Source organism: Sarcophilus harrisii, chromosome 4 (assembly GCF_902635505.1).
Source record: "Sarcophilus harrisii chromosome 4, mSarHar1.11, whole genome shotgun sequence".
Classification (NCBI taxonomy): domain Eukaryota; kingdom Metazoa; phylum Chordata; class Mammalia; order Dasyuromorphia; family Dasyuridae; genus Sarcophilus; species Sarcophilus harrisii.
Genome location: NC_045429.1, coordinates 298,667,983 through 298,812,161, shown reverse-complemented (window position 1 = coordinate 298,812,161; position 144,179 = coordinate 298,667,983). Strand labels below are relative to the sequence as shown.

Here is a 144,179-nt window from a genome sequence, read left to right as displayed (position 1 = left end):
TCTGTTTCCAGCTTCTTCTTAGTATTGATCAGGCTAGTGTTCTGATGAAAATATTTTTAAAAATATTGCATAATTAGTAATCTTGATAACATATAATTAAAATTAATCCATATATATATGTGAAAAATATGCCTACCAGAGCAAAATTAGGACTAAACTTTCAATTTGCCTCTTAGCTTCTTCATCCACCTGGGTTTATATTTTAAAACTTTTTAAAATTTTAATTTTAGAATTTTAGAGTGGTTGGTAGAGGCTTTTCTATATTTGTTTCTTAAAAATAGGCAACTGCTAGAATTAGGCAACACTCCAGACTCTAATCAACATACTTTTCATGTAACTTGAAACCTAAGGGGTCTCTAAATGTATCTGAAACTCAGATTATTATATCAACTATGTATTCTTTCTAGAACTTTAGAAAAGTCAATGATTATTTTATATCAAGTACTAGATATAACTTTTAAAATTGTCCCAATCTTTAGAAACTATTTCTAATTTCTGATAGAATATAAGTTCCTTGAAGATGGGGACTATTTTTGTCTTTGTATCTTTGAATAGAGCCTTTTAGGTATTATGTGCTTAATAAATGCTTATTGATCAATTGATAAAAATGAATCTTACCTGGGTATGTAGAAGTTGTACTCTTTCACTGGCATCCAGAAGCTCTTGTTCAGCTACCTTCCTGCTCCTTTCAGTCTGTTCTAGAGAAGCTCTTAATTCTTCAATTTCAGCCTGCATCAAGTTTGCTCTCCGCTCAACCATTGCCAACTGCTCCTTAAGGTCATCTTGGCCTCTAATAGCATCATCCAGATGCAGTTGGGTGTCCTGCATGTCAAAGGAAAATCACTTTTGGACATCTAATCATTCTTATGTTCACACATCAAAGTAAAGCTTAGGCAAATACAGTTTTTTTTAATAAAATCATTATGTACTTAGAGTCTTTTATAATTTAGATTACAAATATAACAGAAACAAATTACAAATCTAATTTTAAATTAAAACTGATTAGAAGAACCACATCATACAAATGGGTATGCATTTTTCTTTCAGGCCCTAGGACCTGAAAAACTGTAGTCAAAGTAAACTGTGTCTTAAACTTACCAGTCATGAACAAATTACTTTTAAGATCATATTTAAAAATTAACTATAAAATTTAAAAAATATAAAACTGAATGGAAGATTTAATAAAAGATCTTATGTACTTAAGTTAACTTACCTTCAGGATACCTTGAGTATTCCTCAGGTTCCTTAGAGCCTCTGCAGCTTGGCGATTGGCATGGTTCAGTTGAATTTCCATTTCATTCAGATCTCCCTCCATCTTCTTCTTTATCCTCAGGGCATCATTCCTGCTTCTGATCTCAGCATCCAGTGTGCTCTGCATTGATTCCACAACTCTGAGGTGGTTCCTCTTTAGCTGATCGATTTCCTCATCCTTCTCAGCAATTTTCCTGTCAATTTCAGACTTCACTTGATTTAACTCAAGTTGGATACGCAGAATTTTTCCTTCTTCATGCTCAAGTGAAGCCTTAATGGAAAAAAAAAATCAATTGAGCACAAACGTATCTTCTAAACAGTACAATGAGTTTTAAGAAGAAGCAATTACTATGTCTTGATATAGTGATTTCATTTTTTTTTAATTCTGGAAACTATTGTAACTATGCTTCTCATATGCATGAAGCACCTCTTTTTAACATGATAGAGCTAGGTTTCAATGACTATATTATTAAATTATTTATTATAGATTATTAAATGGATGGGGAAAACAGCATTTGTTGTATTTTTCTATACTGATATAATGTAAGTTTCCTAAAGGCAGAGATCAGCTCATTTTTATATTTATATCATTTTTAGATTTGTGTTATCATCTGTATATTTGTATCAGCAAATGGCATAAAGCAGGTGCTTAATAATTTCTTGTTTGTTTAATTGATTGGCATATACCTCAGCCTCCTCCAGGGCAGCCTGAAGTTCGCCTTTTTCTTGCTCAATTTGTTTCTTTATTTTCTCCAGTTCATGGATCTGCTTTCCACCACTTGCGATCTGCTCAGTTAAGTCAGAAATCTCCTCTGTTGGTTAGTAAACAAAAAACAAAAGTCAACTGAGCAAGGATAAAAAACAAAAAAGGAAAGGAAAAGGGAAAAAAAATTTCCCTCTAGCATTTTATTGGTAAAAGAGAAGAAAAGCACTTACGCTGCAAGTTCTTGTTCTCTCGCTTCAGGGTTTCCAACTGATCCAAGGATTCTTCATAAGCATTCTTCATTTTGAACAGCTCTGTGCTGAGAGCCCGGGACTCCTTCTGGGAAGCTTCAAGTTCAGCCTGAGTTTCCTCGTATTTCTGTTTCCATTCTGACAACACCTAAGAGAGCAACTAATAATTATTCTCTGTGGTCAAGAACAATGTGTTTTGCATATTTCCCACAAGACAGAAACTTTTCTTGAAATACCTTGTCAAAATTCCTTTGTTTTTTATCGAGAGCAGCGCAGGCGGCATTTGAGCGCTCTACGTCAATCATGAGGTCCTCTACTTCATTCTGCAGGCGCTGCTTGGTCTTTTCAAGGGAAGCACATTTAGAATTCACAGCTTCCACATGTTCCTCAGCATCTTGCAGGCGCTGGGCCAGTTTCTTTCTGAAAAGAGCCATATTTTATAAAGTGAATGACCAGGAAGAGTGAGTTATGAAATTTAATTTTACAAGGCTATTCTTAAAATATTTATTTTCCTATGTTTCTCAACATAGTTCCTCTCAAGACAATCTGTCCCTTAGAATTTCTTTTTTACTTCCTTAGATCCAGCACAAGGAAATCTAATATTTTGAGGGCAAAGCTTTTATTTCTTCAAAGCCCTGAAATCTTTATATTTGTGTGGATATTTGAGTATATGCATATGCATCTCTCTGGTGTATGTGAGGGATAAATCCTTTAATTTTGATATGAAAGAGGAGCATGAAATTGTTGAGTGCGAGGGAGTGATATGGATTTTGATATGTCCCATTTCCTTCTGGAAATGTCTGTGAGAAAAGGATGTGTGTGCAATTCCTTTCCTGTACATTCCACTGTGAATTTGACCAGTAAATGACCTCTTTTCTTGTCCCACTACAAAATAGAGAGAACCCTCACATTTAGTATTGAAAGAGACTTATGAGATAACCTAATCCAATTCCCCATTCTAGAGAGAAGGAAACTAGAGATTACAGAAACTATCAAAGTCATTTTTTATTCTTCCTAGCTCTAAATTATTTATTCTTTCCCACATGCTTTCCTCATCTTTGCCATTTCTTGCCCCTTCACCAAGACTCCTACTTGGCCTCCTCCAATTCTTCTGTGCGTTGAATGGCATCTGTTTCATATTTGGTCCTCCACTGGGCAACCTCACTGTTGGCCTTGGACATTGCCCTCTGTAGCTCAGCCTTGGCTTCCTGCTCCTCTTCATATTGTTCCCTTAACAAGTCACAGTCATGGCGAGCGGATTGTAAAGCATGGGCCAAAGCATTTTTTGCCTATGAAAAAGAGAAGATTTGTGATGTTTGCCTTGGACAATGTTATTTCTCTCATTGCTTCAATGAGAGGACATATTCTAAAACCTCAGGAGTGAAAATTTTACCTTAGTCTCTTCTTCAAGCTGCCTCTTCAGTTCCTCAACTTGCTGAGTAAATGCTTGTTTGCCTCTTGACAACTGAGAAAGTAATGAGTTTTTCTCATCAAGCTGCCGTGAAAATTCACCTGCAGAAGTACAATATATGAGAAATTTTATACATCTATCCAGGAGAAGGTATAATGTAAAATGGAATCATATTAACATTATATAAAACATGTTTTTTTTTTCCCCATTGTACTTCTTGTGAAGTGAATTTAGCTAATGAATTTGCTTTGATGTTGGGAAATTTGGAATAATAGACTTAGCTCTTCAAAAGTACTGGCTTTATTTAATTTTTAGGAGTCTGATTTTCTTAGCTTATTGAGATAATAAAAAGTTATATATTGTGCACACTGTTCACATCCCTGTGACTTTGCATAGCTTTTGCCCCATGTTGTTCTTAGAAACTGTATCATCTTTTAAGATTCATCTCAAAGTCTAACTTTTTCAAAAAGCTTTACTTGATCTTCCATTTGTGTTAATACTCTTCTCTTCCCAATCACTTGTATACTTATTTTATTTACACACTATATTTATCTATATATAGATAATATAGATAGATATATATATCTATGAGCAATCATATCTCCCACTAAAATATGAACTCCTTGGGTACAGGGACTGTATTATTTTTATAGTTGTATCCCAAGTACAATAACTGACACATAATAGGCCCTTATTAAATGCTTTTGATTGATTATAGAGAATATTTGTCAGTTACATAAATTTCACATTTTACCATCAAGATTAAGTTGAAGACAATGAGATGATTTAATGCAGTTCCAAAAGACTTATGTGGAAAGAGCAATCTTAATCCAGAGAGAAAACTATGGAGACTGAACATGGATCAAAACATAGTATTTTCACTTTGTTGTTGATGTTGTTTGTTTGCTTGTTTTTTTTCTCATTTTTTTACCTTTTGATCTGATTTTTCTCATGCAGTATGATGAATGTGGAAATATGCTTAGAAGAACTGCATGTTTAACCTATATTGGATTACTTGCTGTCTAAGAGAGGGGGAGAATGGGAGAAAAGGAGAAAAATTTGGAACACAAAGGTTTTGGAAGGGTGGATGTTGAAAACTAACTTTGTATATAGAAAAAAACTTTTTTTTTTAAAAAGATTAAGTTGGAGATGAACATGAAGCAATTAGTTGCAGAGCTGACTGAGTGGTATTGGTATTGGATAGAAGTAGCAAAATAAAAGATATTTTCTTCCCTTTCAGAACATCTTCAGGGACATTATAGAAAAAGAATATATAGGAGGCCATCTTATTTAACTCTTATATTGTAGTTGAGGTCCAGATGGGGTAAGTAACCTGCCCAAGATATGAAGACTGTCCAGGACTGACTACAAGAAATCCTACATACTTTACCTGATTCTGTGTGCAAGCGTGCCCTTTGAGCTGATAGGTCATTTATTAGGCGTTGTTGCTCTTCCTCCTTGGTTTTTACTTCACTAAGCTGGTCTTCCAGGGTATGGCACATTTTTTCCAGATTTGCCTATAAAATAAGGAATTAAAAAAGAAATTATAATTTAGTTTGTAAGTCTGAAATCAAAGAAAATTCAAAGCTGGCTTATGCTTTTAGCATCACTAAAATTGTGTACTATAAGAGATGTCCTAAAGTCAAGAGAATTATTTTCTTTGCCATCATATCTTATACATAAAGAAAAAAACTTAAAGAAATTTTGCATCAGCAAATTAAATGTGGGAAGATTGAATGTAATCCTTTCTAATAAAATAATTCTAATTAAGATACACAAACTTCACTATTAAAGATATTGCTTTATCTTCTGTCAAGAACTAGCTAACTGGGAACTCTTTTGCATGGGGGTCAGCCTTAGTTTCTTCTTCATACTAGCAATATCTAGTCAGCAAAATCATCATTTTTCTTGGGTAAATGAGTAGATTAGATGGTTTCTAAGTTCTCTTCTAGCTCTGAATCTTATATTCCTAAAAACTTAATATTCAATATAGGAAAAAATAGATATTTGTTTTCATTTTTTCTTTGCAAACAAAAATGAAGGGATGATTTTTAGTTATTCCACAGTACCTTGGCTTTGGAAACAGTCTCCATATTACTAGCAAGATCATCAATCTCCATTTTCAATTCACTCTTCTCCTTCTCCAGTTTTTGTTTGACCCTCTGCAGGTTATCAATTTGTTCCCCAAGCTCAGCAACACTGTCTGCATGCTTCTTGCGGAGGGCAGCAGCTGTGGCTTCATGCTGCAGGGTGGCCTCTTCAAGGTCCCTGCGCATTTTCTGGAATTCAGCCTCTCGTTTCTTGTTCATCTCAATCTGAGCTGAAGTCGCTCCTCCAGCTTCCTCCAGGCGCTCGCTGATCTCCTCAAGTTCCCTGGAGAGATCAGATCTCTGCTTCTCAGCTTTTGCCCGCGAGGCCCGTTCTGCCTCGATTTCCTCCTCCAGTTCTTCAATGCGTGCCTGGCAATAAGGAAAAAGACATCCATTAGCTTCTTCCTGTCAGTGAATGTTTCCGTGGTACCTGGAACCCAAGGAAGTGATGACTTTACCTGCAATTCCTTGATCTTCTTCTGCAACTGCATAGCTAAAGCTTGTTCATCTTCAATTTTGCTTTGCAGGTTGCTCATTTCAAACTCTTTCCTTTTAGAAAAGCAATGCAAATTGAAAACAATAATTCCATAAGGTTCTCTTTATTTTTTAAAATAAAACATTAGTATCCCTCTGTTATGTGAATTTTAGAAAACAGGGCTAACAAATAAACACCTTCTAAGCTAATTAAATTTGTCCTATAAAACTTTTCCAGACCTATCTTTTTTTTCCCCAGCAACATTTTATCTCATTCAATTTAATAATGGAATTATGCTGTACTTTTACTTACTTTTTAAATTTTTCATCAAGCTGAGCTTTGTCATTTTCGATATCCATTGTGGATTCTTGGGCCAACTTTAGGTCACCTTCTAGTTTCCTCTTTGCTCTCTCTAGGTCCATGCGGAGTTTCTTTTCTTGTTCCAAGGATCCTTCAAGCTGAGTTTTTAAATGCATTTTATTAATTTGTTTTCTATAAATATGAATATGTTGTCACTAATATATATGTAGTAAGATGAAAAATTTTAAGCCAAACCAATTTCAATTTTTAAAATAATACAATCGGTAGTGGAAAATCAGTTATGTTAAAAAAATTTCATGAAGGCAGTATCATTTTTTCTTTGATATGAAAATAGTTTATTTTGTATTAAAGAAAGAAATTATCTTTTTAAAAAAATTTCCAGCTTTAAAATTCTATGAGTTAATTAGTGTAAAAAAACCCCACAACTGTATGGGTCTATGTGCTTTTATACTTACATCATCTACTTGTTGTTCCAATTTGGTTTTGGCTTTAGTCAATGTATTCACTTTGTCTTCTTCTGCCTGCAAGTCATCCAGGGTCTGCTGATGAGCCTCTTGGAGTGCTTTCTTCTCTTTGGTGAGTTTAGCAATGTTTTCATCTAGCCCTGCCATCTCCTCTGTGAGGTTTTTCACCTTTATGAGAGAAAATGTTTTTGCATTAGTTTACATTGTGTCATACTTGTACATAATATATGCATGATATAAATCATTTCATTTTCATGGGTACTATTTGTACCTTGTTTTCTGTAGCATGTTTCTCCTTTTCCACCTTGGCTAGTGTCAGTTCAAGATCATCAATGTCTTTCTTGAGTTCTGAACATTCATCTTCCAGTTTTCTTTTTTTGGCTGTCAGTTCAGCATTGATCTCCTCCTCATCCTCAGCTCTTTCAGTCACTTCCTTGATTTTAGCTTCAAGTTGGATTTTGGCTTTGATTAACTGATCACATCTCTCCTCAGCATCAGCCAAGCCTTCTGCTTCCTATGATAGGAAATTTTTTTTTCTAAACCGATGTCTATATTACACAGAGTAACTTGTCCGAAAAAGTAGAGAAAGCCAAGAAAAAATCTGTTTTTGGATTTATATGTGTTTACTTGATTGATTCATCCAACTGATCAGTTAAAATTAATTTATAAATTTATTTTGCATAATAGTGCCCTAAAGTTCTATCATGCTTTTATCATTTAAAAATTCCTTCAATGTAAATTATCTGATTTTAATCTTATAACAAGCTTGGAGTGTGGAAAACACAGCCAGAGCAGAGAGTAAAAAGCAGACATTTTACAAAACTGAAATTCTCCAGTTTGTTAAAAAAAAAAAACCCTAAATAGGAATATATATTTTTGAGAAACACCATAAGCTACCATCTTTATTCATATTTCCCTAAAATATTTAAAATATGAAATTGATATGTAATAAAGGCAAATAACATGTAATCTTTTGTGTTATCACTTGTATCCTGGACTTCTTGCACTCTTAACTGCAGGATGAAAATAAGGAAGTACATTGGAAAATTTAGGTGTGAAATGGCATTGTAAATCTATATAATCTATAAAAGAAAGCTTGAAGAAAAGAAACCAGGTAGGAGAATGAGCACACAAAATAATTTTCAGAGTGATCTATTTTGTTTTCTTTTCCTTTGAAACCTAGGATTTAGGTTCAAAGCATATCTACTAAAAGGGAAGTAGAAATAGACAGTAGCTATTGATTCAAATTCAACAAAGCACTATCTTGCTTATAAGTTAAACTTATTATATTGCAGATACTGTCTATTACTATTTTATTTGATTACAATTAATTGAATATTAGTGCCAGTACCCTAAGAAGTTTGAAAGGGAGATGAAAAGGGGGAAGAAAGAAAAATCAGTGATTATGGAAGAACAGAGACTATTTCCCTCTTCTATATCTATCCATTATTAAGAGTTCTATGTGTAACTTCTTTTAGCTTACTTTTTGTCCTGATGAAGAAAAAACACATTCAGATTTATGCCTGCCATTGAAAAAATTTTTTTCCAAAGGAAAATTTAGCCCAGTCTAATTAAAGAATTTTGGGAAGTCAGGACAAAAGAAATCAAGGAATACACAACACATACACATACATGCACATATAAACATATATGTACTTATGTATGGAACTGTGTGTGCACAAGTATTTACACACATGTATATGGATATGCCCACATATATGTGTTTCTGCTTTTTTATGGATTTTTGTAGATATGTACAAATGTGTGTGTAAATTTACATTGAATGAATAGTATACACATGTGTAAAAATTATTTAGGAAGTGGCTATCTTTTGTTTTCAAGGGTTGTTCCAAGTGTTTTTGAAAATTAGATTGAAATAACAATTCACATTTACATAGCACTTAAAGGTTCATAAAATATTTTACAAAAAAATTTTGTGACATAGGTAATACAATTGTTATGTTCGTTTTACAGATGAGACTGAGGCACAGAGGCAATTTTGTCAGAGTTACAAAACTAATAAATAGCAGAGCCTGGAGTCAAACTCATGATTTCTAATTCTACAACCAATATCTTTTTCTGTTCAGTTTATAGATTTCTGAAATAATTTTTAAAAATATCATATCTTATATGATAGTTGTAGAATAACAAATGATAGTGGACACTTAATAAAGACTAAATGATTGTTATTATTAAATAAACCTGATTGCTGCAGAATGACTCTAGCAGGATACTCACAGATTGTACTTGGAGAAGGAGGTCATTTTTCTCTTGTGCCAGAGCTACCATCTTTTCTTCCAGTTCCTTTCTCTTAGCCTCAGATTTGGCAAGTTCTTCTTTGGTTTTTTCAAATTCTTCCTTCATGTTGGCCATCTCTTTTTCTGTTTCTGCACTCTTAAGCAGGGGTTTGATCTTGAAAAATAGATTCATCCAGGGCCAGTGCTTGACATTCATGAAAGCACGGATATTGTACTGGATACAGAAGATGGATTCTCTGTAAATGAAAATCCATTTCAAAAGTAATGAAGCTATCTGTGCGAGATTTACTGTATTATAGAGCAGTGATCATCAGAACCACTTGGTACTGGCTAAGAAACAGAGTATTGGATCAGTGGAATAGGTTAGGTTCACAAGAGATAATAGTCAATGTGTGTGATAAACCCAAAGACTCTAGCTTCTGGGATAAGAACTCACTATTTGTCAAAAATTGCTAAAAAAAAAAAAAAATCTTGGAAACAGTATTGCAGAAACTAGGCATTGACCAATATCTAACACCCTGTATAAAGATAAGGATTCGAGATTTACACATAAAGGGTGATACTATAAGCAAATTAGGAAAACAAAGGATCATACATAGTATTTTCACCTTTTTGTTGTCATTTATTTATTTGTTTTTTTCCTTGTCTTTTCCTTTTTGATCTTTTTTTTTCTCAGTATGAAGAATATAAAATATGTTTAGAAGAATTATATATGTTTAACCTCTATCAGATTGCTTGCTGTCTTAGGAAGAGGACAGAGGGGAAGACAGGGAGAAAAAAATTGGAACATAAGGTTTTGCAAAGGTGAATATTGAAATCTGTCTTTGCATGTATTTGGAAAATAAAGTACCATTAAAAATTAATGAGGCCTATGAAAAAGAGAATACAGTCTCATTGAGGATAGAGGATGTCTCAATTTCATATTTGTATCCTCAATGCCTACTATAGTTTCTGGAAAAATACATTTAATAAATGCTAATAGATTGGTTAATTAGGGATACATTTAGCACATTGTGTAATAGTATTCAATTAAAGGAAAAAGAAATATAGACATTGTGAAAAATGGGTCTCACCTCCTTTCCATCATTTTCTTGAATTCTACTCTCATCAGATAGCCTCGGCATATGGCTTGAGTACGGGTGATAAGTTGAGCTAATTTATCATCTCGCATCTCCTCCAGGGTTCCCAGAAGACCAGCCTTAAAGAAGACCTTCACAAAGGAAAAATTAATTTTGATAATTTCCAGTAGAAATTTCAAATGGAAAGTAATTATCCAGGGTAGAAATTATAGTTAGTGGTTAGTGGTACCTTGGTGTGCCCAAATTTATACTGGGTGTGGTCAATGTCAATGGATCCAAGAAGTTTCTCTGAAGCCTTTTTGCTGTCAATGAACTGTCCCTCTGGAATAGCACTTGCATTTAAAACCTTGTATCTATTATAATAAGAAGAATATCAAGTTATTTTCAGATGGGAGCTAATCTGCTAAAGAGAATCATCTATATACAAATAACTTATACAAACCTTGTATCTATTATAATAAGAAGAATATCAAATTATTTTCTTTATTAATAACCATTGCAGCCTCACCAGAATGTTTATAAATTGTGTTAATTCAAGAAAATCAAAACAAACACTTGGTTAATAACCAAGCTTGGCCCTAAAGAGAAGATATCTAAGAATAAATACCCCCCACCTCTTTCTTTGCAGAGGTGGGAGACTTGTTGATTTACTAGTTAGATTTGATGGACTACTTTTCCTCCCTCTTTTGTATTCTTTGTTATGAACTATAACTTTATATGTTGGAGGAGAAAAGAATATTCTGGGAAATGGAGATGATATATAATGAAAGATATTGATTTTTTTTAATGAAGTAGGCTCTGCTGCTGGTAAAGTTTGAGGCTGGGGGATTACTTGAGTTTAGTAGTTCTTTTCAGAAGTTGGATAAACAAATCAGGATTCTGCACTAAAACTAGTAAAAAAGCTCCTAGGAATCAAGGGCCAGCAGACTGTTTAAAAGGCAGGGTGAACCAGTGTAATCCAGAAACAGAAAAGATCAAGTCTCACGCTAATCAGTAGTAAGATTGGGCCTGTGCTAGCTGCTGTGCTTCCACATAGGTCAAGATAGGAAAACTCAGTCTCAAAAATAAATAAACTAGTGAATAAATGAATAGATGGGCAGGTAGCTAAATAAATAAATAAACGAATGAATGAATGAATGAATAAACATAGTACTGTTTTCCATCAAATGGATTTCCATCCAGACCAGGGATATTTCTCTATTATAACTAGAAGAATAAATTGCCTGTGCTATTAATTACTCAAACTTTTTCTCTTTTCAGATAACTTTTCAATTGATAATATTTAAAATTTTGTTGTTGAAACATTGAAAAGAGCAATCGTGTAAAAGAGAGATGATATAATATTTAAAGGTGAAAATAATGTTAATAGAGAAGGTCTTACCGTTGTTTGAAGTCAGCATATAGGATTCTGCTTGGAAATCCTTTCCGGCAGATTCTGATGCCCTCTAGCACACCATTACATCTCAGCTGGTGCAAGACAAGTTCATGTTCCATGGCACCTGAGAAAAACAATACCAAAGCTCATAAATTTTACTTAAAAATCAAGGTAAAACCAGTGGCACCTACTTGAATATCACCAGTTTCTTACCAGGCGTTTTAGTTTCATTGGGAATGAGGCAGCGAACAAAATGAGGGTGAGTGCTTCTAAGGTTGGTCATCAGCTTATTTAAATTCTCCTATAAAACCACATTAAAAGATGTTAATAATTGCCTCTTGTTAACTACCTGAAAACCTTATCAGTCCCCTATCTCACTTCAACATCTCAAAAATCTGGGATTCCATTTGGTGTGGATTCTTCCTTTACCAAAGCAGAACTCCTAAATAAATTTGATGATTCTCTTTAGCAGAAGATTATTTAGGCTGGTTCTCAAGCAACGGATACATAGTTCATCACTGTGTGCTCTCTTAAAGCTTTTTATGCCTAACAGAACTTGTGCTTTATTGACATATTCTTTTAGAGGAGTCACCTTCATGCTAGTATATCAATTAGTCAACAAGCATTTATTAAGATCTTAACTTAAAAAGGCCAAGGTTTGTCTCTGAGACTAGATTTGAACTCAGGTCCTTCTGACTTCAGAGCTGGTGCTCTATCCACTATGCCACCTAGTTGCCACCTAGTTGCCCCCCCCCCCCCCCCGTCTATATTGTCAAGAAAATCTATTGTGCAAGGAGAAAAATATGAAAAGAAATTTGGGGCTCTGTTTAGACTTTTAGGTTTATTGATATAAATATAACTAACCTTAAAAAAAGTTAAAAAACTGGGATGCACCAAGGAAATGAAAGCAGACAGATAGTAGGGACATCTTAATAATGTATTCATCCTTTAAGTTTATATACAAATTCAATTGAACTTTATCTCAAACACTGCCATTCAGAGAAAGGTTGAATAAAGTCTTGTGTGAGTGACATAACAGAGAAAAAGTTGAGTCTGAAAGCAGATTTTAGTTTAATCTTGAATACCTTCAATACTTATGATGTGAGCAGATTTTTTGAGTTTTAGATTGAAAGGAAATTTGGCTTTTGTTATAATAAATTTGTAGTATATACTGGAGAAATGACATAATAAGTATTTGTGGATTAATTAATTCTAGGTCTTTTTAAGAATAATTGTTTTTACATTTTACTATAGATTTAAAGGTCATATCATACCCTAAAAAGAGCTGACACCGTCTGGAAAGAAGAACCCTTCTTCTTGCCACCCTTCTTGCCACCACCACCCTCTGGAAAAATAAAAAGAAATAAAATATTACATATTTATTACTTATAATTAAAAAATATTCCTACCCAAATTCCTTTTGGTTCTTAAAATTTGTCCTTATTTACATTGCCTCACATACACTATTATTATTATTATTCATTATTATTGATTATTATACATATCAGTAGGCTAGGAGAATACAATTTTACTAAAAGAGATTCCCAGGATAAGTCCATCAAAACATAATTATAAGAAGAGGAATTATAGAGAAGGGATGGGATCTCTCTATCCTGAGCAAAATAGGCCTGTTTCCTGGAGGTAACATTTAGTATTACTTTTCAGATACCCAACTCCCTGTATAAAGCGTTCTTAACTGGAGTTCATGAACTTGTTGTCAATGCTGAAAATATTTTGGTAATTACTTATAGTTTTCGTTGTAGTTCTATGTATTTTATGTACATAAAAATATTGCTGTGAAAGGGAACCATAGATTTCACCAGGCTGTCAAACAGGCTCATGACACAAAAATGGTTAAGAATCTTTGGTACTAAGAAAAATTACCTGCTTCAGCGGCAGCTCCTCCAGCAAAGAGGAAGGCCAAAGTTTTCATTGCAGATTTCTGGTAGAGCCCAACCACGGTTTCATTGAGGGGATCCTTGTTCTTGTCTAGCCAGCCTGCAATGTTGTAGTCCACAGTACCAGCATAGTGAACCAGGGAGAAGTGGGCCTCAGCCTTCCCTTTGGCAGGCTTGGGTTTCTGGAAGTTGTTGGATTTTCCCAAATGTTGTTCATACAGTTTGTTCTTGAAAGAAGTATCTGTTGCCTTGGGGAACATACATTCTTCTTCTAGGATGGAGAAAATGCCCATTGGCTAAGGATAGAGAAGAGATATTTAGTTACATTCTCCCACGAAAAGCTACTTCAACTATATGTAGAAATTTTATAGCCAGAAAATACATTTTTTCAGAAGTATATATGTGATAAACGAGATAATCTTTACTTTGCAACTTCAAATGCTAATATATAAACCCATCATTACATATGGTAGGAATATGCTGAAAATGTGTTTTCTATGAAGATTTGATACTATGTAGATATATGTGAATTTAAGTGAATATAAATACTACTACATAGTTAATATCAACAATGAGATGACAAAATTAAATAAAAAGAAAAATTATATGGAGATGAAAAGCTACTTTTCTAATATAAAAGTACATCTTACGTTATAAAATTATATACCCTTGGAACTATGATTCCACATTGTGAAACATATGATTATAATTTGTTTTGTCTTTTAGTTTTCTATTAAAATTAAACTATTAGACAACATGACTGATTCAAAAAACAATCTTAAAAGAAATATCTAAATCAATAGTTAGAATAACATGATATCTCAGGTGGTGTCAAAAACCAGCATAGTCTTCAAGATACACAATTTTATTCTCTTCATGAGAATCCCTCTGCTTAAATTGTCAAAATATGCAAGTATGGTAAAACCAACAATTTTTATACCCTGATGATTAACTGACCAGATCTATTTCCAACTGGAGATGATGGGGCCACTTAACATTAGAGAAGGTAAATGCCATTGTATAGTTTTTTGCATATCCTGGCTGTGTTAGGGCAAAGTAAACTTCCTCCTTTGTTAGATATTCAGCAACTTGTGAGTGTATAATTTTATCTCAACATCAGTCTTGAATCAAGAGACTATTGACCTTAAAATAAGTGCCTACAACAATACTTTAAGAAATAGGAAACTAAGAATATGTTTTTGACTTAGAAAAAGAAGAAAAGCACTTTTCTTGGAAGTATAAATAAAAAAGTTGAGATCCATTTGTCAATGACCTAGAGGCAGGAATGTTCCAAGTACAATAATAAATTCACACAATGCTTCCTACTCTGAAGAGGTGAGGAAGCAATTAATTTTAGGAGTGTTAAAAATTCTTGAGCAACATTTCCAAAATATATAGAGAATCGACTCTAATTTATAAGAAATCAAACCATTAATAAATGGCCAAAGGATATGAACAGACAGTTTTCAGATGAAGAAATTGAAACTATTTCTAGTCATATGAAGAGGTGCTCTAAATCACTATTGATCAGAGAAATGCAAATTAAGACAACTCTGAGATACCACTACACTCTTCTCAGATTGGCTAGGATGATAAGAAAAGATAATGGTGAATGTTGGAGGGGATGTGGGAAAACTGGGACACTGATGCATTGTTGGTGGAGTTATGAATACATCCAGCCATTCTGGAGAGCGATTTGGAGCTATGCTCAAAAAATTATCAAACTGTGCATACCCTTTGATCCAGCAGTGTTACTACTAGGCTTATATCCCAAAGAAATTTTAAAGAAGGGAAAGGGATCTGTATGTGCAAGAATGTTTGTGTCAGCTCTCTTTGTAGTGGCTAGAAACTGGAAACTGAGTGGATGCCCGTCAATTGGAGAATGGCTAAATAAATTGTGGCATATGAATATTATGGAATATTATTGTTCTGTAAGAAATGACCAACGGGATGATTTCAGAAAGGCCTGGAGAGACTTGTATGAACTGATGCTGAGTGAAAAGACCAGGACCAGGAGATCATTATGTACTTCAACAACAATACCATATGATGATCAATTCTGATGGATGTGACTCTCTTCAACAATGAGATGAACCATATCAATTCCATTTGTTCAATAATGAATAGAACTCATTCTATTATACCCAGCAAAAGAATTCTGGGAAACAAGTATAAACCACTACATAGCATTCCTAATCCCTCTGTTTTTGTTTGCTTGCATTTTTTATTTCCTTCACAGGTTAATTGTACATTATTTTAAAGTCTGATTCTTCTTGTGCAGCCAAATAACTGTATGGATATGTATACATATATTGTATTTAACATGTATTTTAACATATTTAACATGTATTGGTCTATCTGCCATCTGGGGGAGTGGTGAGGGGGAAGAGGGGAAAAATTGGAACAAAAGGTTTTGTAATTGTCAATGCTGAAAAATTACCCATGCATATATCTTGTAAATAAAAAGCTATAATAAAAAAATTCTTGAGCAAAAATTAAATTTTTCTTAAGCATTTTGAGTAATGAAAAATGTATACACACCTTCTCGATAAGTTCAATACAGGCAGCCAGATCCATCCCAAAGTCAATGAACTCCCATTCGATGCCTTCCTTCTTGTACTCCTCCTGTTCCAGTACGAACATGTGGTGGTTGAAGAACTGTTGTAGTTTTTCATTGGTGAAGTTGATGCACAGCTGCTCCAGGCTATTGAACTGAATGTGTCAAATACAAAACATTTGAATGAGTTGAAAAACAAGGGAAGTTAGAGAAAAGCAAATTATGTAGACTTCTCCATTTAGTGCTCTGTTTTTCCTAATAACTTACATCAAAGATCTCGAATCCAGCAATGTCCAAGACTCCAATGAAGTATTGTCTGGGCTGCTTGGTGTCTAGTTGCTGGTTGATACGAGTGACCATCCACAAGAACATCTTCTCATAGATAGCTTTTGCCAAAGCACCCACAGCATTGTATACCTTTAAGAAGAATAGTATGGTTTCTGAAGTCAGAGAGAAGAACGAACCCTTAGAGTCTCCTTTGGTTGATTTGAATTAATTGACTTTAACCATATTTACCTGCTGTACAGTCTGACCTTTGGTTACATATTCATTTCCGACCTTCACTCTAGGATAGCAAAGAGCTTTAAGGAGGTCAGCAGAATTCAAACTTTGAAGGTAGGCAGCCTTGTCAGCAACTATAAAAGCATAGAGAGAAGGTTTCATAGAGCAGAAAAAATCAAATTGATCTCAAAATTTCTGAGAGAAATATGGATGTTAACAATTCCTTGACTCTCCAAAAGTACTGTGATCCCTTGTGATAATGATTCCACAATCCCTAACCTTTTGATTCTGATGAGAATTTATTTACAAAGAGGTTTTCTATTAGCAATTTGGTCTTTTGAATTTTTTGATTAATTTTTGCAGTGACAATTAGAACATGTGATATAAAAATATTTTACTTACAAATACTATCTATAGATCAAAAGTATTAGTAATCTACTATGATGCTCTTATTAAATTATAAACAATACAGGAGAGGGATTGTATCAATTAGTCAATAAACAAACATTTTAAAAGCAGCTTTTTGTTGTTATTGTTTGGTCTATTAGTCATGTCATGACCCTATTTGAGTTTATTTGTTGAACCACCTAGCTTTTTTTATAGGTGAGGAGTCTGATGCCTGGAAAGAATAACTAATTTGGAATAATGCTAAATAGAAAGAAGAATGCAGGCTAGAGTCAGAGAGAAACTAGAGTTTTCTAGAGTATTTGTGTGGATACATCATTCAGATCATTGGCCATGTTTAGGAGAACACTTATTCCATTAACATCTGTTTATTATGTCTTTTCTAGGCTTAGCAGTACAAGGTATACAAAGGCATATTATATTTCTGTGATTCAACTAGATATTTATCAGACAAGTCTATGATTTATAAATGTATCTAGAATTATCAATACCTTCTGTACCATCTGGTTCAGCCTGCTCCTCTCGTTGCTTTTGTTTGAATTTCATGTTACCATAATGCATGACAGCTCCTGTTAGCTTATAAATAGCCACTTTTTCATCATTAGTGAAACCCAGGATATCAACAGCACTCTGACAAAAGATTTAATACAATAAATTCCCCAATCTCAGTTATCCATAAGCATATTGTCTTCAAATCTATTTAACAAACATTTATTAAGCATGTGAGATACTAGACTAGGTACTAGAGGACCTTTAAAGATAAATGAGACAGACTCATGTTCAAAAAGCTTACAATTATACAAGGGGGACTGAATATTTGGACACAACTATAGTACAAGGCAAATATGATATGTATGAGATTGTCAAAAGTATGAGATTATAGGGGTGGGAAAGTTACTTCATCACTTAACCAATCCTGAAGATTGCTTTAAGAATAACAGGCAAAGCTTCCCTGTTTCCCCATTATTTTTCTCACTTCTCTCTTTTTTTTTATTCATACAAATTTCCAGTTACTTAATTCTCATTATCCAAGTGTGAGGCATTAAATTTTTTTAATAACCTTGCTCCCATGAAAGCTCTTTCAAGTCACACACACACACACACACACACACACACACACACACACACCCTCTGTAGACTGAGAATTTTAAAGTAGGTAGGTTCTATCTTGTATACTGATGAAATTACAGATTTGGTAAAGAAAAAGAAAAAAATGCTTAACTACTATTTATTTTTGTAAACAAAAAAATCCCAGTCCTGTGATTTCATTGATATAGAGAACTTCCAATGAGGAAATTCCAATTACCAATGTTATTCTATACTTTATTCAATTTAAAAAGTTGACTGGGGCCACTAAGAGATTAAGCAATTTCCTCACCTTCATTTAGCTCATATGTGTTGGAAGTGGATTTTGAATCACCTGCTCCTAAGGCCAATTAGCTATTTACTATTTAAAATTTTTTTAATTTATTTTATTTTAAATTTGTAGGATGAAACAAGCATTTTCATAACAGTATAATAAAAAATGATTGCACATGAAGCTGCACAACTATTATGTACAACTTGCTATTCCTTTTAAATAAATGGAAAAATAAAAGTTGAATATATTTCACAAATGAAAATGATTCTTTTGCTTTTCACTCTGTGCTACTTACATCAGTAGCCATTAGCTCTTCTTGGTCATCGATGCTAGGAACAGTGATCTCCCCTTGACTGACAAAGGCATAGTCATATGGGTTGGTGGTGATCAAAAGCATCTCTGCACAAATGGGCAAATGTAGACAGAATTATCACTTTTATATAAAACATCACAATATAAATTATTTGGAAAGTTATTAACATCTGACATATAAATCAAAAGTGATTTATTCACCAATAAGCTCTGGCTTCTTGTTGGACATGATCTGATAAAAGATGTGATAACTTCTTTCAGCCTTGAGCTGGAAGGTAACTCTGGACTTCTCTAATAGATCTTAAGTATGTATAAGAGAAAAAAATGTAAATATAAAGACTGAAAACAAGAAGAAAAGAAAAATAGATAAGGAGATGATTTTTGATTTAAATCTCTAAAGGAAAAAAAAAACTAGATTACTCTTTTCAATGCACTTACAAGTTTCAATATCAGCAGAAGCCAGTTTTCCTGTGGTGCCAAAATGAATCCTAATGAATTTACCCTTTAAAAGAAGATAATAAAAGAGTTTTTGTTGTCATACATATCAATGGGAATACAGAATTTATTTGTGCTTCTGAGAACTATATTAAGGAACACTGACATATCACACAGATATGACAGTCCTAATAATTGGTAAATGAGAAAGAATAGGTGGAAACTTACAAAACGAGAAGAATTGTCATTTCTCACTGTCTTGGCATTGCCAAAGGCCTCCAGTAGGGGATTGGCACTGATGATTTGGTCTTCAAGGGTCCCCTTAAAATAAAAAGAGTAAAAGATGAGTGTCTTTAGGGGAAATCTTCTGTATTCTGCTGAAATTACTCACCTGGTTCCCCTTCTAATCTAGCTGATGTTGCATATTTCTTGATTCTAAGAATCAGCAAACAGGAATTTTACAGGAATTTGCTAAGGCATTTCACTAAGGCATTTCTGTATTACTTACTGATATCTTCTTCTGTTCTTCTCTTGCTACTCCAGTTATCATTTTACTTTGTGTTATCAGAATTGATATCTATCTTGTTACTAGAGTGTAATGTCAGTGTAGTCAAGGAAAGCATCTTAACTAATTTTTATATTTCTCTGGTACTAGAACAATGTTTTACCCTAAAAAAATTAATAAATGTTTATGAATGGATTTAATTTTATGAATAAATAAATAAAAGAATACTAGAAGAGGAACCTTTTTGTTGAATATTTCCATTCACTGGTCCTAGCCTCACAATTTTAGTTCTTTCCTTTACCATGGTCACAGTCTCTGGCAATAGGGATCTCATCACTACATTTCTGAAAGATTGTTGTCAGACATTTGCATATATTCTACAATGCTGCTTTCCATTGTCTCCAGTGTCAGGAAGGATTTACCTGCATCTTTCCAGGAGTTGGTTCTTCTTTCTTCTTTTCCCCAGTCACTGCAATTGTTGCAAAGTACTGGATGACACGCTTGGTGTTAACAGTCTTTCCAGCACCAGATTCTCCACTGCCAACCCATATGAGAGAAATGATTAGACTCTCAAATAATTATAAGCAATGCAATTATTAACACTCATCCCTATCCTCTAATATGATATGTACATACGTGATCAAGATTGACTGATTCTCCCGATCTGTGAAAAAGAAAACAAGAGTTTTAAGTGTACTTAACTTCCCAGAAGGAGTAAACTGAAATAAAAAAAGTTTTCTTAAAATGACCATTTTTGAATGATATAAAAAGTGATTTTGAGTTTTCTTTGTTTTATAAAATTCTAAACATATTTAAGTAGATCATAAAATATTTCTGAAAAGGTAAAGTTTATAATTTTATAAACTACTGATTATGGTATAATCTGTGATATGTAATGGAGATACAAATAATTGTAGTGAAAAATTTCAGTTTCATGTTTTATTCAATCACCTGTCAAGATGATAGTTTAAATATAATATCACGTCAATAATACTTGAAAGTTCTTAAGTAAAATTGTCTATAGGATCTATCTATTGGCTTTTGGCAGAGATAAAGCCTACCACAAGTATTTCATTTATTTTGGCATAATAGAAAAAGAGATTATAAGTTCAAAGTTAGTTAAACTGAAGTTAGCTCTGGTTAACTAGAGCATTAGGATAGTTATGTAAGACATACTCTCTTCATTTTTGGAATGGAATTTTATCCTGAAAACATTTCCCAATGACTTGATGACTTATTAACCTTTTGTGGAAATGTTTTACTTCCAAGGGACTGGCCTCAGCTGTGCTCTTCATTGATAGTATTAGTATTATTATCATTGTTATTAAATGTCTTGTATACTTTAGATTGGTTAATATTGAATCACTTACCAGTTAACATGAACTGATAAGCATTGTCAGAGATGGAGAAGATGTGGGGTGGGGCCTCTTGTCGCTTTTTACCCCTGTAGGCAGCCACTACCTCTGGGTTATACACTGGCAGCCACTTATAGGGATTGACAGTGACACAAAAGAGCCCTGAGTAAGTCTGTATGAAGAAAGGAAATAATTACATAATGCATTTTCACCTCATCAGTTTCTCTGTTTAATTGACCTGTATATTTGATCTGGGTAACCTAGTAACTTGTTCCATAAACTTCAATAACTTGAATGCATCATTTGTTTGTGCTTTCACATTAAATTTATGAGTTGCTTGAGGGCCAAACTTGAAGGAATTGCTACAGCACTCAGGTGTGTACTCACATAGATCATCCAGGCTGCATAACGCTCTTTGAGGTTATACAAGACAGCTGGCTCGTGCAAGTGAGTCATCATGGCCATATCCTCGATCTTGTCATATTTGGGAGGATTCATGGAGAAAACTTGATCTTCCTTTACTGTCAGAGTCTGGCCAAAAATAAAATAAAAAATAAAACTCAAAACAGAAAACAAGTAAGTATCAACTAAGTTGATGAAAAAGAAATTCTCATTCATTATCTCTCTTTGTTCTTTATCTCTATCTTTGCCTGTTTCTATCTTTGTCTCTCTGTCTGTCTTTGTCTCTCTGTTTCTCTCCCTCCTCTCTGTCTCTTTCTCTCTGTTGTCTCTCTTTGCTCTATTTCTGTTTCATTCTCTATTTCTTTATGCTTCTGTCTCTTGTTTCTGTCTGCACCTCTGTATGTCTCTATTTGTCTCTCCCTTCCTTCTTTCCTTCCTTTCTTCCTTCCTTCCTTCCTTTTTTCTTTCCTTCCTTCCTTCTTTCTTTCCTTCTTTTTCCTTCTCCTCCTCCTGCTCCTTTCCCTCCCTAATCATCTCCCACCCACCCCCCACTTTTTTCTCTCTGTTTCTCGCTGTGGGTCTGTCTCTCTCTGTCTCTCTGTCTCTGTCTATCTCTGTCTGTCTCTATCTCTGCCTCTGTCTGTCTGTCTCTATCTCTGTCTCTGTGTCTCTGTCTCTCTTTCTGTCTCTGTCTCTCTCTCTTTTTTTCTCTTTTTCCCTCCCTCCCCCCAACCCATCCCTTACTCACCGCTCCACCTTCAGTCTTCACTGTCACCTTCCCCCCTTCCCTACTCTGAATGATACTTTTCACATAGGATTCCTTGGGTTCCACAACAAATACAGAATTCTTTGCATCAAAAGGCTTGTTCTGGGCTTCAATCCGCTCCTTCTCAGACTTCCTGAGATAAGGAGCAGCTTCCCCAAAAATAGCCATCTCAGCATCTGAACTCATGGCTGCGGCTTATTGGTGGCAACACACTTCAGGGACCTGAAGAAAAAAATATAGATTCAGGAGATTTTTGAGCTGAAGGGGAACTTAAAGATGACTTAACTTAGTTGTTGAACTCCTTTATTTTCCAAGAAAGAATCTGAAGAGTAGAGCCATTCTTAAAATTTCCCCATCCTACATAAATATTTCTCTAATGCCTCAGTACTTCTTTGAATTTTTTATTATACATTGGATTTATTTTGTATGAGAAGAAGAATGGCACAAATTTTAGAGATTTTGCCTTGGTGCTAATAAATTTCATTCACCTTTGATCCATATTTGGCTATGTGTTCCTGAGAAAGCCATTTAAACTCTTGAGTTCAAGGCATTTTTTGAATACCATAACCTACAGAATAGACACTGATTTGCAATGGAAGAAGGAATTTCCTAAATGGGAGTTGCCTATAATAATTTTTTCATAGATCTTCTTTAAAATGTACATATTTTTTTGTACAAACTTACATGTATATGTATAATGCAAGTTTATTGAAAGCTGCCTTTATTTCATTTATATTTTTGTATCCCCAGTCCACCTCTGACAGGTTCTAGAGAGTGTGTTCATGAACAAATAACTTAATTTCTCAATACTTTCACAATTCTCTAAGACTACTATTTGCAAATAATTTGCAAATCTAAATTGGTAGAGGAAATTTCTGTTTCAGAAGTATCTTACATAGATGAAATATTGGGTCTAGATTAATTTTTTAAAAAGCAGCAATGACAAAAAAATGGGCGAGATGATTCAGCAAGTTCATTGTGTATAGCATGCAAATTAATAAAAGGATGATTCAGTTTTGCTGAGTTAGCCTCAAACAGATCATTTGCCAGGTTTACTTCCCCTACCGGCTTTAGTTCTACAATCACTCCAGTTTGCCACCAGATATGCCTGACAAGGAGATCAGATCACTGATTTTGGAGCCTTATGTTTTAACAGCTTAGTTTTTTATGACATGTTAAATTCCATCCTATGTTGTGTATTTTGAGCCCTCAATTAAAAGCGCAAGGGAATTGAAATTTCAGCCAGTCAACACAAGTTTTTTGAGCACTTGGTATCTGCAAAGCCATGAAATAGACCTTGAGGGGATAAAAACTAAATTAAAATCCATTGCCTTTGAGGAGTTAATGAGTCTAAAAGGAGAACTTTCAAAGAACACAAAGTGGATTCTCTACTGGCCCAAGTCATTCTGGGTCATTATTACAAATTACATATACAGCTAAAGGCATATTAATGCTACTAGTTATCTCTAAGAATTGGCTTATTAGCAGAAAATGCCTTAAATATAAACAATCTGGATGAAGGAAAGAAAACAATGAAGGCTGAATAATCAATGGTTCATTTTTTTTTATGTGAAAATTTAGTCAATAGTGCCAGAGGTATAATTATTTTCTATTTGGCATAATTGTGTTTCCCATGAGTTCATGGATGAAGAAAAGATTACCATTATCAGAATTTTTTAACCCAGTTTCATAGTACCTGTGGAGTTTTGAGTGTGTATTTTTTTTCTTTTATGATCTGTACCTGTGATTTCATCAGTGTGGAGAGCTCCTGGTGAGTAAACTCCCTCTATCAATGTGGTTGGGCAAATTTAGTTTAAAAACAATTTTAGTTGTAAAGTTGCCTGGTGCATAGACTTTGTGTCAAAAGGGTTATCTGAGTAGGTTCATAAATTTTTAGAGAAGGAAGATACTTTTGTGATCATCTTATCTACTAGTTCTTAAAGTGTGGTCCAGAGAATTCTGGGCATCTCTGAAACTCTTTTAGAGGGTCTGAAAATTCACAATTATTTTTTTTATTTCTAATATGATAAATAACTATTAAATATAAATCATAAAAACTTTTTGGAAGATCCTCAATAATTTTAGTAGTATAAAGATATTGGAAACAAAAGTTTGAGAAACACTAATCTAGTCCAATTTTCTTATTTTATAAGGAAGTAAACTGAGGCCTCAATAAGAAAAGTTCTTTGCCCAAGGACATATAACAATAGAACTACAATTGGAATGGAAGACTTCTAAATCCTAGCCCAGAGCTTTTTGCTTAATCTATATTTTGTCTGCCTTGCTTCCACATTGAAATTATTTTATATTTATATTTTTATTTATTCATTGTTTATTTTTATTAATCCTCTAAATACAATTATCTTCACCTTCCTCTGACCTGCAAATTATAGTTGATCTAAAGTTTCAAAGCAAAATTAAGTATTTCATTTACCTACCTAAGTATATGCCACAAAGATTTAAGGAATATTATCATTGCTGGCAGAGATTTTAAATAAGAAGTGAAACAGAGGTTTCCAAAGCAATGGGCAAGGTGATTCATAAGTCTTTTGAATTTGTGTAGAAGCTAAAAAGGACGTTCTGTCTGTTGCTAATGTTTTTGATCACTAGACCATTATGAATTTACTTATTAATACAGCTTCTCAATTGCTTTGAGTAATAGAAAACAGTTATATACAATCCCTATTTTATGACTTGTAAACTAAGATGTCAACTAACCTTACATAAGTAGCAAGAGTCAATAGAAATATCAGAATTGCTCCTCAGTGATTATGACTGTTAATTTCCTTATTGATAAACATCTATTAAGAACTTACTGTATGCCAGACACTGTGTCAGGAACTCAGGACACAAAGACCCAATTGAAACAGTCTCTGGCCTCAAGAATCCTATAGCCTATCTGAAATGAAGATATTTTTCACTCAAAGGTTTGTTGGAGGAAAACACTTTGTAAATTTGACTGCTTAAAAAATGAATTATTATGATTGTTTAGGCCATGAATACTTTGTTACATCTGTTTGCTACAATTAGGATAAGCATCTAGAATTCAAAAATTCTTAATCTACAATTTGTGAACTTTAAAAAAAGAACATTTTTATAACTGAATTTCACTAGAATAGTTTTTCTTTGTAATCCTATGTATTTTATGTTATGCATTTAGCAACATTATTTTGAGAGAAGTCCAGATCTAGCAAAGAGCTACAATACAAAAAAGTTCAGAACTTTGTTCTAGATAAAAATATGAAAGAGTATATCCTCTCTGAATTTGTAAAAAATTATAAGGAAGATTTTTTTCATGATTTCAAGATGTAATTTGCTTCTTATGTTTCTATATTTTTGATACTAGTATATAAAACAGTTACTCATTGATATGCAATGATATCATTGCTTTCTTGTCCAGAGACTATCCTAACTGGGATAGAACAGAAGTCACTTTTTTTCTGTGCTTCTTGGTGTTCTCATCTGTAAGATAGGATGGTAATACTGGCCTTGCCTTCCTCATGAGTTACTACAAGGGTCAAATAAGACAAAAAATGCGAAAACTCTATGAACAATAAAGTACTCTATCAATGCAAGACATTATTATCGCTATTGTTATTATTACTGTTATTATATGATATGATTAAATTTGTCTCTTACCTCTTGTGTTACCAGATGAAGAAGATACAGGTTTGAGGCAGATCACTACAAGAGATGAGTAGAGGGAGAGAGAAAACATGACTTATTTAATCACAAGATGCTACTTAGTGATGCTGTGATTGTCAGTTAGGCTCTGAGCGCTGGGATTATTAAGGCACTAGGATCATTAGGAATGCAACATTAAAATTCTAGGAAATAACTTGCACTTCAGGGATGTGTCAGTACAGCATCCACAGGGAGTAGAGCTCTCATTTGGAAGCTCTTCATAACAAGTTTATATCTCATTTTCCCCTGTTCCCACAAATATGAACACTTCTAAATATGCGAATGTATATGGGCACATACCTTGAAAGATTTTGAGGAAGTACAGGACTGAGCTGCCACAACAGCACTTTTATAGAGACCGATCTGCCAACACAGCAGGCTCCTCTGCTTTCGTTGCTCAAAACATTTTTGGCAAAACATTTTTGGCAATCTCCTAGCTTAATATGCAACAACTAACCGTGAATGGATATAATTAGAAATATATCTTGTCACATTAAGTAAGTGAATCAATCTCCTATAAATAATTTGACAGGGGATGATCCTGGGCTCTGTATCGGTATTAAACAGGGTATTGGGATTCAGGGCTTCTAGATGCTTTTAACTAGCTCAATTATTGTATCACTCATCCTCTCTTCCAACTCTCAGCCAGTTTCTTATTAGATTAGCACCAAAAAATAGGTAGCCTATTGTATGGAAGGTTTTGTAATGTTATTTATTAACTCTTAAAAGGAATCAATCATTTTTTTTTTTTTTTTTTTTTTTTTTTTTGGTAAAAGAGCCTCAAGCAATTCACTTGGGAGTAGGTAGCACTTTGTGGGGCAGGGGAAGATGGAAATTGGACTTCTGATTTCATTGGGGTAAAAGGAATTTTCAGTGATGAAATTCCCCTGCATAAATGCAAATCAGCAACTGTTCTGTAATATGCTTGAGGCACAAAGAGGTTAAGCAACTTCCTCAGTATTATATGTGTCAGCTTTCTGTGACTTCAAGGTCAGCTCTCTGTACCCTAGACAGGGGGTTGTCTTTTTTTTTTTTTAATGTTATGGACCCCTTTTACAAATTGATGAGGTTTTTTCTTGTAAATCAAAAAGAGAAGTCAACTATCTTAAATAAAGAGAAAATGTCAGAATAATGTTTTTAAAAGCATAAAATAAAAATATATAAGATTATCAAAGAAACTACAGAAAGTTATTAAAATTATTTTTTTAAGTTCATAGAACCCAGAATATGTTAGACAAAGCTGCTTCGCTGATGAACATGAGACAGAAATTTCCTTTTTTCAATTTATAAACTTTCAATTTATAAGAAACTGGGGCAGTATAAGGAATTAAAGAATTATGGAAAGGAGAGTTCTGGTATTAGGGCTAAAGAAAGGAGTGATGAATTCAGAGTATGTGTAATATTATATAGCTTATATTGTGTGTATTAAATCATTTTCAGACATACTTGATTGACTCTTTGTGATCCCATGTGTGGTTTTCTTGGCAAACATATTAGAGTGATTTAACATTTCCTTCTCCAGCTCATTTTATAGAGGAGGAACTGAGGCAAATAGGATTAAGTGACTTGCTCATGGTCACACAGCTAGTAAATGTCTGAAACTGGATTTGAATTTAGGTCCTCCTGGCTCCAGGGTCAACATTCTATCCACTACATTACCTAGCTGCCCCTAACTTATGTTATATATAACATTATATTTTATATAAATACACACATATAGTTATATAACTTTTATATTATGCCTATATATTATGGTATATAAAATAATAATGGTATATAGCCTATATTAACATATATCTTTCTATATGTTTATATATAATGTGTATAACATAACATATTATATATGACTAATGATACTTAATGATACTCATGATATAATGAAAAGCATATGAAAAGGATTTGTCACTTTTCACTGTGATCCACAGCAAATGGATCTTAATTATATTTTAATTTTTCACCCACTATTTATTGAAAATGACAAGTTTCCCAGGTACTTTCATTATGGGACGAGGAGGTAGTTTACTTTCCCATGTTCAATATAACATACAGGAATTAGTTCTGCAGTCAGGAGACCTGAATTTGAGCTTCAGCTTTGACGTTCATTTTCCATATGCTTCTGGAAAAGTTGCTTCAGCTTTCTGAGCTTCAGTTTCAAACAGGTACAATTTCATAAAATTTACCTTACAGGGTTAACAGAAAAATTTTTAAACCTAAAAGTATTGTAGAATTACAAGTCATACACAAGAACTGCATGCTTCTTTACAGACACTTGGGGTTGAATAAAATAAAGAGAATGTACCTAATGTTAGTGTGCATTTCATATGTATCAATGTATTTTTAACTGTAATCCACAGGCTTAAGATATCTGTTAACTGAATTATGGTTTACTGGGACTTTATGATTAATACATTGGAACAAGTAACTTATTCTGAGGCAAAGAAGAAAAAAATTTTTGCCTTTGGTGCTTAAGACAATGCCTGTTGCATAGTATTAAATAGTTCCTTCTTAGGTTGAGTAGAAATTTGCTCCTCTTCAGCTTTTATTCATTGTTTCTAATTCCCACAACTTAAGTCTAGTCTAAGATATGAATCTGTATAAAGCATCATCCTTGGGTAGTTTAAAACTTCATATTCATCCCTCTTAAATTTCATTTTTCAGTTTAGCCCAGGATTCTAGCCTGTTAAAAATCTGTATATCATCAAGGTTATCTGATGTATTAACTTTAGCTCCCAACTTTGTGTCATATGCAACTCTGATAAGAATTACACCTCTGAATTTATCCATCATTAATAAAAAATGGCACAGGTTAAATGTAGCTCTATTCCACCAAAGACTTCATGACAAATTAATATTCAATCAGTTCCAAATATACTTAAATCAATTATTTCGTTTTGCCACATAGAAAGCACAAGAGATTTTATCAAACAGTTTGTTAAAATCTAGATGTGTGATCTATGGAATTTCTCCAGTTTTCCCATTAAACACTCATATGAGTATCATGAAGTATCATAAACCAGTCATCCATTGTATATCTTGACTCCCAATACCTGAAACCTTAGAGACTTCTGAGAGGAGCCAGATCTGGTGGAATTGTTTTCTCCTTGATTTAGCTGTAATTTTGACTACTCTCAAGTCAAAGAGTTTGTTTACTTGTGGGTATTCTCTCATCTACCCAATTCTATCTAATAAATAAGCATTATTACATGCAAATAGTCATATCAGGTCATACATTTCAACATTTAGGGACATTAAAACAAAGGAGGAGAGGATTATGAAAATAGGTTTTTGTAGATTTCAGGAGGCAAAATGAGGTAATTCATGAGTGATGATTGTTAATTACTTAGTAAAGTAAAAGGCAAATACATTTCCTTAGAAAGTGGAAGTAGGTATTCAATAATGGACTTTATGAGAGAAAAGGCTTCTGGTAATTGTGCAGGGAACATGATAGAAACTTAAGTAGAGAAGAATAAAAGATTAGTATGTAGCATTAAGAGTACTATTGAGATAACTGACAGAAATTTGAATTGAGTCCTATTGGATGTCTAGCATCATTCAAAAGCATGGGGGACATTGCAAAGAAAGTAAAATTTGAGGTTAAATAGAGTTAAATTTCAGTTTGCTAGGTTATGATTATGTTCTCATAGAATTTAGAACTAGAAGGGAACTTAGAAATCATCTAATGAAACCCCATCATTTTATAGATATATACAGTATAGATATATATGTATATATATATATGTAAATATATATGTAGATGTATATGTTTCTGTCTGTCTATCTCTATCTAAAATACCCTCATTTTACATATGAGAAAACTGAGGACTAGAGCAAAAAGTATTTTGCCCAATGTAGCACAGTAATTAGCAGAAGCAGAATTCCAAATCAGTTTACATTTATCTGTCTTGGAGAAAAGTGTATCATTAGAAACTTTATCAAATGTCTTTATAGAACTGAGATACTCACACATATTCTCTGGTTTCAAATTTAGCTTAGTGGTAGTAATCCTTCTAATATCAGGGGCAAAGCAGAAAGCATACATGGACTCAGCCAAGCACCCCCAGTGCCCAATCAACAGCTGCAGAAATGATGCCTCAAGCCAAAATGGCAGAAAACCTCATAAGCTTCTCATGTTTGCTTAAGTTATTTTTTTGTAAATGGGCTTGGGGAAGATATTAATACATACATTTCTCTCTCTACTTTAAGCATTAAGAGGGCCATCTCTATCATTTCTAGGAGGACAAAACCTCTTCCCTCCAGTACTTCCACACCTCAGACAATAAAACAAGTTAGCCTAGGTGAATTTAAATAATCATAAGTTTTTAATAATATTTTTTATTTTCAAAAAATAGGCAAAATTTTTTTCAACATTCACTCTTTTTTTTATTAAATAACTTTTTATTGACAGAACCTATGCCAGGGTAATTTTTTACAACATTATCCCTTGCACTCACTTCTGTTCCGATTTTTCCCCTCCCTCCCTCCGCCCTCTCCCCAAAGATGGCAAGCAGTCCTATACATGTTAAATAGATTACAGTAGATCTTGGATACAATATATGTGTGCAGAACCGAACAGTTTTCTTGTTGCTCAGGGAGAATTGGATTTAGAAGGTATAAATAACCTGGGAAGAAGAACAAAAATGCAAACACTTTACATTCATTTCCAACATTCACTCTTGCAAAACCTTCTGCTCCAAAATTTTTCTCTATCTCTTCCCCCACCTCCTCCCCTAGACAGCAACCAAATATATATTAAATATGTGCAGTTCTATACAAATTTCCACAATTATCATGCTGCACAGAAAAAATCAGATCAAAAAGAAAAAATGAGAAAGAAAACAAAAAACCAAGCAAACAACAACAAAAAGGTAAAGATACTATGTTGTGATTCACATTCAGTCCTCACAGTCCACTCTCTGGATGCAGATGGCTCTATCCATCACTACTCTATTAGAATTAGCCTGAATCACCTCATTGTTGAAAAGAGTCACATCCATCAGAATTAATCATAGCATAATTTTATTGTTGCTGTGCACAATGTTCTCTTGTTTCTACTCACTTCACTTAGTTTCAGTCCATTTAAATCTCTTCAGTCCTTTTTGAAAGCATCTTGCTGATCATTTCTTTTTTTTTAATTTATTATAATAACTTTTTATTGACAGAACCCATGCCAGGATAATTTTTTACAACATTACCCCTTGCACTCACTTCTGTTCCGATTTTTCCCCTCTCTCCCTCCACCCCCTCCCCTAGATGGCAAGCAGTCCTATATATGTTGAATATGTCGCAGTAGCTGATCATTTCTTATAGAACAATAATATTCCATAACATTCATATGCCACAATTTATACAGCCATTCTCCACTGAGTGGAAACATCCACTCAGTTTCCAGATCCTTGTCACTACAAAAAGGGCTCTATAAACATTTTTGCATATATGAGTCTTTTTCTAATTTTTTATAGGATATAGATACAGTAGAGACACTGCTGGATCAAAAAGTACGCACAATTTGATAGCCCTTTGGGTATACTTCGAAATTGCTCCAAAGAATGATTGAATCAGTTCATAACTCCACCAGTAACGTATTAGTGTTCCAGTTTTCCCACATCCCCTCCAACATTTATCATTATCTTTTCCTGTCATCTTAGCCAATATGTGAGATATATAGCGGTATCTCACAGTTGTCTTAATTTGCATTTCTTTGATCAATAGTGATTTAGAGAATTTTTTCATAAAACATAAGTTTTTTAAGTCAAACAAATGTAAATGTATTAAGAATCTAAAAGGATAAGAAAGAATATATAAATATTGTCCACTTTTGATTGGCAGCCTGGGAGGGATAAATAGCTTGGCTCTCTTCCTTTCTCTCCTCCCGTTACTGGAACAGATGATAACTGGAGATTAAGTTTTTGAGCTAAGTTACCATTAGTAGAAAGAGAAGAAGTAAAAAATTCTAGCTACCTTGGAAGTTTAATCACCAGATATAACCAGTCAGTTTTTGGAAGGCTCTGTTTTGTCCTATTATCACCCACATCATCTGTTAAAAATGGCAAGTCTAAGATGGTACCATGGATATCATAAGGTCTTAGGTCATTTTCATATTCTGTTTGTTAGGAAATAAAGGGCCATCCACAAGATACAGGCTTTTGTGAGCTTATGACAGTGACTTGAAAGCTATTATGTAGGAATCTGAATCATAAATTAGAATGTCAATTTTTCTAAGGCAAATTCTGGTTTGTGTTAGTTCTTGTATCCCTAGTATCCAATACTTATACCATATATATACATACATACATATATATATATATATATATATATATATATATATATATAAAACGCTTTGTTGAAAAATGTTTTTTTTTTTAAATTTTGGGTATATGATTTCCAAAGGTTAATAGATTTTTATTGAGCCTTGGGGACAAAAGTTTCCTTGTAGGAAGGATAGCTCTTATTCTACAATAAAAGTCAAAAGGAAAATATAATTATTTGTTCAGAAATTATTTTGTAGCCTCAAATTAGGTATACCGATACCAACTATTCTTTTTGTGTCTATAGAACCCCCGCTTCATGAATTTAGTATAAAGTGTGTTCTTTTGAGGTGTGAATTCGGATATCTCATACTAATCCCTGAAATCTCCCAAATGTGTGAACTCCATTGAGTATTTAGATACTTATGAGCTCTCTAAAGGTGTGAACACAAGCATCGTTTCTATCAGTTGTACTTAGTACCTTGTTTCAAGTTCTGGCCCAAAATATCTCCTTCTAAGATCAAATCAATCATATTGAACCATGCCAAATTAGATAATTATTGTCTCTATCAACTCCAATGGCTTAACAGTTTGTAAAGATTCCAACACTTTTGGAGACAACAGGGAAAATTAAGGTTATTTGAGCCCACCACAAAGTTAAGGACATCAGAATCTATTACACTAACAGCCCTACCTCAGACCTTAGCCATCAAGCCACTTCTCTCACCTTTAGCTTCTCCAAAATCTCTCTTTCTCTCCAGGGTCTTTCATTCCTACTGGGTAGCCTAAATATCCCTGGTTCTAGTACTTGGATGAAAACTTTCCTATATATGTTGTCTCTTCCAATTAGAATGCATTCTTTTAAGAACAAAGACTGGCTCACTTTTCTGTTTGTTTCCACATGGTTTAGTACATATTAAGCACCTAAAATGTTTTTCCAGTCTAATATTGGATTGAATATTAACTTGATTCAGACAGTCTCTCTTTTTATAGTTCCATATAAAGGGTGAAGATTCTGTTCACCTGTGGTAAGGGGGAAAACAAACTGCCCGAGGGCCTTATAAGGTCTGTGAAATCATTTGGTCTGGCCTTGCCAAGGTAATCACAGGTGATAATGAACTGACAGCTATGTACAGCAATCTTCCACTACTTGAGTTCTATAAGTTGATAATTTTGTATAGTCTGTGAATTATGTTATAAATATCCTAATGACCTTTGGCAGAAAAAAAGGTTTCTTAGTCCTGACCTATAGCATGGGTATATACCATGAACTAAGCTGAGTGAATAGAAGGACTACTTTCCCCCCTTTTCTTATGTTTTTGAGAATTAGGCTTGGGATTTTGGTCTCGTCTATTTCCTTTGTCCTTTTAATTAAGCTTTAGGCATAAGCAATGGAGTTCCCAGATCTAGTCTCAAAGTAATAGTGGTCTTTGAGGCTAGATTTCAATTCAGATCTGCAACCAGTATAGCAGAGAAACTCTTAAATGCCAGATTATCTAGGATTTAAGCCCAAAGGTAGCTTTAGATTTAGAACTTGGTGGAAGATGGCATTATAGGAACTGGATTAGACCATGAACCTAATTGGTCTCCCCTTTTCAGAGATTAAGGTAGTGTTTCTATGTGTATGAGAATAGGGGTACAGGAGGATTAAGAAGCCATATGGCAGATAGTTGGGAACATTTATATGTTTCCTCTTTTTATATTTTTGAAGTAAATATTCTTTTATAAAGCCTCTTTGGACTTTTGATGATTAAATGGAACTGGAATGCAAGATCTCTCCCTTAAAATTAGAACAACACAGTTTGTAGTCACTAGGGTCAATAGCAGAGAGACTAGATGTCTCTTAGCCCTCTAAGAATACTGGAGAACCAAGGGAGAAGGGTGAAATGTAACACATTTTCTTCTAGATAGAAGGGACCATGGTAGACATTGCTATACATGAAAGGAAGGATTTAGGAATTGTGGATTTTAGGATTTAGGATTTGTGGAGAATTATCATGGGGGACTGTTTTAGATTTGGGGCAACCTATACATAAGGGCACTGAGGTACATAGGAAATAAGGGACAAAAGAAGATTAAAAAATATAAATGTGCCAGAAAAACAAACTACTCCTTATATTTTCCCCCTGTTATACTTATATCCTTTGCAGATTGTGCCTAGGAGTCCAACTATTTTTTTATTGATTTCTGAATGACTTAAGGCTATGAATATTGTGAATTTTGTATAAGCTCCCATAGTCCTTCCTCAAGTCACATAATTAATGGTTGTGGTAAAAGAAAAAGACAGACAAGAGAGTTCTTTGCAGTTCCCTAGAGTCTTTATCTTCTAGAAAATAGGTACAAATCAGAGTGACAAAAATTTTCACATTCTGTGTTTCTTCAGTCACCCGGAAGTATGAGGATTATTCCTCACTTATAATCTTCGTATGGACCTCCCTACTCTTCACCCGGAGCTTGTTGACCTGGGACTCAGCAATATCAGCCCGTTCCTCAGCTTCCTCCAGCTCATGCTGGATCTTGCGGAATTTAGAGAGGTTGACATTAGACTGTTCCTCCTGAGAACAGAAATGAATTTGTGAGAGAATGAAAGACTGATTTGGAACCTCAAGATGTAAATTCAAATCCATTTCTATAACTTATGAGATATGACCATGAGGAAATCATTGAACCCTTCTAGACCTTGATCATAAAATAATGAGATTGGATTAAATATTTTCTAAAGTAACTTTTTTGGCTCTAGACTTTTGATTCTCTGATTTTTCTTGAATACAAAATCACACAGGGTCTATTGACTCCTATAGAACTTAACTTTAAAATATTAGGATTAATTTCCTTGATATTTTTTCAATACATGGGCACAATAGAAAGAACACTGATTGTGGAGTCAGAGAACCAGTATTCAAAGTCCTCCTTTGAGATTAATTTTTTTCCCTCAGAGGTCATCTAAAATAATAACATCAACAATAACATAATAGCAATATAACATAACTGATTATGTGCATTTTAAGATTTCTCATTTTATTCTTACAACAACACTTGGAGATAGGTGCCTATTATTATCTTCATTTTACAGATTAAAAAAATTTAGGCAAACAAAAGTTTAATGAGTTTTTCAGGGACACATTGATAATAAGTGTCTGAGACTCGATTTTAACTCACATGTATCCTAACTGTAGATCCCCTGTGCCACCTTGTTGCCTACTGGGTCTTCATCTAAAAATGAGGACTAACTAGTTGACCTTTAAGGTATCTTCAGTTCTTTATCTATATCTTATTTGATTTTTAAATTATTGATCAGTAATTTTTATTCAATAAAAAATTAACAATATGTAAATAAAACACTCAAATAAATAATTTCAAGTCCTTAAGCTTATTTTTATAAGGTTGCAAAATTGGAAATCAGGCAAAGAAAACAAAATAAAAAATGGTTAACATTTATAAGATCTGATATTTCCTCTTATTTAAGGCTTGATTGTACATGCCACCTTATACTAATCTACATCTGTGAATTCAACAGTTTAATTTAATAAACATTTATTATATAAGATAGTCACTGTTCTAGATGCTGGAATTACAAGTACAAAAAATAAGTAGATAAACATTGATCTGTGCCTAGGCTATCATCCCTAGTTATCCGCAAATCAAACATTTTTATATGAATTTCTTAGAAAAATTTATTTGTGGGATCTGTAAAAAGATAAATCTGTATTATCTTTGAGTGGAAAGTTTGAGAACAGGAGTGCTAAGCCAGAGATTAAATCACTCAATGTGGTCCTGGCATCATTGAAATGGGCTTTTTAATGTTACTGCTTTGCTGGCAATAGTCTCCCCTCTTCATCTTTTCTATTTCTTTCCCTTCCTTCCTTGATCCTCTTTGCTTATTTATTCCTTTTTTCTACTTAGCTCTGGAACTGAACTGTGCCTGAAAGCACAGGAGAACAGGGAGCTTTGAGCACATCCTCAATCTAAAAAATCAGTGTAGTGTCATTGAATCAGTGTTAAATTTAATGTTATAAGATCCATTTTTGAGGCCTGGCTCTTGGGACAAGAGACTGACATTCTCTGCTCAACGTTTTCATCCATAAAATGGGGAATAATAATAACTATACCACCTTCAAAAGGTTTTTGTGAGGCTTAAATAAAAGGCCTCACATAAAATCCTTGATAAAATCTAGAATGGTACAAATTTAAAAAAACATATTATTATGAGCAAATCTGTACTCACAGCTTCCTCTGCTTGTCTCTTGTATGCTTTCACTTTAGACTGCAGTTTGTCCACCAAGTCCTGAAGTCTGAGAACATTCTTACGATCTTCTTCAGTCTGAAAGATTTTGTAAATAAGTGGTTTATTTGAAAATCAAATTTTCATTATCCTTAAAAGTAGAAATATTTGTAATTCCATTGTAGACTGCCAGAGTCTCTTCCCTTTACCTGGTAAGTGAGTTCCTTCACTCTCCTTTCATGTTTGCGTAGACTTTTCACAGTTTCAGCATTGCGTTTCTGCTCACTTTCTACCTCCCCTTCAAGCTCTCGCACCTAAGAAAGGAGAGAGGATTTCAGCTCAGACTTCAACCATTGCTACCTGCTCATTGTTTTGTTTTGGGGATTTCTTATTTCAAAAAACCCCACCAATTTTTTCTTTTGCTATGATTGAAACAGCACCAAAAAAGTACAGACATCAGGAATACTTACTCTGGCTTCCAGTTTCTGGATCTGCTTTTTTCCTCCTTTCAGGGCCAGCTGCTCAGCCTCATCCAAGCGAAGCTGCAAGTCTTTTACTGTCTGCTCTAAGTTCTTCTTCATCCTCTCCAAATGGGCACTGGTATCCTGCTCCTTCTTCAGCTCCTCAGCCATCATGGCTGCCTAGTTAACAAGAAACCAAGAAAACTATAAATGTCAAGTAGTCATATAAATATATCAAAGAGGGAAATTAATAGGTTTTCTTCTCACATCAGTGATAGCCTTCTTGGCCTTTTCTTCTGCATTTCGGGCTTCCTGAATCATGTCTTCCATCTCACCCTGGATTTGGGAAATGTCTGTTTCTAGCTTCTTCTTGGTATTGATCAAGCTGGTATTCTGGGTAAAAAAGAGAAAAAAATCACAAATTGCCATGTTTCATCTTTCTCAAATAACAACCAAAGATCATAATCTTTGAGAAAGTGGGAGAGAGATAGACCTGTAATTTCATTAGTAGGAAGAACTTCAAAAGGAAACTTCTTACACCCATGCATATTAGAAAATCATCTATAAAAGAGTATTGGAGGATTAATATTGAGATATTGAAAAGATTAAATGCCTTGTCCAAGGTTACATAGCCACTCAGTGTCAAAGTCAGGTCTTCCTTACTCTAAGACTGGTCATCTATCACTATACCATGCTACCTCTCAGAGACTCTAATTAAAATGCTTAAGATGCTTTATGTAGAAGGCTGAAACTCTTGAGTCATTGCACTGAGGTCAGTTCAAGCACTTAGGGCTAATTACTGATTGGACAATACTCTATGGGCTTACACTTGGAAAATGGTCCTTCCCCCTATCCTGTGCTAGTTCAATGATTGGTGTATAGAGGATTGTAGCGGGGTCGAAGGGGTGGAGAAAAGCTTGCCAGGGACACACTCAGGGCGGTAGAAGAGGGAAAAGGTGGTTACAGAGAATCTGCTTCCATCCTGTTCAATCCTGCATCTGGGGACCGAGGATAAAGATTGAGGACTTTGGCTTATCCTGACTCCGGCTGATTCTGGGGTGTCCTGAATGCTAGCGTGGTCAGCACAGCTTTATATAGTCTACTAAATACTCCTAGTAACACTCCTGGTAGGAATTCAATTCAATTTGATAAATATTTTGGTCACTTCATATAAGTTACAATAGTATACCTCAGAGATAAGTTGCAAAGATAAATGAAAAATAGGTTCCTCACCACTGAATTTATATTCCAGCAAGGTATAATTATACAAGGCTAAATAGTACAAAGTAATAACAGATGTACAAAAATACTACATGGAGAGGAAGAAGATATATTTTGTTAAAGGAAATGAGAACGAGTAAGCCTTGAAAGATGAATAACACTTTGAGAGTATAAGGCAAAGAAAAGAGTAAAAAATGACATGAGATGTTGAGTTAAGGTTATTGGAAAATTAACAGAAAGAATTTAGTTTTGAATGTGTTGAGTTTTAAGTATTTGAAGGATATATCAGTAGAGATGTCCATTGGATATTTGGGGATTAGTATAAAATCCCCAATCTAAAAATCTAAAAAAACAAAACAAAACAAAAAAACAACAAACAACAACAACAACAACAACAAAAACCCAACCCTCTGCTCAGTAGAAATTCCTTAACAGAGTTTTGACAAATCTCTAGCTATATTTAAGCAGGACCTAATTTGAGTTTTTCCTTTTTTTCTGTTCTCCCAATAGATTTCAGTTGTGTTTGACTCTTTGTGATCCTATGGAACATAGTATGCCAGGCCCAACTATCCTTCACTATCTCCAGAAATCTGTTCAAAGTCATATTCTTTGCTTCCATGACACTATCTATCCATCTCAATCCTCTGCCCTTCACTTTTCTTTTTGTCTACAATCTTTCCCAATGTAAAGGTCTTTTTCCCAATGAGTCCTGTCTTCTCATTATGTGGCCAACGTATTTTACATTTTAGCTTAGTATTTATCTTTCCAGTGGATAGATCTCAATACAGACTCTGTTGTAATTGTGCTTACCTGGGTATGTAGAAGTTGCACACGTTCACTGGCATCCAGAAGTTCTTGTTCTGCTATCTTCCTGCTCCTCTCAGTTTGTTCCAGAGTAGCCCGCAGCTCCTCAATCTCAGCCTGCAAGAGGTTGGCTCTGCGCTCAACCATTGCCAGCTGCTCTTTCAGGTCTTCTTGACCTCGGAGAGCATCATCCAGGTGGATCTGAGTATCCTGGGTACAGCAAACAAATTCTGTTATACATAATGTTCTTAGGTCTCAGCTAAAGCCAAACATTCAGAAACAGCTAAATGCATGGTTCCATTTACTTTAAGTATTCCTTGGGTATTTCTGTAGTTCCTTAGGGCCTCTGCAGCCATTCTGTTGGCATGGTTCAGCTGGATTTCCATTTCATTCAGATCTCCCTCCATCTTCTTCTTTATCCTTATAGCATCATTCCTGCTTCTGATCTCAGCATCTAGTGTGCTCTGCATAGACTCCACAACACGGATGTGATTTCTTTTCAGCTGATCAATTTCTTCATCTTTTTCAGCGATTTTCCTATCAATTTCAGACTTTACTTGATTCAACTCAAGTTGGATGCGTAGGATTTTCCCTTCTTCATGTTCAAGAGAAGCCTTAATGAAAGCCAACAATCAAGTGAATAACAAATAATAATCTGTGTTCTAATTACCTGATTCCCTAAGGTGCTATTATTTTCCATGTTTATTCCATATCATTCTTTATGTCATTCTATAACTCCCAAGTCACGCTTAAGTTTTTCTGAATGTACTAGTCTACAATGCTATGTGTACCTCAGCTTCTTCCAAAGCAGCCTGAAGTTCACACTTTTCTTGTTCAATTTGTTTCTTTATTTTCTCTAGCTCATGGATTCGTTTGCCTCCCTCAGCAATTTGCTCAGTCAGGTCAGAAATCTCCTCTAGGGGTAGAGAGGTAGAGACAATGATACAGGTGGAAAAATAAAAGGTCTTTCAAGTCACTATAAACAGAGCAAGTGAAAGGGACTCACGTTGCAAGTTTTTATTTTCTCTCTTGAGAGTTTCAAGTTGGTCCAAGGATTCCTCATAAGCATTCTTAATCTTGAACAGCTCTGTACTGAGGGATCGAGACTCCTTCTGGGAAGCTTCTAACTCAGCATGAGTTTCTTCATATTTTTGCTTCCATTCTGCCAAGACCTGAAGAAAAATATAAGTTTATCAGCCTATTCAATGGAGGAAGTTACAAGGATTGAGTTCACATAACAACCCCAATAGATTTGGAAGGATATATATAGTAAATGACATTAGACATTGGAAACCCACAAATATCCCCTTTAGGTTGTTTGGAGCAATACATGATTTTTTGATTTCTTACAGCTATTTTACCTAGTCTTCTCAATCTCATCTGTCCCTTGCATATCTTTTATAACCTGAATACAGGAAAAGCAACAAGCCTTATAATCCAGGTATTTTATATTTATGATAGTATGTAGCCCAAATTCTCATATAGCTCTATAGACATGAATAATTTCAATAAAGGATCATGTATGTATAACTCATATATAAATACACAGGTATGTGATGGTAAATGCTTAAGAACTAATGCTTGGGAGAGAGAGGAAAGAGTATGCACAGAATGCTTTAAAGTTTAACCAGCATTGTTAATAACTTCTCCATAATTTTCACTTGACAATAAAAATGAAACAAAAATTAAGCCCTGATTTGTAGTTTGCAGATTTCCAAGGTTTAAATGCTCCCACTGAAAATTTAACAATCATTGCTCAAGAGCCCTTCCAGCATACCTCTGGAATCCAAACAAATAATCTTGATGTTGATAATTGGGAACTGACTATATAAAGCACAAAATTTAGTGTGAAATACCTTATCAAAATTCCTTTGCTTTTTATCCAGAGCTGCACAGGCTGCATTTGTCCTTTCTACATCAATCATGAGGTCCTCCACTTCATTCTGCAACCGTTGCTTGGTCTTTTCAAGGGAAGCACATTTGGCATTCACAGCTTCTACATGTTCCTCAGCATCTTGTAGACGTTGGGCCAGCTTCTTCCTGAAAAGGGTAGTTTGCAGTTCTGATTAGTGACCATAAGCAGAACTATATATTGTGGAATTATGAAAAGTTTCTCTCTCTATCTCTCTCTCTCTCTCTGTTTCTGTCTCATCTATCTCATTTATCTGTCTCACAAGAACTATACTTGACCACCCAACTTGGAGTTTATGGAAGTGGTCATGCATTAGCAGCAAGAATAATTTTACAAATTCAAATTTGTGAAAATAATTTGAAGAAAAATTAGAAGTGGAAAAAATATAATAATAATAATTTTTTAATTCACCAAGTACTTTTATTTATATGTTGACAACTTATTTATTTATATGTTGACAATTTCACTAAAGTAGAAATACTTAGTAAGAATTGTTAAAATAGAAAACTATTAGATGGGACTAATTAATAACATCTAAGAGGCTATATTAATTCATTTTCCAGTACTTTAATACTCATAATTCCCACCCTAGATAAACTGAATTTGTATTATTTACAACTTGTATCATTTTCATATTATGAATTACAAAATTGACTGGGGAATGTGTTCCATGTGATTTGTCCTAAATGTCAAAATTTCTAGTTATAACTCTGTATAAGTATAAAATGTCTATTCTATTCTGTCCAGGGGAAGCAAAGCAATCTGTAGAAAGCTACTCTCCCAATTTACAAACTGGATTAGATTATTTAGATAATAATCTTCATTACTTATTAACATATTCTCCTTCCCATTAATTCTTTCAAGCATACTTGGCCTCCTCCAGTTCCTCTGTGCGCTGAATGGCATCTGTTTCATATTTGGTCCTCCACTGGGCAACCTCACTATTGGCCTTGGACATTGCCCTCTGTAGCTCAGCTTTGGCTTCCTGCTCCTCTTCATATTGTTCCCGTAACAAGTCACAGTCATGACGGGATGACTGCAGGGCATGGGCCAGAGCATTCTTGGCCTTTGGAAAAAGCAAATTTGATGTCATTATTTTATTTGCTTACTGGATATTTGAACCAAAATTGCTGATTCCTCATCAGTAAAGAAAATGACTATAACTCAGGCTAACAATCACTGAAGCCTACTTTTATCTCCTCTTCAAGCTGCCTCTTCAGTTCCTCAATTTGTTGAGTAAATGCTTGTTTTCCTCTTGATAATTGAGAAACTAAAGAGTCTTTTTCATCAAGTTGACGTGAATATTCACCTGTAAGGGAGGAGGAAGGGAAGGGGAACAACTTAAAGAGCCTAGAAGTATTTACATTTTAAATTAAAAAATAAATAACAATAAAATCATTTTAATACATCTTTTTTTTGAATGAGCAAAATGGTCTACAAGAATTTATGAATCACAAATCTCATTTTTAGTTCCCAGATATATCAAATTAATGGAGGTAGATGTGATTTTAGGAGTAAAAACTTTATTAAGTTCCTACTACATTCAAACTACTGTGCCAATATTACTTAACCTTTTGGGGGCACTTGATTATTTTTTTTCATAACTACTCACATAACATTTTAAAAAGCAAGATTTTTTAAATTGAGTTTCTTTCTATCGGGATGTAGTTGTAATATAGTAAAAAGAACAGGGTATTTAAAATTAGTAAAATATGGGTTCAAATCTTAGTACTTACTACCTGTGCCCTATTACCTTTTACCTCATTAGGACTCAGTTTTTTTTTTTTTTATTTTAAAATGAGGAGTTTGTACTAAATGACTTTCAAATTCTCTGCCAGCTCTGAATTTTGGGATCTTATGCAATGAAGCATAATCTAATACAATTCTTCTCAACTCTGACCTATGAATCACTACTGGGCTCCAAGATTTTCTAGTCCACATGCCACTAATATCATCTGAGTTTTGATAGAAAGAATTATTGAATTCTTGGTAGAGAATAATTGGTAGAGAAAGAATTAAATCAAATTTTGCTTAACTTGGGTTCACTAGTAGTCTGAAGACTACAGTTAGGAACATAAGTTCTCTGAGAGTAGGGATTGTTTAAGTTTTGATATTTATATTGCCAGCACCTATCTTAAGGATTTCTGGTTTGGATCCACTATTATCCCAATTTTCCCAAAATAGGAAAATAATAGAGTTTGAATGAAACCTGCAACTCTAGAATATTGGACTTGACTTTGGTTTCTACCCAAATCCTGATCAGTGAAGAAAAAGAAATGGTGATCAAAAAGCATGGTTTCATTAAGAATATAGGTCATATCAAACTAATCCTATTTGCTTTTTAATCAAATCTGTCATGCTATGTTTATGAACATGATGTGGACAAGATAAGAATACCATTAGATGGATAAAGATCTGAATAACCAAAGAAAGAATAGTCATTTATTTAAAGATATCTTAGAGAAGAATTTCTAGTGGAGACATAGGGCTCTCTACTTGTTCTTGCATTTGTTCATTTTATTTTATGACTTTGTGACTTGGATAAAGATATGAATGTTTATCAAATTTATTGCTCACAGACTCAAAATCTCAAAATATTTCAACAGACTAGAATGGTTGGGTATCTAAAAGATGAAATTGCAGAGGTATAAATGTAAAGTTCTATACTTGGGTTCAAAAAATTAGCTACCCAAGTAAAGGATGGGGAAGTCATGATAAAAAGACAGTTCTTGTGAAAAAAATATGTAAAGGTTTTTATTAATAGAATTTGGCCCCTTTGGGTCTTTCTTATATCACTTAGCTTGGAGCTCTCATGCACTTATCAAAGACTGTTTCCCTCGCTTATCAGATTATAACCCTTGGTTCATCTATTTATCCCCAGTTCCTTACACAATGTATATTGCAAATAGTAACTGCATATAAATGTGTACCTAATTGATTTAACACAAAAAACTTTTAAAGCAATTTAGAACTAGTAATCCAAGATGGGCACCAGTAAATGACTTACCAGATTCAGTCTGTAAGCGCCCTCTCTGGGCAGTTAGGTCATTGATCAGACGCTGCTGTTCCTCTTCCTTTGATTTAAGTTCACTAACTTGATCTTCTAGAGTGCGGCACATTTTTTCAAGGTTGCCCTGCATGCAAAATTTTAGAAGGCATTGTGATGTTGTGGAAGGATAGATTTCGAGTTGAAGGACCTGGGTTTATGATCCACTTTAGTAATCATTACCTTGAAAAAGCCATTTCATCTCTGGGCCTCAATTTTCTCATCTATAAAAATAAGGGGTTTGGGCTACATGATCTTAAAATACTTAAATAAAATCGTATTCTTATCTAAAGTTTTTGTAGCAGCACAGAATTTATTTGTTGGAAGAATAAAGTATGGTATATATAGATAACGTACCTTGAAGTCAGGAAAACCAGAGTGAAGTTGTGTCTCTGACACTGGGAAAGACACTTAGATTCTCAGAGCTCTATGCAACTCTTTAAATTGAAAAGAATGTGCTAAATTTATACAGGGAATTTCCTCACTGTAAAGGAGGATTATTGTAAGAGTTCCCTAAAACACTTTCAGAGGCCTAGCACCACCATGACAAGAGAATAACCAGGAAATAGGAAAACAAAGCAAGGTTCTTTCTGTCTCTCTGAAAGCAATCAGGGTTAAGTGACTTGTCCAAGGTCATACATTTAGTAAGTGTATGAGACTGTATTTGAACTCAGGTTCTCCTGATTTGAGGTGCCAACTAACTTCTCCCACAGTTCTTTCATTAACTCATCTCTCATTGTTTTGGTTTTCTTATATGAAAAACAGAAATGATAATAGGCCTTTCATCTCTCACAGAGGAGTTATGAAGATCAAAGAAACAATCATAAAAAATTCCTTTAAAGCTTTAAAATTCCATAATATGTAAGTTATTATAAGTATGTAAATATAAATAGTAGATTTAAAATGAGTAGAGTAGGATTTCAAACATTTTGTTGGAAATGAGATTGGGAAGAAGCTTAGCCAAATTTTTCATTTTACAGATAAGGAAACTGATTCCTGGGGAATTGTCGTGATTTGCCCAGTGTCTCCTTTGCTCTAACAAATAGCTAAACTCTTCTTGTCAGGAAAAAAATAAGCAAATACAGTGTAAAATGTTACTTTTCCCCAAGGCTGATGTTATTGTTCATCCCCAAAGGAATGATTTTTAATTATAGAACTTCAGATATTGTGGAACCTTGCATTTGTTATGCCACAGTCTCTTTTGAACTGTTCTACCTCAGTTTCCCTGTACGAGTTTCCCTTATCTCAGTCTCCCTAACTATTTCCCTTAGTTGTAACCCCCCTTCTGGTCCATTAAGATTGGGAACCATTTGCTCTAAGGTTATAAATTGTTAGCACAAGCCGGATAAACAAGAGAGGGGACCTCCTGACTCTTTCCTGTTCTTAAGAATTTACAATATCCTTCTAAAAATATTCCAAGATGCCTCACTGATATCTTTATTCCTGTCAGACATCCTGTTTCTGGGTTTTTAGGATTTATGGCCTCTCCTATCCTGACAGAAGTTTTCCCACGCTACTTACCCCTTCCTTTGTTTAGAGAAAAGGTATTTAAGAGTTTGAGATTCTCCCATTCAGCACTGGGTAATTTGAGACAAGAGTCCTGTCCAGTCTCCAATTAATAAAATATTAAAAATTCTCTAATCTCTCTCCTGCCTCAGTTTCTCTGGCATTACACATTGTTTATTCTGTTTAAATTAAATTCAGGGACCTACTTTAGCTTTGGATACAGATTCCATATTGCTGGCAAGATCATCGATCTCCATTTTCAATTCACTCTTCTCCTTCTCTAGTTTCTGTTTGACTCTCTGCAAGTTATCAATTTGTTCCCCAAGCTCAGCAACACTATCAGCGTGCTTCTTGCGTAGAGTGGCAGCTGTGGCTTCATGCTGCAGGGTGGCCTCTTCAAGGTCCCTGCGCATTTTCTGGAATTCAGCCTCTCGTTTCTTGTTCATCTCAATCTGAGCTGAAGTCGCTCCTCCAGCTTCCTCCAGGCGCTCGCTGATCTCCTCAAGTTCCCTGGAGAGATCAGATCTTTGCTTCTCAGCTTTTGCCCGCGAGGCACGTTCTGCCTCGATTTCCTCCTCCAGTTCTTCAATGCGTGCCTGGCAATAAGGAAAAACACATCCATTAGCCCTTTCCTGTCAATGAACGTTTCTATGGTGTCTGGAACCCAAAGAAGTGCTGACTTTACCTGCAACTCCTTGATCTTCTTCTGCAACTGCATACCCAAAGCTTGTTCATCTTCAATTTTGCTTTGCAGGTTGCTCATTTCAAACTCTTTCCTTTAAAAAAGCAATGTATGCTTTGTATTTGTACTTAAAATTTCAAAAGGTCTTTTTCCACAAGAAACTGTGTTCCTCAACTACTTACTTTTTGAACTTTTCATCAAGCTGCTGTTTGTCATTTTCTACATCCATGATGGATTCCTGGGCCAATTTTAAATCTCCTTCAAGTTTTCTCTTTGCTCTCTCCAGATCCATGCGAATTTTCTTTTCTTGCTCCAAAGACCCTTCAAGCTAACGGTAAATAATTTAATTAATACATGGCAGTTTCTGCTAATAGCCCCATCCTTCTAATCCCCAAGTCCTCTAACTTACTCCCTATTATATACCTTAGTCTAGAAGTTCCGAGGTTATCTTTTCCTCTTTCTTGCTTTATTTATTTATTTATTTTTTGGCCCTCAGTCATCAACTTCTACAGAATCTTTCCTTGTACTATCTATCACCTTATCTGTTCAATATCTCTTCAATTCCACAATTTTAAAAAAAATTAAATATTCGTTATATCCAGGGCACTAATGTAGGTATTGGAGATAGAGAGCCAAAAACAAAATAGGCCTGCTGACTACAAGGACACTATTCATGGGATGTTGGTTATGCTTGGTACACAGATACATCCTCAATAAAATGAAAGATGGAGAAAGCATTAAAAATGAGATCAGAGTGATCATCATAGAAGGTTTCATGGAGGAAGTGGCACCTGAATTGAACCTAAAGGACAATTATTTTGAAAGAAGTGAATTCAAGAAATTGAGGCATGGTTAATTCTGAAGTGTATTTACTCTGGAGAGGTTTAAGATGAAATCTTAAGTTTGGGGAAGTTTGAACTATGGATTACAGAAAGGGGAATCATAAAATAAGAATAGCTGTGGAGTCATATGACAGAGATCCTTCTTGTCCGAGTTAGGAATTTGTATTTTTGTCTGATAGACAATGGGAAGCCAACCAAGGTTTTTTAACCAGAGGAGTGACGTAGTCAGTTATGTCCTTTAGAAAAATTTTGTCAAGTCAGTTGGAGAGGAGAGACACTAGAAGTAGTGAGACTAATTAGGGACGCTTACAATAGTCCAGGCAAGGCATGATGAATTCCTCAACTAGGGTGGCAACAACTACATGGTAAAGAGAAGGGAATTCACAAGAAAGAGATATTATAGAGGGAGAATTGATAAAACCCACTCTCTTGTGACTACAATAAATCAATAATCCTTATTTCTTTAACTCTCTATTGGTTCTAAAGTTATTGTTTGTCTCAATTAACATTTGATCATATACTTTCTTTCTTCTGTAATATTAAAAATTCCTCATGGGTTTTATGTTATTTTATTTTATGTTTCTTCTGTAGATTTTTCATAATGTTTACCACTATGGAATGTGTGATGAAAGGAGTACCTGGTCCAGGCTCTTCAAATGACTTGACTATATCCCTAATCAAGTTACTTCATCCTTTTCAGCTCTGATTAGCCGCCCAATAAGGAAGTTTAAAAAAACAAACTCTGGGTAGAAGACTGAGTTATATATTCTCTCAATATACCTTTCTCATTTTTCTGTCTAGGAATTTATTCTTAAAAACATAAAATACTTACCAGGATCAGCAGATAATGGATTAATATTGATTCATCAAGTAAACATGATTCCATAATGTTTGTCTCAAAAAAAGAACAGTATTTCTTTATAATTTTAGGCTTACATCATCCACTTGTTGCTCCAGTTTGATTTTAGCTTTGGTCAGTGTATTCACTTTGTCCTCTTCTGCCTGCAGGTCATCCAGGGTCTGCTGATGAGCCTCCTGGAGAGCTTTCTTCTCTTTGGTGAGCTTAGCAATGGTTTCATCCAGCCCAGCCATTTCCTCTGTGAGGTTTTTCACCTTTGTGAGGGAAAATGCTTTTGTATTATTGTGCATTTAGTATCATACTTACACATACCATATGCAACTATACATTATTCTATTCCCATGGGTGTTATTTGTACTTTGTTCTCAGTAGCATGTTTCTCCTTTTCCACTTTGGCTAGTGTTAGCTCAAGGTCATCAATGTCTTTCTTGAGTTCTGAACATTCATCTTCCAGTTTCCTTTTTTTGGCTGTCAGTTCAGCATTGATCTCTTCCTCATCCTCAGCTCTTTCAGTCACTTCTTTGATTTTAGCCTCAAGTTGGATTTTGGTTTTGATTAGCTGGTCACATCTCTCCTCAGCATCAGCCAAACTATCTGCTTCCTGAAAAAGATATTAGATATTTGAGAGGTTTTTCTGATGCTCTATATTATACCAATAACATATTTTTTATTTGTTGGTTCACTTGATTTTACCTCGATCAGCACACATATGAAAGAAAAGATCAGTTGTAGCTTCTATTACAGAAGTAATATTTGCTTTATTGAATTAAATCCCTATCATTTGCAAAACTCTGTGGAGTGGAATTATAGAGAAACATATAATCTCATATTATTTTCCAAACTATGATCCATCTCTGATCTGTTCATGGAGAACTTAGATTAATAATTATTAAAAATTCCATAACTTTATCTTAGTGCTCTTAAATTTAATCATTAGCAATATTTCTCCTTGTTTCACATTCATCTTCAGAAAATAAGAATATGGCTCTCTTTGACACTAAGATGGTGTAGATGTCTATATCTTTCTCTAGGGTGGGGCAAAGAGACAAAAGTATCAGATGACAAGGTGACAAATACAAATAAGGGATACAGTAAATTGACATTAGAGGGTCTTTTCTGGAAGTAGCACATAATTGAGAAGAGATAGAACCAAAAAGGATTGATGTGATGTACTGGTGTGGGAAGAGAGATAGAGACAAATAGCATATATGTTATCTAGAAGGAAGATGCTGAAATCTGTGTACATAGAACTAAAGTGAAGAAGATGGATTGTTATGAAGATCAAATAAGATGATGTATTCAAAGCACCATATAAATAATGATCACAATCATTATTGTTATGCTCAAAACAATTATCTCATCCGAGAACTCACTCATTAACAAGATTTTCCCTCTTCAGCAATATCAGCAATAATCTTTTGTCAGGACTTGTTAATAGTAAATTTTTAGAGAATATAATGTTTTCCTTCTCTAAGTTCTCCTATTGAACTTATATTTGTTTAGTCTTTTATTGGTTATAGAACACATTTCTATACATTATCTCATTTGATTCCCACAAGAACCTCTGTGAAGGTAGGCAATAATAACAAAAATCAACATTTTTCTGGATCTTTAAGATTCACAGTGTACCTTCCTCACAACACTCCTGTGAATTAAGTAAGATAAAAATTTGCTCCATGATTTTGAAACTAGACTGAGCTAGGATCAGATTCTGCTTCAAGAATTTACCAGCTATGTGACATCAGCAAACTGAAACGAGATAATTTATGTAAAAATCCTTTGCAAAAAATTAAAATTGTAAATAAATACAAGCTTTAGACTGAGATGAAGTGCTTGCAAAGCACTTTACAAATATTATTTCATTTTATCCTCATAATAATCCCGAGAAGTAGATAGAATTATTATCTCCATTTTCCAGAAGAAGAAATTGAGGCAGGCTGAAGTTAAAAGACATAATGCCCAAGGTCATAAAGCTGGCAAATGTCTGAGGTTGAATTTGAGCTCAGGTTTTCCTGATTTTAGATCTAGTGTTCTAACAACAATGCTACCTAGCTGCCTCAGAAAAGGAAGCCCAGAGAAATCAAATTCAGTGGAAGAGTAATCTTTGAGAATTAAGTGATGGACTTAAACTCCAATACTCTGTCCAGTACATCATGTTATCTCTGAGAATCATAGTTAAACCTTTCTGAATAAAAATACTACTCTACTTTTTCTTTTAGGAAAGAAATGATGTTGAGTATGAGAAGAATCATTGATTTATGACTGCAGAAGACTTGACAATTAAATATTTAAGAAGTAGCAATATGAAAAGAAGTATTAGATTTATTTTTTAAAGATCTTTGAGTTGAAAAATATTTCTCTTTACGACAAAGATTCAGTAAAATGATATATAATACTCACAGATTGAACTTGGAGCTGCAAATCATTTTTTTCTTGCATTAAAGCCACCATTTTTTCTTCTAGCTCTTTCCTTTTTGCTTCTGCCTTTGCAAGGTTTTCTTTAGTTTTTTCAAACTCTTCCTTCATGTTGGCCATTTCTTTCTCTGTCTCTGCACTCTTGAGCAGAGGCTTGATTTTGAAATATAGTTTCATCCAGGGCCAGTGCTTGACATTCATGAAGGAACGGATATTGTATTGGATGCAGAAGATGGATTCTCTGTGATATGATGAAAATGCATATGTTTTTTGTTAAATGGAACTGTGAGAGGGCACAAGGAAGGGAGGCATGGAAAAAATTAGATGATATAAAAATATCAATAAAATATACTTTAAAATAAAATGTTAATAGGTCCAATGTAAAAATAAAACAACAGATCAATTTTGAGACTTGTGCCAAATGGGCTAAATATATGAATTCATTTACCTTCTTTCCACCATCTTCTGGTACTCCACTCTTGCTAGAAAACCACGACACATGGCTTGAGTTCGGGTAATAAGCTGTGCCAGCTTGTCATCTCTCATCTCCTCTAGGAGACCCAGAAGACCAGCTTTGAAGAAGACCTACATGAAAGTCATTACAGATCGTTGACTTCATTCTGCAAAAAAGTAGAAGCTGACTGGATGTGGTACAGATAGAATTAACATAATACCTTGGTGTGGCCAAATTTATATTGGGTGTGGTCAATATCTATGGATCCAAGAAGCTTCTCAGAAGCCTTCTTGCTATCAATGAATTGTCCTTCAGGAATAGCACTTGCATTTAAAACTTTGTATCTGTTGTAAAAAAAAAAAAAAAAGCAAAACATATATACAGATATGAAACTGCTACCATTGACTAATGGATCTTCTCTTCCCAGACTACTAAAAAAATGGAGCAGATATTATGCAGTATAGTTTTTTGTTGTTGTTTGGCAGTATGGATATACCACAATAGTATTCTCTTATTCATGGTTTTTGTTACATATAAAAAGTAGCTTAGTCTCTAGATTTACTGAGTTAAAAATCTGTTAGTTATATTATATTGTATTTATTTCTCTCTTTTGCTACAAAATCATAAAGCTAAAATGTTTTTTTCTCGATCTAAATCTAGAGTTATAAGGAAAATAACTTATTTAAATATACCAAAAAGAGAGCTCTAAATAGTACGGTGGATAGAGTACCAGACCTGGAGTCAAGAAGACTTTTCTTCCTGAGTTCAAATCCAGCATAAGATACTTAGTGGCTGTGTGACCATGGACAAGTTATTTCACCCCATTTGCCTCAGTTTCCTCATGTTTAAAATGAGCTGGAGACGGAAATGCCAAAACCACTCCAATATCTTTGCCAAGAAAAGCCCCAAACAACAACAAAAGGTCCCCAAAGTAGTCAAAACTCTAGCTCCTCTGAGGTTAAATTCAGTATTTTCATTGCTCATTTTAAAAGTGAGCAGTAAACATTTATAATGGTAAGTACCAAATACTTTAGAATAATTCAAAATGAAAAGAGACTGACCTCTGTTTGAAGTCAGCATAGAGGATTCTGCTTGGGAATCCCTTCCGGCAGATTCTGATGCCTTCTAGCACACCATTACACCTCAGCTGGTGAAGGACAAGTTCATGTTCCATAGCACCTGAAAGAGCCAAACTGATGAAGTTACCATACCACAAAATAAAAAGCTGAAAGTCAAGCTGTGAATTTTAATTCTAGAGTTCCTTACCAGGAGTTTTGGTTTCATTGGGAATGATACAACGTACAAAATGAGGGTGAGTACTCCTCAAATTGGTCATCAGCTTGTTTAAATTCTCCTAAGAGGTCATAAGATAAGGATATATATGGGAATTCATATATCATTTCATTCATATGCAATTAATAGGTAATTATTGTGATTTTTGACATTAATAGGAAGAAAAATATCCAAAAACTGTATCCAAAGTGACTCAATCCAACAATGGTTCTGTCATTTACAACCTTTATGACCCATTTAGCAAGTCACTTTATACATTTATGCAAGTTTTCTCTTCTGTAAATGAGGGAATTAGACTAGTGGCCTCTAAGTTGACTTTGATCTCTAAATTTCATTCTATTAATGCTGTACTCTCTAAATTCCTTCTCTATCCCCACATTTCCTAAGAATTACACAACCATATTTTAAAAATAATTTCTATTTTTCTAGGTTTCAATTCTCTCATTTGATATTTAAGCCCATTGAAGCTCTTAAGGTAAGATATTAATATACCATTGAATATTTCTGCAACCACCTAATTTCAGCACTATGTCAACTTTCTAGTGAAATATAAATTCCTTGTGGGTGTGGACTATGCTATTTTTCTTAAAGTTTTGTGTCTCTGGGGCACAAGGATGTACATTAGATGCTTAATAAATATCTATTGAATTATAAAGAAAATAATCACCTTTATTTGCTTACTGATTCCCAGTTTTTCATCTATCTCCCATCTTTTATTTCTCACTGCTGAAAAATCTCTATCTATTTCTATCTCGACCAAGCCCTCCCCTCCCCATATAATTAATTGTGGAATTCTACTCATTATTAAGTATCAATACTTTATGAAATATATTAATCCTACTATCTTTATCTTTATTTGTTGAGTTCTCTTCAAGCTTCCACTGCATCCTATATGTCTATATAATCAACCAATTAAATTAATTTATTAACTTCCTATCACATGCTAGGCACTGTAGATATCTAATACACACACCCACACACATTTCTCTATAACAACATATATTCTGGTCCTCTAAATATTCTTTTCATGGAGTTTATTTTCCTTACAAACTATATAATAGTTTTTAGTTTTTTGAAACATTATAAAATGCAAGTGAAAATTGTACCCTGAAAAGAGCTGACACAGTCTGGAAAGATGAACCCTTCTTCTTGCCACCTTTCTTTCCACCACTAGCCTCTGAGGGACAAGAAAATGCATATTGTTAAAGGGCACTTCTTTCTATTAGGCAATTGTACCTAAAATCATGAAAATTTAAAGAAATACTAATTACGGTAGTATTTACCTGCTTCAGCAGCAGTTGGCCCAGAAAAGAGGAAGGCCAAAGTTTTCATTGAGGATTTCTGGTACAACCCAACCACAGTCTCATTCAGAGGGTCCTTGTTCTTATCCAGCCAACCAGTAATGTTGTAGTCTACAGTGCCAGCATAGTGAATCAGAGAGAAATGGGCCTCAGCCTTCCCTTTGACAACCTTAGGTTTCTGGAAGTTGTTGGACTTGCCAAGATGCTGCTCATACAGCTTGTTCTTGAAAGAAGTGTCTGTTGCCTTGGGGAACATGCACTCTTCTTCTAAGATGGAGAAAATGCCCATTGGCTGAAAGGAGGACAATAGATACATGATTGTAGTTTGATTTGAAGTTGAGATGAAAAATACAGTATGGTACAGTCTTAAGAACACCAGACTTGCATTGTGAGAAGACTTGTGTTAAAACCCTACTTCTGGTTTTTCTATGCTGTGTGTACCTTTGGCAAAGCTCTCAACTTTTATGTGCTTCTATTTCCTTCTCTTATCTGTTGGACTATGGGGCCTCTGACTTTCAATGTCCCTTCTAGCAGAAAATCTATTATTCTCTGATTTAGTATGTATATATAGAAATAATATTGTGAATCTGTTGATATTAATAAAGGTATTTTTTCTTGATATGTTTGGGTGAGGTTGCAAGGATCTGCTATGCTTATTAAAAACTTATTGATGATATTTGTTGTTATATATTTTGAATTCTCCTTGATGTTCTGCAGGGCATATGACAATTTTCTCTTTTGTTTCATTTTGTTTTGTATTGCTTTTATATTTTTCTTTTCTCTTATTCTGTTTCTTCAAAATAAAAAAAATTTAAAAAGAAAAAAAAAACTTATTGAAAGGCCTCATAATACAAGGTCCACATTTCCCAATTTCCACTAAAAAGTAACCTAGAATACCAAAAAATATTCTTAGCTACCCCCTAAAAAATCAGAACATTCTATCCCATAAAGTCTCTTTTTAGAGAAAAAAAGCCTATCTTTCTTTCCTTTCTCCCTTCCTCCCTCTCTCCTTCCTATCCTTCCTTTCTTCCTATCCTTCCTTCCTTCCCTCCTTCTTTCCTTCCTTCCTTCCTTCCTTCCTTCCTTCCTTCCTTCCTTCCTTCCTTCCTTCCTTCCTTCCTTCCTTCCTTTCTTCTTGCCTATCTACCTATCTACCCATCAATTTCATTCATCTATTTACCCACACATACACATATTTAAGTATATGAAGATTGCACTAATAGCTAATAATAAGTGCTAACATTTATATAGTGCTGACTGTACAGCTACTATCTTATGCATTTTACAATTATTATCTCATTTGGTCCTCACAATCCTGGTAAGTAGTTGCTATTCTTACTTTCATTTATAGCTGAAGGAACTGAGATAAAAAGAAGCTAAATGACTTGCCCAAGTTCACATAGCTAATAAATATTTATAGTTGATTGGAATTCAGGTCTTCCCGAATCCATTGTGCCACTTAGCTTCCCCTAGAATACATATTCATACACATGTATATACATACTTACAGACATAAATAGAAAGTATGAATTCGTTTACAAATAACTAAACTGAAGTTTAGAGAAACAACTTTCTTAAAGTCACCTAGAACAAGTGGCACACTCAGGACTCAAATCCATGGTATATATAAGAAGAACCATGGTGTAAAAGATGGAGAGCTAGTCTGAGAATTAGAAAAACTTGAATTTAAGTCATATCTCTTACACACAATGCTGTGGGACCCTGGACAAGTCATTCAATCTCTCAAGGCTGCAGATAACTTTCTAAAATACAGTAGGTTCAGATGATTCTTGTAAGAGTTCCTTCAGTAGAAATTACCTATACTATGGCAATCACAAGCATAGTTCAAGTCTAAATATGTATATATAAATGTGTATGCATACAAATGTAGGTATGTATATACATGTATAAAATATGTGCACATAAATGAACATGCATACAAATATAGATATGTGCATAAATATGTAAACTATGTACATCTATCTGCATAGATATACATCTTGCTTGTGATATTCAAAATTAGGGATACTAGAGGAAAGATTTTTGTTGTTGTTTTCATTTATATTTCAATTGTGAAGGAGGGGGGAAAAGTAAATCTTTAAAAATAGCATCATGTATCAAGATATATTTCTCTTTTAATTCACTGAACTTTTTAATGGAAGGCCCTCAAGCCTACAGATTAATCAACGGTCAAACACACCTTCTCAATGAGCTCAATGCAGGCAGCCAGGTCCATCCCAAAGTCAATGAACTCCCACTCGATGCCTTCCTTCTTGTACTCTTCCTGTTCCAGCACAAACATGTGGTGGTTGAAAAACTGTTGCAGTTTCTCATTGGTGAAGTTGATGCACAGCTGCTCCAGGCTGTTGAACTGAGTGAAGAGATACACAAAAGTATTTCATTTACATGGTATCATTAAAGAATGTTTTCCACACAAGTGGAATATTTTCCATATAACCTAAGGATCAAAACTTACCATATTTTAATTATTTGGGATAGAAATCATTCTAAACTTAGCCCAATCTCTTCCTGATAATTTATTCATCATTATGAAGATAAATTATAACATGAATTCAAGATCATGGGCAATATTAGTTCTAAGATACCATAACTATACAGTGATTCCAATGAAATATGCAAAGATAGATATATATGTATGTGTATATATACATATATATACATACACACAAATATATCTGTGCTTAATTGTAGTCTTCTTGGAAGAGGGAGAGAGGGAGAGAGAGAGAAGAATAAAATAAAAACTGCATAGCAAGAGAACTAAAGAAAACCTACAAGGAAGCAAAGAAAAGATGGATAATTCTGAACATAATATGTAGTGTTTATTAAATAGACTTTCTTGAAATGGAAATATATTACTTTGTATTTTGAATCCCCCTATGTTCTGCTATGCATATGACAATTGTTTCTTTTCTTTTCCTATTTTGTATTTAAGTTTGAAATAAATAACTTTAATTTAAAAAGAAATAAAACAAAAAAAATTTAAAAAGAAATGCAAGGGTGTTTATCTTTATGCTCAATATCTATAGACTACTGTGCTTCTTGAGTTCTTGCACCTGTTTTTAATATTATTTTTTTTTCCCTATCAGGTTGTCATCTCTTGTTTCTGTCACCATGCCTGATTTTAATAGACCTATCCTTCTAATCCCTATGTGTTTGGAAACAGATAATTAAAGTTATTATTATTATTATTTTAAGTAAAAGTAAAATGTGAATAAGAGCATGAGATATTCTTCTATGTATGAACTTTAGGATATGGAGTATGAGACATTCCTCCTTCATTATCTCCAAAATAATTTTGTCAACATTTTTAATCTCTGGAAATCTCAGTTCCTTAAATCTGTAAAATAAAATAAGAGTTTGGTCTAGGTCCTTTCCAGCTCTCAATCCTATGTTCTGTTTTCTAGATAACTAAAATTTTCTGATAAGTACTCTCCTCATAAATGAGGCAAATGTTACTATAATGTCTGAATTATGAAACAGCTTTTATTTTTTAGTCAATATCCCTAAAGTGGAATATGATGGCATAACTTTATTATAGTGGCTGAACTGCATCCCAGCAGGGGCAAACAGTCAAAATAAGAGATTGTTATTTTTTTGTCACACTCAAATATAATTTTATAAATAATTCACTACTGTATTTCTCTCTAGATGATACAAAATCAGCAATGATCACACTGTTACATTCCTCTGATGATGGATTGATCACTCACTTTCCACTACTGCTTATTTACACTTTCATTAACACTTGTTCAAACAATTCAGAGAACTTTCCCCTTACCTTCTCAATCACTATCAGTGAAGTGTTCCTCAGTCATGTGATAGCTGTCTCAGTTATGCCATCTGCCTCCCTGTATTATACTTTCAGCTCTTGAAATCTTTGAACCAACTAACCACTTCTCTTAAAAAAAAAATCACAAGTACTATTGAAATCGTTCTTCTGAAATCATTCTAGATTACTTATATTTCTTATGCCAAAGTACTTGGATGGTTGTGATATGTCACTAAGACAGATGGCTTCTCAGATTTCATATGTCTCAGTCAATTATTGCTCAACTTTCCTCTACTCAGACAAGATTTGGAATTAGATTTGCTACAAAGCACATGGCAAGTACCTGTGTACTCCAGTGGGATTTTTCATCCTTTTTCAACCCTAATTTAGTTTAGGGTACCATCATTTCATGGAGAACAATCTCTAGAACCTACAAACTTCTAAATTATTACAAACTCACATCAAAGATCTCAAAGCCAGCAATATCTAAGACTCCAATGAAATACTGTCTGGGCTGCTTGGTATCCAATTGCTGGTTGATACGAGTGACCATCCACAGGAACATCTTCTCATATACAGCTTTACCCAGGGCACCCACAGCATTGACCACCTGAAGTACAGATAAGTCAGTCAATATAGAATTCCTGTCTTTATTAGAGAATTGTAAAGGATATTTATTTTGTATATATCATTGTTGCTGTTTGTCCTTCATTCTCAAAGACAACCATGACATCAGGGAGGTGATGCTATGACATGCAAGTGAATTGGGTGCATGCACATGTAATCACCACTAACAGTTGTCAAGTCTCACTTTCATCTTTTACACCACTTAGTAAAATGCTTGATATATTTTTAATTGTTCAGTCATTTTTCAGTTTAGTGACCCCCATTTGGAGTTTTCTTGGTGAAGATACTAGACTGATAAAGATATTTGACCACTTCTCTAGATTGATAAATATATTTGACCACTTCTCCAAACTGATATGTATTTGAGTACTTCTTCAGATCATTCTGTAGATAAGGAAACTGAGACAAATAGGATTAAGTAATTTGCCCAGGGGCATACAACTAGTAAAATATTCAAGACCAGAATCTAATATCTAATAGGGGACTAATACGTATTTGTTGATTGTTTGATAGCTAAATCTCTAGCTAAGAAACTAATTTACCTGCTGCACAGTCTGGCCTTTGGTGACATATTCATTGCCAACCTTCACTCTAGGGTAACACAGAGCTTTGAGGAGATCAGCAGAATTTAGATTTTGTAGATAGGCAGCCTTGTCAGCGACTGTGGAGGAACAAAGATAGTAATGATAAATACTACAGGCCAAAGAAACCCATTTATTAAAATGAACTTTTTAAACCTCTAAAGCCTCATTGCATATTATATTTTTATATTACATATATTGTATACGTTACATATATTGTAAATTGCATATCTTTTATTTGAAACTAGAATAACTGTATTCAGAAAATTTCAAGAATTTGATCAAATAATGAAAATGTTAGAGTTTTTTTAGCAAGCCTTTTGCCATCCCTTATGAGTCCTTTCCTTACATATCCATGAATTTTGAAATTCCTTTATCTCATAGTAGTTTATCACCCTAACTTTCCCATCACCTCTTGATTCTTAACCCTATTATTTGTTCATACTATGACTTCCAATTCCTTCACCTTTTAGTTTTTTCTCAGTTCATTACTCCTGCACTATTTATCCTTTCTCCCCTTCCCCATCTTGATCATTTGGTGAGCCAGTTCAGCTCTACACACTATCCTTTTCTTCTGAGTTTTTGCTTCTTTAGTCTATCACCAGTCTTGCTTGCCAAGCCCAGACTTAAATATTCTCACCCTCTGCTGCTTTTGCTCCTATTCACATTTTGCTGAACAAAGCTGGAGAAAATGCTCATTGCAACAAGGCAATCTTTTTATACCTCTCAAATTGATTCACTAACTCATTCACCATAATGGCTTTTCCAGACCATTTCATTGTTCCTCAAACTTCTCATTGCTCCCTTTTCAGATGTCCATCAATTGTGGAATTGCTGTACAAATTGTGGTGGATTTGAGATTTAGCAATTGGTATACATGGGCACATTTGTAGGTAACAGGGAAACAGAGAGACAGAAAGAATGGTAGTATTCTCAAGAGTAAGAGGATTATGATAGAGTACTATTGTGCAATAAGAAATGGTGAGCAGAATGCTCTCAGAAGTATTTGTAAGATGATCAGTTGTGAATGACAAAATTATTCTCAGCAACATAATGATCCAAGATATCTCTAAGGGACTTATGATGAAAATTTGTTATCCATATTTAGAGAAAGAACTGATGTAGTCTGAATACAAATTGAAGCATTTTTCTAAACTTTCTTTTTCTTGAGAGTTCTTTTCCCCTGTGTTTTCTTTCACAACATAACTATCATGGAAATGTATTTCATGACTACACATGTGTAACCTATATTGAATTGCTTGCTTTCTCAATGGGAGGGGGGGTGGAGAAAGGAAGAATATTTGGAATTCAAAGTTTTAAAAATGAATGTTAAAAATTGTTTTTACATATAACTGAGGAAAAAAATTTTGAATGGATCCATAGCTCCCCTCCTCTATCTCAGCTTAATATTTTATATCAAGGATCACTGAAAAAATTGAGGACATTTACTGAGTCTTTAATTCTCCCTCCCCTTAATCTCACACAACCCAAATGTTTTCTGCCACTCTCTTTCTTCTCCACTGTCTCACATCAAGATGTGGCACTTCTTCTTGACCTATGAAAACTCCTCTACATCTACATTACCCCTAATGTCACTAATCTTCAATCTTTTCCTCTCTATTAACTACTTTCCCATTACCTATCAATGTGCCCATCTCTTCCAGTTCTCCAAAAATTCTCACATGATCAATCAATCCTCAGCAAATACCATTCTATATCTTTTGTGGCTAGATGTCTTTATTTATAAATATAAGTTGTGCCTCCACTTACTTTACTCTCACTTTCTTTCTCTGTGTTCTGGCTTCTGAACTCATCGTGCAACTGAAATCTCTAAATTGCCAAATATCATGCCTTTTTCTCAAATCTTATTCTTCTTGACTTTTCTATAGCCTTCAATACTCAGTCATATTTTAATCCTTGATATTCACTTCTCTCTAAATTTTCCTGATACTGCTCTTTCCTGGTTCTTTCACCTATTTGACCACTCCTTCTTAGTCTTCTTTTATTTATCCAGGGTACTCTTGCTTGGGATAGATATTCCACAAGGCTCTGTCCTGGACTCTCCTTTCATTGCCCTCCATACTATTTTGCATGCTAATTTTATCAGCATCCTTCTTAACTATCATCTCCATGGACATTATATTTTAGATGTGTTTATCTAACTCTTTATCTCTCTTCTGACCTCCAATCTTGCATTTCCAACTGCCTGTTGGACATCTTGAACTGGATGTTCTGTAGACATTTTAAAATTCAACATGTTCAATATTGAACTCTTTGTCTTTTCCTCAAAACTCTCCTTTCTTCCTAATTTTCCTCTTACTGTTGAGAGCTCTACCATTCTCTCTGTCATCTAGGCTTAGATATCATCCTTGACTCCTCAATATCTCTCCTCCTTATAAAATTCATTACTAAGTCTCATGGATTCTACCTTTGTAACATCTCTCATAGATGCTGCCTTCTCTTCTCTGACCCTGCTACTACCCTGATGTAAGTTCTTATTACTTCAAGCCTGAAATATTATAATAGTATTCTAGACATTCTTTCTTCTTCGAGTATCTCCCCACTTCGGTGTCTCTTTTCAGCTACTAAAGTGACAGATCTGGCAAAATCATTTCCCTATTCATTTAAATCCAGTAGCTCCTTCTTAATTTCAGAATCAAATATAAATCCCTCTATTTCCTTTTTAAAAAATTATTTATTCTGAGTTTAAGAACTAAAACAAGCATTTCCATAACATAGTAAAATAAAAAAAAGATAATGTTACATGAAACTGCAACTCTATTATGTAGAACTTGCTATTCTTTTAAAATATATAATAAAATTATGAAACTTGCTTTTTTCTTCTTTTTTTTTCCTTTTCATTCTCCTTCTCTCCACTTCCCTAGAGCTAGCTGCCATAAGACACAAATACACACATACACACACACACACACACATACATAAACACATGCTTAAAATCATTCTATCTATACTTCATACTTCTATTTATCATTTCTTTCTTTGGATGCAGATAGTGCTTTCCTTCATATGTCCTTTTCAGTTAATTTTGGTATTTATAGTAGTCGAAATGACTTATTCACTCAAAATCATTATTAAAACAATATTACTGTTACTATATAAATGTTCTCTTGATCCTGTTAATTTTATTCTTCCTTATTTTATGCAACTTTATGCTTTTTTGAGATCATCAATACTAAACAAATTATGGTATGATATGGGTTGGTAGTGATCAGTAGCATTGTGATTCCATCACAATCATACCATAATTTGTTTAGTATTTACATTCATAAAATATTTCCCTTTAAAGTCCTTCTACCATCCCAGTGGTATTCTATCTCACTCTTCTTACTCTTTTACTCTCCATGATCCCATGACTCTGGCTTCCTTGTTTGTCATTGCACAAAACATACCATTTTCTAACTCCATACATTTTCACTGGTGTTCCTCCATATCTGACGTTCTCTCACTCCTAATCTCTTCTTTCCTGGTTTTCCAATGAAAATCTTTCTGGAATTTGCTGGTGTCCCTTAATGCTAGTTCCTTTCCTTTAAATTTATTTTTAATTTATCATTTATATAATCTTTGTACATAATTGCTTTGGATATTGTCTCATCCTCACCCCCTTCAGGGCAGGAACTGTTTTTACCTTAATTTTTATCCCCAGTGCTTAGTAGAGTGCCTAACACATAGTGGGTGTTCAATAAATGTTTGTTGATTTTACTTTATGAATATCTACTAAATCAAATGAGACAATATAGTTAAAGAGTTCTGTAATCATGGAGGTACTATTTAAAGTGTTTTGTAATTATTGTTTTTGTTAATATTGGGAGATTGTTTCACATAGTAGTAAAGAACTGGTATCAAAGTTAAAAAGATATTAGTTCAGGTCTAGACAAAAAATAATAACAAAGTTATTATTATTAGACTATGTGAGATGAGAGATCACTTCCACCAATGTAGTTATAGATACCTGAAACACTGAAATATTGAAGGTCTTTTGATATACTATAAGAAGGCCTGCAAGGCTTTCAAAAGAGCCTTTCAAAAATTCCTGACCAATTTTGTAATTGATTCAAATATACTCATACACATTGCTTTATATGGGAATCACAGGATTTTAGAGTTGGAAAGAAATCTTAAAGAGCATTTAGCCAGGTGGCAAAATGGGCAGAGCATTGGTTCTGAAATCAGGAGGATCTGAGTTCAAATGTGATCTCAGATACTTAAAACTTCCTGATTGTGTGACCCTGGACAAGTCATTTAACCCCAATTGCCTCAGCAAAATATATATATATATATGTGTGTGTGTGTGTGTGTGTGTGTGTGTGTGTATGTGTGCAGTTTAAGATAAGTTTCTTTTCCAGTTATATTTCCAGTCTCTTAAAGTACTTGAAGATTTAGTTAATACCTTCAGTTCCATCTGGTTCAGCTTGTTCCTCTCGCTGCTTTTGCTTGAATTTCATGTTCCCATAATGCATAACAGCCCCCGTAAGCTTGTAAATGGATACTTTTTCATCAGCAGTAAAGCCCAGGATATCAATAGCACTCTGCAAGACATTTAGTTCTGTGAAGATCATATACAAGAAAAATTGGTTAATTTTGCTCTGTATCATTTACTTACATCAGTAGCAATTAGCTCTTCCTGGTCATCAATGCTGGGAACAGTGATCTCTCCTTGACTGACAAAGGCATAGTCATATGGGTTGGTCGTGATCAGTAGCATCTCTATAGGAAAGAAAGAATATATGTCTCAAACATTGGAAAACATTAAAGTGTTGTTTAAAAGATGTTATCTTTCTTCCTTGTTAATTACCAATCAATTCTGGTTTCTTGTTTGACATGATCTGATAAAATATGTGGTAGCTTCTTTCAGCCTTCAGCTGGAAAGTAACCCTAGACTTCTCTAGCAGATCTAAAAGAAATGTATATTTAACAGAATCAGAAATTAACAAAGTTCATATTGCATAAATTTATAAATTTCATATTTTAAAGCAGTAGAATATGTCAGGGGATTCAAGCAATCAATTGTCATCTGGTGAAATTCATTTACCTCTTGGACTATTATTTAGATATACTTTAAGTGGTTTATTCTAATCACTTACATGTTTCAATGTCTGCTGAAGCCAATTTCCCAGTAGTGCCAAAGTGGATCCTAATGAATTTACCCTTGAAATTTAAAAAAAAAGTATAGCTATGAAAAATGGAAAGCAAACAAATATATTTATCAAATTGTTGATTATGCTACTGAAATACATACTACAGACATATCTTTAGTAATTCCAAAGGAACCAAAAAACTTACAAATCGAGAGGAGTTATCATTCCTCACAGTCTTGGCATTACCAAAAGCCTCCAGCAGTGGATTGGCACTAATGATTTGATCTTCTAGCGTCCCCTAAAGAGGAACAAAGTATGATGTTAGAGGCTTTGTACATACATCTGAAAGCACTGCAAAAGGCTTCATTCTAACTCTGGTAATGGACTCACCTGCATCTTTCCAGACTCTTCCTTCTTCTTCTCCCCAGTCACTGCAATTGTTGCAAAGTACTGGATGACACGTTTGGTGTTGACAGTCTTTCCAGCACCAGATTCTCCACTGCCAAACAATAATCATAAGTTTAAGATCTTCAAGAACTTCAGTCAGAGAAACAGTAGAGATACCCTAAACTAGAACCGATATTTTATTCATCATTTTTATTCATATTATTGGAAAAAGTAAAAACTTGAATTCCAGTCGATGATGCTACTTTGTCCTGACCTTTCTTCTTGAGTACCTGACATCATTACAGCTTCATGCTTATTAGAAATAGAAAAAAATATGGAACTAGTCATGGCTTTGGTCAAGAAGGGAAAGAGAAATATACATGACAAACATTGCTCACCCCCATTATGGTTCTTACCAAAGTAATTTTGCTCTCTCTTTTCTCAATGTACCATAAAATTTATCTGTGCCATTCATAATATAATAATACCTAGCATTTATGTAGCTAATAAAGGTTTGCAAAGTCTCTTCACAAACTTATTTTATCCTTCTCTTCTCTCTGTCTTTCTATCTCTCTCTCCCTCTCCTCTGACCATAATTTTACATTCAAATGAAATCTAAAACAGATAAAGATGAAAATTGATATGTAGACTATTCTGATTCTGCCCCTGTTTTGCTAAATGATTGGAGAAAATTTCTACTTCTTTTATGTCTCATTTTCATAATTGCTAAAATCCCTCATTCATTGATGTTAACATAAAAATACTTACGTGATTAAAATAGACTGATTCTCTCTGTCTGAAAGATAAAAGAAAGTGAGAGATATTGAGTAAGTGCATAATCCACATGTACTTACAGCCTGGCAAACATTTTGACTGCCAATAGAATGGTGTATTGGACCTCAGGATCTCATTTGAACATTTAAACTTGGGAACATTCACTCCTTTGATTTATTCTCCTAGACTATTGTAGTAGTCTGTGAATAACTATTTATTAAATACTGGCTATATGCCAGACACTGTGCTAAGTGCTGGACTACAAAGAAAGGCAAAAACACAGTCCCTGCCTCAGGAAGCTTGTATTTCAATGGTGGAATCAACATGTAAACAGCTAGCTAAATAGATGATCTAAACAGTCTACATAAAAGGCACGCTAAGAAATGAAGTCATTAGCAGCTGGTGTGGAGGAACATGATGGGGAAGAAGAAATCAATGAGTAGGTGAAGTTTGAGTTGAATCTTAAAGTAAGATAGGGGTACTAAAGAGTAGAAGTTAGGAGACAGAGCATTCTAAGCAAGGAGAACAGCAGGAGAGAAAATAAGTGTGTGTTTAAGGAATAGCACATGGTCTAGAGCTGCTGGAACAGTCTATGAAAAATAACAAGGTGGGAAAGGGTAAAGCCATAAAAAGCCAAACAAAGAAGTTTGTATTTAGATCTAGGTATGGTGGGAAATCACAGGAGTTCCTTCACCAGAATACTCTTTCTAAACCTAATTTCGTTTCTTGTCCTAATTCTATTTCTATCAGAAGTAGCCTTCTAATTAGACTTCTTGTTCTTATTTTTGTTCTCTCTCCACATACCCGTAAAAATAATCTACGGTCACATATTTGATTACATCTATTCTATACTCAAAAACATAAAGTACCTAGTCATGTATTTAATTCCAGTGGAAGTCCAAAAGGGGCAGCTAGATGGCACAGTGAATGGAGTACTAGACCTGGAGTCAGGAAGACCTGAGTTCAAATTCAACCTCAGACTCTACTAGTTGTGTGACTCTGGATAAGACTGTTAACCCTGTATAGTTCAGTTTTCTCATCTATAAAATGAGCTGGAGAAGGAAATAGCAAATCACTCCAGTATTTTTGCTAAGAAATCCCCAAATGGGGTCACAAAGAATTGAATGTGACTGAAATACCTAACAAACACAAATAATGAAAGGAAGTACAAAAAAGGTAATTTTAAAATGTCATTATCTTCCTGATAATCAGAATTATCCAAAAGTGGAAGGTGTGCCTCAAACTTTGTTAGGTTTCCTTTTATTGAAGATCTTTAAAGCAGAGGTTGGATAACTACTTGATGAACATGTTACAGAGAAGATTATTTGGGTATATGGACTGAATTAGATGGTCACTGAGATCCCTTTCTAACTCAAACATTATTCTATAAGTCTATGAATGTATTTGAAGGTACTAATCTTGACCTCATCTATAAGAATATTCCAGGCTTATGGAGAGAGCTTAAATTATCTTTTCTTTTTAATGGATTGAAGCCTACAATATGATTAATTTTAATTCTATCCTCTCACAAATCTACAGATATACAAAGAAAAACTCTACATTTTAAAAACAAAATTCCTTACTACCTGAATGTGGATGTATCAACTTTTATCTCAAAATCTCCTATTTGTGTTGAGAAAAGAATAAAATAGTTAACTCCTTAAGTACAAAAAAACTAGCTCATTTTAGTTTAATTATGTATCACATACCAGATCACCAGAATTATTACCTAGTTGTCACTTGCAGACTTAAATTATACATATAATTAACATGGAGAGTTAGGAGCACAGGAAGATCCTAGGAGTCAGAACTGGAAAAGTCCTTATAGATAATTCTGTTCAGCTTCGTTATTTTATTGGTGAAAAAAATAAAGGCTAGAGAGAAGTGATTCTCCCAAATTCACACAGAGAGAACTGTGTGATAAAGGGCAGAACTGCTATTTGAATCTAGGATTCTGGATTAAAAAGCCTGGGCTCTTTGTACTGCATGTCCCTGACTAATTAGATGACATGATATTAAGTCATGTTTGAGCTAATCAGGTTAGTTGCTGGTGCTTAGTTGTGGTGCTAATTAATGAGACTAAAATTCGGATTTTTATCTCCATGTAGACCAATTAGCGTCCCAGAGGAAGCAGGAAGAAATTCCATTTCTTAGCCATATTCTATACTCTACACCTGATCAATCATCTCACAAATGTTTTAGGTCAAAAGCAAAACCAAGTGGGAGATGATAGATGAGTCATACTACATATATCCACTACCGGAAAGCAATTCAAAGCTTATTTGTTCTTTTGAAAGTAGGCTATGATGTATCATTTTCATAATGTAATAAAACATTCTTGAAGAACTCTTAAAATTTCCAAAAATTGATGACAAATAAGTAGCTTAAGCTCTTAAGAGATTTGGCTTAAATAATAACATTCTGATTCTACTCTAATAGTGTAGGTTGTTTCTTATTCTGAATCCCATTGTTTGTTTATTTTTGCAGAGGGCACAAAATTCTAGAGATACTATAAGATACCTACTAGTTGTAACTGATGACACAACCAGTTTTACAAAGAACTAAATCACTCACCAGTTAACATGAACTGATATGCATTGTCAGAGATAGAGAAGATGTGGGGAGGGGCCTCCTGACGCTTTTTGCCCCTGTAGGCAGTTACCACCTCTGCATTATATACTGGCAGCCACTTGTAAGGATTGACAGTGACACAGAAGAGGCCTGAATAGGTCTGCATGAAAAAAGGAATTAGAAGTACATAACAACCAATGAAGTAACTAAGTTAAATGAAATTTTTCAAGGGGATAACTAAAAAGGAACTCTTGATAATTTACTCACATAGATCATCCAAGCTGCATAACGCTCTTTGAGGTTATACAGGACGGCTGGCTCGTGCAGATGAGTCATCATGGCCATATCCTCAATCTTGTCATATTTGGGAGGGTTCATGGGATACACCTGATCATCTTTAACAGTCACAGTCTATTAGGGAAAATAGAATAAAAAATGTGAAATAAACAAAATAGATACAAAACAGGTGGGATAAATACAGAAAACTTGCTTGCTCACCGCTCCTCCTTCTGTCTTCGCTGTCACCTTTCCAGCTTCCCGACTCTGAATAACAGCCTTTACGAATGATTCTTTAGGATCCACCACAAAGACAGATGACTTAGCATCAAAAGGCTTGTTCTGGGCTTCAATCCTTTCCTTTTCAGATTTCCGGAGGAAAGGAGCAGCCTCCCCAAAGATCGCCATTTCAGCATCCGAACTCATGGTTGCAGATTATTTATGCCTCCACAGCAGAGGACTTTGAAAGGGGGAAAAAATGATAGGACAAGGAAAATTCAGGATTTTGAACTTGATTCCCTTGCCAGTTTATCTCTAAGTATAATGTTGTTCATATATAATCCCCTGGCTTTGTTTCAGGTGAAATGTTAATCCCAGGTGTCATTTGCTAGTGTGGTCAGAAACCAGTCATGCCTTTGGAATGAGACAGTGAATTTTGGCTCACCTACTGTGACATTTTAAACTGCTTTCCCCACTTCATTTGTCATAGCATCACTTCATAACTATGGTTGCAGGGGGAGCCATGAAATGAGAGCAGCTGCTTTTTCAGGAACTTATGTTGAAAATTAAAATCCCAAAATATTTCTCTCTAAGTTATCTTTCTTTGGCTTTTTCATGTGTGTTTGCATTCCCAAGTAGACTATATGTTCCTTGAGGACAGGGACTATTCTTTCACTCCCTTTGTGCATTCCATAATTCCCAGAGTAGTACTGAGTACCTGGTATATTCTCAATATATACTTTGTGAATTGAAAATAGAAACAATGAAAATAATAGCAATTATTTTGTTCTCAATGAAAGCTCTTTCATTAAGATAATTGTTTTGTTAAAGGCTATATTGTCTGAAGAAAGATTGTTATGTTTTTCCATTGTTTAGAAAACTTTTTAAGTTTTCTTATATTAATATAGCTTACTTTTATGAAACACTTTATACTTTTTTAATATTTGTTTCTCAACAAGAGAAACAATATGCATATTGTTCCTTGAGAAACAATAAGTTTAGAATATATGTACATATAGAAATATATATTTGCTAAGCATTTTTATTATATCTATTGGACATAGTTCCATCTAATTCTAAATCTATGATCTTAAGATCTAAGGTAGAATGTAATATGAGTAAGAGAAACATTCAGATGAAGATTTCTAGGAAAATTTGAGAAGGGAGGGAAAGAAATCAGGGCTCAGAAAGGGTGATTGTTGTTATTTAATGTGTCATTAGCCCTATGTTACAGATGTGGAAATGAGTTCAGAGAAGCTTAAATGACTTGACCATGGTGACCAACCAGTAAATATAGGAACACAGGTTTGTACCTCAAGCTTTGACTCCAAAAACAGTATTCTTTCTGTTGAACTCCATTGCCTCTTCTTTATAGATCCTTTGACATTTAATACTTAAAGAATCATTACAATATTTTCTTTGTTTCAGTTTTTGCTTTCCTGCTGTTGCCTTGAATATCTCCATTTTTTAAAAGATTTTTTTCCCGTTCAACTTTAAATTCCATTCATCATTTTTTGACTTTACTACAGAGGATTTTGGTAGAACTCTAAGATTGCAATTATTTTCTCCAGAGTAATTTTCTTAAAGACTTTATAATATCATCCCATTGATGCTAAACAGAGTGATGTAAAGATGATAAGATTAAAATTATTTGTCTTCTACCTTAGCTTCATAAATATATTTAGCTCCATTTTACACTCATAGAGAATCAAAAAATAGTTTTAATTTATATTTTGCAAGGTCACTGGAGAATTCAGCATTATATATTCATTTATTAGATTTCATCTCTAGAAATTTAGGTTCAAATCATGCATTTGACATAAGGCACTTTTGACTAAAACTATATAAAATGCCAGTTATGTATGCACTTCCTCTACAAGTAAGGAATAACATTTCAGAATGTAACAATTTTCTGTTCCTTATAATTTGATCATCAAAATAATATTGTATTAAGTGTTGCTTTCATGATAGAAACAAAAATGCATACTATCTAAAGATCTGAGAAAATGTTTGCTTGTGTGGCAATATTTTGTGAGTGATGAGAAATCTTTCCAGAAGCCTCAATTGCCTCTTTGTGTTTTAACTACTGAACATTCATAATAAAAAAAAAGAAAAGAAAAGAAAAATACATATGTTTAGATGCAGTAGCATCAGGCATTTAGGGATGCAGAAGAACATGCTTTTACTGTTAACAGGTATCCTCCTCTATCTACATTCCACTTCAGGGGTCCCACTGCTCATTTCCACATCTATATAATGGGGATAATAAAATTCACATGATGGGAGGAAAAGCAACTTCTCTGAACCCATGGAATAGAAATAGGATCTTACCTTTTGTTTTTACAGCTGAAGAATGCAAGCTTGAAAGAGGTCAGAACTGTGAGAGAAAGAATAAGTTCTTTCTAATTGACTTATTCAAGCCCCAGCAATTGCCTAGCTTTAAAATATGAACCTTTGAAAATGCCTGGGAACATTAAAATACCTAATTAAAATCCCTACAGATCAAGTTGATATTGTACTGAAAGGAGTGCCAGAAGCAGCAGGAACAAGGATGAAAGGCATGCAAGTGGACAGCCAGAAATGCTTTCCCTGATTCCCATCCTTTGCAGACACAGAGCTATCCTCAGACACACTTACCTTGAAGCTTTATGTGGAAGGACAAGTCATTCTCATTCCACAAGGCACTTTTATAGGATCAAATATGGAAAATATGTAGCCTCCTCCTCTTTCTTAAGTCAAAACATTGTTGGCAAAACTTTTTTGGCAATCTAGTCTCCTAGCATAATTCTCATTCATATTAAAGATGTTTGGATATAATTAGAAATATTTTATCCCATACTGGGTAAGTATGTGAATCAATCTCCTATAAATAATTCAGGAAGGGAGCAATCTGAAAGTGATCTGAGAGACTATGTTGTTATAATGTAGGTGTTGTCTAACATAGAGCTTGGTCAAGGATTAAGATCTCTGAATTTTGTTGCCTACTGTACTCAACTCACAGTGTTGTCTTTTTCAAACTCCAAAGCTTTCTAAATAATTGCAAACATATTTTTGGGGAAATCTTGTATTCTTTGCTAGTAAAAATATATGACTTTTTCCCATGAAGAAAGAGACTTTATTTTGTTTATTTTCCTTATTTAAAAATAAATATAGAAGTTTAAGTGAGGAAAAACTAGCTAAGATAGACCTCCTTTTTTATTGGTTACCCCTGAAAAGAGTCCCCAAAACTCTTTTCATAGTTGCTTAACCATGTTTTTATTTTATCCTCATTTGCCAGCTTTCTTTAAAATTGCCTTTGGTGCCTACAATGCTCTCCCAGTAAGATTATAAATTTTTCTTTGCTTCAACCAAGTAACTTGAAAAATCTGACTTTTATAAGCCTTGAGTAACAAATTTCCTTTTGATATTTCTTTGCTGAAGTATGCAATATCTATGACCCTCCCTCCCTTTTTTCCTGAACCCAAATATTATTCTTTGTTTTTTTGCTACTATGGTTAAATATATTACTTTTTCATTTATTTTATAGATAATTGATATTTATATTGAACTTTTAAAATATTTGTCATATTATTTATACATATTATGATTTTGTGTTAATATTGTCTTTTTAAAGTATTGGCATTCTTAACTTGATTAGAATAGAACATTCACTTAACTATGTAATACAGTGTATATCTCTTGGTTTATATGGAGAATATCCGATGATAAATGTACCTCATTTGGCTTTTCTGGAAACCTCCAAGATCACCTAAATTCACTTTTATTAAACTAACACACTACACAAAGTGGATGCATTTTTAAAGTAAATCATTTAATTAGGACTGAAATAATTATCAAAGGAATAAGGATCTATTCCAAGACTTCTACTCAGACATGGGAAAGGGCATGATAACTATCACTTATGTAGTTCTTTAAAATTATTTCTTTACAACTGCTTGCATTTTTGTTCTTCTTCCTGGGTTATTTATACCTTCTAAATCCAATTCTCCCTGAGCAACAAGAGAACTGTTCGGTTCTGCACACATATATTGTATCCAAGATCTACTGTAACCTATTTAACATGTATAGAACTGCTTGCCATCTGGGGGAGGGGGTGGAGGGAGGGAGGGGAAAAATCGGAACAGAAGTGAGTGCAAGGGATAATGTTGTAAAAAATTATCCTGGGATGGGTTCTGTCAATAAAAAGTTATTAAAATATTTCTTTACAAATATTATCCAATTTTATCTTCACAAAAGCCTAGGGAAGTAGGTGCTGTTATCTCCATTATATAAATGAAAAAACTGAAATTAAATAACATCTCAGATTTTATAATCTGAGATGGAATTTGAACTCATCTCTTCCTAAATTCAGGTCCAGTGTTTTATCCACTGTGCGTGCCACTTAGCTGTTTACATAGCTATAGTAACTAGACTGACGTTTGTTTGGGGTGAGGAGATAGAGAATGTAATTCATGCAGCATCTAGATCTCTCCACTCACGTTGTTTTTTTCCATCTCTACTACAGATGGAGATCCTCTTTCAGCTCCCCTCTTTCTATCTCAAAAGTCATTAATCAGGCTGAACTGCTGCTGTATCCCCTTCTATATTAAGTATTACCATGATTGTTCCTTCCTTCATAGCTTCCCCTCCTTCTGTAAAGTCTCCACACACCAACGAAAGTTGATGCTTCATGGCACAATTACCCTGTATACAAGCACACAGCCTTATTAAAAAAATGAAGTCCTGAGGAATACACTGGCTTGTTCCTCACAGGAAATGTCTCTATGATATCTGAAATTAGATACCTAGAAATACTGGTTGTAAATGTTAGCCATAAAATATTGGAGACAAAATGTAGAAATTATTATAAGCCAACTTCTGAGAGTAACACTGACTCCTCTAAGGTCACATAATGAATTAATAACAGAATAGCCAACTTCAGTACAACATGATTTTCCAATTCCCTCTCCTATACCACATAATAGTTTAGAAATGGATATTTCACTGTTTCATTATAATGCTAACCTATTTTCTGTAAAGAAAAAAATTGCTTTCAGGGCAGCTAGGTGGCACAGTGAATAGGGTACCAGCCCTGAAGTCAGGAGAACCTGAGTTCATATTTGTCCTCAAACACTTTAACACTTCCTGACCCTGCACAAGTCACTTAACCCCAATTGCCTCAGCCAAAAAAAAAATACTTTCTTTAGACTGTAAATTTGTCCTTATTTTAAATATCTCCTAAATGGTGCCAGCTAAAATCAAATTCTTCTTTCCTTCTATATATGGAAATAGAAAAGTTCTAGTTAACTGACTTCTTCTACTTCCTGGACCTGCAGCTTTCTTGAATTCATATTAAAAATCTTCTTTCCTCTAAAAACATCACTGTCTTATCTAGATCCAGGTTCAATTAATATTCCCATACTGCCTTACTGTAGTAAACTTCTAGTTAGTTGAGTTAGAATGGATTTTTAATAGTTAAAGTTGCCATTCATTAGTGTCCAAGCTGCCTCAGTGCTTTGACTGTAAGCTCTGAAAGGAGACAGAGTCTATATATTTCAGTGAAAGTGGGTAATATTTTAGGCAATAATAGTGGCTATGCAGCCAATGCTTAATTATAACAACGTTTAATATCTAAATGAGAATGCTTTGGTATGTGTGCTTGATGAAAATTATTAAGGGAAGAGAATCATTGTGAAGCTCAGCCTTTGTGTACACATAAGTAGGGCCCGACTGCATGTAGACTTGAAGTCTCAGAAAACCATTTTGAGAAGTTCCAATGATTATCAGCTAAATTGAATTATGTGAGAAATAAAGAGAAGTGAAAAAAATCATACTAAGATTTCGGATCAGTGAGGTATCTTTCAGTCAATTAAATTTTGCTATTATCACCTTGTCATATTAACACTGACATTAAAAGGAAAACTTTCTTATTCAATTAAGAAAATTATATATGTCAAGTAATAACTTCTTGATATTTAAATAAATCAAGGAGGAAAAGCAATAGATTTCCTGCTCATATCGACAGATTGATTATTTAATGTGGTTATAATGGAACAAGTTTTTACATTTCAAAACAGATGGTTAAAAAAAATTAAAGTCCACTCTAAGGTATTTTCTTTGCAAAACATTCTATAACTTTTATTTCCTTTACTTGAAAGACATAATCAATATTAATTACAGGTTAAAGTGACCAAGAATTTCACATTATGTATATTTCTTCAGCCACCTTGTAGCACTAGGCCATGATTATTCTTCACTTACAATCTTCGTGTGAACCTCCCTGCTCTTTACCCGCAGTTTGTTGATCTGAGACTCAGCAATGTCTGCCCGCTCTTCAGCTTCTTCCAGTTCATGTTGAATCTTGCGGAATTTGGAGAGGTTTGTGTTGGACTGTTCCTCCTGATGAAGGAAAGAGATTTGTCAGTAATAAAGGACATGTTTCTAGGCCTTGATGGGAAAGACCCTAATATTTTTGACCCTTTAAAATAACTAACAGGAAATTTTAATAGTTATCTGACTAATTCTGAAGACATTTTCTTACCTTTAGAATTAACTTTGTAAATTGAAATTTTGTTTTTTTCATAAATATTTGCATACCCCTCCCCCCCCCCTTTTTTTTTTTTTACCAAAATACCCAAGCATAACAGAAAACATACTCAGGAAACTAGAGGGAAAAAATCTTAACTGTCTAAGTTCTTCACACTATGAAATTTTTAGGTGATAACTTATGGTCACTTTTCATGTATGGTGTTTCCACAGTTAGACAACAATGACTTTATTTTGAAACTTCACAAGGCACAACTCTTAAACCAATGGGGAGTTTTAGTGTAATCTAGGATCATGTAGCTAGAATAGAAAGAATTCCATAGAAAAAATCTCAGAAGTCATCTAGCTCAAGCCCTTTATTTTACACATGAGGAAACTAAAACCTGGAGAGATTAAATGATTTGCTCAATGTTAAACAAGTACTAAGAATCAGAGAAAAAGTTTGAACCGAAGTCCTTTGATGCCAGAGTGAGTACTGTTACTCCAAATCTTTTAACATACAGCAAAGATCACAGCCTTTTTCTGGAAGAATGAATTTTCATTTACTTTTGATATTAGGTGGGAATATTGGAGAAATGGAAAGAAATTATTGGCTATTATTTTATTTTTAAATATGATATTATAAGGGATATTAAAAACTGTGATGTTAACAGAGTTTGGGTGTATTTACCCAGGATACTGCTAATAGCATGAATCTTATGACTTTTTTTGTTAGGATTTATAGGCCTGAAGAATTCTCTCTTCTACTTTCTTTAAAAAATTTTTTTATTTTTAATTTATGAAATAAAACAAGCATTCCTTTACATAGTAAAGATACTTACAGCCTCCTCAGCTTGTCTCTTGTAAGATTTCACTTTCGCCTGGAGTTTATCCACTAAGTCCTGAAGTCTGAGCACATTCTTTCGGTCTTCTTCAGTCTGAAAAATTGCAGATAATTAAAAATGAGTGACTGTTATCTTGCTGATAACAACACTAAACTTGATAAGATACTAAAAGAGATCACAAATACGGGAAGAGAAGATATCTTAGGGAACATTCAGTTGAATTCCTTATTTAAACAATGAAGAAACTCAATGACTAGAGAGTTAATTGTATAACCTTACATAGGTAGTAAATAAGAGAGGGAAAATCTAAACCTAAATCCTAACTCCAAATCCCCTATTCCCCATACCTCATTTATTACTGCTTTTCCAGGTAGTTACCCCAGATGAATTCTTATCCTCACCTGGTAAGTGAGCTCCTTCACTCTCCTCTCATGTTTACGTAGACTCTTCACAGTGTCAACATTGCGTTTCTGTTCACTTTCAACCTCCCCTTCAAGCTCACGTACCTGACATAAAATATTAGATTTGTTTTAAGATCTTCACCATAACCACTGAATGGGACAAAACATACAATACTAAGATTTGGGATAGTTACTCTGGCCTCCAGTTTCTGGATCTGCTTCTTTCCTCCTTTCAGTGCCAGCTGCTCAGCCTCATCCAAGCGAAGCTGCAAGTCCTTCACAGTCTGTTCCATGTTCTTCTTCATCCTCTCCAGATGGGCACTGGTGTCCTGCTCCTTCTTCAACTCCTCAGCCATCATGGCTGCCTAGTTAGTAAGTAAATAAAAAAACTATAAATGTCAAGTAGTTTTATAAATAGATCAAGGAGGGAAATCAATGAGTTTTCTGCTCACATCAGTGATAGCTTTCTTGGCCTTCTCTTCTGCATTCCGGGCTTCCTGAATCATGTCTTCCATCTCACCCTGGATTTGGGCAATATCTGTTTCCAGCTTCTTCTTGGTGTTGATCAAGCTGGTGTTCTGGGTAAAAAATAAAAACAAGTTGCCATTTTCCTTCTTTCCCAAATAGGGAAATAATAACAGCATTCAAATAAGAACAGGAAATAATACTCTTTAGGGAAGGTGGGGAGAAGATATGGATCTATGATTTCATCAGTGGGAAGAACTTCAAAAGAAAACTCTCTGTACCCATGCAAATTAGTAAATCAGCCATAACTCGTAGTTGTATTAATTGTTTCATAGTATTAAGTGCCTGGTTGTATTAAGTGTCAAAGTCAAGTATTGTTGATTCCAAGGGTAGCCATCTATCCACTGTGCCAGGGTACCTCTCAGAGGCTACATACCTGAAGTTATTATTTATAATGCCCAATATTATTTATATGGTCAATTCTTAAGCATCAAAGATAACATTTATAGTGGGGATTCAATTTGATTCATAAATATTCATGGTATGACTGACATTAAAGCACAATACTAGACCACTGTGTGGTATAGAAGAGATGAATAGAAAACAGGCCCTTTTATCATAGAATTTATATTCTAATAGAATATAAGACAAAGTTGAATAGTATATTTTTAATAGAGGATGTACAGAATACTAAATTAAGAAGGGATCACATTCAATTAAAGGAAAACAGGAAAGACTTTAGGAAAGAGGTGGATTTGAAGGATGGATGAGATGATAGATGTAAAACAGAGGAAAGGTAACACCAAGACGTTGAACCCAAGTTACTCAAAATATGATTCAAATATAGATTCAAATGTAGATAAAAAGAATAAGTTTAGTTTTAAGCAAGCTAAATTTTAGATATTTGAAGGACATCCCAATGGAGATATCCTTCACCTACTTGGATATTGTACACTAATAATGTGACTGGGAGGTTCCATAAATACAGTAATAGATTTTTATTACTACTACTACATATGTGAAATGATAAGTGATTTAACCTCTCTTGACTTCAATTCCCTCATACATAAAATGAGGATAATAATACCTCATAGGGTTATTATGGGGATTATGTGAGATAAAAATGTAAAGTGCTGAATAACATTAAGGTACATAAAGGTGTTTGCTATTCTTCTTATTATAAAGCTAGAAAAAAATTTAGTTCCTCAAAAGATTTTTAACAACTACCAAGATATATTTAAGCAGAATCTGATTTGGACTTTTTTTTCCCCGTTTTTCCAATCCATACTTTGTTGTAATTGTGCTCACCTGAGTATGTAGGAGTTGTACACGCTCACTGGCATCCAAAAGTTCTTGTTCTGCTATCTTCCTGCTCCTCTCAGTTTGTTCCAGAGTAGCCCGCAGCTCCTCAATCTCAGCCTGCAAGAGGTTGGCTCTGCGCTCAACCATTGCCAGCTGCTCTTTCAGGTCTTCTTGACCTCGGAGAGCATCATCCAGGTGGATCTGAGTATCCTGGGTACAGCAAACAAATTCTGTTATACATCATGTTCTTAGATCTCAGCTAAAGCCAAACATTCAGAAACAGCTAAATGCATGGTTCCATTTACTTTAAGTATTCCTTGGGTATTTCTGTAGTTCCTTAGGGCCTCTGCAGCCATTCTGTTGGCATGGTTCAGCTGGATTTCCATTTCATTCAGATCTCCCTCCATCTTTTTCTTTATCCTTATAGCATCATTCCTGCTTCTGATCTCAGCATCTAGTGTGCTCTGCATAGACTCCACAACACGGATGTGATTTCTTTTCAGCTGATCAATTTCTTCATCTTTTTCAGCGATTTTCCTATCAATTTCAGACTTTATTTGATTCAACTCAAGTTGGATGCGTAGGATTTTCCCTTCCTCATGTTCAAGAGAAGCCTTAATGAAAGCCAACAATCAAGTCAGTAACAGATTGAAAGAACTCTGTGTTCTAATAACCTGGATTCCAAAGAAACTATTATTTTCCATGTTTATTCTATATTTTTCTTTAGGTCATTCCATAGGTCATTTCCCAGAGTCAAGCCTAAGTCTTTCTCAATATTAGTCTACAATGCTATGTGTACCTCAGCTTCTTCTAAAGCAGCCTGAAGTTCACATTTTTCTTGTTCAATTTGTTTCTTTATTTTCTCCAGTTCATGGATTCGTTTGCCTCCTTCAGCAATCTGCTCGGTCAGATCAGAAATCTCCTCTAGGGGTAGAGAGGTAGGTAGACATTGAATGAGACAGGTGGAAAAATGAAAGGGTCATTCAAGCCACTATTAGTAGAGTAAGTGAAAGGAACTCACGCTGCAAGTTCTTATTTTCTCTCTTGAGAGTTTCAAGATGGTCTAAAGATTCTTCATAAGCATTCTTCATTTTGAACAGCTCCGTGCTGAGGGATCGAGACTCCTTCTGGGAAGCTTCTAACTCAGCATGAGTTTCTTCATATTTCTGTTTCCATTCTGCCAAGATCTGAAGAAAAAATAGTCAGTCTACTGCAAATAGAGTAATAAGAAGAAATTAGAGACATAAATATCATCAACTATTGCATGGAATACCTTGTCAAAATTCCTTTGCTTTTTATCTAGGGCTGCACAGGCTGCATTTGTCCTCTCCACATCAAGCATCAGGTCCTCCACTTCATTCTGCAGCCTTTGCTTAGTCTTTTCAAGAGAGGCACATTTGGCATTCACAGCTTCTACATGTTCCTCAGCATCCTGTAGACGCTGGGCCAACTTTTTCCTAAAGAATTATGTATGTTTCCAGAAATAAATAACTTAAATAAGAATAATAATTATCAAAGAGAAGCATGTTGGACTTCATTAAAATACTGGCAATTATGGAATGCAAATATAATTTAGCATAAAGTGAACATCTTAAACACCTTGGGTAAACATGTGCCTAAATACATTTATGAACATATTTATCATATATACTCAGAGATGTAATGTGTCACTGTGGATAAACTTCCAGTCTTTAAGCAGAAAAACTAGGATTCAAACCCTAATTCACTTAACTATTGAATACATTACCTTGGGTAAGTCACCTAGTTTCTCATTTACTCTCATTGTAAGATTATACATTATAGGAAAGCTATTGATTTGTATTAGTGGATAAAATTTTCATATTTGGAGTTTACATACCAATGAATCATAAATCTAGAACAAAAACAGCATTATTCTGCAATGTTCTTCTCTTAAATATAATGTTCTCTGGAAGCAGGTTTCTTGGGAGGCTTCTGGGAGCAGTCTTCCTTTCAATTCAAATTAATTATCACTTCAATTGCAGCCAGCAGTTAAAATCCAAATCCTTTATTGTTTCCTTCAAAATAGCCCCATTAGCTTTCTTAGAGGCCTATCTCTCTCTTTGCTTGGAAGAGCTCCCCCTGAATGAACTTCTAGTGGGCTTCTCTTAGACTTGTGAATCTCCCGAAGTCAATCCTAGTTGAGGCTCCCAGCTTATATATGCTCTCTAAAGGTGTGAACTCTAATGTGTGAACTAATGTATGAACTCTCTTAAAGGTGTGAACTTAAATGTATGAACTCTCTTAAAAGTGTGAACTCTAAAGGTGTGAACTAAGTACATAAGTATTGTCTCTATCAATTCCAGTGACTTAGCACCTTGTTTCAAGTTCTGTCCCATAACATTATTCCCATACATAGCTTTGAGAATTCCTCAGTTTAGTTGGATTTCTCATCTCCCCCATCAATATACACACACATACATGCCTTTGCAAGGAGCCCATGATGGGTGATTATTCTACAAACCCACATACATACACACATATATACATATAAACATATATATATATATATATACCTATATATGTCAAAGGGACCTCACTATTAGGTATTTCCTCTTATTGGTACCAATATTGAACCTACAAGGTAGTATTTTGTTTACCTATCAGTTCAGCTACATTCTAATGCCTGATTGTTTTCTTTTAAAATCTATTCAGAATTCAGTTATTTCTCTGCCAATTACAATGCATAATTTTTCTTTATTCCAAAAGATCCTTGCACATACTTGGCCTCTTCCAGTTCCTCTGTGCGTTGAATAGCATCTGTCTCATATTTGGTTCTCCATTGGGCAACCTCACTATTGGCCTTGGACAATGCCCTCTGTAGCTCAGCCTTGGATTCTTGTTCTTCTTCATATTGTTCTCTTAACAAGTCACAGTCATGGCGGGATGACTGAAGGGCATGGGCTAGTGCATTTTTGGCCTATGGGCGGATATCAGAGTTAATTGTGTGATATTTAGTAAAACAATTCAAGAAAATCCTGAAGAAAGTTAAGTCCGAAAGTAATTTTTATCATGAAGTCAGGGGAAAAGTCTTGCAATACCTTGGTCTCTTCTTCAAGTTGCCTTTTTAATTCCTCAATCTGCTGTGTAAATGCTTGTTTTCCTCTTGACAACTGAGAAACTAAAGCATCTTTTTCATCCAGCTGACGTGAATATTCACCTGTAATAGATACATAAGTACACATATACATATATAGATGTGTACATAGAGACATACACATAGAGAAAATTACCAATAGTATTGAAAGGAAAAACAGTATTGGAAATTCAATTGCATCTTTTAAAGAATTATATTGAGAATTAACTGTAACAATCATTTCTCCTCAAATCTAACTGGATTCAAGATAGTGTTATTACACTTTTCAGATTGAAATGCATATATTTATGTCAGATTTCTCTGTAGTACAGTGGGGAGTTATGTGAATTAAACTGAGTCAGAAACTATAACTTACATTCAGTCTTTTCATATCCTTTCAAAATAATGTGACATGATACAAGACATGTGAGTTGAACCCAGACAGGGTCAGATACCCTTCTCTAAATTAGTGGACATTTGGAAGTTTTTGTTTGTTTGAAAGCTATTTTAAGGGTTTAGATTTCTTTAGTTCAGTCCAGGGTAAACAAAAAGAACTACACTAAATTCAGAGTCATTAGATCTATTCTGAAATATACCCAAATTCCCAGGTACCTGGGATCCAATATTTAAACACTTTCTAGGATTAGCCAAAATCTTTGGTGGTCTACAATTCTGTTCAGTGTGAAACTGTTATTAGGTTGCCTTAAATTGATCTCTCCACTTAGGCTGGCAGGTGGCTCTCTGAATATTATTTGCCAAAATATCATGCTTTTCTTTTCAAAAATTTATTTCATTTTTAATTTATGGAATAAACCAAGTATTCTACATCATAGATAAAATAAACACAAAGCGGAAAACAAAACACATAAACATAGCCTAATAAAAAGATGATTGCACACAAAACTGCACTCTATTATCATAAAAACACACAGGAGAAAGAAAGCTACCAGATTCGGTCTGTAAACGCCCTCTCTGAGTTGTCAAGTCATTGATTAAACGTTGCTGCTCTTCTTCCTTTGATTTAAGTTCACTAACTTGATCCTCCAGGGTACGGCACATTTTTTCAAGGTTACCCTACATGTATAAAGTAAGACATGGAAAATATAATATTTTAAAAGATAATCATAATTATTTGTTTACATATAGATGCATTGAAAAAAGAAACAAAAATTAATCAGAGAAGAATATTTTTCTTACCTATCTTGAACTTTGAAAAAGGACATTTAAAAAAAATTATAATTAGTTCAAAGCAAGAATTAATTAATCTACACCCAAGCATTTACCAAGTATCTACTATATGCAAGGCATTGTGCTAAAGACGAGGCATACAAAATCAAAAATGAAATAATCCCTATCTTATGAAGCTAATAATAGCTAATAATATGAAGCTGGACATAAAAGACACATTGATTTATATTAACATGTTATTCAAATCTGCCTGGAGAGTTCCTAATCTTCTAATTGTCAAAGATGTCTAACTAAAGAACTAAGTTCTTTTCTTAGCTCAATCTGTATGAGAATGGTACAAGAATGGCACGAGAGATGTATAGATGTTTCATCATTTCTGCATAATAGTTTTAAAATCTGGATTTTTTTTTAAACAATTCACAGTACCTTGGCTTTAGAAATAGTTTCTACATTGCTGGCAAGATCATCGATCTCCATCTTCATTTCACTCTTCTCTTTCTCCAGTTTCTGTTTGACCCTCTGCAGGTTGTCAATTTGTTCCCCAAGCTCAGCAACACTATCAGCGTGCTTCTTGCGCAGAGTGGCAGCTGTGGCTTCATGCTGCAGGGTGGCCTCTTCAAGGTCCCTGCGCATCTTCTGGAATTCAGCCTCTCGTTTCTTGTTCATCTCAATCTGAGCTGAAGTTGCTCCACCTGCTTCTTCCAAGCGCTCACTGATCTCCTCAAGCTCCCTAGAGAGGTCAGATCTCTGCTTCTCAGCTTTTGCCCGTGAAGCACGTTCTGCCTCGATTTCTTCCTCCAGTTCTTCAATGCGGGCCTGGCAATAAAGAAAAACACATCCATCAGCCTCTTCTTGTCAATGGCTAATTTTCCAAGGGTTGGAATGAAGAGAAGTGCTGACTTTACCTGCAACTCCTTGATCTTCTTCTGCAACTGAACCCCTAGTAATTGTTCATCTTCAATTTTGCTTTGTAGGTTGCTGATTTCAAACTCTTTCCTTTTTTAAAAGTAAAAGGGCACATATTAGTGTTTGCCAATATTTATGTCAATTTCACAAATAACTACTTTGCTTACTTTTTAAATTTTTCATCAAGCTGTTGCTTCTCATTTTCCAGATCCATGATTGATTCTTGGGCCAACTTCAGGTCACCTTCAAGTTTTCTCTTTGCTCTCTCTAGGTCCATGCGGAGTTTCTTTTCTTGTTCAAGAGAACCTTCAAGCTAAAAGTTAACAATACCATGAATGAATTTCTAGGAAGAATACAATTTTTAGTTTGTTCTCATCAAAGAACTGTATCTCCTTTATAATTTCAAACTTACATCATCCACTTGCTGTTCCAGCTTGATTTTAGCTTTGGTCAGTGTATTCACTTTGTCCTCTTCTGCCTGCAGATCATCCAGGGTCTGCTGATGGGCCTCTTGGAGAGCTTTCTTCTCTTTGGTGAGCTTAGCAATGGTTTCATCCAGCCCAGCCATCTCCTCTGTGAGGTTTTTCACCTTTATGAGTGAAAATTATTTTCATAAAATATATTATTGTTATATCCTATATTTATATTCTATCAAGTAGAGATATACTTTCCTAGGTCTCTTTGAGCCTATTTCTTCATAGTAAGATTCATACCTTATTCTCAGTAGCATGTTTCTCCTTTTCTACCTTGGCCAGTGTCAACTCAAGGTCATCAATATCTTTCTTAAGCTCTGAACATTCATCTTCCAGTTTCCTCTTCTTGGCTGTCAGTTCAGCATTGATTTCCTCCTCATCCTCAGCCCTTTCAGTCACTTCTTTGATTTTAGCCTCAAGCTGGATTTTAGTTTTGATTAGCTGGTCACATCTCTCCTCAGCATCAGCTAAACTTTCAGCTTCCTTGAATTAAAGGAAAGCCCAAATTAGAAAAGCAAAAAAGAAAAATAAGGTCAGACAATGAAAGGCCTTGAAAGGAAAATGGAAGAATTTGATATAATAAGCAACCAAAATTCAATATAGGTCATTCATTTAATCATTCAACCAATATTTATATAAGACTTTCACTGTGAGAGAAAAGGTGTCAGATTGCCTTAGAGATAGATTCAATTCAACACATATTTTTGAGATTCTACAGTGTTCTAGGCACTGTTATATGCTGCAGAAACAGCCTATATTCCATCAGGGAATAAGAATGACATTTGCCAAGATAAATTTAACATAAGATAAATAATGGTTCAACTAAGAGACCCCCCCCCAACTCCTCTATTATCATTAAAGAGAGAAAAAAACAGATATTACATACAGATTGGACTTGGAGTTGCAAATCATTTTTCTCTTTCAGCAAGGATACCATTTTTTCTTCCAATTCTTTCCTTTTAGATTCAGATTTGGCAAGTTCATCTTTAGTTTTCTGAAATTCTTCCTTCATGGTGGCCATCTCCTTTTCAGTCTCAGCACTCTTCAGTAGAGGCTTGATTTTAAAAAATAGTTTCATCCAAGGCCAATGCTTAACATTCATGAAGGCTCGAATATTGTATTGGATACAGAAAATGGATTCCCTATTGACATATTAAATTAATGTGCAGTAAAAGTTATATAAGTAATGAAAATAAAATTTGTAGATAAGATAACTTTATGGTCCCAGTGAAATAGTTTTGAAGTCTTACTCTAATTGGATTCATACCTTCTTTCCACCATCTTCTGGTATTCCACTCTTGCTAAGAAACCTCGGCACATGGCTTGAGTTCGGGTAATAAGCTGTGCTAACTTGTCATCTCTCATCTCTTCCAGAAGACCCAAAAGACCAGCTTTGAAAAAGACCTGCATAAGGGAGGGATGATAGATCAGTGATTCATTCTTCAGGAAATACAAAGGGGCAGAGTTTGGATAAGATAATTACCTTTGTATGGCCAAATTTATACTGGGTATGATCAATATCAATAGATCCCAGAAGTTTCTCAGATGCCTTCTTGCTATCAATGAATTGTCCTTCAGGAATAGCACTTGCATTTAAAACTTTGTACCTATTGAGATGGAATAAATATCATATAAATGACCTTTCTGATGATTTGTAACTAGTAACTAAAAATAAAATAGTTCATGAAGAAACAATACACTTTCCTATACTACCATATTTATTCTTAGTGAAATGAATAACTTTATTTATCAGGATAATCAACCTTGCAACCATAAGGCCAGTCAGGTCAACATTTTCTTTTTTGTTTTTCTTTTTCTTCCCCAAATTAGTGTTTTCCTCTTTCCACCTTCAAGTGTTTTGTACCCTCATGATCTCTTCCTTCTTATCCTGCTTTATCAAACCTATTTTTAAGAAAGGACTTTGTGGTCATTCACACCAAGGATAAGATGACTGATAACATATAATTATATTATTCTTAATGGACTCCTAAATCTTTATCTCTAGTTTCAACTTTTCTCCCAGTCTGAAACTTTCCAATTCCAACTATTTTCTGGACACTTTTACTTGGATGCTTTATCTGCCATCTAAGATTCCTCAGCCTGGCTTTCAGACTTCATCTTCCACTGCTCCTCTGTATCACTGGTTGTCAAACTCCAATAGACACAGAGACCACTAAACTTGCACATTGATTGAGGAAATCCCAGATATATTATTAGCTATGTTCTATTATATTTTTGTTTATTTAAAAATATATTCCTCAATCATATATGTCAGTCAACCCACTGAAAAGTCTACAAAGTATTTAAAAAGTTGGGCTTTAATTTTTAGTCTATTTTCAATATTTGGATGTTATTTTTTCTTTTTCTTTTGCAATGAGTGCTAAAGAATTCAGAAATATTCACAAGATTATATTAAACCAAAGACCAAAATCCACAAAGATGGATTATTGTGGGAATACAGTGAGATTAAATATGTGTGTATATAAATATATATATACACATACACACATACATATATGTGTATGTAAGTTTTTGCAAACTTTTAGATATTATATAAAGTCTAGCAAAAAAAAAATATTGAGAGGCTGACCTCTGTTTGAAGTCAGCATACAAGATTCTGCTTGGGAATCCTTTCCGACAGATTCTTATGCCTTCTAGCACACCATTACACCTTAGCTGGTGCAGGACCAGTTCATGTTCCATGGCACCTGAAACAACCAAAATATATGTAATTATCATATTATAAAACAAAGGATTTGCTGTGTATTTTTATCTGACAGTATCTTACCAGGAGTTTTAGTTTCATTGGGAATGATACACCGTACAAAATGAGGGTGAGTGCTCCTCAAGTTGGTCATCAACTTGTTTAAATTCTCCTAGGAGGCCACACAAGAAGACTCATTAAAAGTGTAAAACTCAATCTAAAGGATTATACTTGTTTAATTTTATCAGAAACTTTTGAAATACCAGATTAAGGCCATTTTAAAACAAATTCACAAGTATTTATTTAGTGCCTACCATTGTGCTTTGATATTGAGAATATAAAAACAAAAATAAAAACATACCCTGCCCTCAAGGAGTTTACAATCTATCAGGAGAGACAATATAACATATATATATACAAAATGAACACCATACAAGGTCATTTCCAGGGATGGGTGAGAGAAGCATTAATTTCTGGAACGATCAAGAAAAGCATCACATAAAATATACGACTTGAGACTTGAACCAAGCTTTAAAGGAAATAATCTTTCCAGAAGTTCCAATTTTTCCCGTAGACAGACTGACAGGAAGCACCTGTACAAGTAAATCTCAAGTAGAATTTTCAAAACTTATTTGAAAACTGAATTATACTCAGTTCATAAAATTGCATTCATTTTAGGCACTCATTTCCACTCTCTCTTCCCCTCCATTCCCCTGCTACTCATTCACTTTTCATTCTACAAATTTCATATCATTCTAGGAAAAGATTTACATCTGCTGGCACTGAACTCCCTGTCTTTTGACAAACACAGATTTCCTTACTATGCAAGCTGGTTTCCAGATTATCTACAGGATGAGCAAAATAACCATGGATAATTAAGAATTATGAGCACCAAGGAGAGGCACTCTAAGTTTTTTTTAGATCACCTGCTATATATTCATTAGTCTCTATGATTTGTTTTAAATTCTGACAATATATCACTGTTTGTTTAATGAAATTGTGGCATGTAACATGTTAGAAAGCCTTGTGAAAAAAAATGGCCCTTTTCTCTAATACAACCTGAAAGATGATTTCTAGCCATCTAGATTCTAGGCAATTTAAAGTCCATCATTCTGAGGTAAAGCCAGGGAGATGTAGTGGAAAGGAAAAGAAGGAAGAAGGGTATCTCTTATTTATTAAGATCAGACTTTACCCAAGTAGTTTGGGGAATTACTTTTTAAATCAAGTACCAGATTAGTACTTAGTACTAGTATTTACTATCAGGTATGATGGAAACATCAAATCAATTTTTCTGTCTTACCCTGAAAAGAGCTGATACTGTCTGGAAAGAAGAACCCTTTTTCTTAGAACCTTTCTTGGCAGCTCCAGCCTCTGAAGAAAAGAGAAAGTATGTTATTTATACATGGCTGTCAGTCATCCAAGATCCTTGTCACCTCTTTGCTTTTTTCTCAAAACAAATGGATTGTTTTGAGACTGCTTTTGGTCCTTCTTCTTTGTTCTTACTAAAAATTCACTTCTAAATTTGGGTATATCTCTATGCTCTCTGCTAAACATACTATTATATATACTTAGTAAAACTGCAAAGAGCATATGTGGCATAGTAGATAGAGGAAATTAAAAAATCAGTTAACAGGAAGTCAAAAATTCACATTTTTCCTCTGATACAACTTATTTCCTCAAGTAAGATTCCAAGACATAAGCTGTGAGGGAATTGCTAATTACATTTGTGAAGACATTACTACACCAGGAACTTTCCACCAGGACTGTATGGACCTTTACCAAAAAATAGGAAAAAATTATGTAAACATTGGTTGCTGATGGAGGGCAGTACCGAGAACAAAGTGTTAACTTTTAACTTGACTAAATTGCCATCTTCAACTGTCCAAGATTCAGAAGGCATGGAATTGGAAGAAACAAAAGATTTCAGAATTGTAGAGCTTTAAGGGACCTAAAATATAAACTGTTATGCACTTGTCCTTATATGTTTAATCTTTAGGAGCTTTTTGGCATTTGTCATAGAATGGAAAGAAAAGGTAGATTAAAATGATAGATATGGAGATAAAGGTGAATTCAACAGTGCCCTTTTGGCCTTATTAGCATGTTTTTGCTATTAAGACCATGAAATAAAATATATTAAATAAAAGCATGACATTGATGGAAAATTTTAAGTTTTCTTATGTCCAACTTGGCACCAGATTGATACCAGTATTGGAAAAGAACACAAATAGGTCATTAGAAGAGAAATTATTAACCACAGGCCTATAGGATAATTAGTTATCCTCTGTACCTCCAAATCCAGTTGCCAACATGGACTCATGTCCATGAAGACAGAAGAAATGTACCACTTCCAGTTCATAGTAATCAAGAATTACCTGCTTCAGCTGTCTGTGTCCCAGAGAAGAGGAAAGCTAGAGTTTTCATTGAGGATTTCTGGTACAGTCCAACCACAGTCTCATTCAGAGGGTCCTTATTCTTGTCCAACCAGCCTGCAATGTTGTAGTCCACAGTACCAGCATAGTGAATCAGAGAGAAATGGGCCTCAGCCTTCCCTTTGACAACTTTGGGTTTCTGGAAATTGCTGGACTTTCCAAGATGCTGCTCATACAGCTTGTTCTTGAAAGAAGTGTCTGTTGCCTTGGGGAACATACACTCTTCTTCTAGGATGGAGAAAATGCCCATTGGCTAGAGGGAAGATGATAGATAAATACTATGTTGTTTACAGGTTATATTTTGACCATAAAATTTAAATGAAATTCAACCATGATTTTTTTCATCAGTTATTTTTTAATGTCTAAAAATCCAAACACACCTTTTCAATGAGCTCAATGCAGGCAGCCAGGTCCATCCCAAAATCAATGAACTCCCACTCAATGCCTTCCTTCTTGTACTCCTCCTGCTCCAGCACAAACATGTGGTGGTTGAAAAATTGTTGCAGTTTCTCATTAGTAAAGTTGATGCACAGCTGCTCCAGGCTGTTGAACTGAATGGAGAGATTATAGAAACATAACATTTAAATCTGGAAAAGATTGTTAGACATTCTCTAGTTGTCATAAAGATAAAATAACTTGCCCAAGATTTTTCAGTTTTTAAATGTGAAAATCAGAATTTAAACTCAGAGCTAGTGATTTCCAACCTCTTTTTACATGAGAAATAATATCATGTAGGAGAGATCACATAGTATTGTGAAGAAAGCACTGGAAGTGGAGTTTGGAAAGATTTGATTTCCCTTTACATACCTACATGCTATGTGAGTATGAGTGCAGAGATTAAGCTCTCTGAGTTACTGTTTCCTAATTGTAAAAAGGGGCCAATAATACCTGTAATAACTCTTCACATGATAAAGGGAAGGTGGCCAAATAGGATAGAATATGCAAAACGATTTGCAAAATGTAAAGTGTGATATGTGTCATCTATTATTTACTAGTAGTCCTATACTACCTTCAATGCTCAGATCAAGCATTTTCTTCCATATGAAACTTCTTTTGATTCCCATAGTAAAAAAAGTATTTCCTCTGTCTTTTTTTGATTAATCATAGCATTTTATTCCATCTCTAAGCACTTATACTCTAATGTATAAAGTAGGTATTTCTTTTTTCTCTTTTTTATTGTTTTCTTTTTTTCTGGTTATAAAAAAGGGAAAACCACAAGAGGAAAAAAGAAACAGAAGAAAAAAGGGGGGGGGTGAAGTGAATATAGCATGGGTTGATTTACATTTAGTCTCCAAAAGTAAATATTTATTTAGTCAATACAGTTTGATTGTTTAGTCCAAGCCAATGATTACATTGTCATGAGGAAGGTCCCAGTATTGTGATTCGCTACCACATTGTAAATCCATCAATGTGTAGGAAATTGCTAATTTTAAAGTGGATGAAGATCACTCTTAAGTGACTAGGAAAACTTTTTAGTATGACTCCAAATATAGGCAAATCCATTTTTTTGAGGATTAATCTTGCAACTCAATGCAAGTTGTGTAACCAGTAGGCTGGCCACATAGTGGTGAAACGTTTTGGTTGTGCTAACCAATGAAACGAAGAAAAAAAACTTTTAAAGGCCTTTCACTTTGTATAGTCCCCTTTCAATTCTGCAGTGAAGGACAAAGTGGTACAAAAGGAAGTCAGAAGGGGAAAACAATTACTTTTAGAACACCAAGAAACTTCTCTAGTGCAGAGACTATTTCTTGTTTTTTGTTTGTTTGTTTTTACTGTATTGTTAGGCACTAGAAAATGATTGGCACATAGTAAGAAATTCTTGGTGAATTGGATTTAATTGATTTTTGTGAGGGTCTGCAATGCCAGATACATCTTCACTAAGCAGAAATCAGTTTTTTTTTTAAATCTATGTGCTAACAATAGTACAGATACAAAAATTGATAGTAATTCTGATCTCTGAATCAAAATTGTCTTAGTCTTCACCTCCTTACTGATATATTTCTCCAGTATCCATTCTGGATTTCTTGTCTCTTTTAAGTATATCTGGATGTTTTAAAAATGTCAACCTTAGCTTGCAGTGAGAGTTTCAGATTCTATTACAATGCCCCACCAAGCTTTCTTGGGGCAGCTTTCTTTTGAATATATAGGAATTTCTAGAATATCACATTTCTTGAAATTATCTAGTCATTCTCTTTTAAATCAAAATTGGGGAAATCATAAGAGAAGAGACTAGACCACTGTTTCTGAATTTACTGCCATGAATTTCACCTCTGCCAACTTGCTGCTAACTCACATCAAAGATCTCGAAGCCAGCAATGTCCAAGACTCCAATGAAGTATTGTCTGGGCTGTTTGGTATCCAGTTGCTGGTTGATACGAGTGACCATCCACAGGAACATCTTATCATAAATAGCTTTAGCTAGAGCACCTACGGCATTAGTCACCTTGAAGTACAAAAAAGTAATTCCTGTAGTTATTGGGAAAATGTAAAGGATACCCAAATCATTTGCAATCAACTGAAGTAAGGTACATACTTGCTCTACAGTCTGGCCTTTGGTGACATATTCATTGCCGACTTTCACTCTAGGATAGCACAATGCTTTGAGAAGGTCTGCAGAATTCAGACTCTGAAGATAGGCAGCTTTGTCAGCAACTGTGGAGATAAGGTGAGAGGAAAATGCACATATATGTACAATACATATACACATGCATGCATCATATATCCATAATACATGTGTGTGTATACACACCAATGAATATTTGTATACATTCCATGGTGCTTCTGCTTAAACTTAAGGTTAATTGGAGATAAGAACCTGATTTGACTTCAGTTATATAATCAAGCAACTTAAGAGTCACTGAATACCTTCAGTGCCATCTGGTTCAGCTTGTTCCTCTCGCTGCTTTTGTTTGAATTTCAGGTTCCCATAATGCATGACAGCCCCAGTAAGCTTGTAAATGGCCACCTTTTCATCAGGTGTGAAGCCCAATATATCAATGGCACTCTGTCAATAGAATCAATGAGGTAAATACCGAATTAGAATCAGAGTGAATACTACTACCAGTTTCTTTTTTTTCCCCAGTTAACTTGACAAGAGATGGATATAAACACATTAACTAGAATCCAGTGTGTTTGAGCAACAGGTCATCCCTTAAACATATACAAAGAAGTGAACTTAAACCAGAAAGAAAAGATGGTACTTTTTGGAATGTATAAAATTATTATTTTTATTAGAGCTTCTTTGACAATAGCTATAGTCAAGTGCTTTATCCTAGTATAGAAGTAAATTTGAATTATTAAGGACTATACCAGCAGACCATAAATTCTTGGCAGTTTGTATTAATGTGAAAAAGCTTAGAAAATAGGCCAACTTGAATAAGCATCAGTCATACATGGAATGACCACATGGTCATGTGACTCATCATAATCATTTTAACCATTAGCTGATGATTTTTGTGGGCATAGAAACTTAATGTAATTGTAGGTTGATTCAGTATAATAAAATTACCATGCCATCTAATTAATTTATTTAATCAGATTATCAAAAGATTACTTTAGAAAATTAGAAAAATAAGGACAAAATTAATTCGGAAGAACTGGAGGTTTAGAACATCAGGAGAAATAATGAAATAAAGTTGAAAGGAGGAAGACCTAGAAATACCATAGTATTCAAAGTATTTTTAATAATCAAAGTATTTTATAAAACAGTGATCATAAAACTGTTCATACTGGTTAAAAAGATAAAAGTTTATTAGTATAAAGCAAATTAGGAGCACAAAACACAGAAACAAACAAAAACAGCAACACTCTCATTAAACCCTATGACCCCAGCTACTAGGGTAGTGAATCATTATTCAACAAAAACTATTAGGAAAACTGGAAAGTAGGCTGACAGAAATAAGATATGGAACAATCCCTCACACTATTTACCAAAAAAAGATCCAAATGGATACACAAATTAGATATAAAATGTCACATTGTAAATAAAATTAAAGGAGTAAGGAAAATATATATTCTTCAGATTTATGGAAAAGGGAATTGTTCATGGCAAACAAGGGATACTGAGGACCACAAAAGTATAAAAGGATAATTTGGTTTTCTTTTTTGTTGTTGTTATTAAAAAAAAGTTTTAAAAGTTTTTATATAAATAAAATCTTTGTAGTTAGAAGTGGAAACAAAATCAATTAACAAGAAAGAAAAATTTGCCACAAGTTTTTTTTTTTTTTTTTTTTTTTTTATAAAGGTCTCATTTCCCAAAAATATAAAGACTAGCTTAAAATTTATAAGAGTTGTTCTTCAACAGATAAATGGTCAAAGATTAGGAACAGGCAATTTTCTAAGTGTTTCAAATCCAAATCACTAATAATTAGAGAAATGTAAATGGAAGTAACACTGAAATTTCACTTCACATCTATCAGATTAGCAAAGGTGACCAAAAAAGGAAATGACAAATGTTCGTGGAAGCTGTGAATCAGTTTAATCACTCTGGAAAGCAATTTGATACTATGTCCCAACAATCATTAAACACAGTGATAAGATTACTAGGATTATACACCAAAGAAATTTAAAAAACCAGATAAGAACTCATATGTACAAAAACTATTTACTATAGCATCTTTTTTCTGTACTGGCAAGGAACTGGAAAAGAAGGGATACAAATTAATTGGAGAATGGGTGAAGAAATTAATATATATCTATATGAATGTAATAGGATCTTTTTGTCCTGTAAGAACTGATAAAATGGTTAGTTTCAGAGGAATTTGGGAAGACTTTTATGAATTGAAGAAGTGATCAGCATTAGGAGGAAAAATATATAATAACAATAACATAAAGAAAAAAGCATTTTTGAAAGAGTATAATCAATGTAATGACCAATTATAATTCTAGATTACTCGTGACAAAACATTTTGCACCTCCAGATATAGAAGTGATTAGACACAAGATGTGGAATGAAAGAAACATTTTGGATATGGCAAAAATGGGAATTTATTTTGCTTGCCTATACATCCTTGTCTCAGAGGTTTTTCTTTTCTTTCTTTTCAAGGGTGTCAGGGAAATGAAGTATTAGGGAAAGAGTCCACTTTTGCCCTCAAATTATGAGAGAACAAAAGGTCAGAAGAAATTACAGGTGAACAGAAGAGCTTTGAAAATTACATGTTGAAATCATTATATAGTTAAAAAGAAAAGTTAGCTTTGCACAAGTGAATTTCAGTTTCTTATGCAAGTCCTACCTTCTATTCTATAATGTATGTAGAAATGTTAATTTTATTTAATGTTTGCTAAATTGGAAATAAAAGAAGTTTGTAAAGCACATAAAAAGTATGGAGACCATCTGCTAAGGGATGTAGGGGATACAATCTATGTGACTAAACAGAACAATGATATACAAAATTGTATAACTTTTAAAACCATTTATAGTTTACATTTATATAGTACTTTTAGGTTTTAAAAGTTATTTATTCACAACAAACTTCTGAAACTGAAAGTGTTGTTAACCCCATTTTACTAACAAGGACTCAAAGGTAGAGAGAAATTAAACTCTCAGGCTCAGACATCTTATGAATGTCTGAACTAAGACTCAGTAATCCAAATAACCTATTATCAAGAATAGTACTATTACCATTACAGTACACATTTTATTACTAAGGAGTGATGCAGATGGGAAAACAGGGATTTCCCAAAGGTTTTTAGATAAATGTAAGAATGATAGGACCCTAATGGATTATTATGGAAAATTAGAATGATGCTTTCCTCAACCTTTTGAATTTAACAACAAGAAGGACATCAAAACCTATTCTTGAGCCATCTCTTGCTATTACAGTTAAAGAAAGAATATTTAATTTGATGGACTAGAGATCTTACCCAGTGTGGAATTACTTCAGGTCTGAAATACTTACATCAGTAGCCATCAACTCCTCTTGGTCATTAATGCTGGCAACAGTGATCTCTCCTTGACTTATAAATGGATAATCATATGGGTTGGTGGTAATCAGAAGCATTTCTGAAGAAATAAAATTGACAGGATTATCCTTCTGATAAAAAATTCAATATATACACACAATTGCTATAACCTATGCCACAACAAGTAATTAATAAAAAATAAAAAACGGCTGAGAAGACAGTCCAAATATATTGGGGCTGATGTAAGATTAATCCTCCTTTATCTCTCTCTCCTGAAAAGACTGACTCTTCTGCTAGACAGTCCTTTATTCTAAACAAGTTCATCAATTCTGTTATTTGATTTAATGAAGGGAATTATGAAGTGTCTTACCAATTAGTTCTGGTTTCTTGTTTGATGTGATCTGATAAAAAATGTGATAGCTTCTTTCAGCCTTTAGCTGGAAAGTAACTCTAGATTTCTCTAGCAGATCTGGAGAGATAAATAAAATAGTCAAAGTGAGAAACAAACTTTAATTTTTAAACAAAAAATATCATAGGCATAGCAAATGGAAAAGATTTTGAAGGGTATATTTTGAAATCACTTAAGAATAGTAGAACTTTGTTACTTACATGTTTCAATGTCTGCTGAAGCTAGTTTCCCTGTGGTACTGAAATGAATCCTGATGAACTTACCCTGGGAAGGAAAAAGAATATGACTTTATCTATTTGAAACATTAATCTTTGAGTAGCTCAATAACCCCTTATACACACAATTAATTCCATAAACACCCTCAATTTGTAAAAAAAAATATGAGTACCCCCCACTTGTAAAGTTTGCTTTTAAATGCAGATATTAAACATGGTAGGGAAGCAGTTAGATGGCTCAGTGGATAGAGCAATAGGTCTGGAGTTAGGAAGACCTGAGTTTAAATTTGATCTCAGTCAATTACTAGTTGTGTGACCTAAGGCAAGACACTTAACTTTTGTTTCCCTTAATCCACTGGAGAAGGTATCTCCACTCCAGTATCATTGCCAAGAAAATCCCAGGATCAGTTTGATCCATGGAGTCATAAAGAATTGGATAGGATTGAGCAACAACATTGAATATTGTAACATTATAGAGGTTATATAGCAAGCCAGGGACAAAGTTTTACTTGTTGACCCATGCTAATCCCACGTTAGTAGCTCCCATCAGCCCAGGCTGTTCCACTATTAGAACCAGAGGGAACACATTTATCTAGCCAAGTACCATAATGATATAAGGTCCTGGGTATTGTAGTCAGAGTTCACACTTACAGCGTCATTAATATTTCCAAAGAGACTTACAAAGCGAGAAGAGTTGTCATTCCTCACAGTCTTGGCATTGCCAAAAGCTTCCAACAGGGGGTTGGCACTGATGATTTGATCTTCCAGTGTCCCCTAAAACAAACAACAATAACAAGTTATTCTTCACAACAGAGACTTCACACAAACAAGAGCATTGGCAGAAACTTGACTTTAACTTGCTTCACAACCTCACCTGCATCTTTCCAGACTCTTCCTTCTTTTTCTCCCCAGTCACTGCAATTGTTGCAAAGTACTGAATGACACGCTTGGTGTTGACAGTCTTTCCAGCACCGGATTCTCCACTGTCAAATGCATAGAAGAGAAGTAGTCAAACTCTTAAACAATCTTAAGTAATGCAATGATCAAACCCCAGCATGATATCTACTTACGTGATCAAGATTGACTGATTCTCCCGATCTGTGAAAGAGAAAACAAAGGAACTTTAAATAAACTTGGTTTCCAAAATAATAATTTTTCCTTAAAAGTAGCCTGTTTCCTTTTTTTTTTTTCAATCACTGAATTACAGCTCACCAAGAATAGATCTCTTGAATTTTTGTGGTGCTCTTGCTCTTATAAAATAACCTTTAAGAGGAGGTAGACAATAAGTTGTATCTCTCAGCAGAGGATATGTTTGCTACTCATGTAATGTTGATTGTGCTACATCATGAAAAGTCTAATGCTGTTATTCATGAGACACAAATAATGATAGTGAAGAACATAGTTTTATGTTTTATTCATCCACCTAACTGATAAAATGTGAGAGCCCTTCCATTTTAACCTTCCAGATTGCTAGAGGTGTACTAGAAGACACTGGATGCTAAGTAAAAAATTCACATTCTACTTGAAGATGTAAGTATTTGTAATAATCTGTGGGTAAGGGAATAGCACTGAGTTGATCAAGAAACCTGGAAATAATGCATGAGCTGAGACTTGAAGGAAGAGGGCATTCTGTGAGGTGGTGGGAAGGTGGGAGTATATTCTGAACATCAGGAACAACTCATGCAAAGTCCCAGTACAATAGTTGAATGTTATATTTGGAGAACAGCAAGTTTTTCTGCAACACAAATTTTATTATATGTTTAAATGAGACAGGAAGTAGTATATAATAGATTTGTATTTATATAAGCAATCATCTTTTTTTAAATTTTACTATGTTATAGAAATGTTGTTTTATTCTATAAATTAAAAGTAAAATTAATAAAAAAATTTAAAAAAAAAGAAAGAAGGTCATATGCAATAATCTGGCAAGTAGGCCAGAACCAGAACTGTTAAGGAGTTTATACTATAGCCACTCTCCGCCATTCCTCCCTCCCCAGTAATAGAGGTATATTAAAGTTATCCTTGAATAGAGGAGTTATGTGGTCTTACCAAAATTCTTTATTTTTCAAAAGAATCAATTTAATTTTAAGTGTTTGATCTGGTAAAATTGAAGTACAGGAATTAGATTTCAAGTAGGTTTTTAAGTTGTTTTTAATAGTCACTCCTATTTCAATTAGTAAATAAATATTTATTAAGCACCTACTAAATGCTAGGTACAGGCTAAGCACTTTTAATTGTGTTTTAAAGTTCACAGAAGGCATTATTTATGAGTCCCATATGAGAGAGAATATAAGTAAAAACTTATGTGCTCTGGGCCAAGCACCTACTGCCTTTGAACCTAGACTCTAACTCAGATTTTCTAAATGTAAATGTAAATATTTACAGTAAGGGCTATTACTATTCTAGCAAATTAACAAATTTAATTCCAAGTTCTTTGAGCATTAGGGCAGCAATTCAAGTGAAATTCCCTTAATCTTGCAAGCTTGTGTATTTAATTGCAAATATTTATTATTGCTCAGTTCCAAGTTCAGTTATACCTTACTCTTTTTGACCCTATTTGGAATTTTCTTGTCAAAGACATTGAAATAGGTTGCCATTTCCTTCTCCAACTCATTTTATAGATGAGGAAACTGAGGCAAACATGGTTAAGTGACTAATAAGGGTCTGAGGTTAGATTTGAATTGAAGAAAATTACTCTTTCTGATTACAACTAGTTGTCCTTGACTACAAATATATTGCCTCATGATTTTTTGTTTCAGTTTCTATGTCTCTGTCTCTGTCCCTCTCTGTCTCTGTCTCTGTCTTTCTCTCTCTCTCTCTCTCCCTTTCTCCTTCCGTCCTTTCTTCCCTTCCTCCTTCCTTCCCTTTCTCTCTCTCTCTCTCTCTCTCTCTCTCTCTCTCTCTCTCACACACACACACACACACACACACACAAATATTTCATTTCCAAACATTTAGCCTTGGTTCTGCTTTAGATATTTTTTGAAATTGGAATTTCCTAGTTTTTCATAAGTATTTAATAAATATTGATCCACTCACCAGTTAACATGAACTGATAGGCATTATCAGAGATGGAGAAGATGTGGGGAGGGGCCTCCTGCCTCTTTTTGCCCCTGTAGGCAGCTACTACCTCAGGGTTATACACTGGCAACCACTTGTAGGGATTGACAGTGACACAGAAGAGCCCTGAGTAAGTCTGTGCAAAGAAAGAAGAAACAATAATCATATCAATATTAATTAAACAAAGGAGAAGAAAACACTTTAAAATGGGAGTTTTTCAAGGCATGAATATTTTAGCTAGATGATGAGCTATCTAGTAGGGTCTTTGAACTTTATAAATTCACTTCAATGAATTTAGAATTGGGTCTAAGATAGCATGTTTTCTAAATCACAGATACTTTGAGATATACTTACATAGATCATCCAGGCTGCATAACGTTCTTTGAGGTTATACAGGACAGCAGGCTCATGCAAGTGAGTCATCATGGCCATGTCCTCAATCTTGTCATATTTGGGAGGGTTCATAGGGAAGATCTGATCTTCCCGCACTGTTAGTGTCTAGAAAGTAACAAAGGCATAAGTTCATATGGACTAGGAGAAAGAATAAATTGAACATGAATTCAGCATAATAAGATTTTTACTTACTGCTCCAGCTTCCGTTTTTACGGTCACCTTTCCTCCTTCCCGGCTTTGGATAGTGCTTTTTACAAAAGATTCCTTAGGTTCTACAGCAAACACCGATGTCTTGGCGTCAAAAGGCTTGTTCTGAGCCTCAATACGTTCCTTTTCAGACTTTCTTAAGTAAGGGGCCGCTTCCCCAAAAACGGCCATTTCATTGTCTGAACTCATGGCTATAGTTTATGAACCACGAGCCTAAACAAAAAGAAGACATATAAAAATCATCATTCAGGATTTGCATGCCCGTACACATATCCTCATATGAGCACTAATTTTATTTGTGCTTAATATTTATTTGTTGGGGAAATGTAATCAATTATACTGTTCTAATTCCTGAAAAAATTAAGATAACTCATATTTTCATGTTTTATGACTTATTTCCCCCTACACCTCTTATGAGTATAACTATTATTAGGATAGGATGACCAGAGCCTTATCCAAAGGCATAGAAATTTAGAAGATAATAACAGCTTTTATAGTCATTCAACAATATAAAAACAATTGAGCTTAGCTTCCTCCCCTGAGAGATTGTATCCTAAATACAGTATTCTTGACCATGATCTGCCTTTCTCTATTTCTCATTCCCCCTAGGGAAGATTGGCCTAGCAGGACATTGACAATGTCCTTTGGTTTCCATTTCCATCATTCCAGCTCAACTGAATTGGATGTCTATTTAGTGCTAATTGTTTTAGGAGGAAAAATAGCCAGTCCTGTCTTAGCCTTTAAGAAACATATTATATTCTCCATGTCTTCCTTGTTCTTACATATAAAGAGTATTTAAAGTTCACCACCAGTAAGAGATATTGTGGATTGATGCTACTGTCTCTCTTAGAAGACACCTTCCCAAAAAATCCATTTAATTACATTTCTCTTCAGCAGAGGATTCTTCTTTTATTTTTAACTTATGGTTTATCTACAGTGGGTCTTCAACTCTGCCTTCCACAAGAGGGAAATGCTGAAAGGAATCTTAGATCACTTGTTTCTAGGGCACTGATTATGTAAATTACTTGTTTAGGATCACTTCCTCTAGAAATGAAAATATATAAAGGAGAGAGGAACTTTGCCAAGAACACAGAATTTGCAAATGGTTATTCTTAGGTCGTCTCTCTTCAAGGAGAAAAAGCACTGAATTTAGAGCTAGAGGAACTGTATCCAAATATCTGGTCTATCACTTACTATCTGATTATGCTTGGGAAAATTACTTAACTACTCTGGGTCTCAGTTTCTCATTTACATGATTCAGAAAAATGACACTTAAGGTACATTCCAATTCTAAATCTCTGATCTGATTGATAGGATAAGTCCTGTATTCTTGCAATGCAAAATATCAACCTGTTTTCTCTCCTTTTCACTCTCATATCTAGTTTGTCTCAGATTTCTATGATTTGAGGGTGTCATGAAGCTTTGTTGTTCAGTTGTTTTATCTGGGCCAATTCTTCATGATCCAATTTGGGGTTTTCTTGGCAAAGATACTAGACTGGTTTTCCATTTTCTTCACCAATAGATTCATTTTGTCAGACAATCAGAGGTTAAGTGATTTGCCAAGGATCGCACAGCTAGAAAGTGCCTGAGACTGAATTTGAACTTGGATTTTTTCTTATTTCAGACACTGCTCACTGAGCCACTGTCTGCCTTGTCACTAGGCTAGGATACCACAATTCCTCCCACAATTTATTCTTCAAAAATTAGCTTTATAACCAGGAAAACTGACTTCTACTTTGCTACTTATTACCTATAAGATATTAGGCAAGTCACTTAAATTCTCTCAATGACAGCAATTTTTTCCCCTCAGATCTATGATTTCATCACTGTAGAGGAAATTCCCTCTACTGTTGTTTCTTCTACTATTGATACAAATCAACAATGATTCTGAAACTTTTATGCCTAAAAAATTAATTGGACATTGAGATTATAAGTGACTTATCCAAAGTAACACAATCAGGGTCAGGCAGTATTTGAACTGAGATCAGTCTACTCCCAAAGCTTGTTTTAGCTTTTAAGTAATAAAGGTATGGTCCCTCAAGGTTACAAAATTCTTTGTATATCTTTCTCTTTTGATTGAACAACGTCTAAGGTAGGAAGTGCAACTAATACCATTTCCCTTTTATCATTGAAAAGATTGATTCAATGAATGGACTTAACTTAATATTTACAGAGTTAAGTGATAAAGCTGAAATTCAAGTATGGGACTTTTGAAGAAGAATGCTACAACATTATTTCTTTAACAAACATTTTCAATTCATTTGTCCAAAAACCTTTCCTTTGAAATTATTTGAGAATTATTCACAATAGTTTATTATAATTAATGAATGTCCCTGAGTACTACAAAAACTTCTCGGTCAAATTTCTCCATGGAAAACTTAAGATTGTAAGATCAAAGAATTTTAGATCTGACAGGTACTTCATAGATTTTCTACTGTCTTTTTCCATTCACTGGAATAAATAAATAAAATTAAGTTTCTAAGTGTAATCTGATCTGAAGCAAAGTTAATTAGGGCAGTTTTTAAATAAAATCCATGCTCTTCCACAAGAGAATTTTAGCGTGGACCTGTTCTATAACTAATAATACTGAAAACTCTATTCTCTCTTTGCCCAGATGATATCTCATTCCATCAATGACCTAAGCACTCTGCTAGAAAGAAAAGATCTACTTTCTAGTAACTTGCCTGAAGCACCAGTTGGAAGACAAGAGTTACTGAGATAAGCACTTTTTAGAAGGTTGCTAAGTTACATAAATCCCATCTGAGAGCCTCTCTTATTATATTTCTAGTGATTAGTAAATTAAGATCTTACCTCTTATGGTAGGGAAGAAGATGTGAAGAAGAGGAAAAGATGCAGGCTTGAAGCAGGGTAATGCTATAAAAGAAAATAAAGAAATTGTGCTATATAGTCATAAAATCTCATTTTTGCTTATATAAACACAAGGTGGCTAAGGACAAAACAAGACCAAAATAAAATAAACCAAAAAAAAAACCCTCTTATATTTAAGACTTAATTCTATCAGTCACAGCTAAAACTGAGTTGTATGTCTGTGTGGTCCCTTTGCTTACCCTCTCTGTAAATCCAGGTCCTTGTCTCACTTACCTTGGAGCTTTTTAAAGCAAGACAAGTCAGACTCATTCCAGGAGCTCTTTTATAAGGATAGATATGGAAACAATGCAGCTGCCTGTCCTTTCTTAAGTCAGGAAAAATTATTTGGCAAAGGTTGTTTTGGCAATCGAGAGGCCAAGCATAATTCTCATTCATATTAAGCATGTTTGGATATAATTAGACATATTTTTCTTATTGGGTAGTTAAATAAATCTCCTCTGAATATTTGAGAGGATGATATAAAAGGAGGAAGCAGGATGGTGAGTAAAGAAGTAAATATGGGGCCAAGATACTCAACTTTTTCAACAATTTTGCTATTTTTTTTTTTACCAGATTTCTTTAGGCATACCATTTAATCTAAGTCTGCATTTCATTGGCATTTTTAACATTGTGTTGGCAAGATATATTTTTCAAAATATCTTTTGCAAGATTGATGTTAATCAGTCTGACTCCTTACTTCTACCTTGGCAAAATTTAGTGGAGTTCTTTCCCCATGTGGAAGAATAAAAACATCTCCACTTCTTGCTTCTATCTTTAATGAAGCCAAATATCCTCATCCCTTCATGAGCCCTCTAAGAATGTCTCTTCACAATTTCTACATATTTACAATGATTCATATATTATACAAATATAATTTTTATTTACTTATTACATATACACACAAACATATACAGCAGTTACTATAAGGGAAAATACAAAAATAAAAAAAAATTATAATTACTGGTTTCAAGGAGTTTGTACTCCAATACTGGAAATAAGACAAATACACAAATTAGTATAATAGGAATATGACAAGCTACCAATATTCAGAGTACAGGGTGATTTTCTCTGACTAGGGGACATCAGGGAAAACTTCATGAGGTGGCTATCATTTGGACCTTGAAGACTAAGCAGGATTTAGACAAGCAAAAATGGAAGGAAGGGCATTTCAAGAAAAGATTCTCAAAAAAGTGATATCAAGTGATGTCATATCATGGAAGTATGTTGGATTTAAGTGAGAGGGGGCTGTGCAAAGTCAGCAACTTCACTTTCTCTTCCAGAGCCATCTGAGTACAGGGGCAAGATATAGATCAGGAAGACTGGAGATGGCCCTGTAGGCAATGGGAAATCTTGGGCTCTTTAAGCCAAAATCTTTATCAGTTCTCAGTTTGTTTCAGGACATGCTCATTTATGATTAAAGCTAGGTAAGAATTGAGACAAAGAATGGCTTCTTTTACCTAGATAAAAAATAATCAATCTGGGAGGGCAAGATCTTCAGGCTATCTGACCAAAGTAAAAAATAACTGCTGTTTCCACTCACTCTGAGCCATGAGAGCCCAAACAATGATCAAGTGAGACTTGAAACCTATTGTTGGCAATTGAGACCCAGAGTGATTTGGGTTTAAGGCATGGGGGTCCTTAAAAAAGAAATGTAGCCTATAAACTCCAAGATATCTAGTAAGCTTTTAGTTATCAACATTTATATTCCTTTGGGCTCAGATATGGGTATGATTCTTTACATGGACAGAAGCATAGAGGCAAGAAAATGCAGGGTATATAACAGGAATATAGAGCAATCAAGTTTTGCTAGAATATGGAATACTTAAAAGAGAGTAAAAGAAAATTATTGTTTAATTGTTTTCAGTTTCACCAACTATGATCCCTTTTCAAGATTTCTTGGTAGTTTTTCCTCTCTTGGAGTGACTTGCCATTTCCCTCTCCAATTCATTTAACATATGAGAAACTGAAGTAAACAAGATTAAGTGAATTGGCCAGAGCCATAAATAGAGTAAGAGTCCAAGGCAGGATTTGAACTCGGGAAGATGAATTATCCTGACTCCAGGCCCAGTATTCTATCCATTACATCACTTAGCTGCCTATAGAAGTCTAGGCATAGTCAAAATTTCATATCATTACAGCTACTTAAGAATGCTTTTGAATTCTTGTGGCTATCTGTGGATCTTCTGAATAGATCAATGTTCAAAATACCAGAGGAATACCAGAAGAAATAATACTGAAGATGACTGAAGTAGAATTGCATCTAATGGAGTAACATTGACATCTTAAACTAAACCCATTCAAAACAGAATTCATTATCCCCCCCCCCCAAGCTTCCCTATTTTCTCAAATCTACCTTCCTTATTACTGTGGAAGACAACACCATCTTCCCTGGTTTACAACCTAGAAGTTATGCTTAACTTGTTACAATCTCTTACCAATCATAAATTGGTTATTGCCAAGGTGTTGCCAAGGCCTATTGCCAAGGCCATCCAATTGGGTGTTGCCAAGGCCTAATGATTTCATCTTTGCAACATCTCTCATATATACCCCTTTCTCTCATCTGACATTGCCCCATTCTAATGTAGCCCTTCATCACTTTTGGCCTAGTTTACTGTAATAACGTGCTGATGGGTTTGCCTTTTTCAAGTCAGTCCCCATGCCAATCCATCCAACATACAGCCTCCAAAATGATTTTCCTGAAGTGCAGCTCAAACTGCATCTCTCCTCTTCTCAAATAAACTTCACTGGTTCCCTATTGCCTCCAAGATCAAATACAAAATCTTGTTTGGCATTTGAAATCTTTCATAACCTACCCTCTTCCTACTTTTCCATTTTTCTTATACCTTACTTCTTATACTTATATTTACTCATACACATAACCTTCAGTCTAGTGACACTGGTGTCCTTGATGTTCATGGACAAGATACTATCTCTTGACTCAAGATTTTCTCTTTTCCCTGTACCTGAAATACTCTCCCTCCTTAACTATCCCTATTGACCTGTCTGACTTCTTTAATTTCCAACTAAAATCCCATCTTTTACATGCTTTTCCTAACTCCTTTCCTCTCTGTTAACTATTTCCTATTCATTCAGTATATATCTTGGTTTTGTATATATTTGTTTGCATTTTGTCATCCCTATTAGATTGCAAGCTCCTTGAGGCAGGAATTGTATTTTGCTTTTTGAATACTTAGTGCTTAGCATAATATTTGGCACATAGTAGGTACTTAATAATAATTGATTATTGATTGATTGATTGATTGATATCCAACCTTTTTTTAAAGACCTCTAGCGAGAGACAACCTCTCACCTTTCAAAGAAGCCCATTAAATTCTATCATATCCCTCATAAATCTCTTACTCAAACTAAACAACTCCAGTTCCTTTAAGTGGAACTGATACTCATATGGCCTGATCTTCAGACCCCTCACTAGTTTCCCTTCTTTGGAAATGTTCTAAATACTGCTAATATCCATCCTAAAGTGTGTTGTCCAGAAATAATAAAATGTTCTCTAATGAGGGCAGACTATCTTCTTCATACTGGACATCATAAAGGTTTCCAGTATAAAGGAGATGATTCTCTATATTCTGCAGTCTAAAATTGGGTAGTACTATATTCTTTAATATTCTTTTCTAAAATTTCACTGGCATATAGAGGTTACTCTAAGTTCTTAAAGACTGTCAGCAAAACATAAATTTGTAAGATCTTATCCAGATGAAAAATACCTTCCTGCTAGAAAACTGAGTTTCTATAGGAACCAGCTTTGCCAGTTACAGAAAGTTCATTACTAGCAGGCTAACTACCAGGGGATGAACATTTTGGACATGGCTAGCTTTGAAACAAATAAAAATATTAAATGGAACTTATTCCTATTTAAGCTCCCTTATACTTTGGCAGAATGGTGGCCTGGCGAGAAAGAGGATTAGAAGGCAGAAAGTAACACAAAGTATTTAGACCATCTGTATCCATGAATTAATAGTTTATTATCATCACTACTTTATTAATTATTATTACTATTATTTTAATCTAAGGCCTTTATTATAGATAAATTGACACAGTATTGAGGATGATTGACATATTATTAAAGTCTAGCAGCTAGACTGTTTTAGTACTGATATTCTTTCTGTAAAAGAAACTAGAGGATATGAAGAATATTCAGCTAAATTGAATGATGACTCCCCAGAAAAGTGAATAAAAAGTTGACTTTGTTGTATAATCAAAGACTGTAAGAAACATCATGAAATCCTTTGTCAACTTCATTACAATTCTCAGGGGAAGCATAAGCAAAAAGACCATCATAGAAATAATATTAGCTTACTAACTACCATCAGTAGTAGAGATACAAATAAATATCTATGAAGATTATAAGAACCTCCTAAACCAAGGATTTGGTTCCTGAAGACAAGAATTCTTTTTATCTTTGCCTTTGTATTTTCAGCTCTTATAATGCTTTGAATGTAATAGGATCTTCACATCCAACAATTTGGCACAGATGACAAAATATTGGGAGGATTATAAAAAGAGAGAAACAATAATTTGTTGCTAGTAAAGTTATTAATCATTCTAGAAAACAATTTGTAATTTTGCAAATAAATTGGCTAAAATGTCTAAACACTTTGTCCAGGAGATTGCAGTACTAGGTATATACCCCATGAATGTCACTTATGAAATGAAAACTTTTATATACACTATAAAATATTTATAGCATCACTTTTTGTGGTAGCAAACAATTGGACACAAAACAGTTGCCCACTGATTGGAAAATAACTACACACAGTTACATTAAACTGATAAAATATTACTTAAATGATAAATTGAATATAGAGAAGCAAAGAATGACTTATATGAGTAAAGGATAATAAAGTAGAGCCAAGAATATAATATACACTATGTCTACAACAATATAAATCAAAAAAGCAACCAACATAAACTAAAAAATAAACATTGTAAAATTTCAAGGGACAAGATTGTTTATAAAGAAAAGATATGAAATCATACCTCCTCTAGCTCCTTGCAGAAGAGGGAAATGCATTGTTATCATCAGTTACAGTAAATCACCCACATTTGGAAATGGCACTTAAGAAAATAAAGTTTGAAATATCAGCTAGAACTGCTTATAGAAGAGATCTATTCTGATGGTAACATAATTTTGAAAATGCTTAAAGATTAATTTTCAAGGTGTCAAAAAGAAGGAAAGTTTACAATTTTTTAAAATCATCGCAATGTTATTTTTAAAAAGCAGATTAGAAAATTCACCAATTATTACTCCATATGCATATACTTTCTTATCTTCATAAAACCTTTATGAGAATAACTTATGTGTATAACTATGGTATGCTATAAAATTTTAAGAAAGGCGCAGGCAGGTTATTTACAGATGATTCTCTGTCACATACCGCTTATGTACAGCCATGTAACTGACTAAAATTTATAGAGAAAACAAGATCCTGTAAAAGAAATGTAAAAGAAAATGAAAGCTAAAGGTTTTACTACGATGAAATGCCTTCCAGGACCATGTAATAGGGCAGCTTGTCATTAATTGAAGCTCTACAGAATGGCTTCAGATATCTGCAGTGATGGAGTAAAGGAGCTATTTTTCCTTCATGAAAGATCCAGGACATCAGACTCCAATAGGGTCTTATTTGTGCCTGTAATCTATCAGGTGGTTTGAACTGGTAAGTGAAAAAATGTGTTACCAAAACCATTGGAATAAATAAGCAGCTCCAAGTTGTATTAAGAATTGAGGGTGAAAAAGAAGAGGAAGAAAATCAATGTGAAATCGATTCCATGAGAACTCTAACCTAGGAATTGAAATGAAAAATGTCAGCAATTTCCATCATGCTCTGAAAAATATGAAAATCTTCATGTAGGGAGCAGCTAGATGGTACAGTGGTTAGAGCACCAGTCCTGAAGTCAGGAGGACTTGAGTTCAACTGTGACCTCAGGCACTTAATACTTCCTAGCTGTGGGACCCTGGGCAAATCACTTAACCCCAATTGCCTCAGCAAAAAGAAAGAAAGAAAGAAAGAAAAGAAAAAATCTCCATGTCGGCTTCCGAATCTATTGTGAAGATAAGACAAAGTGGCTAGTAACTACTCACTTCATACATATGTTCAGATTTTGTAAGGTTCCTAGATGCAATTACAGATAATTGCTCATGATCAATTGATTTTTAGAGTTAATCAAGGTATAGCTAGGGCAATATTTATTATTCAAATGAGTTGCCAAGTGTGATCAAGGATTCCTTGTGCAAAGTCCAAACAGAAAAGGAAAATGGTAAAATTTTTTAGTTGTTCCTATTTGCAGATTACATTATATTGATTACTGAATCCCAGAATACTTTAGGGAGTCCTCAATGAAATCCATAGTCATTTAAAAGAGAAAGGTTTAGTAATCCCTCAAGGAAAAAACCAAATGGGTTAAGTCTTATATTGCCTAAATTGCTACAGGTAGTTAGTTATATGAACATCCCATTGAATTAGTTCAACATATATTCCAGAGAAACAATTCTATCTGGGCATAGAATCTGACAGGCCTAGATTTTGTTTGAGAAATTTTGTTTGAAAAATTTTAAAGCACTTTCAAAATTGTTTGTTTGTTTTACACAAAATCCCATCTTTTGAAAATCAATATTCGCCTGATCATTGCATAAATAATGAATAGTAGATCATCATGATCTCCAAATAATAAAAATTTAAAGTAACCAAAAGTTACTTATAAGTAGATAAGAGTATAACTATAGGTAAAACATGTTCAAGAAACTGCATAAAAGATATCACTAATGAAATGTATGAACAGAAAAGGATCCAGATCAAGAATAGCAACAATGAAGAAAACAAATAAGCCAAGACTACACCAATATTTCTGAAATATTAATAGGTCTATGCTCAGGTAAAAGATTTTTTAAAAGATATAAAAATTAACTTTCAAATAAGAAGAATGAGAATAAAGGACAAAGGAAAACAATTGAAAGAAACATGCCTCTCTGCTGGAGACAGGCTTTATTTTTAATGAATAAAAAATAAGAAAATATTTAAGGAATTTTTGTAAAAGGATATAAAATTTAAATTTACATTGTTATATGCAGGAAAAAAGAATAGAACTCCAGTAGAATTTGGTACTTAAATTTTCTAGAAATTTGAATTTATAAATTTATAAAATAATTTGATGCTAGAACATGAACTGATTGTGATTTCAATATTCAGTGATTATAAATTAATATAATTAATCCATAGCAAGAATTAAATCAAATTTCAACTGAAAGACTAACAATATGAATTAGTAAAACACTATTATGGAACTGCATTAAGTTCTGAGAATACAGATGAAATACAGAAACTTCTTTCTGTCAAAAAGAATAATATATTCATTAAATTCATTTTATTATATGTGTATTTTTAAATAGCCAGTGCAAATAGTTTGAGTTGACCAAGAATGCAAATACATCTCTTCCATACCTCTAAAAGTCAATTTTATTTTGCTTTTGTTTGTCCATGAGCTAAAATTATCAAAATTTTATCAAGGTGAAAGGAATTTTTATATCAGAGCATTATTTGCAATGGTGAAGTTACAAATAAAACAAAATCCTATAAATTAAAATAACATTAATATCAATTACAAGCCTTGTATTTCATTTATATTACAAGCCTTTCACAGATGCACAGATTAAATTGCATAATTTTTTTTCAGGAGACTTTTTTTTCCTATGAATCCATTTCATAGTAGATAAAAACCAATTATCAAGGTAATCAAAGGATTGTAAGTAGTATCCTTATACAAAATTTTGAAAGTCGACATTCTTTGGAACATAATGATCACTACAGAATCAAAATTGAAAAGGATGAAAAGTGCATCAGAGAGACTCATAATAAACACCAATAGACTCCAGCATATTGACTACAAGCACAGTTTGTGTGAAAAAAAAAAAAAGAAAGAAAAGAAAAAAAACATTAATACAATTTTTAGCAGAGAAAAAAAAAGGCTAAGAGCAGCAAAAGTGAGAGATACCAACCAGTCCAAGTTTGCAGAGGTACCTATAAAATATTAAGGTGAGTAGAGGAAAACTTCAGCATATTGAGTTTTGTTTAACTATACTATTTTTATAAGGAAGGGTTCCATGAAACTAACAGGGATGTATTATAAAATAGCAATTTTTTTATATAAACATTTCATATATTTTTAATATTTATATTATATTATATATTTATATAAACATTTTATATATTTTATATGTTTATATATAAACATCTATTTATATAAACATTATAGACATTGTATATAAAATAAAATGTCTATAAAATAGACATGGATTTCCAAGTCTAATGTTCTTTCACTACAACATGCTGGTCTCTCAAATTACATTTTAAAAATTCTAATATTTTATTTTCCCCCAATTACTTATTAAACAATTTTAACTTTCATTATTAAAAAAATTTAGTTCAACTTCTTTCTCTCCCTCTTTACTTCCTTTCCTGACCTCTCCTTCAGAAAGCAAGCACTTTGCTATAGGTTATGCATATGCAGTCATAGAAAACATATTTCCATGTTAGTTATGTTGTTAAAGAAAACAGACAAAAAAATAAATAAAGTAAAGGAAAAAGTATTCAACCTGCATTCAGATTTCATTAGTTCTTTATCTGGAGATGAATAGCATTTTTCAGCATAAATCTTTCAGAATTATCTTGGATCATTGTATTGTTGAGAATGACTAAATCATTTACGGTTGATCCTCCTATAATATTGCTATAAATATATAATGTTCACCTGGTTCAGCTCATTTCACTTTGTATCAGTTCATGTAAGTCTTTCTAGGTTTTTCTAAAACCATCCTGCTTGTGATTTCTTATATCACAATCATGTTCAACTATTTGTTCAGCCACCTTTCAATTTCCCTCAATTTCCAATTCTTTGACACCACTAAATGAGCTGCTAAACAGCAAATTCCACTATAATAACCTTTATCTCCAAATATAAACCAAAATATTTTGCTCTTGTCCTGTCTAGGAGAAAGAGATCTTACATTATTAAAAGAGATAGATTTGTTCACAGCCTTTATCTTAACTATAATTTGCAAGAGATGGGTCTTTTCCAAGGCACTCTCAATTTCTCACAACTGTTTTGTTATATTTTTTGAGGTTTTTTTCCTATGTCAGGCAACTAACTCAAATGATGGCTAAAGCAAAAACAAGGCTGTGCTCCAAGAATAGGAAGTATTTTTAGATCTTGAGGAAGAAATTTTTTTTTTTGAAGTAAAGGATGGCAATCCATTCAAAGCTCTAGTAATGCAAAGGAGTGAATACCTGGCACAGCTTGAGAAACATGTTCCTAATGTAATGTGAACCAAATGTCAGAGAAGCTGTGAAGTCGAATGCTATGCATATTCAAGTCATTCTTCTGAACCACATGAAAAGTTAGAGGATGAATCTAAGGATGAATATTCTTGCTTTCCATTCCCTGAGTCCCTCATTTACTTGAATTTTTTATTTTATTCTCTTAGCACTTTCTTTAATTGGACTATTGGGTTCCTATGTTCTGCCCTTTAATAAGAAAAAATAAAGATAAAAATTTAAAGCCATAAATTGTCATGTCATTTTGCAAAAATTATATTAACTAGAAAATTTTGAGTAGCATGTAGAAATAGTTGACTGAAAAATAGATCCCAATATTGAAACTTAAGTAGAAGGGATTCTACATTTAATTTAATCTAAAATCCTTCTTTTACAAATAAAGGTAATTAAGGGCCAGAGGTACTAAATAACTTTCCTGAAAGTCAACAGTGGCAAAACTGAGATTTCAACACAGTTCATCTAACCTAAAATCCAAAATATTTTCTAAACAATTTACAAGATTGGCTTATGTTACACTTAGGATTAATTGAATGATCCATGTGTTTCCCTTCTCTTTTAGAATATTTATATTAAAAATGAAAAGTTAGGAGTAATGGTCACAATTGCTCTGAGTCCCCAGATAAGAAAATTGTTAGCAATTAGGCAGAGATTTAGATATACATACATGTACATACATATTTATTTTCAACAAAAGCATTTAAAAATTGATCCATTTAGATTTTGATAGCTAAATTAAATTTAAAAATCATTATCATTAACTTTATTTAAATAATTAAGATTTTAACTTAGCCTGGTCATTGATCAAAAATACAATATGGGTAAAATATTGAAATAACTTTTGAAAATTCATGACTAAAATTTTTCATTTTATTATTTATTTTAGATATTTTCTTTAAATGTTGAGGTGTGAATTCTTGATTTCCTTTCCATCCTTCCAATACCTGCTAAGAAGGCAAGCAAAAGTATATAAATTGTATATGTGAAATCAAACCAAACATACTTCCATATTCACAAAACCATCAAAAATAAAAAGAAAGAAGAGAGAAAGAAAGAAAGGAGGGAGGGAGGGAAAGAATGAAAGAAGAAAGGAAGGAAGGAAGGAAGGAAGGAAAGAAGGAAGGAAGGAAGGAAGGAAGGAAGGAAGAAAGGAAGGAAGGAAGGAAGGAAGAGGGAAGGAAGGAAATTATGTTTCAATTGACATTTAGAATTCATCACTTCTCTCTCTGGAGGTGGATAGCATTTTTTTCATCATAAGTCCATTGGAATTATCTTGGATCATTGTATTGAGCAGAATCACCAATCTTTCACAGTTGATTAGGATAATCATATGTAAAATTGCTTATTGTGCATAATGATCTCCCAATTCTTCTCATTTCACTTTGCATCAGTTCATATAAATGTTTCCCTGTCTTTTCTGAACCCATACCCTTCATCAGTTTTTATAACACAATAGTATTCTGTCATAATCATATATCTCAACTTGTTCAGCCTTTTCCCAATTGACAAGCATCTTCTCAATGTCAAATTCTTTGCCACCACACAAAAAAAAATCTACTATAAGTATTTTTGCGCATTTTTCTTTGACTTCTTTGGGGTACAAACCTAGTAATGGTATTTTGTTGGATCAAAGCGTATGCACAGTTTTATAATCCTTTTGGGTTTAGTTCCAAATTGATCTCCAGAATGGTCAAACCAATTCACAACTTGATCAACAAAATATAATTAACAATTATAGGTGTGCCTATTTCCCCTCATCCTCTCCAGCATCTGTCATTTCTGAACATGTGAGATGGTACTTCAGAGTTGCTTTAATGTGGATTTTCCTAATACATAGTGATTTAGAGCATTTTTTCATATGATATAAATAGGTCTGTTTTCTTATAACTATATTCTCTGGCCATTATCATTTGGTAAATGGCTCTTATTTTTTTCTTTTTTTTTAAATAATTATAACTTTTTATTGGCAGAACCCATGCCTGGGTAATTTTTTACAACATTATCCCTTACACTCACTTCTGTTCTAATTTTTCCCTCCCTCCTTCCACCCTCCTCCCCCAGATGGCAAGCAGTCCTATACATGTTAAATATGTCACAGTATATCCTAGATACAATATATGTGTGCAGAACTGAACAGTTCTCTTGTTGCACAGGGAGAATTGGATTGAGAAGGTAAAAATAACATGGGAAGAAAAACAAAAATGCAAACAGTTTGCAATCATTTCCGGTGTAGCTGTTTCTGTCCATCACTGAGCAATTGGAACTGAATTAGATCTTCTCTTTGTTGAAGAAATACACTTCCATCAGAATACATCCTTATACAGTATCATTGTTGAAGTATATAATGATCTCCTGGTTCTGCTCATTTCACTCAGCATCAGTTCATGTAAGTCTCTCCAAGTCTCTCTGTATTCATCCTGCTGGTCATTTCTTACAGAACAATAATATTCCATAACATTCATATACCACAATTTACCCAACCATTCTCCAATTGATGGGCATCCATTCATTTTCCAGTTTTTATCCACTACAAATAGGGCTGCCACAAACATTTTGGCACATACAGGTCCCTTTCCCTTCTTTAGTATCTTCTTGGGGTATAAGCCCAGTAGTAGCACTGCTGGGTCAAAGGGTATGCACAGTTTGATAACTTTTTGGGCATAATTCCAGATTGCTCTCCAGAATGGTTGGATTTGTTCACAATTCCACCAACAATGCATCAGTGTCCCAGTTTTCCCGCATCCCATCCAACATTCATCATTATTTTTTCCTGTCATCTTAGCCAATCTGACAGGTATCTCAGAGTTGTCTTAATTTGCATTTCTCTGATCAATAGCAATTTGGAACACTCTTTCATATGAGTGGAAATAGTTTCAATTTCATCATCTGAAAATTGTCTGTTCATATCCTTTGACCATTTATCAGTTGGAGAATGACTTGATTTCTTATAAATTAGAGTCAATTCTCTATATATTTTGGAAATGAGACCTTTATCAGAACTTTTAACTGTGAAAATGTTTTCCCAGTTTGTTGCTTCCCTTCTAATCTTGTTTGCATTCGTTTTGTTTGTACAAAAGCTTTTTAATTTGATATAATCAAAATTTTCTATTTTGTGATCAATAATGATCTCTAGTTCATCTTTGGTCACAAATTTCTTCCTCCTCCACAAGTCTGAGAGATAAACTATCCTATGTTCTTCTAATTTATTTATAATCTCGTTCTTTATGCCTAAATCATGGACCCATTTTGATCTTATCTTGGTATATGATGTTAAGTGTGAGTCCATGCCTAATTTCTGCCATACTAATTTCCAGTTTTCCTAGCAGTTTTTTGTCAAATAATGAATTCTTATCCCAAAAGTTCGGATCTTTGGGTTTCTCAAACACTAGATTGCTATAATTGACTATTTTGTCTTGTGAACCTAATCTATTCCACTGATCAACTAATCTATTTCTTAGAATGAATGGCTCTTATTTTTGTAAATTTGACTTATTTCCCAATGTATTTGAGAAATGACCTTTATCAAGAAACTTTCTGCAAAAACATTATGTCATTGTCTATGGTATTTTTATATAATTTTATTTGACATTTGTGAAGACCGTGTATTTTTAAATCAGCAGGAGTCAGGAATTCAGATTAGGGGAAAACCGTCAGTCTTTATTCTCAGTGAAGAAGGATCAGAGGTGGAAGATAATCGGCAATAGCCGATTAGATCGTGATTGTTGAACTCTAATAGGTTCTGCTGTAGCCATTTATTTTAATTCTGTATGTGTATTTCAGGTGTGTCTCTTGCAAATATTCTGATTCTATTCTATATTCTGATTTCTAATCCATTCTCTTATCTGTGTCCATTTTATAGCTGATCTCATCCCATTCACATTCATAGTCATGAATCTATATATTCTCCCGTTTCAATTTTCTTCTGTTTAACCAATTCTTTTTTTTTTCACCTGCCTCACTGAAAAGTCTGTTTTGCTTCTGACCACTGCCTCTCTTGATCTGTCCTCTCTTTTATTATCTCCTTGCCTCCTATTTCTTATCCCCTTCCACTCCTACTTCCCTGATGGATAAGACAGATTTCTATACCCAACTGTGGCAGGGAGCGGGTAGGGTGGTGGTGGGGGGGGGGGGATGGGTGTATTTTTTTCCTCTTTGAATCAATGAAAATCACTCCTTTCCAAAGATGATAGGTGAATATGTTCAGTGTTTTATCCCCTGATCTAAGATATCAGCACAGTTTTCCTTGATAACCTCTAAAAGTCTGATGTCTAGTATCTTTTTTTTTTTGATCATGACTTCCATCTAATTTCTTAAATTATCTTTATTCGATCTATATCACAAGTTAGTAGTTTTCCCAGTAAAATATTTCACATTTTCTTAAATGTTTCCATTCTTTTGACTTTGTTTTATTTTTTTCAGTCAGAGTCAGGATCAGTCAAAGTCTTTGGTCTTTAGGAGGAGAAGTGAAGGAGGCAGGCAAGCTTCCATGTGGCTCATCAAAGATGAATCCTGGACTCTCTACTCTGGAGCCTTAAGTCTTCCCTTCTGAACATGTTGCAGCAGAGAGACTCTGACCCTCTCCCTTAGCCCTCCAATCCTTGCCTACAATTACCTCACCACAGTACGTTCACCAATCCTGAGGAGAGACATCAAATCACCATATTATCTAAGTATATGTTTACAGATATATTATCTCACAGAGTAAGTAATTAGCCTTAAGTACTCTGTTGTCTAGATTCAAGTATACTTTTTTTAGAGTTCCAGCCCTTTAAACTTTTCTATTTGACTTATTTCATTTTTAAAAAATGTTTGCTTCAGTGAATTTTTGTGTTTCTTTTACCTATAATTATGCCAATTCTGTTTTTTAAGCTGTTGTTTCTTTCTTTCTTTTTTTCTAAGGCAATTGGGGTTAAGTAAGTGACTTGCCCAGGGTCATACAGCTAGTAAGTATTAAGTGTCTGAGGCCAGTTTTAAACTCAGGTCCTCCTGACTTCAGGGACAAATCTTTATCTACTGCCATCTAGCTGCCCTCTTAAGGTGTTATTTCTTTAGCATTTGTTGAGTCTTTTTAAAAGCCAGGCTGTTAATTCTCTTTTCAGAATTTTCTTGCATCACTCTCATTCCACCTCCCAATTTTTCCTCTACCATTCATTTCTTTCTTTAACTCTTCCAAGGAATTATTGTTGGGGCTAATTAGCATTTTTCTTTGAGGCTTTGTATGTAACTATGTTTTACATTGTTGTCTTCTTTTGAGTTTGTCTTAATCTTCCCTGCCACCATTATTGTTTTGTTCAATGATTTCAGTCATGGCCATCTCTTTGTGACCCAATTTAGGGTGTTTTTAGCAAATATATAAGAATGGTCTGCTGTTTCATTCTCCAGCTTACTTACGGATAAGGAAACTGAGGCAATCAGGGTTAAATGACTTGCTCAGGGTCATATGGCAAATAAGTGTTTGAGGCAGGATTTGAACTCAGAAGATGAATATTCCTGACTCCAGTGTTAGCATTTTATCCACTGTACCATCTAGCTAATTCTTTTGTTGTTGTTTGCTCGGTTTTTAGCTTATTTCTTTTTTAAATAATAACTTTTTATTTTCAAAATACATGCAAATATAGTTTTCAACATTCACCCTTGCAAAACTTTGTGTTCTAAGTTTTTCCTCCCCTCCTCACACCCCCTCCTTTAGATAGCAAGTAATCCAATATATGTTAAACATGCACAATTCTTCTATACATGTTTCCACATTGATCATTCTAGCTTTTTTCACCAATTAAGAACTTTACATTACAATATATTACATTAAAGTTGTGTTCTCCCCATAAAGATGGGGAAACATCGTCCCAAATTCCAGGCTGTTATGTGCTACTATTTTCAGGGATAGTTCTAAGAAGGTCTGTAACTTTTTGATGCTTTCAAGGTGATGTGATATGGAGATATGGTCATTTCTCCCCTGGTCTGCACAATGACTTTTACTCAGTGAAGGCCCTTGCTTCCCTCTATCCACAAGAGGTAGTGTTATTTTTGGCCCAGAATCTGCCACCAGGTCCCCTAGTCTATTGTGACAAGACACAAGAAATGATCTCTGTCCTGGAATTGTGACTCCAAATATGGACAACAGAATTTCTAAATAGCTCCAAGTTCTGCACATACTACCAGCAAAGGGTCATTTGTAAATTTCTTTCTGACCAGTTGTACGACCTCCTTACCATTGCTGGGCTAAGAACTCCTAAAACTGTTGCTGTTTCAGTTGCCTCTAAGGTCTACTGCTCCTGGTGTACTCTGACCTAGTCCCCACTCTAGTGTCATAGAAATCTCTTTCTGACTCCCTAAGTTGTTTTAGACTGGAAAATATCTCATTCAACCTTTTATTGGTTCAGCCACTCCAAAATTTGATTTGAGAAGTTAATTTAAAGTTGTTTAGAGGAGAATGTTGGTAGAGTTCAGCTGGATTGCTGTTTCTATCTATGTTTCTATTTCTAATTATCCACTAGCTGACCTTTTCATTTTTGAGACAAAATTTAGGATACTAGAAATGGTTGAGTATTACTACATAATCTATAAAAAGATAGGGACCAAGATAAGGACTTTAGAGAAAAGAGTTGTTGTTTTCTTGGCACTTCTCATGTCTTGTGGAAGTGCTACTATTGGTAGCATCATCCTGAGTTTTCCTCTCCAAGGTGTTTAGAGAGGGTTGATGACCCTCCTTAATCACTTCCTTCTCTACAATAGTTCAGTCTTATTTTATCTTTATCTTCTTGCTTGCTGTTCCTGTGCGGCTGATTCTTTATGATTCAGCTCTTGATGTCCCTACTCCTTCTTCTCCACTGATAGATCCTCAAAATAGGAGGAACATAGTAAATTCCAATTAGCTCCATGAAGCTAGATGGCACAGTGCACTATCTGGAATGAGGAAGATCTGAGCTCAAATCTGGCCTCAGACACTTACTAGCTGTGTGATAGACAAGTCACTTAACCCTGTTTGCCTTAGTTTCCTCATCTATAAAATGAACTGGAAAAGGAGATAGGAAACTACTCTAACATCTTTGCCAAGAAAATCAAAATTGGGAAACAAAGATTTTGACTGAATATGACTGAAAACTATTAAATAACAGCAATTTATATAAGGTAGAATGCATAACTAAACTCTCACAGTCAATTCAATGAAGCTTTCTGTTGAACTTAGGGAGATATCTAAGTCATGTTCATATTTAATGAACAATTGAGAAGTGTTCTAAAATGATAATATATCAAGATAAAACTTCTTCTCACTTACTTTAAGTGGTGTGGGATAATTCCCTAGACTGCTACCCACATTTCCAAGTTCCATCATACCATGATGTCTCCCTTAAATGATAGAGTAAAAAAGGAGATGTGTATTGGAGCTTTACTCCTTCCAACATTTTGTCACCAGGCAATCTGGAACAGAGACAGACCAACCACATTATGAAGAGTTTTAAAAGTCAAACTGAGGCATTTATATTTTATTCTGAGAAAGGAGGCACTGAAAATTCCTAAACAGAGGTGTTATCTAATCAGAGCTGTGCTGTAAAGAAGATTATTTGGTTTCTATATAAAATGTAAATAAAAGAGGGTGGAAAGCAAGAGCCAGGAGTCCTATTTGCTTATTTGGAGACTGTTAATTTGGTGGGAAGAAATGATGGACTCTGTAAATAGATGCAAAAGGACAAATGAAAGAGATATGGAGACAGAATTGACAAAAACTGGCACTTTTCAATCAATATTCCATTGATCTCTTTATTTTTAGGTCTTTCCTCAGGTCTCTGCAACCTAACTTTACTCTGAGGACACTACATCCCTTGCAGTTGTCTTACGTGGAGTACTCTTTCCAAGCTCTATGGCTCATAGGCCAAAGAGGAGTGGACATATTACTTGCTCTCAACTTTGACTTCCAAATTATCCTTCCTTTTTATGCCTTGATTATCTTTCTTCTTTCAAGTACTTTGATAATAAATAAAGAGTAAAGAGAGACTTTAGTAGGCCATATGTTTTAACCTAAATAATTTGCAGACAAGGAAATAGGCCCAGAGAAATAAACTGCCCACGATTACATAAGTAGTAAGTGAAAAAGATTTCATCTCAACGTCTTCTCTCTCCAAAGCCATTTCTGGATTTGAATCCAGGTTTTCTAACTGCAGAGTCAATGCTTTTCCCCACAGCATACCTTTTTCTATGCTTCTCATTGATATCTACTGACCATTTATCCTTCTATCTTTTCCATTTCTTTCTGCTCATACTGCACTTATTTTTCCATCTTGTCTTGACTTTTAATCCTTAATTCATTCTATTTTCCTATGTCATCTTCTCTACTTTGACTTAAGTCCTTATACAGTTGACTGGTAAGCTCCTTTGGTGTTTCACTAGATAGAACTTCAAATTTCTTGATTTATTAATTCTATCTATGAATTCTTATCCTTGAGTAATTCCAAGTGATTTCTCCACTCTTGCTCTAGTAATACTTTCAAGCATTACTATAGAAAATCTTGAAATTAAGCAGATTTTTATCCACTACAAATTTTTAGGCCATAACCTCATTGTTGCTCATTATTTTCCTACTTTATTTTTTTATCAGCCCCTTATGTCATTGTTACTGTTATATTTTTCTCCTATTCTATTTCATATAGCCATATGCCCTAGCATATACTTACTGTAGATGACTTAACCTGCTCTTTCACTGAGAAGACTGAAGTCATTCAAGGTGAATTCCCTCAGCTTATATCTTCCTTTCTTCAAAACTTCTCGCATCATCACCCTGTTGTCTTTCCCTCATAAAACAAGTCTCCACTACTCTCAGATTTCATATTTCCTCCTATGCCCTGATTCCATTTTCTCAGATCTCCTCTAAGATATTTCTCTAGCACTCATACCCATATGTCTTCAATTCTTGTAATGGGCTGAGGTTTGAGTTGATGCACTGAGGTCCCAAGTACGTGAGGCTAAATAGTAATTGGGCTATACTCTATTAATGTACATGATTGGATAAAGAATGGTCCCTACCCACTCTCCGTGCAAGTCCTGATGTGTTGTATAGGAAATGACGATTTTGGTGGGTGGAGGCAGAGAGAGAGACAGGAAGAGAAGCTGGGAGAGATTGGGCCTGGGTTCGATACTCCTAGCTGCTGGTTGTGTGGCTGCTGATCCAGCTAGCTTCTTGACTCAGCTGCACACATTGCTATCACCGATTCTCTTCCACCTCCGATCCTTCTTCACTGAGAATAAAGACTGACGATTTTCCCCTAACCTGAATTCCTGACTCCTGCTGATTTAAAAATACACGGTCTTCACAAATTCTAATTTCAATAGGGTTATCTATCTATTCACAAATATGTTCAAATTTCATATTCTTTTAAAAAACTTGTCCCTTATTTTCCTATCCCATCCAGCTCCCATCCCATATATCTCTATTCCTTCACTACTAAACTTCATGTAAAAATGGTCTATACCCAATTCCTTTTCGTCATCACTACCCAGTCTCTCTTCAAACTCCTGAAATCTAGCTTTCCACTTCCCACTACTCTTCTGAAACTACTCTCTTGAGGGACAGCTAGGTGTTATAATGGATAGAACATGAAGCAGGAGAACCTGAGTTCAAACTCAACTATAGATACTAGCTGTGTCATTTAACCCTAATCACCTCACCAAAAAAAAATGATAATAATAGTAATGATATTAATACTAGACACCTCTATTACAAATCCAGCCTCACTTCCTAACTGTGTGATCTTTGGCAAGTCACTTAACCCCCGATTTCCACACACACACACACACAGACACACAGACACACAGACACACACACACACACACACACACACACACTGAAAAGAAACTATCCTTTCCATGTAGGATGAAGGCAAAGGCATTAAGTACCTCCTCTGTGCTAAGTATTTTGCTAAACACTATTTAGATATTATGTCATTTGATCCTTATAACAACCCTGTGATTCCCCCCCCCCCCCATTTTACAAGGGAGGAAACTTGAGGCAGAAAATTATATGCCCAGAGTCATGGAGTTAGTAAAAACTCAAGTCTTCCTGTCTCCAAATCTAGCAGCCTATCTATTGTGTCAACGGTTTAATGACACCTCTGATCTCTGAGACACAATGACCTTTTTTTTGGAGTTTTTGTAATACCAAAGAAATTGAGCAAGACAAGAGATTAGAGGCCAATTCAATATTTTATTAAATGGAGAGAAATACTGGGACCAATGGATCCATGTTTGATCCCAGGGCTAGACAAGACTATCATCTCAAAGAGTCTAGCCCCGAGTATCAGGGCAGCGAGCTTTTTATAGAATAACAAGAACAATGACAAAATGGGGGTAACTAGGTGGGGATAACCTAATGGAGGGAGTTACTGATATTCTAATATGACATCTAAAATGGATAAACCTTTATCTTGTCAAACATTAAGAAGAAATGTCTATAACCTAAAGATATAAAACCTTTATCTCAAACATTAAGAGGGAAGGGTTATAACCTGAGGTAGAATAACTAAATAGGACAATTGGAGAAACTGGGTCACAACATTAAAAAGGGAACTTTTGCACAACATTCCCTACTTTTTCTCTTGTAACTATTCAAATGTTTGAATTACCTTCCTCTAGAAGGTCTTAGCACCATAATTTTTGAATAACCCTATGTGAAGTAAATAGACAAATAAAAATCAAAATAAAGCTAGACCAATGCGAGGATTTATGGCAAGGTCAAGTCTCTCCCTGATAACCCCAGAGTTAATCAGCAATAGACAAAGTTCCTTATTTCAATTATTTCTGACAATCAATTGTCAAATCCTCTGCAATTGGGGAGCATATGGACAGCTGTGGTCATTTGTGCATGACTCAGCCTCTGCTTATAGAGCAACAGGGCTCAAGGCAGTTGTGTTGCCCATTCAGAGGGGCAACTTGCTTCAGGGGAGAGGCTTGGTTGGAGTAGCTCCACCTGTCCCTCCCAGAGGAACAAACAGGGCTACAGAAAGTATCAGATTTCTGAGCAGATTATGCACAGTTAGACCAAGGCAGGCAAACCCCAAACTTTTAGAGGCCTCAATATCAACTACAAGGTCCTTTTAAGTACACTGAAATACTAATTAAGGACCTGGGGTAACAGGAGTGGAGAAACAGATCAGAGAGACTGCCAGTTCCCAAGACAGGTATCCAATTTCTGGTTGTTTCAAAGCACAACCAGCAAATTATAGTCTAGTAAATTTAAGTAAGGAGTAAAGGACTTCCAATTAAATTTGAACTAGTAATATAGGGGGTAGGGCAGAAGTGCCCAAGAAAATACACAAGTTTCCCCAATTTCCTATTTCTTCCTCCCTTTTTTCTTTTGGAAAGGAATTATCAAATGACCACCCCACATATAAATCATATATATATATGCATATACATAACAGACTAAAAGTCCCTCAAACATAACAGCAATAGTCACACAAGTTTAATAATTTCCATCCCAAGTCTTAAACACACAGTAATCCAGTTACAATTCTAACAAGTGAACCACTTTCCCACTCTCTCATATGAGTCCAAATTACATTGGGAAAAGTGGGCAATGGTTCTCAATAGCTACTTCTTGCTGAAAATGAGCGAACATGCTCAGTCCAGGAGAGGGATTGGTGTATGTAGTGTGGCATGCTGACAATCAAGGCTTAATCTAGGTCCCAGAAGCAAATCAATATATCTGTAATTTGACCAAATCTAGAAATAAAAACAAATCTAACAAAGAAAAGTTAGAACAGTCTGAGATAGAAAGACTGGTCCACAAGGACTGCTACAGATGTGGCCTCTCATTAGTTATAAACCTTAAAAAGCTTGAATATTCAGACACAATATCTAGTAACCAATAGATGACCAGACTAAATACTTATTTGCTCAAGTATTTAGGATATAATGATTACAGATAACCAGATTGGAAACAGCAAGGTATGACATAATTGAATTAACAATTTCTCATTGACCATTGCTCTGATTATAGAAATTAGTTACAGGAGGAAAAAATGCAGTGACATATTAACTACAAACCCAAGAAATTTTACCTCTAGTAACAAATCCTAAACAAATATTTACCATAACCTTATCAGTTTGCTGCTTTTAGCCAAGAACCAGGTAGCTAAAATTTGATAAAAACAAACAAACAAACAAACAAAAAAACATCTGGAACAGTTTAGAGGGAGGGGGGAGGATAGGATTCCATGTGACTACTCTTTGCCCCCACTCCACTTCCAAAGAGATAAGGGTGGGGAGGGAAGTCAAACTAAATTTCACTCCAGGCTAACTAAATGCTCCAATAGCTGAATTAAGGGGGGTAGGGAGGGGGAGGGAGTGTTGGGAGGGTGAGTTTAAATCTTTACAAAAGCTCCTTACCCCAAACAACATTTAAAGTAGCAGAAATCAGTGGGTGGGTGGGGGAATTCAATAAAGCCCACATGTCCAGCAGAGCTGGATTTAAAGCATGATTTACAATGTTATAATATAGGTAACAAACAGCTTTAAATTCCCAATAATATAAAACTGCCTTTCCTATCTCATTTCAAATAATAAAACAGCATAGTTTCTTTCTCTCCTTCTGGCCCCATATGGCCATTACTCCCAATGGACTCCTCCTAAGCTTCAACTTGGCCAGAGTTGAAACTTTTAGAAAAGTCAGACCCCTTTCAGTCAGGTTAACGGAACTTTTTTTAACAAGCTATTGTTCCTTTAAGATCTTATACTTAAAGATAACCAATTCATTTATCAAATTTAGAATCATCTTTAAATTCCTAATTAAATGTTTTCTACAGCTGGAGTTCAGTATTGAAATAAACAATTCCCAAATTTGATCATTATTCTTAAATTTAACAGAGCTCTTAAATTAACAAAACGGACAAAACAAATTACAAACAATTTAATAGACAAAAATCACACAGAACACAGAGCACAACTAGACTGTCTAATAACATACAAGATATACAGAACACTGACCACACTTAGACTGCACAATTACAACATTCAGTAGGACACTAACAATAAAACTAAGCCAAATGGCTTAAAATCCCCAGTCTTTGTAGGCAACCCCTTAAGTATGCGAAAGTGTAATTCTGAGGCTTCTACAGTTAAAAGGCTGTGACAGGAGGGGCATTGCTCTAACACAGGATGACCAAAGCAGGGAAACCAAGTCCCGTTTTCAAATGTATATACTCCCCACTAGATGGAAGAAGTGGGAGGAAAGGCCAGAGCAAGGGTGAGGGAGGACCTCTTGTAGAAATGCATTGAGATGCAAAGGAAGAGCCTTTGTCTCTGGAAAAAGATTTGGACAGAGGGAGTTTCCTCAGGCAAAGCATCTGCTCCAGTAAAGATTTTAGAGGCAGCAGAGTGTCTAGATTGTGGATAGGTAAAAACTTTTAGTTTTCCAAATCTTTGCAGCCAATCCCGTATTTCTTAGAGACAGAGCTAGACAAAAGAAAGTCTTTTGTCAATCCGCAGCAATTCCTAAAGAATTGTGCCAGAGCTCCCAAGAGCTCCAATGACAACTGCAATCCACTTGATCACTGCAGTGTCCACCACAAGATAAGGAAAGAAAAAAGTCTTTTACCTTGTCCAGAGTTCCGTATTTCTCAAGGACACCCCAATAGTGACAACTGCATCCAGTTAGACATTCATCAAGAATCAATGGTGTCTCAAGTATACCCCAACAGTGACAACCATGTCTGATTATTCACAAAAGGCTAAGCCAATGTGTCTTTAAAAGACACCAAAGTAGGGTCCCCTGCGTCCAGAAGACCCTACACCCAGAATCTATAATTCTGGGAATCCAGATGCTAGTATAACAAACAAAACAAGTCTTAAGACACAACCAGATGGTACCCCAAAAGGTACCCAGACAGACTTACGTACTCTCCTATGGCCGAAATGGGGGTGTCTACCATCATGTTGTTGTGACTGGAAACTGCTCTCTTTCCCGGAGGCTCTGGAAAAAAATTCAGGAGGGCCCGACCTCTCCAGGCCAAGAATTCAGATCCACAATCACCCTACCCAAGGCAGAGACCCAAAAGTCTTTTATCTCTAATCCTGCTCATTTTCTAATTATCTTGCTGGGGCCTCCAAAATGTAATGCTGAAAAAACTGAACAAGACAAGAGATTAGAGATCAATTCAATTGTTTATTAAATGGAGAGAAATACTGGGACCAATGGATCCATGTTTGATCCCAGGGCTAGTCGAGACTATCATCTCAAAGAGTCTAGCCCTGAGTATTGGGACAGCAAGCTTTTTATAGAATAACAAGAACAATGACATAATGGAGGTACCTAGGTGGGGATAACCTAATGGAAGGAGGTTACTGATATTCTAATGACATCTAAAATGGATAAACCTTTATCTTCTCAAACATTAAGAAGGAATGTCTATAACCTAAAGATATAAAACCTTTATCTCAAACATTAAGAGGGAAAGGTTATAACCTAAGGCAGAATAACTAAATAGGACAATTGGAGAAACTGGGTCACGACATTAAAAAGGGAACTTTGGCACAATATTTTCACATTAACTGACCTTTCCATACATAGTTAATCTTTTCCTTGTACTGAATACCAATACAAGAGTCAAAGCTATAATGTCAACCTTGTTAGTATTACTCAGTGCCTTATACAATAGAGGCATAAATGTGTGTTGAATTTGTTTAATTATATCTTCTAAATAGTCAAAATAGCAAACTACCATTTGTGTCTATCCATATCAATAATGTCAAAGTAAAAACTTGATAGATACAAGATTGTTTTTTTCCATCAAGGACTATTTATCTAATTCTCAATCCTTGTGCCAACAGGTATTTGCTTTTTAAAATAGTTTTCCAGAAAATTAAGAATGTCCTTACTTCTTTGCTCTTGTATTTCATTTATTCCTTCTTCAAGTTGTCTTCTAGAGTTAAAAGAGCTATACAAAATGGTTTATATTATGCTTGAACTTGACTTTAAAAGTCCTGTATTTATTTCCAGTTCTCACTAAATCTACAGTTCAATTAATTGCTCATTATTCTTATCTTAGAAATTAAAAAACCCAAGCCAGGCAGATAAGTGACTTGTTTAAGTAACATTACTAGATATCAGCAAAGACCAGAATACATGTCTCCTGATTCACATCTGAATAATCTTGCTCACCAGAGGTCTCCTAGGTGGCATAGGCAAAGGTAAAGTCTCTTTTCTCCTTAATTCACCTAAGACAAAGTTGAGTTTTTAAAAAGGAAAGCTATCAAATGATGGGAAAGATCTGAGGGAAAAAAAGGCAAAGTGCAAATTATGGAACTAATGAGTTTGCAGTCTCCTAATAAATCCTTAAATAAAACATAGATGGCTCAGACAACTTTTTTACCTAACCGATCCTTCTTAATTTCATTAAATGGCCAGCCACTGTGTTTTCTTGGAATACTATACATTGTATGCCTAAAGGGTGATAAAGAATACCAGAAAATCCTTAAGGAAATATGCATAATTAAAAAATTCCTGAATTGTCCATGTCTAATAATTATATGTCTGAATCTGCACACTGAAGTTATGATCTCTTTGTCAAGAGAATGCTAGCTTCTTGCACCATAAATCCTCTAGAATTGTGGTTGGTCATTGTGCTAATCAGAGTTCTTAGAGCTTTCATAGTTCTTTTTCTTTACATTATTGTTGTTATTATATAAATTGTTCACTTCACTCTGCATCAGTTCACGAAAGCACTCTGTTTTCTCTTTATCATTTCTTTCACTTTATTATTTCTGACAAGACAAAAACATGTCATAACATTCATATTCACCAATGTGATTTGATTCACCAACTCCCTTAGTTTCCAGTTCTTTGTTACCACAAAAGAACTGCTATTAAAAATGTTTATATATTTGGTTATTTTTCCTCTTTCTTTTTTTTTGGGGGGGTCATAAAATACTAGTTTTATTGTTGTGTCAAAGAGTATGCATAATTTCATTTCTCTTGGGGCATAGTTATATCTTCATATTATATCTCAATTGAATTGTAATGAGGTACTGAAGAGTAGGTTTGTCATTCTTGTTATCCCCAATGCTAACTACCTTGGCATACAGTAGACACTTAAAAATTCCTATTGACTTGATTTGACTTCCTATTTTTCATATATGTTGGAATAAAGTTGTCTTAATTCAAATTATTTTCATTAAAATTAGTGAAATTCAAATTTTCCTGAAAGAAACCCTTAGTGGAGTTACAAATCAGTGTTTGATTTAAGGGAAATTTCCAAGATATAAAATCAAGTGTATTTGAACACAGAGCTCATTTAATTATACTACACTTTCCCCAATCTAAAATTCAGTCTTCTGCCCTTTTCTCCGACTTACATCTCTTCTATTCCTTTAAATCTTGCCTCAAAACATACTTTCTCCAGGGAATGTAACCATTAATGTGTGCTACTGACTAAAAATGTAGGATATCTTATTAAAATTTAGACAGTTCATTTGTTGATTGGTTATGCTGCTTCAAAATTGTTGGTAATTCAAACTTTATTCATTGTTTTCTGGCCCCATGTTGTAATGCCAAAGAAACTGAGCAAGACAAAGATTAGAGACTGATTCAATAGTTTATTAAATGGAGAGAAATACTGGGACCAATGGATCCATGTTTGATCCCAGGACTAGAGGAGACTATCATCTCAAAGAGTCTAGCCCCGAATATCGGGACAGCAAGCCTTTTTATAGGCTAACAAGAACAGTGACATAATGGAGGTACCTAGGTGGAGATAACCTAATGGAGGGAGGTTACTGATATTCTAATGACATCAAAAATGGATAAACCTTTATCTTCTCAAACATTAAGAAGGAATGTCTGTAACCTAAAGATATAAAATCTTTATCTCATCAAACATTAAGAGGGAAAGGTTATAACCTGAGACAGAATAACTAAATAGGACAATTGGAGAAGCTGGGTCACGACATTAAAAAGGGAACTTTGGCACAACAATGTGTTCTGTGCCATGGAAGTGGAGTTTGGAGCTTAGCCATAGGATTAGTAATTCTAGAAGTTTGAATACTTATTAACAGCTATTGTATATAGCAATTTTGCATCTGACTCACATATTCTCACCTTTGCAGCATAGCCATGAAGATCTAGTTTCTGCTAAACCTGTCATTTTGAGACTAATTAATCCTACTATTGCTTCTGCCTACATAGTTTCAAAACATTTGAGGAAATTACCTTATCCACAAAGAAAAGTTTATTGGAAAATACAAGGCTCAGTTTGTATAAAAATCCCTCAACTTCACTACAGAATGATGTAAGTATTCTTTTATTCTGAGGTCTGAAGGGTTCTGGGATTCTCTCAATTTGGGACAGATCTTCACTCAGGCAATAGTTTTTTTTATTTCAAAGAGACTTTTAAAGGGAACTTTATAAAGATTCCTTCCTTCCCCACCATGATTTCTATTCAAAATTCAAAAGAAAAGAATCTCATGGATCAATTGCCTTTGAAGTTTTATTTACATTGTGCTTAATCACAAATACAAAGACCTAAATGCTTATATTAATCTATACACTTTGTCAAACTGCTGGGTAGTATAGTTTAAAGGGCACAGATTTGAAACCAGAGAATATGGATTTGAATTTCAGCTCTGCTATTTACTAGGCTGTGGCTTCAAAGGAGGGATACATAATCTCTCTGTGTGTGAGTACCCATATTTGTAAACTGAAAAGCACAGATGACCTCTCCTATTGCTCTGCTTAGCCCCAAAAGTAACAATGAATAGTAATCAGTTAAAGTTGCAGAAGAGAAGATTTTTATGTGACTAAAAGAAAGATTTCCTAACAATTTGAGCTATTCAAAAACATAATTTTAAAAATTATTTAATTTGTACAATGTTTCCATCATTTGAATTCCATCATTTCTGTTACCTTTCCTAAAGCTTGTAATTCTTCTAATCTCTCTTAGAAAACAAAAAGCTCTAAAGATAGAATTTGTAAATGTGAATCTTAGTATTGAATACACTGTTTCTAAGATGTGTCAATTTGGAGAATACTAAGACTCAGTTTTCTCATCTATAAATTAGGATTATGACCCACAATTTATTGCAGAGGAAAATCCATCAAATTCATCAACATTTATCAAATATTTCCTGATTGCAAGGTTTTGCTTTTTCTTTACAATTGTAGTAAGTCAGCTTCATATCAGATTTTATCTTTCAGAGCAAATTATTGATTGATATGTATATGTTTCTAATCCCATTCTCATGTACACACATGTATCATAATTAAAAATTTGCTAAAATTGCCATTCAGCCAGTGAATATTTATAAAAAATAGAATCTTTCAAGAAAAGAACAATTGATAAGACCATAAGTTTTAGAGTTATAAGGTACTTAGATTTAGAACAATCTCTCTTTTTATTTTTATGAGTGAGGAAACTAAAACCAGATAGAATACTTTATCCAAAGTCATCTTAGTAGTACATAGCAGAACCAGAATTAAAACTTCGGTGTTTTAACTCTAAATCCAAAAATCTTTCCTACATATTAAATTGTAGGTAAAAATATTATTTTCCATTGAAGAACTTAAAAGGATTTTGTAAAGAAGGAAAAAGGAAGACTTGAATGTTTTCAAGGTGAGAAGAGATACAATGGAAAATTTTGAGAAGGGAGAAATGAGTGAGGATATGGATTGAGATGAGAAGAAAGAGTTATAGGGAAAATGATCAAGATAAATGGCTTTCTACTCATTCATAGTTCTAACATGTTTATGCTTCTATTAGTAATTCCAAATTCCACAGATGATTTTTCTTTCTTAAAGGTAGGCTGCATGGTACCTAAGAAATTGATAGTTTGATGCCATTGCTTGTGTTTCTAGCTAAACAATAGTCTGTCTACTTTGGACCTAAGCCCTGGGAATAGTGTAGGCTGAAATATTATCTGGGGTTTGAAAGATTCCTTAATAAATTTCCAAATTGCTGCACTGTAAGCCTCAAAGACACTAGAGATGGTCATTCAATTGCAGCACTATACTGATACTTATAAGTCATATTGTTACTTAGTTTACATATATATAAGAATATACAATCAAACAGTAAGCATTTCTTAAATACATACTATGTCCCAGGCACCATCTTAGGTAATATAAATATAAAAATCAGACCATCTTTTCTCTTAAAGTCCTTATATTCTACTAATGAAGAAAAATATGTATGTTTATATGCATGGAATAAATACAAATCATAGATAAGGTGTTATTTTACTTAATGTGTACAGTGCTCTGGATAATGATAATAATCTAGAAAATTAATTGATATTATTTATGTAACTTCCTTTACAGATCACTTATCAAAGTTATGCTCCCACTGTAGGTTGAGTTCCCAGAATATGATAGTTATTACTCTCAGGGTACTGTGTGTATCCTTGTGAATGGTTAGAGTCCTAAATACTGTCTCTTGAGTTCGTCCTAATATGCTTCCTTTTAACAATCAGCTAAAGGACTCAGCTCTTTAGTAAAGTCATTATTCAAATGGCATAACAACAACCATGATTATAAAACATTTTTCACAATACCAGAATTGTACTCTGTCATAAATATGTCCATTAACCAGGAAGGAAGAAGAGTAGACATGAACTTAAAGTATATTAATGGTGATATATACATGTAAAAAAAAACATGACCTTATAGATTAGGAAACTGAGATTTGGATGGGTAAAATCACCTGCCAGGGTCACATATGTGGTAGAGCCAAGAATAGAACTTAAGTATTCAGTACAATGTGTTTTCTATTGTACTATACACCCTAATGTGGCATTTATGTACGTGCTTATGAACATGCACATGTGTCCTTTTTGTCTCCAAAGGATTTTTCACAAAGTTATAAGTTGATATGATGACTTCTGGCTCAACTGCTGCTAGACTGAACAGAGTTGATAACTCATTGGCTCTTCACCAGGCTCCAATACTGCTGGCTTTGGCCAGGCAGTTTCTAGAGGCTATTAGACAGAATCAGACTCAGTCAGCTAATCTGTTTCTGATAGTGGCTGGCAGGGTGGGCTAGACAAGGTTCCACTAGATTTTTCCTTAGCTTCAGCATCTCTGTTAAATGGGTCAATCTACTGGTTCCCCAAGCTTGCTTTTTGATGGGAAGCTGTAGGGTTTTTCCCCCCACATCCATTCACTGTTTAGACTGGATGGTACTGTGTTCTTTGAACTAAGGCTGAAATCATCCTTAGTTTGGGCTTGGCAGAAACTTCTTCTTCTTTTTTTTTTTTTTTTTTTGAGTTCCTTAGAGTTTATTTGTTACCTCCTGTCAGGAGAAGGGAAAAGGCTTGTTTCTCTTATCAACAAATTCTTGATGGTTCAAAAGTCTTTTCCCTCAGTAAGTCACTCCATATTTCTTGAGGGGGATTAATTTCAATTCATTTATTTTATCTTCCTCTGATCTTTTAGAAATTTTAAATAGATGAATGGACAAAAAGATCAATATAGTCTCTGTCCTAAAAGCACATTCATTGTCTTGCTGAACTCTTTATGTGCAGCTGAGATATTTATATTACTCACCAGCTCTCTTTCCCTTGACTTTCAGTTTTTCTAAAGTCTCACTGGACACCTCTACCTTATGTATACACATATAATACAATACATATATGTATGTATGTATATATTATATATACATATGGAGAGATGAGTACATGTGAAGGAATATATGTATATTATATGAATGCATTGTGTATTTACATGTGTATGTATATGTGTGCACATAAATATGCACATAAATGTCACATTAGGGTGTATAATACCATGAAAAATGCATTTCATTGAACTCAGAGTACCTAAGTTATATTCTTTGCTCTACCACATATGTGATCCTGGGCAGATGATTTCACCCTTCTAAATCTCAGTTTCCCAATCTATAAAAACAGGGTTAGATTAATTGATTTCTAAAATTCCAAATAGTTCTAAGTCTATAACACTATGATTTTTAAGGGGGGCAAGAAGAAGAACTTGGACTAAATAACTAGAATTTCTTCCTAAATTTCTAAATAAGTGATCTTAGAGAGTCTATCTACATCTAAATATAAATGATAAATGCTACAAATGAAGTATACTGAAAGACCATAAAAAAGAAACTAAAAACAAAAACACCAATACAGGATAGACTCTAAATAACAGGGAGAAAAATTTTTGTTAATTGCATTTTATTTTCCCCAATTACATGCTAAAGCAATTTTTAAACTTTAAAAAAGTTTTAAGTTCTAAAATCTATTTCTCCCTTCCTCCTCCCCATGGTAAACAATCTGGTATAGTTTATACATGTATAATCATGTAAAACATTTCTATATTGGTCATTTTGTATAAGAAGACTTGAGTAAATTAAAGAATAAAAAAAAAGTGAAAATAACATGCTTCAGCCTTTATTCAGACAGTATCAGTTCTTTCTCTGAAAGCAGATAGCATGCTTCATCATGAGTCCTTTGATATTGTCCTGGATCATTATATTGCTGAGAATAACTAAATTATTCTCAATTCTTCATCAGACAATACAGCCATTATTATGTACAACATTCTCCTGGTTCTGCTCATTCCACTTTCAGGCAGAAAACTTTGATGGCCACATACTGAAGACAAATACCTAAGTAGTTTTCAGATACAGACTTGCCGCCTACATCATTGTGAAAACTGATAGTATAAGCAAAACTCAGCAATGAGCTAGAGTCAAATTGAAGGATGGGAGGTGACAGTGTCATAAGAAAGGATTCAGAAGCAGATTAAGAAGAAAACCGTACAATTTGTAGAGGGGAATTCAAAGTTAAGCAGAAAGAAATACCAATATTACCTTGAACAAATGACAGTCTCATTGTTCTTCAGATTCCTCCTCTACAAAAAGAGAGGGTTGATCTACAAGGTTTTTTTTTTTCCAGCACTAAGTCTATTGTTCTATTAATTTAGTTCAATAAATATTTATTAATTACCTATTTGCAAAGTTTCATAAAGATGTTGGTAATACAAAAGAGAAAAAAAAAACAAAATTTCTGCTGTTTTAGAGATGAAAAGAAAAGCATAATGACTTAGAAGACTTGGACTTTAATATCAGTGTCATGTAGAGTGTTAAGGAATGTACTTCTGCAATGGAAAAGTAATGGGACTGACTGGTGAGTGGAAAGCAATTAAAAAACAGGGAGGAGTTAAAGTAGCAGTCTTGAAATAATAGAGACTAAAAGGCAAGCTGTAAAGAAGTATTACTTATATGGAATGAATTAAATCATAGATAATAGTTATGTAGCATATGGAGGGTCTAAAGTGGGAGTGAGAAGAAGGAATTAGAAAAACTGTGAGATGGATTCTGAAACAAGAGAGAAGAGGAGGAAATTAATAGTACTTTTCAAAGTTTTAAGCAACATATGAACACAGAATAAAAACAGCTGTGTGAGGAAAGTCGATGAGGCAGAGGGAAGTCTAATTGCAGGTCCAGTTATGCTAGAAGAGGAGGTAATCCAACCACAGACATTACTGGGATTAAGAGGTCGAGTCAAGCTCTGCAAAAGGGGTACATCCTTGGAGAGGAGTTAACCCATAGGCTTCTCAATGATGGGAGAGGACTTCAAGGCAAAGTGCAGAGATATCTATCACTGTGGAGAAAGAAGTGCGAACTCTGAGAGAAGAAATATTCTCCCCATTCCTTACATGGATGTTGATACCTGGACAAAGTTCCATTTACCTTGTACTAATTGCAGTTCTGTTGTTGCAGATATGGAAAGAAATCAAAAGCCAAGTCAAGGGATTAAAGGAAGAAAATAAATTAATTATCTGTTTTCAGAATATTCTGCCAGTACTTTGTCTTTAAAGTCTTAGTATTGAAATAATGTCTATAGACCCTAAACAGTTTTTAGTTTCACTACTCTCAAGGAGAGGAGAAAAGTTTGATTTTTTGACTGATAGCTAAGGGTTATTCTAATAATATTCTGTTTTCCTTCTCCTTGGCTCTACATTTGAGTGTTAAAGGTATTATTTTTCAGTCATATCCTAATTCAGAGTGAATCCTTAAATCAAACTTAATTTGGACATTGTCTTGATTATTTTAGATAGATTTTTAGCACTCAGAATGATCTAGGAACAGCATGTGGTAAAAATTATAGCTATCATTTACATATACTTTAATGTTTGAATTATACATATTATTTAAATTGCATAATAAGAATCACACTTCTTTTGAAATAAATGGTTATCAGGTTAGCAGGCAATAATCTTAAATAAAATAGTATATTGCATTATCTTTTTCATTACACAAGGGTATCAAAAGAATTGGTTGCTACCTTATTCTACACTCATGTGGCAAAGAGATAGAAAGAAATCAGAGCAAGAAATGAAATATATCTTCTCATAATAAAAGAAGAAATTTTCTTTTTTCTCTTGGGTTCTTCATAGCCCTTTCATCTCAACCAGGCATGCTCTGACCACAGATACATGAAGAGGAATATTGCTGTAAGGAGTGTGTGATAAAGGTCAGGACTTGGTATGAAACACAAACCACCTTAATCTTGGGCTCACAACTGCAAGCCAGGGACACATTTATTACATTGTGACTTTCAACTGTCCCTGACTACTTCTCCCTCAGATAAATATTTTGCACAAGCATAGATGAACTCAAGGTCCCCTCCAATGCTAATATTATGTCATTCTATCATTTAATTTTTTTTCCAAAGTGTGACATTATTTTCTAAGACATTTCCCCTTAATCATAATCACTGTTTTGTTTTTTTTTTTTTTTACTCTAGTTTGGGTGCCTTTTTTACTAGAAATTTCAAAATTGGTAGATATTTTAGAGAAGGATCAGCAGCATAGAGTGAGAGAGCAAGATATGGCTTCTCATGACTAATGGAAATAGTAGGATATTTGGATATCTCATTTTAGATGATTCTTCTGATTCTAGGATTCTTTTCTATTTTAAGATGTATGTCCTCCACTGGTGATGTGTTTGAATCAGATATCTAACTAGTTTATGTATTTTACTTAATTTTAGCAAAAACTCTTTTGCTAAATAAATTTGGACTTTCCACTAAATTAGACACATACTTCCAGTCTTATTTTCATATTATTTCCTTTTGTACTCTTTGTATCTCAGTAAAACTGGACTGAAAAGTTATTCCTCATACACAGTATTCCATTTTCTGCCGCTATGCCTTTGTATACATTGTCCCTATATCAGAATGCATATTATGCTTATTGCACTTTTTTAAATGAAAGCTAAGGACAGAGCACAGTTAAGAGTAGACTATCAGTTCTGGAGTCAAGAGGACCTGAGTTCAAATCTAGCCTCAGACACGTCATATTTACTAGCCATGTGATCCTGAATAAGTCATTTAACCCCTTTTGTTTAACAAAAAAGAAAACTAAAGATAGGTAGCACTTAATTTACTGCTTAGTCTAGCACAGGGAAGGTACTTAATGAATGTTTATTGATTGATTGATTGCTATTTGATTTTAACCAATAGTTCTTATTCTCTCCTGAAATTATTTTTATGTATTTTATATAAGTTTGATATGTACTCAACATGTGTATATTTGTATTTCTATCCTAATTCATATAGGATATGAGCTCGGGGATAATTTTATTTTCTTATTGTATTTAATTCTGTCTTTTGTATCCTCAGTATTTACCAATGCTTTGCCTTTAATAAATGTTATTGAAGTTGTGATTGAAATGTAACTTGAGATTTTTCAAGGATATAAGTTATCAAACACTATAAATCTATTTGGATAATAAACCATTACCTTAAAAATAAATCATTGTTCTCTTTCAGGGAGTTAAATAAATAAACGTAGAGAAAGAAAAAATATTTTAAATAATCAAAATAATGGAGATTTAAAAACCTGAATCATTTAGACCTCAGTATTCTCTAGAAGCAGAACAGAAATCTTCTACCTTTCACATACTAGTCTTATTTTCACACTTTGAAAACAACAAACTTCATTCCCCTTTTCCATATTTTCTCTTCATGTTTATTGTTTACAGCTCTACTAACACTCTTAGAAGAAGTTAGACTCTTTTGGCTCATAAGTACAAATCCTTTCAAGAAGAAAACTGTCCATAGTATGACTCCCTCAAGTACCTGTTTTTCATACTTAAATGTTTCACTTGGTTTAGCAATTGAAATATACTCCAGATGATGTGCTTTGCCATAATTATAGGAACCATATTTTTCAACACCAGACTGGGAGGCATGGTCTGAACAGTTACAAGACATTATTAAGCTTATTCTGCAAAATCCAAGATACCTTTGCCACATCCCTCCTAGCCAATGTCATGTTTTATGTGCTTTTGATTTTGTCCCATCTCCCCCTCTCAAGTAATTTATATCCTTCCTTCCTCTCTAAACTTACAAGAAGTCTTCTCTAACTCCTCCCTATTCAGCCTTTCAATTCCTCATCACACTGTCCTGCTTTTTCAGAATAATACTATACCCATCTGCAGTCCTACTTGAATATATCCATAGATTGTTTTACAAATAAAAATTTTCTAAAAAAAAAAAAAAAAGTCCCGGCCTCTCTTAGACTGGTGGCTGTGCCATGGCACCAAACTTGCTTAAATATATCTGTGCTGAAAAAGGAAACCACAACTAATAGGTTCCCATACACATGACTCTTTTCAGAACTTTAAAGTTTTGTAATATAAGAAATATTGAAAATATAGACATATTTATAGACATAGACATATATCCATCACCACAAACCTTTCTTGGATGTTGGATATTTTAATTATATGTTTACTCCCTAGCACTTTGAACTTCATAGCTGCTCTTGGCAGCCTGTTCAGAGGTTCCTAAATTTCTATGACTTAAGTCTTCCCAAAATTAGGAACCTATGACCTTGACTTTGGATTGACATCTAAAGACTGTCAATCCTGCAACATTGACACCTTACATTGGAATTTTTTGGTACTTAAGATAATTTGAGAGAAGACCTAAGCAGATAGATCTATGTTCTCATTGTTTTTTGTGTTTAGAAATGAACAATTTTGTAAAATAGTGATATATATCTGTATGCACATTTATGCATGTATTTGATACATATACAAACATATGCCCATAGATATACAAATGTATCTTTATATATCTATAGTTATATACTCTAGTCAAAGATGCTATGCTTTCTATAAATTTATATTGATACCTATGTGTGTATACATTTATTTTATACATGCATAAATCATGTTTTGATATTGAAAACATAACATTGTTTAATACATATAGATTATAGATGAATAAACATACATATCCACACATCTGTATTTATTTACAAGTATGTGTATGTGTTTTTAGGAACTGAGCAGTCTGTCTTGGCCAGATATCTCCCTAATTATTTCATATAGAACTATAGAAACACAGTCTTCTTCTAGGACCAAAAAGGATCATCATCCCAATTCCAGAACTAAAGATGCAGAGATAAGTAAATCAAAGAAAACATCAAGCAGTATAAAAATCAATGCAAATCTTATAGTTCATCCTTTGTACATAGAGAAAACCAATGACATCATGGTCAAGGTACTGGGAACTTATCCACAGCATTCAAAATTTCTTCATTTGCTGTAACCAGTAATTCCTCATATAAATGGTAGGTGCACACCTTGTTAGAGGAAAATGTCTCTTTTCTTCCTATTGATTGTCAAGCCAAAATTAGCACAAATGGCAGATAATCAATCCATACTCCATTGCATCTTAGTCTCAGAGGCTGCATTGAGTAATCCTAAACCAAGCCGGCTTCCAATTTAGTTCTGGCCTTTTCAAGTTAAAAAGTTTACCTTCAGTGCAATAGCTGATTGCTCATTGAAGCAATCTGATAATATTGTGAAAAATATCTTGCATGGGAGCAAGCATGCAACTCTGCTTCATTCTATTGATGACTAGGAAAGTATGAGAGCAGCATCCTTTATTGAGAATCCATGCAAGCATGCCATCATGAAATTGCTGTACAATAGTGACAAACTTCTGTAGGCAACCAAATTTCATCATGATCTTTCACAAGCCTTCATTACTGATAATATTAAAAGAATGGGCAGCTTTCAGAGATTTTGTATACAACACCACATTTCCTCATCTGTCACAGAACACTCACAAATATAAGAATTTGTTTGATGAAAATGATGAGGAAATTCAAAATTGCTAAACTAAAATAAGAACTTCACACCAGTCTCTGATAAAGTAGCATTCAATTCCATTGCAGATCTAGAGATCTCCAACAGGAAGGAGTTAGTGACTATCCTTTGAGCTCTCTCTCAGAGACAGGTGGGCCACATCTCCCTCAAGATCTTAGTGAACCTTAAGGGATTTATAAGTCTTTCCCCCTACTATCATTAGCTCAAGCTCCCATCAATTAACTCCCTGTTCCCATTGTTATATACTTTACTACCAATTTACCACTTAGCATGAATTGGATTTTTATATAGGCATTATTACTTCAAAGATACAGCAAGAACAAATGTACAAATATTATCTCCAATATTTCTGGGGCAAAGCTCTTCTTTACCATCTTGGTATTTGAAAGAGTAAGACTAAGACTTAGTTCAGTTCCTAAAAAGTTCATGGGCAGATGTGGTATGACTCTCAATCAACTCCTTCCACTGGACTGGGGGCCCAAAGTTTACTCTTGAAGATCATTCTTTACTTCTTGGGGAACTGATGTTACACTGGCTTTGAAGTCATCCTGGATTCTGACTCCCAGATTCCCATGATCCACTATCATGTAGTTGTAGACTATACTCCTCTGCATCTAGAATGAAAAAAAAAAGGATGAAAAAGGCCAAAGATACTAATACATATGGCCTCAAAGATAAAGAAATCCCTAAGGCCTTTTCTCATCGTGTATTAACAAACAGTGCCATGAGCAAGAATCACCAAACTCCCCTACATGCAAATGAATTAAAAAAGATGACTAAAGTTGACTCAAGTCTTTCTGAAGAAGTCAAACATTTTGGCTATACAATCAATTCTTCAAAAGTTTCCTCCTTATCACAGGGTTAAGAAAAATCAATTATAGCATTATCATGAATTCTTGACAATTATTTTGGGGCAAGACTTCCTTTATTCAGCATCATGGAGCCACATCCTCATTATCTTTTATGTGGAGAAGTTTCATCAACCAAACAACATAATAGAGCTTTAGCATGTACTAGACCACTCCCAATATTCCTGCAAACCAAGATTCAAAGAAGAAAACAAAAAGACATCACACAAGGACTTCTAAGATTATCCAGATGAGACGAAGCAAAAAATAAAAATGAAACAGAAACTTTAGAGGAAAAAATTGGAAGGAGGTTATTAGACCAGAAGAGGAAGTGGTAAATATTATATAAGAAATGGACTCCCCGAAAACTAAAAGAAATTAACCAGAAAAAGTAAATGCCATGAAATGGTGAGATTATAGAAAAATCAAAAGCTCAAAGGGGAAAAAAAGAACATGTAAGATATCTGATATCAGAAATGACTGACCTGGAAAATAATCTAAGTAAAGATAATTTAAGAATCATTGGATTTTCTGGAAAAAAATAGATTTTTTTAAAAAATTTTACACAAACATTAAAAGATCATAAATGGAAATACCTCAGATCTATTAGAATTGAAGGACAAAGTAAAGAAAAGAATCCACTGATCATCTCCGGAAAGGAATCCCAATGGAAAAATTCCAGGAATATTACAATGAAAATTCAGTACTTCCACCTCCATGAAAAAAAAAATCTGCAAGCATCCAGTAAGGAGCAGTTTAAGTATCAAGACACTAGCCACAAAAACTAGCCGCTTCTGTTATAAATGAGAAGAGATTTTCAAATACAATACTACAAAAAAGAAAATATAGAGGGTTACAATCAAGAATAACTTACCTAGAAAAATTGAATATAAAATTACTGGGCAAAAAACCTTGAATCTTTAATGGATTAAATAATCTTCAATCTTTTCAGATGAAAAGAACAAAAATGAATAGGAATCTTGAAGTAAAAGCAAAAGAGTTAGGAGAAAGCCAGAAAAGGAAACCTATTTGAACAATTGGAAGACATTATATGATGATATAGGACTAACAATCTAACAGGTAAAGGAAAAGTATGCTTTCAAAACCTTGTTATCTTTGAAGGCAATTGAAGTAGTTAAATAGGAAAAATAAAGTCCTAGCACTTCAATGATTTTTTCAGATGGTTAAAGAGAAGAATGGAGGAGGAAGGGTAAAAGGAATACATCAGTGTAGAAAAAAAGTAAAGTCTTGAGGTTTGCCATTTTTCAAAATTGAAATTTATAGGAATAGTTTATAAATGTGGAGGAAGAGATGAGAAAGGAGTGTTCATTAGATGAATTTCATTCTTTCATGAAATGGAAAAAAGGATGGTTAAAGACACACCAATTTTACTACATTACAGAGAGGGGGTAGAGGGGAAAGGAGGGAGGGAGGGAGAAAGAGAGTTTAGTTTAGAAATACATCATACCCAACAGAAAAAACAAGCAATATTGGAGAGGGAGAGAAGGAATAGAAAGGCAATAATACTTGTAGGAAATAATCACAAGCAAAATAAATTTCCTAATCTTGAGGAGGGTAGTTTAAAAACAGAAGGAAAAAAGCAAAGAAATATAATATAAGGGGGTCCCTTGAATTACCTCTTAGACAACTGAGAAATGGCTGAATAAAGTGTAGCATATAAAAAAGCGTTGCTCTATGAGAAATAACAAAAGAGACAATTTTGGAATCAGGAGTACATTTTATATTAGGACAACACTATAAAGAAAAACAACTTTGAAATTTTTAAGTATCTTGATCAAGGGAATGATTAACTATGTCTCCAGAGGACCTATAATGAATCTTGTTATCCATATCTGAAAAAAGATGATGAGTTCAAAGTACAGAAAGACACACATTTTTTAAACATGACCATCATGTGGATTTTTTTGCTTGACTATATTTATTCATTATAAAACATCCTTCTTTTTCTTCTTTCTTTCCTTCCTTTTTTCTATCTTATCTTTCTTCCTTCCTCCCTATCTTCTTTAAAAAAAAAGTCTCTTTTTTTAATTTTTTCTTTCCTATTTTCTTTCTCTTTTTTATTTGAAGGAAAAGGATATTGGAGGTACAACAGGGTTTTCATTAGGTTGCAATAGAAATCTAAAAAAAGAAGTCCTTTGAAATAGTATTTAATGCATTGGGAGAGAACTGCCATCAAGATAATAAAAGATCTAGCAACTTCTACTAAATATAGAAAGAAGCACAGACAAGGAGTACAGTTTTGAAAGTAACATGAATAATTTATTATATATATTTTTAAAATTAAAAGAAAGTGGAATGAGACAAATTCATATTTCATATAGAATATCTTTTATGTTCTTCTGTATACAAAGATTTTATTCTCTTATTTTGATGTTTAAATTCAGAATATTTTTATAAGAAAGAACTAGCTCTGATGTACATATTTCTGAGTAGTTAAACTAAAATTGGAGAGGCAACATGGAAGGACAGAAGAAAAGGAGGAAGGAAAGAAAAGAAACTAGGAAGAAAGAATGGAAAGAAGGCAACAAGTATATATATATTAAATATATTCTATGTGTAAAACATTGTGCCTAAGTACTTTACAAATATAATTTCATTTAATCCTCATAATAAGCCTGTAAGGAAGATTTTATTATCATCCCCATTTGACAAGTGAAGCAATACCTTGCTTGTCAAGGTCCAAGGCTTGAGGCTGAATTTGAACTCAAGTCTTCCTGACTTCAGGTTCAGTACTCTAACCATGATACTACATAGCTGCAGCTAAGACCTGGGGCCAAGATTGTATGATGCTACTTTCTTTGTTACCCTGCAGAAAGTTTCTAGTTGGGGCTTCTTAACCTGGTCTCTATGAGTAGATCCAGGAGGCCGAGACCTATGATGGGAAGTTTATTATAGCTTTTTATTGAAAAAACATATACATGGGTAAACATTGACCCTTGCAAAAACTTTTGTTCCAACTTTTCCTCTCCTTCCCTTCACCCTTTCCCCAGATGGCAGGTAGTCCCATCCATGTTAAATATAATATATGTATACATATTTATACAGTTGTCTTGCTACACAAGAAAAACTGAATTTAGAAAGAAGGTAAAAATAACCTGGGAAGAAAAACAAAAATACAAGCAAATGATAACAGAAAGAGTGTAAATGCTATGTTGTGGTCCATACTCATTTCCCAGTGTTCTTTTGCTGGGTGTAGCTGGTTCTGTTCATTACTGATCAATTGGAAATGATTTGGATACTTTCATTGTTGAAGATAAACACTTCCATCAGAATTGATCCTCATGTAGTATTATTGCTGAAGTGTATAATGATCTGGTTCTTCTCATTTCACTTAGCATCAGTGCATGTAAGTCTCTCTGTATTCATCCTGCTGGTCATTTCTTACAGAACAATAATATTCTATAACATTCATATACCACAATTTACCCAGCCATTCTCCAATTGATGGGCATCCATTCAATTTCCAGTTTCTAGTCACTACAAAAAAGGGCTGCCACAAACATTTTTGCACATACAGGTCCCTTTCCCTTCTTTAATATCTCTTTGGGACATAAACCCAGTAGTAACACTGCTGGAGAAGTTTAAAATTTAGAAGGAAAAGAGCACCAAACTGGGAATCAAAAAACCTGGATCTTATTCTTGGCCTGCCACTAACATTTTCTGTAACCTTGAGGCAAAATATTTCTCATCTCTCAGTTTCATTTTTTAAATCTACAAAATGAAGAATAAGAACTAAAAGATTTTAAGGTCCCTTCTCATTCTGAAATCTCAAGATTCTAAATATTGCTGTGTTCCTATTTGAGGCTCTATGATCCCTTATTCATGGTGTGTGTCCCTGAGAAACCATAAACCTAGGCTGTTATTTTTATGAGTGTCAGCAACCTTGCTCCTTCAGATAAGATTTCTTTACAAGAAGGTAGATTTTCGCTGACATGTTAATACTTTTAAAGGGCACTGATGACTCCTGAAGAATGAATGAACATAGCATATGGTCAGCCCAGCTACAAACAGAAGTTACTATGTGTCAAGCAAAGCTTTATACATTCATTATAAGCATCACCAGCTTTTTTTAAGTCTTCCAGGATCATCTCCTTTTGCCTGTCCACAGGTCCTTATATGGTGTCTTCTAGTTTCCTTAAAATAGATTTTGGGATCATGGAATTAGAACTGCAAGGGATCTTAGAGATCATTTAATCCCACCCCATCAGTTTAGAGATGATAAAGTACCCATGTAGTGAAAGTGCTGAGGAGATAACTTTAGGGAAGGAAATTGTGCTTCTCAGATTTCACATGCTACCTTCTTTTACTCAAATATCATTCTAAGGATATTCCAAATGGATTTAATTCAAAGGAAATTACTGGAAAAATTATTTTTTCAGACCATTTTACTTTTTTCAATAGATCATCTGACTAAATGACAAAGTAACTCCCATTAATAAATCAGTTCAATTCAATTCAACAGATAGTTATTCAGATTCTATCATGAAAAAGACACTGCATACTGTGAAGAAAACAAGCTTATATTCTAAATTAGTGTTAGCTCCTTGATTGTCATATCATACCATTTGGCAAGATTAAGTGTAGTTGGGTGGTTTTTAAGCTTTTTAAAATATCATCATTGATACAATTAACATGTCAAATAAACATAGGAACTGATATTAGCCTGCCTGACAACATCTGTCTTTTAATCATTTCTCATTTTTTTTAAACATTAACAGCTTGTTTAATTTGGTTGGATTGACTTGCTTTTTATATTATTTAATTGTAATTTTCCTTTTTGATTTTATGGTTGTTCTTTGTTCTAACATGAATAGTCTGACTGCCCTTACAAAAGACTTCTATGTCCTAACCAATGGGGTATTTTCTTTCAAGACATAATTAATATATTTCTGTTATAACTTGTTGCTTAAAATATCCAGCAACTTCCAACACTATATTAAAAGAAATGTTCTGTCTTTAGGTGTTAGGATTCCATGAGACAATGTGAGAAATCTTGGTCTCTTTCATTTCTTACCCCTCAGTAATTTTCCTCAATATATTTCTCACCATTCTCCCCTATTCCCTACTCTGAATTGAAATTGCTGAGGCTCAATTCTAGTTATATGAAAAAATTCTCTAAATCACTACTGAGTAGAAAAGTGCAAACTAAGACAATTCTGAGATACCACTTCATACCTCTCAGATTGGCTAAAATGACAGGGAAAGATAATGATAAATGTTGGAGGGGATGTAGAAAAACTGGAACACTAATGCATTCCTGGTGGAGTTGTGAAATAATTCAATCAATCTGGAGAGTAATTTGGACCTGTGTCCAAAAGAGTAATCAAACTGTGCATACCCTTTGATCTAGCAGTGTCTCTACTGTGTATGTATCCTAAAGAGATCATAAAAGAAGAAAAAACCCCCACATATGCATAAATGTTTGTAGCAGACCTTTTTTGTAGTCACAAAGAACTAGAAATTAAGTGGATTGAATTGGGGAAAGGCTGAATAAGTTATGGTATATGAATGTAATAAATATTTTTGTCCTTTAAAAAATGATGAGCAGGGTGATTTCAGAGAAAACCTAGATGGACTTATGTGAGTTGATGCTAAGTGAAATGAACAGAACCAAGAAAAAAATTGTCCAAATCAACAAGATTATGTGATGATCAACTATGATGGACTTTGTTGTTTTCTACAGTGTGATGGATTCAGGGCAATTCCAATAGACTTGTGATGGAAAGAGTCATCTACATCCAGAGAGAGAACTATGGAGAGTGAAAATGAATCAAAGCATAGTATTTTTACCTTTTTTGTTGTTTGTTTGCTGGGTTTTTTCCTTTCTCGTTTTTTTTCCCCTTTTCTTCTGATTTTTCTTGTGTTGCATGACAAATATGGAAATATATTTAGAAGAATTGCATAGGATTAAACTAAATGGAATTGCTTGCTGTCTGGAGGAGGGGAGAGAGAAGAGAGGGAGAAAAATTTGAAACACAAGGTTTAGCAAAAGCAAATGTTAAAAACTCTTTGCATGTATTTGGGAAAATAAAATACTATTCTTTAAA

General features: G+C 34.2%; 3 protein-coding genes across 4 annotated transcripts in view; all 3 read right to left on the bottom strand.

Moving 5' to 3' along the window:
• Window positions 1–22,387, bottom strand: part of MYH4 (myosin-4) — a 23,804-nt gene extending 1,417 nt beyond the window's left edge. Inside the window, exons 1-34 of the mRNA XM_031965539.1 lie at window positions 22,157–22,387; window positions 21,394–21,537; window positions 21,022–21,178; window positions 20,288–20,315; window positions 20,074–20,188; window positions 19,375–19,467; window positions 19,150–19,213; window positions 18,913–19,011; window positions 18,695–18,798; window positions 17,531–17,669; window positions 16,650–16,768; window positions 16,401–16,550; window positions 16,118–16,288; window positions 13,563–13,872; window positions 12,953–13,023; window positions 11,892–11,979; window positions 11,685–11,802; window positions 10,533–10,656; window positions 10,298–10,434; window positions 9,205–9,460; window positions 7,238–7,480; window positions 6,958–7,134; window positions 6,494–6,639; window positions 6,165–6,255; window positions 5,686–6,075; window positions 5,007–5,133; window positions 3,599–3,717; window positions 3,298–3,494; window positions 2,442–2,625; window positions 2,188–2,353; window positions 1,939–2,063; window positions 1,214–1,522; window positions 619–822; window positions 1–41 (exon numbers count right to left, since the gene is read on the bottom strand). The exon at window positions 1–41 is cut by the window's left edge and continues 85 nt beyond it. Coding sequence (XP_031821399.1) covers window positions 1–41; window positions 619–822; window positions 1,214–1,522; window positions 1,939–2,063; window positions 2,188–2,353; window positions 2,442–2,625; window positions 3,298–3,494; window positions 3,599–3,717; window positions 5,007–5,133; window positions 5,686–6,075; window positions 6,165–6,255; window positions 6,494–6,639; window positions 6,958–7,134; window positions 7,238–7,480; window positions 9,205–9,460; window positions 10,298–10,434; window positions 10,533–10,656; window positions 11,685–11,802; window positions 11,892–11,979; window positions 12,953–13,023; window positions 13,563–13,872; window positions 16,118–16,288; window positions 16,401–16,550; window positions 16,650–16,768; window positions 17,531–17,669; window positions 18,695–18,798; window positions 18,913–19,011; window positions 19,150–19,213; window positions 19,375–19,467; window positions 20,074–20,188; window positions 20,288–20,315; window positions 21,022–21,178; window positions 21,394–21,537; window positions 22,157–22,360 — 5,210 coding nt within the window. The 5' untranslated portion in view covers window positions 22,361–22,387. The remainder of the gene's footprint in view (window positions 42–618; window positions 823–1,213; window positions 1,523–1,938; window positions 2,064–2,187; window positions 2,354–2,441; window positions 2,626–3,297; window positions 3,495–3,598; window positions 3,718–5,006; window positions 5,134–5,685; window positions 6,076–6,164; window positions 6,256–6,493; window positions 6,640–6,957; window positions 7,135–7,237; window positions 7,481–9,204; window positions 9,461–10,297; window positions 10,435–10,532; window positions 10,657–11,684; window positions 11,803–11,891; window positions 11,980–12,952; window positions 13,024–13,562; window positions 13,873–16,117; window positions 16,289–16,400; window positions 16,551–16,649; window positions 16,769–17,530; window positions 17,670–18,694; window positions 18,799–18,912; window positions 19,012–19,149; window positions 19,214–19,374; window positions 19,468–20,073; window positions 20,189–20,287; window positions 20,316–21,021; window positions 21,179–21,393; window positions 21,538–22,156) is intronic.
• Window positions 22,388–34,408: 12,021 nt separating this feature from the next.
• LOC100921220 (myosin-1) lies at window positions 34,409–67,665 on the bottom strand. The gene is made up of 38 exons (XM_031965538.1): window positions 67,446–67,665; window positions 67,215–67,358; window positions 66,951–67,107; window positions 64,371–64,398; window positions 63,606–63,714; window positions 63,421–63,513; window positions 63,222–63,285; window positions 62,933–63,031; window positions 62,741–62,844; window positions 62,528–62,666; window positions 58,081–58,199; window positions 57,372–57,521; window positions 55,322–55,492; window positions 53,104–53,413; window positions 52,927–52,997; window positions 51,794–51,881; window positions 51,589–51,706; window positions 50,748–50,871; window positions 50,522–50,658; window positions 50,059–50,314; window positions 48,017–48,259; window positions 47,736–47,912; window positions 46,140–46,285; window positions 45,961–46,051; window positions 45,482–45,871; window positions 43,731–43,857; window positions 41,914–42,032; window positions 41,593–41,789; window positions 40,668–40,851; window positions 39,818–39,983; window positions 39,603–39,727; window positions 39,117–39,425; window positions 38,818–39,021; window positions 37,054–37,179; window positions 36,796–36,966; window positions 36,535–36,639; window positions 36,329–36,424; window positions 34,409–34,658 (listed from the first exon to the last, which is right to left on the bottom strand). Exons 1-38 carry the CDS (start codon window positions 67,647–67,649, stop codon window positions 34,506–34,508), a joined length of 5,814 nt encoding a protein of 1,937 aa, XP_031821398.1. The 5' UTR covers window positions 67,650–67,665; the 3' UTR covers window positions 34,409–34,505.
• A 5,894-nt stretch (window positions 67,666–73,559) lies between these two features.
• MYH2 (myosin heavy chain 2) lies at window positions 73,560–98,127 on the bottom strand. Of its 2 annotated transcripts, none has more exons than XM_031965536.1 (38): window positions 97,924–98,127; window positions 97,693–97,836; window positions 97,318–97,474; window positions 95,349–95,376; window positions 95,153–95,261; window positions 94,960–95,052; window positions 94,264–94,327; window positions 94,025–94,123; window positions 93,651–93,754; window positions 90,619–90,757; window positions 90,287–90,405; window positions 90,047–90,196; window positions 88,134–88,304; window positions 87,697–88,006; window positions 86,625–86,695; window positions 85,409–85,496; window positions 85,211–85,328; window positions 84,104–84,227; window positions 83,888–84,024; window positions 83,507–83,762; window positions 82,861–83,103; window positions 82,560–82,736; window positions 82,315–82,460; window positions 82,147–82,237; window positions 81,668–82,057; window positions 81,001–81,127; window positions 80,019–80,137; window positions 79,701–79,897; window positions 78,233–78,416; window positions 77,981–78,146; window positions 77,759–77,883; window positions 77,265–77,573; window positions 76,966–77,169; window positions 75,645–75,770; window positions 75,387–75,557; window positions 75,193–75,297; window positions 74,789–74,884; window positions 73,560–73,820 (listed from the first exon to the last, which is right to left on the bottom strand). In XM_031965536.1, the coding sequence occupies exons 1-38, from the start codon at window positions 98,125–98,127 to the stop codon at window positions 73,668–73,670; spliced, it is 5,814 nt and encodes a 1,937-aa protein (XP_031821396.1). In that variant the 3' UTR covers window positions 73,560–73,667. The 2 variants fall into 2 exon arrangements, with proteins under 2 accessions (XP_031821396.1, XP_031821397.1); XM_031965537.1 differs by having other exon boundaries at window positions 86,625–86,686.
• Window positions 98,128–144,179: the final 46,052 nt, after the last annotated feature.

Coding starts and splice junctions, on each gene's coding strand:
- LOC100921220 (XM_031965538.1), bottom strand. CDS start 67,649: ATGAGTTCGGATGCTGAAATGGCGATCTTTGGGGAGGCTGCTCCTTTC. Junction 42,033..43,730: donor GCGCTTACAGACTGAATCTG/GTAAGTCATTTA, acceptor CCTCCCTTACAG/GTGAATATTCACGTCAACTT. Junction 36,640..36,795: donor TCCAGAAACTGGAAGCCAGA/GTAAGTATTCCT, acceptor CTCCTTTCTTAG/GTGCGAGAGCTTGAAGGGGA.
- MYH2 (XM_031965536.1), bottom strand. CDS start 98,127: ATGAGTTCAGACAATGAAATGGCCGTTTTTGGGGAAGCGGCCCCTTAC. Junction 90,197..90,286: donor AAGGCCAGACTGTAGAGCAA/GTATGTACCTTA, acceptor TTGTACTTCAAG/GTGACTAATGCCGTAGGTGC. Junction 78,147..78,232: donor AGCAAAGGAATTTTGACAAG/GTATTCCATGCA, acceptor TTTTTTCTTCAG/ATCTTGGCAGAATGGAAACA.